This window comes from Equus przewalskii, chromosome 3, assembly GCF_037783145.1.
Source record: "Equus przewalskii isolate Varuska chromosome 3, EquPr2, whole genome shotgun sequence".
NCBI lineage: Eukaryota > Metazoa > Chordata > Mammalia > Perissodactyla > Equidae > Equus > Equus przewalskii.
In genome coordinates, this window is record NC_091833.1 from 94154444 (window position 1) to 94298622 (window position 144179).

Genomic DNA, 144179 nt, shown 5'->3' on the forward strand with positions numbered 1-144179 from the left:
TTAAGCTCACAGACATGGTCAGCTCTATCCTAGGCTTCAGGACGTGCGTCTATGTATGATTTTGAAATTAAGAAAAAGAAATCACAGGGAAAGATGGACTGCTGATGGCAGTCATTTTCCAGTGGATATGATTATGTGAACTTTGATGATCCCAGAAAGTTCCATGCCACGACCCAAGCCAGAACGAAATGTTTTCATTTCCTTTTCACAGAATCTTATAAAAATCTTCCATTTTATTTGATTGGCAGAATAAAACAAAAGAACTGTTCTGAATGAAGTAGAATTTCCTGAAAATTCAAACATCCTCAATTACTATAATTTGTACCTTATATTTTTTCTATAATATATAGTACCACGTTAATTGACTTGCAGTCAGATAGAACTGTATGTTTGGATTTTTTCAACATTTTATTACAGGACAGTTCAGTTTTTGTCAACACAGTCCTAGATAGTAGGTAGAGAAATAACCTGCTGAGCTAGCAAAACCCGGATATCTAATTCAGTATGAATGCAATGGGACCTGAGTATTTGCATTAAAAAAATTAATAAACACCTTTGGTTTTTTTTATTTTAATAAAAACCAAAGGTGTTTATTACCTAGGTAAAAATTATAGGTGTTTATTTCCACAGGTGGTCTTGGGACAATATTTTGAGAAATAGAGGCAAGAATCCCTGTGCCTGTAGGGATCCTCTTGATTATAATATAAACCACATAGATGGCCAATGCTTTCTTTAGTCATAACTCTATGGTGAAACCATCAGCATTGAAAATATAATCTATGCAATATTATAGACTACTTTAACAGAATTCAATGATAGGTTCACATTGATTATGTTGAAAACTTTATTTAACAGTTCCACAATAAACAAACAAACAAAAATATTTTAGTGTTTCGCCAATGGGTTAGAATAATGCAGAGTATAGTTTATCTATTTTTGTGTCAGTATTGCTTCTCTTCAATTTAATAGTGTGCAGTTAGGTCACATTTATTAACACATCTCCAAAGGTAAGCATAACCTGTATAAAAACCACAGGACTAAAGAGTCTGGCATGGATGAAAGATGAAAGAGAATCATCTATTGGAACAGGGCAAGGTGTTTGCTAAAATAGATTAGAGAAGTCTAATCTGGACTTGAGAAACCAGCACCCTGAAAACTAAGAAGTGACTGAAGATGGAAAGAAGGCCCCCTAACAGGGAAACAGGGTTTAGCAAATGGAGATGCAAAAGTAGTCATTATTTATTCATGTTTTTATTACTAACTCTATAGATGCTGGGAATCAACATCAAGGTTAACTATCAACAGGTAACAACTTCCAAGCTCCTAAGGCAATTGACCAGCTAATCAAGTCAGCACTTTTCTACTCTAACCGAGAGAGTAGAGCTCGTACGTGGAACTTGAACACAGCCGCAGTCAAACCCACAGGGTTTCTGAGTGCAAATCTCATGCTCTTTAAACTCCGTCAGGTTGTAACCATGGTAGGGGACATGAGTCACAGAGAACAAAGCAAAGCTTTAGTAGAGAGGGAAGATTGTTTTCCTTGAAGATAGCTGATATCCAGATACCAAAATAGTGTACCTGTTCGACCAGACCAGCAGCCAGTTTTATAAAGTTGGCAAGAGGTGATTCTGAAAGGAATGGAGGAACGATGGCTAGCAACTACAGTAGATGATGTTATGGAAATGCATTTTTTTAATATGGTCAAAATGACAAGGCTGTTGAATTCTTTAATTTTGGCTTCCACAGTTGGATTAATTTGAATTTATAAGTGGAGGTACATCTTATTCAGGAGTGATTATATAAATTCAAAGCTTACTGTTACCATTAAAAATACTCTTTTTTCTAAATCTTTGGAGACGGATGTACCATTTGTCAATAAGTCCAATAGCCAGTGTTCCAACCACTGCCACAAAAGAGCATTCCTTCTCCATACATGAAACAATGGTAGATGAACAATGGTAGATGAAATGGTTGACTTGGTGTTGTTTAGGTACTAAATTGTACCAAAAATGCATATCTTTAATTCTAGGATTTTAGGGCTACAACGTACTGCTATCATGGAAGAGTAGGGTCATGGGGACTAAAATACATGGAGAGAAGAACAAACACATTTACCTCATCTCACGCTTATTTAAAAGTACAGGCTCATTCTGAAACATTTCTTCACACCACCCTTTCTCCAGCCTGACTAGATATTCTTGTAAATCAACAAAAAAAGCTAAAGTGTATTGAGGAGTTAATATAGTAATAACTCCTCACAACAGTATTTTACCAATTTTACAAATAATGAGACCAAAGAAAAAATAAATCAAGTAACCTTCTCCATATCATATGACTAGAAATAAGCAGAGTCAAGATGTAAAGATCAGTCCTCAGTCTCCAAAGTCCTGTGCTTACCCCTGTCAGAGGCAGAATTCTAAAATGGCTGTCTGCACAATTCCAGGGACATGAATTTGACGGATTTTACTCCCATAAGTAGGTTATATTATATTGCACAGTTGACTTTCAAATAGGAAGATTATCTGGATGGGTCTGAACTATTCACATGAACCCTTAAAAGCTGAGTTTTCTTCAGCTGATCACAGAGAGGAAGTGAGAAAGATGCACTTTGCCTAATCTGGAAGAAAGTAGACATCCTGTTTCTGAGATGCTGATGGAGACAGGCAGTTTCTAGCAGCTAAAAGCAGTCCTCATCCAACAGCCATCAGGGAAATGGGGACCTCAGTCCTACAACTACAAGGAATTGATTTCTGTTAACCTCAAGAATGAACTTGGAAGTGGATTTTTCCCAGAGCTGCCAGACAAGAACTCAGCTTGGCCAACATCTTGAGTTCAGGCTTGTGATAGCCCGAGCAGAAAATTAAGCTGTGTTCTGCCAGACTTCTGACCTGCAGAACTGTGAGCTTATGAATGGCTGTTGTTAAGTTCATGGTCATTTGTTATGCAGCAACAGAAAACTAACACACCCCTTATTTGTTGCCTCTATGTGAAGGAACTCTATCTACTTTCCACATGCTGGCTCTGATGCTAGGCTCTAAAGATATAAAAATCAGTTTGAGTTGTTTAATTGTCAGTGTGAATCAATTCACAGTTGGTGTCAAAGAGAGTCAAGAGTAGTATAACACGATTATTTTAGTGAATATGTTCTTTGAAAAAAATGTTAATCCAAATATCAAATGATTTTCAGCATTTCCTGACTCTGCCTTTATCTATACAGTATTCCCCCTTATCTGTGGTTTCACTTTCTGAGGTTCCAGTTGCCCACGGTAAATCATGGTCTGAAAATTTTAAATAAAAAATTCCAGAAATAAACTATTCATAAGTTTTAAATTGCACACCCTTTCTGAGTAGCATGATTAAATCTCAAGCCCGTCCCACTCCATCCTGCCCAGGCCTGAATCATTCCTTTGTCCAGTGGATCCCTGCTGTATACCCTACTCGCCTGTCAGTCACTTAGTGGCCCTCTCGGTTGTCAGATTGACTGTCATGCTGTCACAGTTCTTGTGTTCAAGTAATCCTTATTTTATTTAATAAAGACCTCAAAGAATAAGAGTAGCAATGCTGGAAATTCATATCTAGCAAAAAGAATCCATGAAGTACTTCCTCTAACTGAAAAGGTGAAAGTTCTAGACTTAATAAAGAAAGAAAAAAATCACATGTTGACGTTGCTAAGATCTACAGTAACTTTTGTCACAGCATATTGTTATAATTGTTCTACTTTATTATTAGTTATTGTTGTTAATTTCTTGCTGTGCCTAATTCATAAATCAAACTTTATCATAGGTATGTTTGTATAGGAAAACACACAGTATACATAGGGTTCAGTACTATCTGTGGTTTCAGGCATCCACTGGAAGTCTTGAAATGTATCCCCCATCGATAAGGGGGAACTACAGTATCTGTATAATCCTACAGCAAATAAGTAAACTATCTCAGTTTTGGCACCAATACTTTAGAAAAATCTCATTTTTTCTGCCAGTTATCTCAGAAAGCTGTGTTATCCTTAACGAATGATCTAAATTTACCTTTGTCTACAAATTGTCTACAGTCTTCTTTTCATATCATCTGCTTATATTTGTTCTTTATTAAATGATAAGAAAATTATGAAATATATCTAATTCTTTATCATCAGTTAATGGGACAACATTTTGGCACAGTCTGGTCAAATTTTATTTTCAAGTAAATAGGTAGGAATGGCTTTTTCTAATTAATAGTTTTGTTATGACACATGCTAATCTTGTTCTTTATTATTTTCCTTTTTATTTTTACTTGGCATGTAGATTATGTCTAATCAACTAATATCTGCTGAAGTACAAGAAATTAACCAATCTTTAAGAACTAAGAAATAAAGTTTAAATGTCTTGTACTCACCATAAGAATTAGATGAAAATTATTATCAATAATATGAAAGCATAGATTTGTATGAAAATAATATTATATTGAAGTTCCCTATGAAAAATTGTGAAGTTGATCATGAGATTATTAGCAAATTTGTTTTTGAACAGGAAAACAGCAGTATCATGTTATAATTATGGCAAAAATTTGAAGCATCTCATTTAGGCAGATGCCCTGGAGCAAGTTTACTTATAGGCAACATAAATGAAGAAAACAGAATAAACCAAACTGGCCAAAATTCTTCTTAAGGGACTTGAAATCTTCATGAAGCGCATATAAATTCCAAAAGGGAAAATAAATATTAATTAAATATTCTCTTATAGTTTATTGTGGAAGAAATATAAGCTCAATTATGACATTTTATGTGACATATGGCCACATTTAAATTGAACTAAGTCTTATGAATAAATAAATAATTTTATAGCTGAAAAGAACCTGAAGGTCTTCTAATTTACCTCTCTCAAATCTCAAGACAGAGAACTAAGTCCAAGTCAAACAACTAGTTAAAAATAAATATATGTTGGGTAAAATCAGAATAAATATGAGGGCATCCTATTGTTTGCTGTCTATGCAGTGGTCTTTCACCCACTCCCACCTCAGCGAAATCAAAGCCCTCTCTCTCTATGCTCTTCCTCAGAGTCTGTCCACTCCGATGACTTCAGAAGAGATCTCTTTGTCCATGACAACCAACTCAGTATTTTTCACCCTGACCTCACATACAGCTTCCAGATCAATATTCTCTACTATTCCTACAATATCTTCAGTTATTTGCTTTTCCCTCATCTCAATCTCATGATGTTATAGGATCGAAGGTTTTGAAACTATATGTTCACGTTTTATGGAACTTGGTGCACCGTTGTGAATGAATAAGCATTTTGCATACAAACATGCTACACATCTTTGATTTCTTGAAAGTAGACATTTTGGTCACAAATTCAACTCTAGAATCAGTTTCTGAGGAAGTACAATCTTCTCTATTGCATATTACCAGCAATATTTGGGGGAAACGCAAGGATTTCTTCCATTTTTACAATTGTACCTATGCTTCTTTTTTTAAATGAATTTAGAAAATGAAGTCAAAAGTAGCAATTATTTCCATATTCTTTTTTTAAAGAGACAAACTTTCTATAATCCCAAAGCCTAGATGTTCTGATCTTCAGGAAAGTTCTCATTCTTTAGATCTGAAGTGCACGTGTTTGGAATTCAGGAGAAGTACGCCATCCATTGCTGTGTCACAATAGAGCTGTGCTCACCACTTAATTAGTGTACTTAGGATATTGTCTTTCTACCCAGCTCTGTTGTGTGCTCCTCATGGCAAAGGACTCTGAATTCTCACTAACACAGTGAATTACACTATAAATTATTATTAAACTGAATTTTTGGTTATGATATAATTTCTGAACAGAAAAAATATTTTAAAATGGCAATATTGGTGATTTTTTCCCCACTTCTGACTTCTTTTCCCTGCATCGATTTCCTCCCTTTCACTTTCTCTACTCCCCACGATGTATACAACTGATCATCACAACTCTACACTGTAGTCACGGGGCTGTTGTTTCATTAATTCAGTAATGAATTTTCAAAGCCCTAAAATGTGTGAGTTACTGGGACAGACACGGAGTGGTAAAGAAGACGAATAAGACATGTTCTCTTGCCTCAGGGAGCTTACAGTCTAAACTGGAGGTCAATCAACTATACCTTTCGGCCAAATACAGTCCAACACTTATTTTTGTAAATTAATTTTTTATTGAAAGACAGCCATAGTCCTTAAGTTACATCTTATCTGTGGCTACTGATGGACACCACGATGATGGAGTTGAATAGTTGAACAAAGATTGTATGACCTGCAATGCCTAATATGTTTACTATTTGGTCCTTTACAGAAAAAGTTTTCCAATCACTGGTTTAGTAGATATAACAGACACTGAAACATAAGAACAAGAAAAATATTAAAACTTGGCTTTGAAAATTTTATGAAAGGTAAAGTTTAATTAAAACTACGGGAATGGAGGAAGATTATATGAGCATAATTTTTGTGGACTCTGAAAAACTAGCAGGCTTTCAACTGAAAGAAATGAGATGAAGAGAGAGCACTAGTTGCTGACAGTTTTGAAGTGCTATCAAAGATAATGCATATATGTCTATCAAATGCATGCCTAATTATGGCACAGCAGTGGGGGACAATTTTCCTAGGCAATAATAAAAGGAGTTTAGTGACATCTTTTAAGATATATTACAAGTGCCAGTTACTTCTAGATGTTAACATGTGATTACACAAATCTCTTCTTAGAGCCACATCAATATATACTAGATCTTATTTATTATTAGAAATCAGATTAACCATTAAAATCAGCATTCACATTTTTATTTACAAAAATAAGAGTTTTCATTAACAATTAAAACTCTTTATAAGGTATATGCCTTTGGACTTTCTAAATATGAATTTAACAAATCTGAATGAAGTGTTTATTTTAATAAATTTGCAGGAAACATCAAAGCACAATTATTGGGGAGAAAAGAAAAAACACATGATTAGTGAGATGTTTTTGGTGCATAGACATTATAAGGGTGATAGGTAAATATTCTTATTAATTCAAGGGTCCAAACATATTTGCTGGAATCGTATGCTGGAATGAGTATTCTGAGTTTTGCTTAATTATCTACTGTCATTATTATTATTATTTTTTTGGTGAGGGAGATTGGCCCTGAGCTACCCAATCTTGCTCTATTTTGTATGTGGGTTGCCACCACAGCACAGCTTGATGAATGGTGTGTAGGTCTGTGCCTAGGATGCAAACCCACAAACCCCAGGGCTGCCGAAGTGGAGCATGAGAACTTAGCCACTATGCCACTGGGCTGGCCCCTTGTCATTATTCTTTTACTTAGCGTAGCTCCTCCATTTTATAATCTCACATGATATCCTTCAGATTAAAATTAAATATTTTGATTCAGCATGTCTCCTAACTTGTCTCCTGATTATCACTGTACTTTTGATTTTGTGTTCGTTTCCCAGTAATTAAGGCAGAAATTCCATAGATTATGATTTATTTATGGATTGCACACCAATTAACAATTTACATAACATATATTTTAATCAGTAGTTTAAGAGCAAGAATAGCATTCAGTAATAGGCTACTTGTAGTACTGAGAACATACTGTCTCAATAATATAATTGAAAACTATAATAGAGAATGTAAAATCCTTGCCATAAAAGTGTTATAATACATTTTGAAAATAAAAGATATATGATATTAGAGACAATATAATTTCCAAGTAGAAGTGCCCTAAAATGTTCAAATATTTATATGATCTTGAGAGAAGGTTAAACATGTAGGTTTCACATATAAATCGTAGTTCTCATGCAGTTAGGGTAATCTTGGAATATTTAAATTTTTTGCTCCAATCCAAGAGAACAACATGAAAACAAACCTTTCATAAGAACGAAGCTATTATCCTGGCATTGAGCTCATTTAGGTTCACTGGGGACAACAAATAATGGTATCTAATTAATTAGAATGACAGGAAACTGCATGACACATTTCTTATGGCTGGCTGGTTTAACATTCTAAAACCCTCCTGTTGATTAGAACTTGCATGTTTTAAATAGAATAGGATGTTAGACATCCCATCTGTTGTGTAGCAGAGCTTCAGGAAAAAAATTAAAAAGGTACACTCAAGTCTTGATAAGTTCGAGTCAGTAGAACAGGACAAATGTAACATGTTATCTGACACACAATATAACAGGCTAGCAAATTGTTTCCAAAATTCTTTTGTGTTCCATCAAGCTATAATTAAGGAAAATGACTACTTGAAGTCTTGGCAGTTTGACTCTGTTTATCATATTGCAGGACACCTAGCTCAATTCAAAATGTTTTTTCCTGTGTGTATGTGTGCGCAACAGACACAGCTGAAGAAGGATAAGTTGTTTTAAACTCAGCACATTATGTTACAATGCAGGCTATTACTCAGAGCTTCATTCTCAATTATGCATGTATTCGTTTTAAAATTTTTTATTGAAGTAACGTTGGTTTCTAACATTATATAAATGTCAGGTCTCATTATATTTTGATTTCTGTGTAGACTACATCATGTTCACCACCCAAAGACTAATCACCATCTGTCACTGTACACATGTGTCCTGTTACTCCTTTCGTCCTCTTCACTCCCTCACTTCCCTCTGATGACCACCAATCTTATCTCCGTATCTATACCTTTGGTTGTTGTTGTTGCTATTCTTTTCTTCCACTTATGAGTGAGATGATATGGTATTCGACATTCTCTGTCTGACTACTTTGCTTAGCATAATACACTCAAAGAAGATGTGGTATATATATGCAATGGAATAGTACTCAGCCATAAAAAAGATAAAATCCTGTCATTTGTGACAACATGAATGGATCTTGAGGGTATGCACATATTCTGAAAGAAATTTGTTAGAAAGCATGCACCCAAAAAATGCAACTATTTCAAAGCTGAAAATAGTAATGGAAAAATCACATACTTTTTGCCTATTTTACTTATATTTGACAGGTATATGGATAGAAAATGAGTGGACATTTATACGTCCATCTGAATTAGGCTAAAATCAGATTTACTGTACATTTGTATAACATCATTTGCAGTCTTCTATAAAAGACATGTGTAATTATGTTATTTGCTACCTTGTTGGCCAAAAACATAACTGAACCAAAATCCACAATTATTTACCAAAACAAGATTAGCTGGTGCTCAGGGAGGACCATCTATAATGTCTATAAAACTCTCATACTCAGAGACCTACTCATGAAAAATTGCTATCAGCAAACTCTAAAAGTGAAATAAAAAAGCACCTTTACACTTTTTCAGTTTAATTCTTTTGGAAATTTAGTTTGAAAATAGCACCAGCTATTCAATATTAGATTTTTCAATCCTTGGCTAATTTCTAACACATATGCAAAGCAGGAACTTGGACCGCTAGATAGATCAAGGACAGAAGCTGAAAAGGAATTTATCTTGATATATAATGAAAGAGAAATAATGGCAAGTAATTGCCACTAGCAAAATTTCAGCTCAACAAGGCAAATCTGCCAAATGCTATACTTATCTAGATATCAGATGAAAATGAGATATCATCAGCCAGGAGATGGAACTAGATTAGAAGGCCAAGATGTAAGTCATAGGAGTTCAAAAAAAGGAGATCTTATTGAAAGGATAAACATTAGAGGCAGCAAAAATCCCCAACAAGGGTGACCTAGAAAATAAATTGAGGTGCTAATGGGGAAAACAAGGATATATATACATATATAGTTATAAACACAAGATAGTTACTTCATGCATATTACACTAGCAATGGATGGATTCTTTATAAGAGGGAACCAGAAGGAAACTGACACTTTGGTGAGGTTCATTGTCTCTGACTTGAATCTCTATTTTCCTGGCTCTATTCTCTCTTTCCATTATTTCTTCTATCTGGTAATTTTTTCCTGCTAAATATTTCTCACATTTGTCTTTGTTTTCCCTTGCATTTCTACTGAGGCAACATCACTTACTCCCACTATACCTATTTCTTCAGATATATTCATACATCCCCATAATCTGTTCCTTATTCTACACATAGAATAAGATCTTTTAAACAGAATTGAACTTAATCATATCAGATCAATTAGTCCTCTGTTTCAAATCTTATCAATGGCTTCTTTGCTTTCTTAGGGTAAAGACCAAAATCATTAATATAATCTACATGGCCTTGCCAGCATTTGTCTGATGTTATACAAATATATTGGAGAATAAAGCTGTAAGAAAGATGGTTCAAGTTCCAGTTCTGTCACTTTGTGCCTACATAATACTGAGTAAGTTTCTCAACTCTCTGAGCCTTAGTTTAATTATCTCTAAAATGGGAAATTATAATTACTTGGTTTGAAGGATAACTGTGAGGATTAGAGATTATAAGTGAAAATGCTGAGTTTATAATAAAAATAGCCAATCTCTATTTAGCCCTTCCAAAAGAAGCTAAGATTTGGCATTTTTAACAACTTGATCAGTCACATAACTGATAGAGGATAGAAATGAGAATAACTCACACATGCTCTTTTTTTCCCTAGCATGCACTGAGCCCACCAACAATGCATCTTTCTGGAGATGTGGAAAGGTAGCAATTTAGTAATTGATAGCTACTGGTATTGGATTCATCTTCCTTTTTTCCCCTTCTTTGCATATCCTTCCTCTTTCTACACTCACAGTCTAACTCTGCAGAACAAGTTTTCATCATGAGCCTTCTCATTAGGAAGGTACCTTAACTGACTCTTAGAATGGAAAGTGAGATGGCTGCTGCAACCTTACAACGGAGAGAGGGAAAGATGTGTCTGCCTAGAATTCAGTACCCTAGTGACTTTCGATCACAGAGAGCTCAGTAAACTGTGTCTTGTTGCCCGTATTAGAAATGTATGAGATTTGAGAGAGGATTTGCTTGGGTGAAAATATAGATTAACCAAACCAATCCCCACTAACTGTTTATATAACCAATCTCTAATACACACACTCAAACCACACCTCATCCATAAATCTTTGTTTATGGAGTGCAAGCTAGAGATAACTAAATCAAATATTAACTTCTATGACTTTGGCATTACAGAAGGAGGTGTGTGTGTGTGCATGCACTCTGGTCTGGTAGTTGCAAGCCCAGTGGGGTTTCTCTTTTTGTAATCCAAGTGCCTGACTTAAGAGTTGATTACTCAGGCATCCACTTCAAAGAGACATCCACTTTAAAGAGGGCTATCTTGAATAAACACATTGCCAGCCACACACTAGACAAAGAGCCAGCCTCGGCCTCTCCCCCAAATGAGGCTCCTTTGCTTTAGAGATCTTGGTTGATTTCAATAACCGGCCATTTGAGCTAATTGTTTTTGTTCCTCTTCCAGAGCTTTAAATTTCCATTTTTATGTTTTAAATTCATCAATAAAGAGTGAGCGCATGAACCCTTAGGACCTCACCCTTGACCCCAATAAAAGCAGAACTCCAAGCCCAAATTCTCTCTCTCTCTCACTCTCTCTCTCTCTCTCTCTCTCTCTCTCACACACACACACACACACACTCTGTTCTCTCTCTCTCTCTGTCTACCTGCAATCTCACTGTGTGGCCCCAGATGTGCTGTGTAATTTCCAGGTCTTGTAAGTAATAAACCTTTATCTTTTCAGAGTTTCCTGATGTTTTCTGCTGAAGGGCATCTTGCAATCATAATAAGAACAACAAGGCCCGTTTGACCACACATTGGTTATTGATAGGCTGAGACTGGCACAAAACAGTGTGTATATGTGTTTATTTTCAAGTAATCTACAGATAAAACCTGAAAGGGGACCTTAAATTAATAAGAAAATGATGGATATGTCACACCCACTAAAGCTATTTCCGAGTGTTTTAGTTTTGAGAAGTTGTAGGAATTCTATTTTGGTTTTCTGGGTTTCACATAGATTCTATTTTGGATCCAAATGTTTCACAGGATGCTATTTTTGTTTAAATTTTTTAAAAAAGAGCTTAACTTAGCTATTTAAAAAGACACTAATGAGCTAAGTAGGTGGATGCAAATTCAACCATGGTATCATACACAGCACACATAAAGACACTGCATATGCAAAATACAGTGTCTACACTTAGAATATGAACATAAATGTATTTATAATACACCTGGGATGAAAGGGCATTGTAAAACACTTGCCTAAAACAATATTTTCTTTCTTTTATTCTTCCTGCTACTTACATTACATTATACTAAATTCTTAAATGATATTCTTACATAAAAACCTTTTCATTGATCAACTCCACCAAGAAAATACAATGTGCACTCAAGTTAACTCTCCTCTATTTTAAAGAGCTAAATCTTAAATTCTATTGAATTGCATGGGAAAGGCATAATTAGAATGTATCTAACTTGGCTGCATTAAAATTCTACTCTTGCTATATTTTCTGCAAAAAGAATAGCCTGGAAATTACCCAGCAATCAGAACAAAACATTTAAACCATCCTGTCTACACTACTACTACCTCACTCTGAGTCATTCTTAATCTCCACCCCCAGAATCTACTCTCAGTCGTCTGCCCTTCTCTTTCCTGGTCTGTGCTTGAGGCAGGAATTGAGTGTGGCTGATCCCTGTAGACTACATCATGCAGGTTCTCTAGCCGGCTGGCTTGTGGTTGGTTCAGGCAAAAGCATCAGACCATTTAACAGAAGAGGGAGGTTTCTCACCCCATCCTATCAGCATTGACTCCATACTTTTGCCAATAGTTGGATTCCTTTAGAGTACCACTAGGTGCCTCTCCTTTGTGACTCCCCAATATTACTAATCTCTGGTAACACTATTTCCTTCCCCTGGTACTTCAATCCCAGTGGTGGCAATGCTCCCCTAATCTTGATAGTCTCAGGGATTCTCACCATTCCTTGTTGGTTCTTTTAACTTTGCCCATGCCTCTGTTTGTAGTTCCTGACATTTGAAACATCTGGGGTGAATTCTGTTTCCTTCTGGGATGCTGACTGATAAACTCAGATGAGATTCATTTCTGATCTGCTCTTTGCTACAATTATGCCATAAACGGATAGAAACTTAATCATACAAGAGCAAATGGTCCACACTGGATTTCACACCGTTTTCCTAGATAATACGTTGTTTAACAGGACAGACACTATCCTTGAAGACAATCACTCTTTGCAAATATAAACTCAGGTCTTAAGAATATGGATCACCATTTTATTCTAAGGTGAGAACTTTGTCTTCAAAATGCCATGTGTGACTCATGCTTTCTTTAGTTACCGTTTCCCCAAATAGTAGCGTGACGTTGTGATTACTCAGACATATCTTGTTCTGTAATTTCTGGAAGTTGTTAGGAAGTGTTATATATGTGCTCATGAACAGCTTCTCTCCATGTCCAATGGTATTCTCTCATTTACTCTAGTCACCTTCAGTGCTGAAGTCGTGAAGAGCTACATAGCGTAATGTGCAGGGTAGATCAGTTCTGCCTGCCTTTTTATGGCATTCTGTGCACTAGTACCAATGTGCTAAAACTCTCAGCAGGAGGAATATATGCACAGGAATCTTCTATCAACCAAAAACATGCTTCACTCAAGAGACTGACTCTCCCCCTCTCTTTGCATCCACTTTCTAACCTAACCATAAGAACAATAGTCCTCAGACCCCAACTTCTCACTAGAGTCTTAGTAAATATAATTCTTTCAGGTTGCTCAACTCATTTGCCTGGAGTTTCATTAAGAATCAAGGAACTCAAGCCAAGGGCCAAATATACCAGACTTATACCACTGGTTGTAAAAAAACTTTTTTTTTGGTTCTTTATGTGTGAGCACCTCACTATACCCTTTCTGACAAACCCTCATGCAAATTTTGAGTCTGCTACCACAGATAGGTCTATGCACTGAGACCTATCTGAACCCAAGGGATCCAGCTGAAATCACTTGACCTATACAAATTGATGGGCAGTCATGTGTCATTTAATGATGGGGATACATTCTGAGAAATGTGTCATTAGGCCATTTCGTCAATGTGTGAACATCATAGATGTACTTTCACAAACCTAGTTGGCATGGCCTACTACACACCTAGGTTATATGGTACTAATTTTATGGGCCCACTATTGTATATGTGGTGCCTCAGTGACTGAAACATCATTATGCAGCACAGGAATGTATAGGGTGTCAGATTCATGAAACTGTCTGTGTAGGTATTCCTTCCCGTTGGAAACATAAAAATCCTATTGTGGAACAGTCCTAGAATTACTAATATCTTAAATACACTAACTCTGACAACAGGTGGGCAAAGTCTAAATTAACAGAGAATAGTTATTTCTTCTACCCTTGTCACACACAGGAACAGAATTTATTCAGTTGCTCTTCATAATTGGTTCTGACGTCTGGTTATCTCTATAGCTAAAAATCCTTCTTTTAAGTTTCACCTAACCCAAACTCTCCTTTCTAAAACTATTTTTTGCAATCCTATTATTTCAGGGTATAGCTTCCAGAAAATATTGTTGCATATGATTGTAGTGATTCAAGTTTATCTCCATTTTTCAGGCTAACAAAAAATTATCTCCTTAAGTATTTTTCAAACAATGTATAACCGTTGATACTCAGGGTCTTGAACAATGCAATGGAAGACAAGAAGGTAAATAAAAGAAATTTAGATCTATTAATTTAACTTTTTGATTCAAAAATCTGCAAAGAAACCTTAAGATTAAATCAGAACCTATTTTATATTTAAAGCTCCTTTTACAGCTATGCTTCTTGAAGTGAATTATATGCGTAATCACTAGCATCGTCTTATTTCAAAGAGTGGTCCACCAATCTCTTGCTCATAATCATGTAGATTGCTGGTTTAAAAAATTATTTTCTGGACGAAAACTCGTACTACCTAACTCTAAAACTATGTGGGATGGGAGGTGTAATATTTTCAGAAGCAGCCTAGGCAAATTTAATTTCTTCCAAAGTTCAAGTAGTTTCTTTAAGGTAGGAACTACTTCGCATTCGTCTTTGTCTTGCAGATACCTACTGCAGTGACTAGAACAGAAAAGTAAATCAATAAATATTTATTAAATAAATAATGCAATTGATTGACTTCTTTGGCTGCCAATTTCTCCTCAAGGCAGCTTTTATCGTACTTGACATACTTATTCTATTCTCTAACAATTGAGATGTAACATCAATTCTCTTCTCCCTTTGCTCCCATAACCCAGGACACTGGTTCTTATCCTACCTCTTAGGCCACTTCTTTTTATTTTTATTTGCTTGTTTTTCTTCTTAAAAGTTAGTATTATTATTCTCACTTTCAGAGGACATACATAAATCAAAAAGATTAAGTAAATTGTTCAAATATTAAATATGTTGCACAGTGAGGATAGTGACTCATTTTTTCCACCTTTTTTTTTCATTTTTGAACTCATCTTTAGTACCTACCTAGCACCACTTTAGTCACTTAGAAAAACTTTAAAATATTTATTGAACGAATGAATGAATTCCTGAATGAGTGTATAATAGAGCTCTGTGTTGAGATAACATTAGAGATTGTCTTATCTAATCTCTAAATAGTTAAATTCGTAAGGTTAGCATGTATATGTGGGGGCTTTTAGAGTGAACATTAAAGATGTCTATGACTGTCATTGTCCAAGTGCAGAGAATTTAAGATGTGTGTCCATTAGCAGTCCAACTGTATGAGGTTTAATGACCTCCCAAGATGTTTCCAACTCAATTCCTCAAAAGAGGAGGTCTGTTCCCCTGACTTGACCTAAGGAAATTCTTAGTCCATCAATGTGTTTTTTCTAGGATATGTCTTCCTGGCTAGCCTTCCATGGATTCAGTTGTGGGCATAGATATCAATACGGCACCTTCACCCAGCTTTGCAGACATCAGAGATCCCAGCAGCACATTTAACCAAAGAGGGACATGACTGTTGATGAAGAAGAGTAAGACAGTCACATGGTAGCTGAAACATTTGCTCATAAGACAAAGTGAATCCTCTGAAGCCTTCTAGAATAATTGAGAGAAAATAATTTTTGAAACAAAGATTTGGAGGTCTCCTAATAGTTAGTGAAGATAATATTCAGGAAAACATGGGCAATTATTTTAGTAATGATTTCATTTTTCAGTATCAAAAGAAAATGTGTATAAACAATTACACATTTTCAAGCCACAAATTTAAACACCACCGCAATATTCCTAGATTTCCTTTGAGAGATGCAAGCCTCTCAAATTTCAGATTTGAGTCTTTTGTTTACACATTAATTCCTTCATCATTTAATAAGCATTTTCTGAACACAAACAATGGGTCAAGCACTGTGTAAGATTTTTCAATACAGAATTGAATAAAACATAATACTTATTGCTATATAACTCATAGTCTAGTAGATGATACAGATATATAAACACATAATTATACTGAGAGAAGTTTTAAAAGAATATTATAAAATTTAATTATGGCAACACAGAAGAGAGAACAATAAATTTGCTATTTCATGAGAAAATTACAATTATCTTCACTACTATTTCTCAGAGCCCACTTTTCGTCTCAATGTTCAGGTCACAAATCCTTTTTCAAGATTATGTATCTCAGCAAAAGAACATTCATTTCAACATCTGAAACTGCATCAATTAAAATTTAACTTAACAAACAAACTGAATGACTATTATGAGGAATTACTAGTCATTATTTCTACAACAATCTGCCTAGAGAGGTCACGAGGAGTTTAAACTGGTCTGGAGAGATAGATTGCTGTCAATCAACTTAAATATGAGAATTAAAGAAAACAGGAGTGGACAGTTTTAACTCAAACAAGGGAACCTAGAAAAGAAAGTCATGTAATAGTAAAAACTGAAGATAACTTGTAAATACAGATTAAACTTTGACAAATACCTTAGGAGAGTGCTTTCTGGGTGAAGGAATTTGTGCACCAAAGATAGAAGAAAGAAGTGCAGGGCATGTTGAATTGATCAGTTCTGAATAACTAAAGAAAAGATTGCACAAGTGCAAGAGAGTTTAGCACAACCTAAGTGTCATTCAACAGACAAATGGATAAAGAAGAAGTGATTATATACATGTGCGTATGTGTATGTATATAGACAATGGAATATTATTCAGCCATGAGAAATAAGGAAATTCTGCCATTTGCAACAACATGGATGGACCTCAAGGGCATTGTGGTAAGTGAGATAAGTCAGACAGAGAAAGACAAATACTGTATGATATCACTTATATGTGGAATCTTAAAAAGCCAAACTCGTTGAAATATAGTCCATTGGTGGTTCCCAGGGGCTGAGGAGTGGGGGAATAGGGAGATATTGTTTGAAGGGTACAAACTTGCAGTTAGAAAATGAATACATTCTGGAGACCTAGTGCACAGCATTGTGATTATAGTCAACAATACTGTATTATATACTTCAAAGTTGCTGAGAGACTAGATCTTAAATGCCCTCACAGGAAAACGAAATGATAATTATATGACATGATGGAGATGTTTACTAACGCCATGGTGGTAATCATGTTGCAATATATAAATGTATCAAATCAACACATTGTACCCCTTAAACTTACACAATGTTATATGTGAGTTATATTTCAATTAAAAAAAGAAAAGTCTGGAAAATTTGGTTGGACTTGGAATATGGAACACTCCGGAAGAATTTACATTTTATTCAGTGTGTAAATGGAAGTCATTACAGTTTATAATAAAATAAGTGAAATACTTTTTCTGCTTTAAAATGCCTTGAGAGGCAATGTATAGAATAGCCTAGAGGGGAAGAGAGAGAGCATATGGTTTAAAAGTGTAAAGGGTCCAAAAAACAAAAACAAGAACAACAGCAAAAAAAAACCTTGGGAAACATCTAATTGAAGGCACTAGAGCAGGGAAATAACCCACAAATGAAAGAGAGCACCCCAAGAGAAAATAAACAGAACCAACGAGTTTATAGCAATGTCCACATACCCAAGATTATGCCTAAACTCATCTATTGCAGTTATCATCACTGGCAATGCCAAGTAACATTCTTAGACCAATTAAACAGCTTGTGATCTGCATTATGTTTAAATTCTTGGACAAAATCAAATTAATCCTATTGAGATCAAATGTTCCAAACTGTCAGGCAACAAAATGGATGGCATGTGTCATTCCATTTGCACTTTGTTTTATTAAAAAACAGATGACATTAAAACATTTTAATGCATTCACATAAAAAGAAATCTGGAGGTCTGTCGTCTCCAAAAATATGAAAATAATACAGAATGATCTGAAAGCATTTGGCTTATGTTTTCCTGCATGTCAACAACTGGCTGCTGCCATTAAACAATACAGTGTGCTAAAATCTTTACCACTCTCTATGGAATTCCTAACACCAATACAGGATCAATTATCATTTATCATCGGGTTTGCAACAGTTATATTCATAGGAAGAAAATGTTTCTCTGTAATCGTGGCTGTCTCCAATGAGTAAACACTAAATATAGACCAAGGAGGAGATGGGTCTCAAGAAAATTGGCACAAAATCAATTTCACTACCTAGAACAGTTCTTGGCATGAAGTAGGTTTTTAATAAATATGGATTCAATGAATGAATAAATTTTTACTATCTACTTCTAATTATCTGCCTAGACCACAGTGGGCATTTGAACGTTTTAATCATTGTCAAGAATATACTGTATAGATTCTTTGTAACTCGGTTTATTTATCACCAGTAAGAAGGAAACAGCTGATGACCTCAGGAGTCATTGCGAGAAAAATATAATTCAAGAACAGGTAAATATAATAACTGTTTTCTGCCTTTCACATTCAATAATGCTAATGATTTCTTCTTTTTGCACTAGCCCAAAACAATTTACAACCATAGAGTGATTATTGACCCGATGTTGCGAGTAACAACAGTAAACATTTACTTTAAAATAATTACAATGTGAAAAAGAAAAAAGCTGCGTTGAAAATATATATGATCATTTATACACTTGTAAGAAAGATACTGGCAGAAATAGCTTTAAAAACTACATCTGAAACAATTTAACGGAAGCAAGAAAAATGTGCCAATGGTGTCTCATCCATCAGTTTGATCAATTTCTCTTTCCCTTTCCCTCCCTGTTCCTAATGAAAATGTGTTAACTTTTAAACTATGTTTTGGTTTATTGTTTCATTTTCTTTTTCTCTTCTGTTGGAGCAGAGAGAAACTTTCTGCCAAGATATAGTCCTCTCCATTATTTTATTATTCATCTGCAGAAACTTGATTTTAGTCCTTCATGAAACTAGAGAATGTTTATGGAAATGATATCAACACTTTGATATGGAAATGGGATAGAACAGTGCTAGAAACTGGGAACAAGGAAGAGGGAATTAAAACCAGTGTACCAGGGTAATAAACAGTGTATTGTTGATGAAAGATTGAATATACAAATGGACCATGGCCAGAGCATATATAAAAATAGAACTTGGATCCACAACCTGCAGCAATCTGCCCAGGAAACCAACACTTTATCTATAATAAAGAACCCAGGAGGCCAGCCTGCTGTAAATCAGGTTTGCAGGAAGCCAGATTGCTATCTCTAGTGATAATCCAGGAAGTTCAACAATAACTCTGTAACAATTGACTCCAAACGGCCAGGACTTGGTTAATAATTGACAGCTTCCCTAATTTTTGTCCCCACTTCCAACTCAGGACCAACTAGAGAAAGCAAAATATGTTTCCCTAACTAACCACATCAGATGTCCCACTTTAGTTAGCCTATCTACAGCTTCTTCATACACCAAATCTCCAACCAGGGCTCTCCTGAAGGCTTTCCTTCTTTCCATGGTAAAGCTTCCCCATTTCTCTGCTTGCCTTTGAGTCTTTGCCAAAATTCAAGTGATAGTGGCTGACCCCCTTGCTATAATAAACTCAGAATAAATAGGCTTTGCTTTTCTTATTTGGTTGGTCTTCATTTTTTTCCACATTGAAGATATTAAGGAAGGTGCCTAATTCAATGGGCAGTAGACACAGAGAGCAAGAAGTACATTATAACTGATGTAATGTACAGGAGAATACACCCTTACTTCTTTATTTTTGATCTCTCGCAACCAATTTTAGACATATTATTTATGAAGCTGATGTCAGCAGGTTTATTTTTTTGGTTTATTGAGTTAGTTTTCCATCTGCAGATGAAAAACACAGTAAACCGCTCATCTCTTTTCCTTTCTTTTCCACTAACTATCAAAATTCCTTTTCTCCCAGATCCCTCACTTTGCCTCTCTTCCTCACTTCTCACCTTGTATTTTCGCCTATCCATGATAATTTTCAGCTTTTCTCTAAGAAAATATTATTCGAAAGACCATAATACTAACAACATATCATTGAAGCTCCTACTATATCAGGATTTAACAACAACAACAATGCTTCAAAAGAGATCACAGATGTCTCTTCTGTGCTAGAATATTTTCAACGAAAATAGTAGGAAATTTCTAGTGGTTCATTATCCTGTTCACAAACTCTGAACCAATGACCTATAATAATAATGTAGCTAACAACTGCACTCACAATAAGGCAGGTCCTGCTTAAAGTGTGCTTCAATTATCTCTTGCTGAGTAACATATCATCTCCAAAATTTAGTGGCTTAAAATAATCAACTTTCATTCACTCAAAATTTTCCTGGGTCAGGAATATGGGAGAGGCTTACTGTCAGGTTCTGACTTAGAGTCTGTCGTGAGGTGACAGACAAAATAAAGACCAGGGTTGTAGTCATGCGGAGACTTGACTGGAGCTGGCGAGCTGCTTCCAATGGGGCTCCCTCATTTGGCTGTTGTTGGGAGTCCTTAGTTTTTCACTGGTTGTTGGCAAAATGCTCAGTTCTTCATCATGTAGGCCTTTCTAGAGGGCTACTTGAATCTTCTCCACAAGATAGATAACTTCCTTCACAATGGTTGATCCGAGAGGAAAAACCAACTGGAAGCCACAATGCCTTTGGTGATCTTATCTCTGAAGCCACATTGTCATTTCTGCCTTATACTATTTCTTAGAAGTGAGTCACTAAGTGTAGCCCACACTGAAGAAAAGGAGACTTATGCTCCACTTTTTGCAGGCCATGGCAAAGATTACATGGATATATTGTAAACCACAACAGAGTCACTTTATGTGATTATTAACTCAAACTTTCCTAAAACTCCTTGAAACAGGTATTACTATTCCCATTTCACAGACGAAGAGGTGAAGCTCAAAGAGACTAAATAATCTGTCCTCACAGCTAGTACATTGCAGAGCTAGGGTATGGATTTAGACAATCTGGCTTGCCAGTCTGTAACTTTAACTTCTATGCTAAACTGTCTTTCCATCTACAATCTGCCTACCTCACTTGACAACCGATTTTTTTTTTTTTTAGTTCTGAAAATATCTTCTGATAGATCCATATCATCTGTCATTCTTGATTCCCACACATCCTCTCTTCTGGTTCTTTCTCTCATCTGCTGGAGCAGCACTCTTCTTTTGAACATTAGTGGGGAGGATTTCCCACTTGCCTTTCAAAGTTCCTGTCTCCTTGCTTACAGGGGAAACTACCTTACCCCCAAACAGAAGCTTCTTTTGAGCTCACTCCTCTGACAGTTATGGCTGTATTATTCTATTTAGAGGTCTAAGACATCAAAGAGATTATTGGCTAAAGAACATGATGGGAGAAGCAGGAGTGCTGGTAATTTAAAACAAAAACAATATTCAATTGTAAGATGTGGTAATGCAAGGAGATGCTTAGTGCTTTTCTTTTTCCATTTTGACTTCGTCAATGCTTTTTGAAATATCCAATAACAAATACTTTCATTTTGTTTTCATGGCTCTGTTTCGTTCAAGCATCCATTTGATGTGACTCTTAAATAAGCAATCCTAGCACTGAAAAAATGCTTATGCCTCAAAGGAACATAGGCCCAGAACTCTGCCATCCTGATTTTTAGGACCCACACCAGCAACGTGTACTGTATCAGTGGTATTGTGTGTTCATCAAGCAATTACTGACAATAGTCCCTAAATGGGGGAATTGTATCTTATAATCTAAAGAGCTGACATAAAACGAGTAAGAACAAAATGGATGTTAATAGTACTCCAATATAGAAACTCTCCTATTATAATTAGGGAAAGTACTTCAATCTGTGCAGAGATCCATATTTTAACATTGTTAGATTCAGCAAACATAATTCTTTTCTTTCTAAAATATTTCTGAAATAATTTGATATAACTTGTTTAAGAATTTCAAGAAAACTATTAAAGAAGCTGATCTAGAATACTAACAAATCAATGTTGAGACTTAACCCTGTAGGTTTACGTAAGTTTTAAGATTAAACAAAAACTACTGGAGAAAAATTTTAAATGGTACTCATTTTAACACATTTTCTATCCCCAGGAATTAAAACATGCACACATCTTTCAAAAATAATTACACGAAGGCAAATCCATAACTTAAATGTTTACTTTGTTAATTGCTGGTCATTTTGAACAGTTTGCCAGTGTCTACACAGTGTTCATTTGGTAACAAGACTTCTCTTCCATTTGATTTAATGAAACCTTCATATAGGCTTCATCTTTAAGAACCTCAGACAAACTGATGGATCGCACTCTCACAATTTTGCCAGTTTGCCCTCTTTTAGTTGCATTTGTTCCTCTTTTTCTAGAGCATGGAATAATTTCAACAGTATGGATGATCTCTTAGGAAAAGTTAAGCCCTGAAGCAGCTCATGTTAATATAAATGACACACATGGCCCTTTATGGACTGCATGAGCAAAAATCATCCATACAGGGTGCTAGGTGAAACTAGATGGGATTCTCATTTTTCTTCAAATATACATTCACGTGTAATACAGGAAGAAAAAAATTTTAACCTAACATTAAACCAGGTATTTATAGTCTCTGTCTTCTAGAAACCCTAAGAATAACAAAGCTCACCTATTTAAATTTGTACCTTCCATCCCAGTAGAGAAGGCACAGCCTGGGGTTAAATGAGGTGGGATTATTTATATGAATATCTGAACTCCATAACCTTCCTCTGTCCTGGGAGTTTATTACTAAAGACCAGACTTTGATTGAATTAAAGAAAGACCATGGGAGATTGGACCAAGAGTGCAGGCCAAGCATGTATATCGTTTTTCTTCCTATCTTAACTCCTTCGAAATGGCAGAGAATACTTTTCTTTGAAAAAATATATCAAGAACAGTGCCAGAAAATAAGAACTATAACCATCAGTGGGCCAACGTCTTTTGACAAATTCCTAGAGGATAGAAAGCAGATGGAATCAGATAAATGGAGTAGAAAATCCATGAAGTATTTGCAGGAAAGAAGCAGAGTAGGCCTGTTGGGAAGAAGGGAGTGGTCACAGGAAGGCCTGGGGCAATTGACAAAGTGATGAATAGGCTCTGCCGGTTTCCCGTCACAGGCTCTCCACTCTCTCCTGAATCCATTGATTAACTGACTGCATCACTTCTGCCTCCCTGACAATCAAGTGAGTGTGGGTACTGAGGTTAAGGGGCACAAGGAGGTCACAGATGGCCAGCATTCCCAGGGAAGATAGAAGCATCACAGAGGAAAATAAACTATAGCGACCCTCAGTGTAGAACATTTCATTCTTGTTCCATAACACTGGAGGCAGTCCTTGTAATCAGGCTTTATTTGGGTATACATTTTTGATGTTTGGATAGTAACTTATAATGAGACTATGTTCCTTTGTAACTTGTGAAATTAAAAATATCCCAATTCTTAGAGCCCAGGCTGGCGTATTCTAATCCCAGCTCCCTTTCTTTCCCCTTCCAGGCCCCAGTCTTATTCACCAGTCAGAGTCCTGCCCCTTCCCATAAATGTGTACCTTCCTGAACTGGACCTGGCTAGCCCAGTGAGAGTTGACAATACTGCAGGAGCCCAGGCTGTGCAAAGATGGATCCCTAACTTTTCTGCTCAAATATTTTAAATTACTTTCTACTGCAAGAAGGTAGACCTGTGGAGGGAGATTAAAAACATCAGACCAGGCCATGTAAATGTGAGCGAGAGCACAAGGTCAGAGGTGATTAAAGCTATGGCTTGCAAATAATTTGGACCTGAGTCTAGGTCTCTAAGTCCCGGACTTTCGGTTTCTTTTCCGTATTCCTAGGCAGCACCTCGTACATTCTATGTTTATAACTTGGATCTCACAAGGTTCATCTCAGACTCTTTATCTTCATAGCAGAAGCTCTGCCTAATCTGGTAACTGATTGCATTGCTTATGTGTCATGAAGGCCTGAATCGAAACAGAGTAACAAGTGGCATAAATGCAACCATTTCCAGACCTTTCAGTGTAGTGGGGCACTGCATCATCAGACACCACCGCTAACTGACAGTGCACAGATGCACCCCTTTGTTCATATGAATGCCCTTATTGTTGCGTTGTACGCTCCGCACTTGCAGCTCTGTTTTCCTTTTGAACTCACACTTTATCTTCCATTCTTTTGTCTCATTTTGACAGATTCCAGAATCAGTGTATTTAGCATATCAATGATGTCTAAAAACAATATGAGCAGCAAAAAAGCTTCTTTAAACGAAATTGTATGTGAATATCAACTATAGGAAATACTTAGAAGCCCACTGCACAGTCTCTCCACTTCCTCTTGCCACCGAGCCGTTCTGGGTGACTTCATGGAGCCCTCACACTCAGGTTGACATCCTCTGATCTCCCCCATCCCCAGTGCAGGCAACCCAATGAAGTTCGCTGAGGGAACACTAGTTCTTTTTTTGAGGTGGTAAGGTTAAAGTTTGTCATTGTGAATGTCATCAATTTAAGTAAATATTTTACATTTAAAACACTTCAGGTATATGCTACCACTTAAAAAGAATTAATGAAAGTAAGGTCATAACTGCATTTCTTTATTCCTTTAATATTTCATTAATCCATTAAACAAATATTTTCACGTGCCTACATTTGTCAGGCTCTGCTCTAAGCACTGAGCAAAGAAGAAAAGCTAGAGTTTTCTGCCTTTAAAGCACTGTAGGGGCAGCCCGGTGGAGCAGTGGTTAAGTTCTCACATTCTGCTTCTTGGCCCCCAGGGTTCGCCAGTTGGGATCCCGGGTGCAGACATGGCACTGCTTGGCACGCCATGCTGTGGTAGGCATCCAACGTATAAAATAGAGGAAGGTGGGCACAGATCTTAGCTCAGGGCCAGGCTTCCTCGGCAAAAAAGAGGAGGACTGGCAGTAGTTAGCTCAAGGCTAATCTTCCTCAAAAAAAACCCCACTGTAATCTACTATAGTTTGTCTACAATAGAGTGACATTGAGCAGAAAATGTACACGTGAACCCTGCTTTGATCACATGCTACATAAATAGAGCTTCTCCTACCTCCATACACACAAACTGTTTACCTAAGAGTTAATGTTTTATCCTCAAAAACCATGACAGTGAGTTATTTTTCCATCCACTTACATGGTAGGATGCTATACACACTCATAACTGAGGGTGTTCCTGTCTGGAGCAGAGAGTAGAAGTTATTAGCACGAAGATATACTCTGTTCAGCAAAGGCAGTCTCAACCCAAGAAGGTTGAAAGCCAAGTAGCAAACTGTAATCCAACTCGGAAACAACAGACCATGCTCTTAATTCTTTATCATAGCCCAATGAAAGGAGATAGGACTTCAGCCCATTTTGCTTTCCTGTCAGATGCAACTTGAATGGGTAGAGTTTGGATTGTTCATACAACACTTTAGTCAGCCTAGGAAACATTTTTGGTGTAAATTAAGTACTTTTTGTTTTGCTTTAAGCTCAGATATAACATATACCTTGAATTATGAACGCATGTGGATTTACAATTTTTCTTTTCTTTTCTTTTCTTTTGTGAGGAAGATTGGCCTTGAACTAACATCTGTTGCCAATCTTCCTCTTTTTGTCTGAGGAAGATTGTCACTGAACTGACATCTGTGCCACTCATCCTCTATTTTTATGTGGGACATCACCACAGGGTGGCTTGATGAGTAGTGCTAGGTCTGTGCCTGGGATCCAAACCGGTGAACCCTGGGCAGCAGAAGCAGAGCACGCGAACTTAGCCACTACACCATCGGGCCGTCCCCTGGATTTACAATTTTATTTCCTTTATTTTCTTGAATGTTAAGATAGAATTGAAATGATTCTTTACATTATTTACTTTAAAGTATTGAAAACACATCTTTGGTATTTCAATAAAGTCTTTGAATTTTTTTTGCGGACTGAGAATAGGAAACATAAAGTCAAATGAAATTTCCTGCTAATGTTAGGTCTCGAAATTTTTTCATCTTACAGTAGAAATATATGGGATCAAAGGAACTAGGCAAAGGCATGGTTAGATTTTTTCTATTTCTGAATGTGTGCATGTGTTTCTTCCATCTGACTCTGTCTTATGCTCGACTCTGCGCTGACGTTGTTTCAGTATCATTCTGTTCCTCGCTAACTAGTAAAATGCAGAATCATGGATTTGTCTTCGATGATATGCACAGCATCATGCTATTGTTAGGTCAAGCTTCACCTAACGCAGATAAAATCCCAAGTATGTGAGAGGCTCCAGGGGTGTTCCTCCAGGCTTAATGGAGTACATGTGGAGTGAAATGGGAGAGGGGCTCTGGGAATTCAGATGGGAACTATGAATTTGAAGTGCTTTCTTCTAGCTGCTTTTTGAAAACTAATGAGTGCTCTTCCAACTGAAAAGATTTTATATAATAAGCCTTAAATTCACAAGGAAAAAAGAGCCAGTGCTAAGGTAGACAAAACAGCAGCAAAACATGATTAATAAGGAATTCTGAGTGTACAGTGTTACATTTCCTTCGTGAGATAAAAGCACATACTGTGAATTTATATTAAAGACCGTTGAAAATATTTCAGTCGGAATGCTTTAACCCGGGGATCAGGTTTGAAGGAGTATCAGATGTAAGGTGACATAAGCAACAATAACTAACTCCACACAGGCCCAGTTTGAAAGCTCAATAGAACCATAAACAAAAGCACAGCTGGTGTGGTGGTATTATAAAATCACAAAGAAAAATATCTGTGTTCCTGACTCCTTGCTCCACTCACTCTCCAGCTTTCCTCCTCTCCTGTTATAAAGATTAAGCTCATACCTCCCACCTCCTCATTTTTCCCTTCTTGTTGTTTTCTGACCATTTGAAGAACCCTGCCATCAGTCTGGCCTATTTCAAAATACCTCCACTACAAAATTAAATCCATTCCATTTCCATACCTTCATTATCTCCTATTTCTTCAGCGCAGCTGGATCTCATGCAGTCCTTTGAGAAAAGAAATATTAACAAACAAACTGTCTTTAAAATTTTTATACAGGAAAACCAGCTTTCACGATTTCAGTCCTTACAGAGGACCATTTTTAGTTCTCTGTGTCTCAAGACCTGTGGAACAAGGATCCTGTCCTTGAGGTATTAGTATTGTCATTTCACGTATGCTGTCTGTTTGCATTTTATAAGAGGACACAGGCACCTATAAGTGGTGGAATTGATGCCAATATTAGCAGACTAAAGAAGCTGATTGAGTTTCAGAGAAGGATATCTTTCAAACGTTAGTAAAATTACAGCTCAGATCAAGTAGTAGCAACTCTGATGGGTGAGGTGGAAGGACATAACCCATCTTCTCCTGGAGGGAGAGAAAATCACTTCCATTTATTTATTCATATCCAGAAATATGTTTTCTTGCAAGGAGTTTTGAGACTTTTGGTATATTTTTATTTTGACATATTTATAGAGCACTTTATATGAAAAATCTCAATACTAGTCGCTATGAGGGAAACACAGATAACTATGACCAATATAAAAGAACAAACTGAGTAGAAAGAGTAGACAGTTCTAGAAACAATCTCTTCCGGCTTCGCAACACCATCTGATGGGGCATCTGACCGCTAGAAGCAGTGGATTAAAAAAACCTAGTCCCCTCTGTCCCCCTGGCTAGTGGGGCTGGCAGACTTAGGTAGACCTCACTACCCAGTGCAATCTTTGTCTTGCGCCCTGAGGACTCCTGGGCAGCTCTCAGTGACAGAGCTGGCATTCTTCATTCTAGCACAGACCCAGTGCTCTCTGTTTCAAGGGCTCCCCGACTCACTGACACATTATGGCTCCAAGTTGCTCTAGAACTCTCATCAAACATTTTTGGATATAAAATTAACAACAGTAGTTTGGAGAGGATGAGTTAGGAAAAAAGCATTAGGTGTTGGCCTCTGGGTCCTAAAGTATGAACTACATTGAATTCTGCTCTTCAACAAACTATGCTCAGGCTCTCTAGCTTGTAGTGTAACATTTCACAGAACAATGCCAACTGCTCAAAGCTTGACAGGAGAAAGGAAATGAGAGACAGAGAGAATTATTGGCAGTCATAAAAATATACTTTTTGCCCACATTTTTAATAACACCACAGAATTTAAACTTCTTCTAGAAGAAATGTTAATTTTTTCATTAATGAAATGACCTATTTGAATAGACTTACTTGATACTCACTCAGGTCTTCTGGGGTAACTAATTGAAGGAAGTTGCATGCATTCTGTCAGCCTAGTTATGTAGAAGGAAGGCAGGAGATGGCAAATTAAGGGAGGCTACTGCATAGTGAATGTTGGTACAAGTTCATACAAACTGTTTTGGGAAATAATTTGCAAGACTCAAATTGCAAACGCTCAAATATATGTGGTCAGAATTATGTAAAAGCCATCTGTACTTTCGCTACTCTATCTAATTAAATTTTGTTAGACTTACTGGTGACCTAGATGCTGATATACTGTCATGTGTAACTTACAAGTTTTTATAAATATATTCGTGCATCCAAAAAAATTGCTACCTTTACCAGAACTTGTGAAAGACATATAAGGACAGAGAGAAAAACTATCTTCCTTACCTTTAGTTTTGTAGAAGTAGACATGGGCTTGTGTGAATCATCATGATTCCAGGAAATTGCCTGCAGTCTCCTGATATTTCTTCTGCCTAATTTTAATACCATGGCTTACCTATTTCAAAAATGAAACAAAAAGTAGGAATGCTAATCCTGAACTCTCTCTGTTTTCCTCCCTAATAGGTTCAGCATTTTTGAGAAAATCATGCCTTTATTTCAGTGAAAAGGCGTTTACAGACATTTCGTTAAATCACAAAACAACCTATGACAAAACTACAGGTACGATTATTATCTCCAATTTCCAGATGGAAAAATGAGGGATAGAAAGAATTTAGTTACTTTCTTGGGAGTACCTAGCTGCTGACTGCCAAGCTGGCCTTGCAGGCTCGATCCTCTACGCTTTGTCCGTCCTCCAGGCCTGCTTGAGTCTGCCTTTCTAACATGCTACACGCTTTCATGTTGGAAACATCCATATTGGTCATATATTGCTGGTCAAGTATTTATTCATCAAATAAATTACAATTTGAAATGACTGCTTAGCTTATAATGGTTCCTCCAGTGACTACTTCTTATCCAGATTCCTGGAGATGAGTAACTGACTAAAAACTCCTAGACTGAACTAAACTGATTAGATGCTCATATCCCTTAGTAATTTAAAACATGAACACAAAGACATTTGCATTAAAATTATGTTGATACTGACTCATGAAATGAGAGGGCCCTAGAGCAAAAGAAGGCAGAGTTGCCTAAGCAGTGGAGTACCGGGGGCCTGCCTGGTCTGTAGCCTCCGTGCAGTTTTATTGTTCAACTCTTCTGTTGATCTGTGATCTATCATAATTTCCACTCATCATTTTTCCTTCAGGGGCATAGAGCCAAAAGAAAGTTATAATTTAATATAGTTTGTGCCTCTCCTTTCATAAAAGCCATTCTATTTACTGACATCTTAAATAAAAGTTTTAAAAATCTTTTGATCAAATAGTCACTAATACTGCCAAATGATGTTTCCTCTATTATCGCCGAACTTTGTTGATCGCTTACTTCTTAGTGTTCTCACATAGTTTAATCTTCCTCTACTGTCATAAATAGGCACTCAACAGAACCTGTTTTACAATGTCTGTTGTATCTTGAACGCATTTTTCTATTTATTGATTCGTCAGCAAAATTAAATTAAAGATAGTTAGATAAACATCTTATGCCTATAAAATTTAAGCACAATACAATTTTGATGAAAAAATTCTGACACGAGAAATGTAGAACTGTTAACAATTAATACATTCACTTCCAAAATGTAAAAAAGAAGTAGGATAAAATAAACATTTTTCTCAAAATGCTTAGAAACAACATAGAGTAATAAAAAAAGGACAGTGAATTAAGTAGTCTTGACTCAGTATCTGAGTCTGTCACTATGTCCCTTTACTGTCACTTTTTTAGAGCACAAGATCCTGTCAAACAATGGGGATGAGAGATTAAGAACACTGGGGTGGCTGGGGCTGGCCCCGTGGCCAAGTGGTTAAGTTCGCGCGCTCTGCCGCAGGCGGCCCAGTGTTTCGTTAGTTCGAATCCTGGGCGCGGACATGGCACTGCTCATCAGACCACGCTGAGGCAGCGTTCCGCATGCCACAACTAGAAGAACCCACAACGAAGAATACACAACTATGTACCGGGGGGCTTTGGGGAGAAAAAGGAAAAAATAAAATCTTTTAGATTAAATCCTCTGGCTACAGCATCCTTAGGAATGTTTTGAGAGACTACAAGGATGTATCTGAACCTAACCTCTGTATTTAACACAGTGACAGAACACATGCTGATAAATATTTTTGTATGTAGATATTATAATCCTTATGTAATATTGCTACTATTTTCAAAGGCAATTATGAAGAAGTTCTGAGGAAAAGAATATATGTTATTACCAATCATTAAAAGTGATTAATCAGAAAAGATGTAATTGATATGATATAGATGTTTAAAAAAGCCCATACAGATATACATATACATACGTAAATAACGCATAGATGAATATGCATGAGACATTACTATTATGAATAATTTTTAAAGATGTTTTCACAATGTTGTTATTTGTCTATTCTGTTTGGATTGAAGGGAGTGAAATTAGTGGATATGTTGAAATTAATTTTGTTGTAATGCAGAGATACAGAGAGTTTTGATAGAGGCTGTGAAATCAGTCAGATTAAGCTCAAATGCAGGCTCTGCTGCTTACTAATGTCCTCATTCTCAATTTCCTTATTTGTAAAAGGGAGATAATAGCCATGTCAACGGGTTGTCGCCAGGAGGAAATAAAATAAGTACATAATGGGCACAGCACAGTTTAAGCCTTATTTATTATCATTACCGATCACATGGAAAATTGCCCTACAACAACCAGTTAGGCGGGTGAGAGGGTTAGAGCTTTAGCATACTAGAGGAGGGCCGAGTATTCCAGGCAGGGCCAACTATACATAATGTCCTATATGCCCCTGTGTTTGACATATGGTTTTAAGGAGACGAATTCAAAATCATGCACAATGTGTTGATCTAAGAGTCAGTGAGAAGAATCTCTCCAGAAACTTTGGCTAAAATGTAATGAAGTTTAATATATTTAAAAAGCTCCTACATGGAAGTATGAACTGTCACAATGACTTAAGTTACCTAAGAATATCTGTGATTATCTTATTTATTAAGCAGCAACTTTATTGCTTTTCGCAATAAAATATTCATGTGACAAAGAATTCATTGTCATAATTAGTGGAAAAATATAAAATATTCATTTTCTTTTCATTGCCTTTTTGCAAGGAAAAAGAAACATTATAAGGGAAAGAATACTTGATTAATATTTAAATGACAAAATATATTCTTATTGTTGAAATCAGTTTACATTGAAGAACTGTGATAAATACAATTTTTTGCTTTTAGTAATTTTTAAAATAGTTCAATAAAATATTCTAGCTGTTTTTGGTTACTTTGTGTTTTGCATCTCCTTCCTCGAGTGCACATTTGTCATGAAGGGTGTTACCAGCTGCTGCAAGCAAAAAAAAAAAAAAAAGAGAGAGAGAGAAAGAGAAGATTCCTACTTCCCAATGCTTGTGAATATGAGATTGACCTGCTATAACTTCTAGATTCCAATATCCAGTTACATGGGTCAGGTTATGGACCGACATGTGAACTCACTGTTCCCATAGAGAGGGAATTTATTATTGTAGAAATTATTATTTATTGTAAGATTAATAAATTATTATTAATAATAATATAATTATAAATAATAATAATAAATTATTATTTATTTAAGATCCATAAAAAGAGACGAAATGACAAAATGGCAATTTATTGGGGCAGATATTGACCAATATTTCTCTTAAATACTATTGCCAGCGTACCATTCCAGTAACAACAAAAAGCAAGTTTGGGTTTTTTTCTGAAAATAATAAACTACATTTCAAAACTTTCCTCCTAGTGCAACAAAGAGAAAAGTCCACAAATACTAATAAACTGGCTGGCACAGATTCAAAATTAAAATTATGAATTTCTAACAGTTAATTAGTAGGCCATTTTTGAATGCACATTGTGTACAGGTAGTAGGATACCATGAATGATATGAAGTATTATGAGGGGAACAAACAAATAGATAACTACGTCACAATTTTAAGAGTTTCACTTTAAAGTTCAAATTTTAAAGTGTTAATATTTGGTAATACCACTGGTTTTTAAATTATGTACATATATTTTTATCCTAATATGCTCCATTTATTTGTTGTGTGACCTTGAACAAATTAATTTTTCTAAATATAAGATTCTTCACCTATAAAATGGCGATGAGGATGATAATGATGATAGAGATACATATCTTGTGGTGTTGTGATGACAGGTTAGTGAAATAATTTATGTATAGAGTTTAGAAGACTTCCTCATGCATAGTAAGTATTAAATCAAAAGTGAGGCGTTTCTTGTTGTGCAATCTTAGCAGTTACTTTGTGGCATATATTTTAATAAACAGACACTATTTAAATGACTATTTTTTCCTAATATGCCGAACTTGGAGCATGCACAATAAAATATGAAGAAAGTAGAAAGGTGTCATTGCATATTTAATCCCATATTATTCTTTGTTCTAAGAGAGATTTTCTTTCTTTAATTTTATGAAAAGTGTTATGAATATTCTATAAAGACTCAAAACTTTCAAAGTATCTTTATTTTCTTTTGCCTTACTGTCAATTAAATTCCTTACATGGGCTTAACTGACATAGTTTTAAAGTTTGTACTTCTAGGGAAAATTTGCATGGAAAACACACCCTAGATCCCATCAACAAAATAGTAGCAAATCAAATCCAACAAAGTGTTAAAACAATTACATACAATGACCAGTTTATCCCAGTTATGCAAAGATGGTTCAACATTCAAAAATTAATTAATTTAATCCCTCATATCAAGAGGTTAATTAAGGATTGTCACATGATCATATCAATGTAGAAAAAGCATTTGACAAAATCCAGTGCTTGTTCATGATAAAAACTCTCAGAAAACCAGCATAGAGTGTAACTTCCTCAACTTGATAAAGAATATCTATAGCTAACATTCTACTTAATAATGAGAAATTTGAAGCTTTCTCACTAAGATCAGGTACAGGGCAAAGATGTTCCATCTTACCACTCCTTTTCAACATCTGTTGGAATTTCTAAATAAAGCAATAAGGCAAGAAAAGGAAATAAAAGGAATAAGGATTAGGAAGGAGGAAATAAAACGATCTGCTCTCAGATGACATGATCATCCATGTAGAAAATACAAAAGAATTAACAATAAAAAACCCTTCTGGGACTAATAAGTGATTACAACAAGGTTGCAGGATACAAAGTTAAAATACAAAAGTCAACTACCTTTCTATATACCAGCAATGAACAAATGGAATTTGATTAAAAACACAAATTACATTAGCACCCACCAAAAACATAATACTTAAGTATAAACCTAGCAAAACGTGTACAGTATACACACATACAAAATGTTTCCTTTATGAGGAAAACTACAAAACTCTGATGAATGAAATCAAAGAACTAAATAAATGGAGAGATATTCCATGTTCACGGATAGGAAGACTCAATATTCTCAAGATATTACTTCTTACCAACTTGATCTATAGATTCAATGCAATCCCAATCAAATCCCAGAAAGCCATTTTATGAATAACAGCAAACTTATTCTAAAGTAGTTACAGTGAGACAAAAGGCTCCGAATAGACAATATAATATTTAAGGAGAACAAATTTGGAGGACTGACACTACTCAATTTCAAGACTTACTATAAAGCTGCGGTAATCAAGACAATATGGTACTGGTAAAAGAATAGACAAATAGAACAATGGTACAGAATAGAAAGCACAGAAATAGAACATAATAAATATAGTCAACTGATCTTTGACAAAGGAGTCAAAGCAATACAATGGAGCAAAGATAGTTTTTTCAACAAATATGGTTGGAACAATTGGACAGCTACATGCAAAAAAAGGAATCCAGACACAGACCTTACACTCTTCAGAAAAATTAATTCAAAATGGATCACAGATCTAAATGAAAAATGGAAAACTATGCAACTCCTGAAAGATAGCATAGGAGAAACCCTACATGACCTTTGACAATGACTTTTCAATATATCACCAAAGGCATAATCCATGAAAGAAATAATTGATAAGCTGCATCTCATTACTATTAAAAACTTATGCTTTGTGATTGACAATGTCAAGAGAGTGAGAAGAAAAGCGACATACTGGGAAAAAATATTTGCAAAAGACATATTTGTAAAGGACTGTTATCCACACATTACAAAGAACTTTTAAAATTCAACATTAAGAAAACTATTAGGGGTCGGCCCCATAGCTGAGTGGTTAAGTTCATCTACTCTGCTTTGGTATCCTGGGGTTTCTCTGGTTTGGATCCTGGGCACGGACCTAGCACCACTTGTCAGGCCATGCTGAGGTGGCATCCCACATAGCACAACCGGAAGGACTTGCAGCTAGAATATACAATTGTGTACTAGGGGGATTTGGGGAGAAGAAGAAGAAAAAAGTAAGATTGGCAAAAGATGTTAGCTCAGGTGCCAATCTTTAAAAAAGTAAAGAAAGAAAACAATTAACCTAATTTCAAAAGGGGGCACATACTTTAATAGATATTTTAAATACTTTAACCTCTGCTGAGAAGAGGTACAGACATAAAATAAGCATATGAATAGATGCTCCACATCATATGTCAGTAGGGAAATACAATTTAAAACAAGATACCACTACATACCTATTAGAATGGCCAAAATCTGGAACACTGACAACAACAAATGCTGACAAGGATGTGGAGAAACAGGAACTGTCAATAATTGCTAGTTGGAATACAAAATGGTACAGCCACTTTGGAAGATAGTTTGGTAGTTTCTTTCAAAACTAAACATACTTTTACCGTATGATCCAGTCATCATGCTCCTTGGTATTTGCCCAAAGGAGTTGAAGATTTACACCTACACAAAAACCTGCACATGACTGTTTAGAACAGCTTTATTCGTAATTGTCAAAATATGGAAGCAACCAAGATGCCCTTCAATAGATAAATGTATAAACTGTGGTACATCTAGACAATGAAATATTATTCTGTGCTAAAATGAGCTAAGCCATGAAAAAAACATGGAAAAACCTTAAATGCATGCTAGTAAGTGAAAGAAGCGAATCTGAAAAGGTTAAATACTGCATGATTCCAACTAAATAACATTCTGGAAAAGGCAAAACGGTGGAGCCAGTAAAAAGATCAGTAGCTGGCAGGGATTGGGGATGGGGAGGGATGAATAAGTGGAGCACATATATGGGAAATACCTTACCTTCCTCTCAATTTTTCTCTGAACCTAAAACTGCTTTAAAAATATAAAGTTTTTATTTTTTTATATATATAACTCATGATTTAAATGCATTTCAGAAAATTTTGAACATTCCTCAATAGCAGTCCAAACATGTAGCATAGAAAGCTACCTACTCTGGGTTTTTTTAAGACTTGCTAGGATTGGGGCAGAAACCTATAGTTATTTTGCCATCATCCCTTCCACAAACCTGACGGAAATGAAGCGATCATGTTCACTCATGCCAGTGACCACAGAAGTAACCATGGAGTGATACTGTCTTGGTCAGAGGTAAATTCCATAAATCTTGCGTCTCCTCGATGTCAAGGTTTTGGCATTAAAGTTGACAAAATTCTGGCTCAAGGAAAATGTACTTACAGCTTTTAGAATAAAGCTATGGCTTTTTTCCTTACTTTGGAAGAACTCTGAGGTTTAAGAGAAAAAAAAATCACCTTGACTTACTTCGTAATTCCAAGAATGTAAACTCAACTCGAAATCAAGCACATAGACACTCTCTCCCCTGCCCCCAGATATATACATATATACACACCATATTTATTGTAGTGGTTACAATTTAATTATTTTTGCCCCTTGTGTAATGCCACAAGAATTTCTCTGTTTTGCTAAATTGTCTACTTTGTTAATTTGTGATTAAGGCGTTCCAAGGTATGCCAACTGAAAAAGATCAATCTAGGTTTTGAGAATATTTTAATATAATTCCTCATTTAATAATTCCTATAAGAACATTGAATTGACACCCATTTCAAAAGTACCATAATCACCATATTTAAATAACTCTATGATGAAGTATGAATATTCACCAATTATTCTTCTAAATGTTTCCAATCAATTAGCTTTGCAGCAGTTGAAAAGAAAGGAACTACATAGACAGCACGTTCTCCATTTGATGTGTGTGTGTTTTATCCATGTTCTGTGAGAATAAATTACCGTGTATCGAAATATTTATCCCTTTTGTCCATAAGTTTTTCAGTGTAGTCATATTCTTTTCGTTAGAGATTAGAAAGTTAAAACTTGGTATATTGTCATGTGAGAAAGGCTTGGTGTTTCATGTTTTTCAATTTTGAGTAGTACATAGACATGATTTTTGTTCAAAATCTTCAAAAGGCACAACATAAAAAATATATAATCAGTCAATTTTAGTACATATCTTTTTCCATTAACTTCTTTTATATTTGAAATTTATATCAGAACACGTCACTATTTGCTGAAAAGCGTAGATATGCTATTCCCATTATATGTAGTTATTAAAAAAAACTGTTAATAACATTAAATGCTTTAATGCATTTCTTTGTGGAGAAATTAATCTCATTTTCAGTTAAAAAGAGTAGTTTTTGCTTTGCTGTATCTTTTATGTGTAGCACATTTCATAGGGTTTCTTGGTCACAATTAGGTACTTACTTCTGATTTAAAAGAAGTTTAATTTAGAGCTAAAAATAATAGTACAGCCCATGACAAACATTAAAAAGAATGCAATAGCAAAATATAAGGATCAATAAGCATAAAAAGAAAATGAACTCAAAGTACGATGACTTATTTACAAGGATTTCTTCTCACTAACTAGTTGCATCGTTATGATATGAGTTGCCACTTTATGGTGTGGTTTGGTTTTGTTTAACGCCAACCACTTTCTTTCTGGGAATCATGCTTCCAATTAAGATAAATTTCCACTGAGTACACAGAGACCATAACAACGTAAATGACAACAACAATGATAATACATTTATTTAGGGCTTATTCACTCTCAAGTGTTCACACCTCGTATAAAACTAATTACAAACCAATGAGCTGGGTCTTATTGTTAAATTCACTTTACACATGAAGAAACTGAGGCATAGAGGATTCCTAAAGTCATCCACATCACAGGATTTTAGGTTAGAGGTATCTGATTCCAGAGTCCATGCACTTGACCACTCACTATATTGCTTGTGCTACTGTCTACAGTCCAGTTTTTCTAAGTGATAATTAACTATGAAGAGATTGGGGCATTATTCCTTCCATTATGCTTTTTGATATCAACATTGAATATCTTTATTTAGCTTATATACCTAAAGAAAATTAAACATTAAACTATTAAAGAAACTAGCAATATTTTATTATAACATTCATCATAATTTGGAGCAAAATTTAAGGAAATATAATACTAGTCATGCAATCCCTCATTAGTAAATATTCTAGTGTTTCTATGACAGTGTTTTGATGTTGATTACATCTAACTTTTCCCAACACGGTGGTTTTAAGATCTCACAGGGAACGTGTGAAGTTTTTAAACAACTACCACGTTCACTAGAAATCTTGAAGCCAGCAGTTTATGTTCACTATAGCTATGCCTAACTCACTAAGAATAGCTGTGTTAAAAAAGAGAAAAAGTTTTTTGCCTTTTTTGCCAAATCAATTAATTCTTTGTAGGTTTATTTTCTTTCCTTAAGGGAAAATCAAGTAGATATGGTGGCATGTTGACTACATAGAATTTTGCCTTTGAAATTAGAACAATTTTTAAAAATTTCAATACAGTTTTTGAACAAACATCAGTTGTTCTAGCATTTAACAATTTGGCCATCCTAATCTCTTCCAATTAGATATCTAAATTCTAAATATATATTGATTATTTTTATTAAATAATTATTGAGTCTATAGTTTCTTAGGCTTCCTTTTGACAGTAATGACCAAAAATGTTGTGAATTGAAAAGACTTATTCAAAGCAATTTGCAATATGTCACATACTCTTTGTTTCAAAAGCTATAAAATGGAAATATCTTCAACATAGGATTGTTGGTTATAAGAATAAAAATATATGTGAAAATACTTATTGAAAGTATTGATCACATTTATAAATGCATTATATTACAAGTTGGTGAACTTTTTTCTTTTATGAGCCAAATTATAAATATTTTACGATTTGCAGGCCAGATGGTCTGTTACAACTACTTGACTCTGTCATTGTATTATGAAAGCAATCATAGACAGTACATAAATAAATATGACTGTGTTCTAATAAAATTTTATTAAAAGAAGTGGGCAGTGGACCCTGAATTATATTTTATACAGTAATTTTAACTTATTTTTATGATTAGTTAATACTATGCTGCATAACATAAGCATATAAGAAAATCTATAGAGAGTTCCAGACATCAGAAGGGCAAAAAATTAAATAGTCATATACCTATGTACAAACCAACACTGCTCATAATTGTAATTAGGTGATGAAGACACTTTGGTGGTCAAGAGGGGAGAGTGATCAGTGAGGATTTAAGTCTTGGAGGTAGTTAGCCAGGACAGAAAATTTATTCAGATATTGAACAAAGAGAAAGACTGGCCTCTACATAATTTTATGCTTCTTTTCTGCTCCCAGTGCTTCCTTATTTTTGCTGCTGGTTACCACCCAGCTAACCTACTTACTATTCCCCCAACTTCTGGAATGATTATTTGGCCCTTCAACTTTAGTTCTCTTCCCCATATTTAGGTTCATCTTTATACATTGACTTCATATCTATTTCTAAATTTCAGTATCAAAATATTCATCCTGCAGAAAGCGTTTTCTTATTTTTTCAAAGTATTCTTCTATGCTGAATACCCAGGCCATTTTGCACCATTCGCATTCTATATATTAACATCACTTTGTTTGTATTTCACTCCCATTCTCACACTAGTCTTTGAATTACTTGAGGGTCTAATTTGTTTGTATAGTTTGATGTCATCTGGCCACCAGACGGAAAACTTTGAGACACAGAATAGTATATCTATTGCATTGAATTAAATGTCTTCAGTATAAATTGAAACAAAGGAGTACACTCTTACGCCCAGAGAACCAATAAGTGTTTGAAAGATAGTTCTACCAGGAGCTGAATAACCACTCGCTTACAGCTGTATCCAGTCTTTCAAATTAACCATTTTAACTGGTATTTACATCAGCCTGGACCAACGTCATGATGGTAGTATCTATCTTGATCAAGAACTTAAACATATTTGCCTTTTCATTTTAACAGAGATGTCAAAGTGTTGATTCTGTGGAAAAGATCGCTATTCAGTTACTAGAAGTTTTCTGAGCTATCTAAACATGAAAATACCTTAACCTATTGGAGCAGACTTTTTTCTCCACAGGAAATTTCTACTTGTTCTCTAACTGTAAATCTTTTACAAATTTGGTAACTGTGTTATTCTCTACTTTGGCAGTTGATGCTTTCTGGGTTGGAGAACTTTCAGCTTCAAACACGTGTTTGCATATGGTATCTATGCTGACCATAATTCACTGATATTTTTTAAATTCTATATGTTATCTTTGCATCATGACCATCACAGAATACATATATAGTTGACATTAGTTGCTGCTCATTAAATGTTTTCAGTTCTCTGGCTTTCTTGAAAATAAGAATTCACTTCCTGCCACATTGAGGGTGAGTGGGGCCTTGTGAGGAGTTCCAGCCAAAGATTTGTGAGCATAAGTGAAACATGTCACTTCTGGGAAAAACATTTAATTTTCAGCGTGAGACTCTCCAGAGATCTATTTACACCCTGGCACGGTCGCTAGCAATAGTCAGTGTTTGCTCTTCTGTTAGTCTTGGTCTCTGAGTGACACCATTAGCGGAATTGGTGACCTATGATGGACATGTAGAATGAGCAAAGTATAAATTTTGTTGCTTGAGCCACCAAGATTTGGGGATCGATTGTTACAGCATAGCCTAGTCTATCCTGAATGAAACAGAAATAAGGACCAGAACAGGCATGTTGCAAACCTAAACATATGGAAGTGTCTTCAGGATGGGTCATTTGAAGGTCAGCAAACTGAAAAATGGAAATCCATGTTACGTAGTGGCAAAACATTTTGTTAAACCATCACCTGAGATAGAAAATCCGCTTATACAGTTAATGATGTTGTAGTATTCAGAAAAGAAACTGGATATCAGAATGAGAGTAGCCAATGGTGGCTGTGTTATGTACATTCTACAAGATATTACAATTAAGAGTTTATTTCAGTAAATAATTAGGCTGTTTGAAAGCAGGTATAAAGGAGGATACAAAGACAGTTCAGAAATAGGGAAAATTTGAAGTTGGAAGCAGCTACTGCTTCTTAACCCTAAGAAGATAAAGATCAAAATGAGGAATATTGTAAGCAAAAATACCAACTAAAGTCTACCTTGCAGGAAGATCAAATCAAATGGACAACCATTACACTGATTATTAAAACCTCTGAAAGAGTTAATGCTGTTTTCAGAAAGTCTCCTTTGTTGACAAGATTGTTCAGGAAGAGGCCTAATGTTATAACAGCCTCACTAAAGCTGACAAGCTCAAGTTACTCATGATTAAGTCAAGATAAAGAGGGATGTCCCCCAAAGAACTGTGATTGTAGTTATTGGCCAATGGGGAACTGACTGGACTCCAACTGTTTAGAAATTAAGTTACTGGGAGAGTCGTACACCCAAAAGAACCATAACCTAGACTAAAAGAGATTGTGACTGTCCAAAGCTTAAAATGGCATTTCATTGGAGAGGAATCAGGCTGGGAATGCTACTCAGCCCTTACTCAGGAGAATGTATTTTTTTAATTTGAACTTTAGATGTGGCAAAAAATAACAAAGGGTAAATCTTTGAGAGAGATTCAAACAGCCACAACGAGTACTAGACTATGAATGCATCCCGCAGAACAGAATCAGGACATATTCAAAGAACATTCCTCACCATCAGGGTGAGGATATCTCAAAAAGTTTGCCCACTGATGATTTCAGAATTGCCAGATTACTACATGCTGCCCCTCACATCTTCTGCTTTCTAAATGTGAGTATTGATTTCAGTTTTCCAGTATTTCTTTTAGCATTATATATTGGGTTATGGGGGCAGATAAAATATATTTATCTGGATGGAGAAGAGCCACTTCTGATCCTGATGTAGAGAATTTCACACATCCTCTCCATTCAGAGACCAACGTGCATCACTCAAAGATCCTCAGTTTTTAGATTCATATCATAATTAGTTAGTGCTTATGAGTTTTTTACTTTGAGAAGCGAGTAAGTGTATGTTATACGCAGAAAGGAGAGTGAATCAGATATTTGGTAATAAAAAGGTAAGTTGTTGTTATCATAAGTGCTGTTTAGCCAACGTCCCTGATTCTTCTTTTAGGCACTTTGTAAGATGCACTTTTTGGCCCACTTCTAGGTGAATATAGCCAAGTGGTTGGATATGGCTTTTGAGTCATGAGTGGAAGGGCTGAAGTGCAGCCTCCTTTGACCCTGGAATAGTGACGAACACAGTTTGAGACGGTGACCATAAGTCAGAGTCGACTGTGAGGAGCAGAATACCTGGCCAAACCTCAATGGGGATGAATCACAGCAAGAAATACAGTTTTGTGGTTTTCAAGTCAGAGATTTCTGGAGGCTGTTATGACAGAGTAATTTGACTTATGCTAACCAATACAGTATACCTTTTCCAAATCAACATTATAAGCTCTTTCTTTTATAAATAAGTATATTTTTCTAGAAAGAACTAAAAGTGGTTTCTACACTTAACAACAAACTATTTTAAGGACCTGACATTAAGAAAGAGAAAGCATGTTTTTATCAAGCTGATATAAAACTCCCTGTAACATGAACCGTCAATACCACATATAAATTTAGTTTAAATATGAGTATATCTATTATTAATATCTTATTTTTCAGTAGCACATCAGTATAGGCTATAAATAATGGCACACAAAGAACAAAGTTGTCACATTTCACTTAGAAAGGAAGTCAGAGCACTGCAAGAATGAGGCTAATGATTGTTTCTACTCTGTTTGAATTTTTGGAACTAACCTAAGTTAGTCTGAAAATTGAACCAGTGTATTTTTAAAAATACATATCTGAAGCATCATTGCTGTTTTTCCCAGTGCCAGGCTTGCAGAGAATATTATCTCTGGAAGACTGTTATTTAACTACGTTTTCTTTGAAAGGGAAGAATATATAAGCTGCCCAATATTTCCTCAGTGTCTCAATAGAGCCAAAAGCTTTACCATAATAGTGCTGATTGTCAAGCAAATATCTTCATATCAAGATAAATTCTTTAGCATTGAAACTTCCCCCAAGATAATTGAATTCAAGGCCTTCAAACTCACAACAGCAATTTTTGTTCCCAGTTTTTGCTTTTGTTTTTTCCACTGTTTTCCTATAGCCAAAAGAAGATAATGAAGGTAGAGTTTTCAAAAATTTTCACATCTATTTAACTAGATATGTGGCACCAATATCAGTCTAGCAAGCATCTTGAAGAGAACTGGTGGAAAAGAGATACTCTGCAAAATCCAAAAACACGATTGAAGAAGACATAACGAAATGGAAGGATATTCCATGCTCATGGATTGGAAGAATAAACATAATTAAAATGTCTATATGACCTAAAGCAATCTACAGATTCGATGCAATCCCTATCAGAATCCCAATGACATTATTCACAGAAATAGAACAAAGAATCCTAAAATTTATATGGAACAGCAAAATATTCTGAGTAGTCAAAGCAATCCTGAGAAAAAAGAGCAAAGCTGGAAGCATCACACTCCCTGACTTCAAAATATACTACAAAGCCATAATAATCAAAACAGCATGGTACTGGTACAAAACAGACACACAGATGAATGGAACAGAATCAAAAGCCCAGAAATAAAACCACACATCTATGGAAAGTTAATCTTTGACAAAGGAGCCAACAACATACAATGGAGAAAGGAAATTCTCTTCAATAAATGATGCTGGGAAAACTGGACAGCCACATGTGGAAGAATGAAAGTTGACCATTATCTTGTACCATACACAAAAATAAACTCAAAATCAATTAAAGACTTGAGGTAAATACCTGAAACCATAAAACTCCTAGAAGTGTACATAGGCAGTACAATCTTTGACATCAGTCTTAGCAGCATCTTTTCAAATACTGTATCTACTCAGGCAAGGGAAACAAACTAAAAAGTTAACAAATGGGACTACACCAGACGAAAAGCTTCTGCAAAGCAAAGGAAACAAGAACAAAATAAAAAAAAAAAACAGTCCACAAACTGGGAGAAAATATTTGCAAATCACTTACCTGACAAGGGGTTGATCTCTAAAATATATAGAGAACTAATACAACTCAACAATAAAAAAAAAACAACCAATCAAAAAATAGGCAGAGGATCTGAACAGGCATTTTTCCAAAGAAGATATGCAGATGGGCAAAAGACATATGAAACAATGTTCAACATCACTAATTATTAGGGAAATTCAAATCAAAATTACAATGAGATATCAACTTACACCAATCAGAATGGCTGTGATCACCAAGACAAAAAACAACAAATGTTGGAGAGGTTGTGGAGAAAAGGGAACCCTCATACACTGCTAGTCGGAATGCAAACTGGTGCAGCCACTATGGAAAACAGTATGGAGATTTCTCAAAAAAATAAAAATAGAAATGTTATATGATCCAGCTATACCACAACTGAGTATTTATCCAAAGAACTTGAAATCAATGACCCAAAGAGATTTATGCATCCCTAAGTTCATCACAGCATTATTCACAACAGCTAAGATGTGGAAGTAACCCAAGTGCCCTCCAATAGATGAAAGGATAAGGAAGATGTGGTATATATATACTATGGAATACTATTCAGCCATAAAAAAGACAAAATCATCCCATTTGCAACAACATGGATGGAACTTGAGGGTCTCATGTCAAGCAAAATAAGCCCGACAGAGAAAGACAAATACTGCATGATTTCACTCACATGTGGAAGATAACAAATACATGGATAAAAAGAACAGATTAGTGGTAATCAGGGGAAGTGGGTTCGGGGATGGGCAAAGAAGAGATAGAAGGGCGCATATGTATGGTGATGGAGCAAAATTAGACTACTGCCTGTGAACATGATGAAGTGTACTCAGAAACTGATAAATAATAATGTACACCCAAATTACAAAATGTTATAAACCATTATGATTTCAATTAAAAAAAAATTCGTTATGCATATATGTGGAGCTGTGAGGACAATGGGTCATTGACTGGATGCATTTTCTGTGCAGTGCCATTTTGCTGTGTCTTTCTCTTTCTTCTTGTCTTTCTCTTTCATTCCAATTAAGGATACAAAAATGAGGTTTCAGTCTCTTAATATGAAAATAAAATACCTATCTGTCTCAGAAATGCCTTGTTACCTCTTCTGGGATGGTATTCCACTGTACCTACAAAATTTAGATAAAGTTCGAGAATGCTAATAATTTACTTAACTAAAGTGTGAGTCCTAGTTATGGTAGAAAAAAATCAGTACATCAGTGGCTCCTTTCCCTGCTGATCTACTACTTTCCTTGCCACAATAACCAGTGTCAGCAACACAGTAATAAAGAAAAATAAAGGAAAAGAAGCTTGAGGGTCCTTCTGGCCCCGGCCTACATCCACAGTTCTCCACCACATGTGCAGCACCATCCTTGACCTCTCCCGATTTTCTCCAGATACGTCTTTATTTTTCTCAGTAGTTCCTTCACTTTTCATTCCAAATTCCAGTCTACATAGGCCCCTTTATTTTCAAAAGCTGACTTGTTGATATGATGTAAGTACCTCTGGGTTGGGGAGATTTTCTATGATATTGCTCTATACTATTCTTCCTTTTTCCCACTTCCATACTGGAAAAACTATGTATATTAAGAATCATATATATCAGGCTCTTAAATGCACTTCTTGGCCTTTCCTCACCTACATCTCACTCTTCTTAACATAAGAAAGAAACATGAGCCCAACAAGTTCACATTTTTATAAAGATTTTCTTCCAATCCTCTCTACTTCCTTACCACTCAGTTTTGGAAAACAAAAATTCCTATTGAAGCATATAAATTTATGGAAATATCTTTATTTCCAGAGTCATGGCTCACTATAACCAATGAATGGTTGGTTAACTCTTCTGAAACAGCTAAAAATGCTGTATTATCATACATTTTAAAAGTCTTTTAATTTTGGGTTCAGTCCCATGGCATAGTGGTTAAATTTGGCCCATTCTGATCCAGCAGCCTGGGTTCACAGGTTTGGATCCCAGGTGCAGACCTATTCTACTTCTCAGCCACGTTGTTGTGGCAACCCACATATAAAGTAGAGCAGATTGGCACAGATGTTAACTCAGGGCTAATCTTCCTCAGCAAAAAAATAAGTAAACTTTAAATTTTATCAATGGTCAGGAAATTGAAATCTTAAGGCCCAAATCTGAGTGAATTCACAGAGGTAGGTAACCATAAAGTGAGCTTTCACCTTGAAGCTTTGCCCAGTTGTGTTCTTTAGCTTTAGTTTCCACATCCTTTTGGGAAAAAAGATATAAGTGATAAAACTTAGGTTTCTCCTAAGCTAGAACCCCCTAAGGTACAATATCATTGGCCTAAGAGTGAAATAGAAAGAAACCCATCACTCACCAACTCCCTCATCACTAGCCCTGTGGGTAAGAGGAAGGAAATTTGTCTCAGGCACTTGTGCTAGTGATAGAGGAGAAAAAAGAAGTAAATGGAAAAAAATCTCCCCATGAGATATCATAACCACAAGCCAAGTTTGAAATCAAATTCACCCTGGGGGGATGATGTAGAAGGAAAAAGAAATCAAGGCAGAATTCCATTTAAAATTATCCTGAGTTGTCAGTGTCCCCAACCCTGGAAGTAGGAAATACAAATCATCTTGAGAAGCGGAGGAAACTATTTCACATCAGGTCTGAAATAATTTTCACTGGTAAACTTCCAATGAATATGAGCTCATAGTATGTGCAAGGACCATCAACCCAGAACTTTAGAACTAGCCAAAAAAAACCAGACACAACACTTTCAATAGGAGGAAGATACGAGACTAATGTAGGATGTTTTCACACGTGCAAACCCAGGAGTTGTCCAGAACGGATTTTATCCATAGGAAATTCTATAGTGTATAATTTGGGCAAAATGACGTTAATTTCAACAAAAGGTCTAAAAATTAAAATGATGAATAAGGATAATTGTAAGCATGTGGATAATCCAATTAATTGTATAAAATGATAATGTTTTGAGGGTTTATAAAACATAATAGAAATAATACATGTCAATAAAATTTTATAAATTAGAGGGAGGGTGATTAAATGGTTCTAATATCTCTGAAATACCTGGAAGGAGGATAATTTTTATAAACTTTAGGGTTTGATAAATTAAATTGTCAGTTTAAAATTTCTAGAGTAACCACTGAAAGAAAAGGAGTAAAGGGAGAATATGGAATGAGAGAAAAGAAATCAAAAAACCCCTAATCAATCAAAACCAAAAAAAAAGGCAAGGAAGGGAAAAAGAAAAAAGAAGAGGTGAGTCAAATGATTAATGATGATGTTAACTAATAATTCCAATGGGCACCATTTCACAAACACCATATTGACAAAAATTAAAAACTACAATAAGGGGGCCAGCCCATGGCATAGTGGTTAAATTCTGCATGCTCTGCTTCAGCAGCCCAGGGTTTGCAGGTTTGGATCCTGGGAGCGGACCTACACCACTCATCAGCCATGCTGAGGGAGCATCCCACATGAAATAGAGGAGGTTTGGCACAGATGGCAGCTCAGGGCGAATCTTCCTCACCAAAAAACAAAACAAAATAAAACCCTAAAACTACAATAATAATGTGGAGAATATGAAGCAATGAGACCACTTACTAATTACATACAGGTGTGAGTATCAATTAGCGTAACTCCTTTGGGAAACAATGCAGCATTAACTTATAAAATTGAAATATGTAAATACCTTTTAAATTAATGAGTCACACCTAGGTTTATACCTAGAGTAGCTCTTACATATATAGTACCCCAAAACATGTACAGGAACACCCAATCCCAATGTTTGGATGGAAGCAACCTAGAAACAACCATCAAGAGTATAATGGATAAATAGTGATATAGTTAATCAAAAGAATTCTATATATCTATAAAAATGAATTAATGAATGCTGCATTCAACTTGATGGATGAACATCAGAAATGGCATTGAGAGAATAAAGCAAAGGATTCCATTTATGAAGGTCCTAAAACTTCCCAAGTTAGATATACTTTCTGACGATGCAAACCTAAGTAGTAAACTCTAAAAAATAAATAAAAAATGATAATCTAAAATTCAGTTGATGTTTAATGCTGAAGTGGAAAGAGATTGGGTTTGTATACAAGGTGGTTTTAATGGTTCTGTTCTCTCCTTTTTAAAAGAGATTCTTATACATTCTCTTTAAGGTTTACTCCTACTTTATTATTTTTATATCGAATATTAAAGAAAATGAAAAGTAAAAATTAATGTATAAAACAGAAGTTAGAGGTGCAGTTGATGATTTTAGGGAAAAATTGTCTTTCCTAGTAGAATCTGGGCCCCTGTTTATCTAACTTCCCCCAAAAATGCTGTAAAGATTTTTATATTAATCCTGTCCTTCAGACTGTGGCTCGTCAAACTTCTTTTCTTTCTCTTTTTTTGTCATTGTGACTTTTACCCATTTAACTACTTGAGTGTTTATTGATAGTGACAAATATTCTAAGAACTCTAAGGATTATGGTGAAATGCATTTTGATTTTAAAAAATATATTAACAAAAGAATGACGACTTTTTCCCATGTAATGCCAAAAGAGTAGTCACGTAACAATTTTTGTGCAGTTTTATTTTCACATTGATTGCTTACATTATGTGCCTTGATTTCCTCTACAAAGTTTTGATTCAGTGCTGGGTACAGAATTAAAACCCAAGAATGGTCTGTTGGCTCTCAGTTTTTTTGCAGAAGTATATTTCTCCTCACACTATAAATTTTGAGAGTTGAAGGATCAGGACTCCACATGCACTAAAATGTGCTGTAAACTTTAAAATGTCTGTTTAGAGATTTCTTTTTTTAAATGTATGCTGTGGCTGTTCAATACAACCCACATCTTTCAACTTTTGTCTTTGTCTTGAAAAATGAAAGTTTAGCATTTATACTGTATCATCCAGTATGTAGCTGTTTTCATTTATCTTTATTCTTTTCTGACAGTCAAGAAACTGTGTCAGCATTTCACAAGAGACCTTTAGGTTTTATTCTATCTTTTTTGGCATGTAAAGAAGTTGAAAGGAAACCACAGCACATCCAAAACTGTACTCTTAGGTCAGTGTGGGGCAAGTATAAAAAGATTAATGTCTGAATGTAGATGATTCTAAAGCCAGACACTCTTTTGTTTTGTTGGTCTTTAGTCTAAGCAAAAGCAAAACATTCAAACAGAATAAATCTATACACTCTGATGTCAATGTTTTGTTGGTAGAGTTGGCCCTCTTCACATCCTGGCTATTTTATAAAATCTCCAAGTGAGTGTTAAATCTTGGATTTATATCTCACAAAGGCCTTCTGTACCTCATAAGCAGGCTTAAAATCCATTTGGTGAAGGTACTGTGGAAGATATTCAAGAATTATGATGCTGTGGTCAAGTAGGCTCCATGAGAACATTAAGGGAGACGCTTCTGCTTACAATAAAACAGGAGAAACTGAAGCTCAATACTGAGCTGGATTTATCCCAATTTTAGAACACTGAGGCTATCCACATGACAGGAAGCTACCGAAGTCTCAAATGCATATGTAAGAATTATGTTCCAGAAGGGAAGAGCACAGTCCAACATGACAAACACTTGAGGAAGATCAACAATGAAAGAGAGGAGAAAATGCATCAACAAATGGAAAAACTTAAACTCAAAAACACCCTAAAACTTAATATAACAATCTGAACAGGTTTTCAAACAGACTCAGAAAGACTTTGTTTGAGGAAGGAGTTATCTCCCTGAAACAATAAATGCAGATTATGCCACAAGAACAGGAAAGCATGACAAAAGAAAAAGAAACGATAAGATAAATTATAAAGAGATCTTAAAAACAAGGCAGCCTTTTTGAAATAATTTAAAAATATGATGTGAACCAGGTCAATGCACAGTGTTAATAAAGAATTGGTGACTATAGGATTGGGCTGAGGAATCCTCCCTGAATGCAGTGCAAATGTATCTACAGATAAAATCAAGAATCGAGAAAACATCCAACAAGCCAGAGTTGCAATATTTATCTAATAAGATTTTAAGAAGAAGAGTAAAACATATGGGAGGACAGATTGGTAATTAAGAATTTAAGTCAACATTTCTCATACAAGAAAACTCCAAATTCTAATAGCTACAAGAGTTAAAGACAGATTACCAACAATGGAAGGAAAATGAGACTACTCTATTATATTTTTTATCAGCAATGTTTGATACAGGGAGAAATGAGAAAATATTGTCAAAGTGCCAGAAGAAATTCTTTACACATAAAATTCCATATCTAGATAAATTATCACTCAAGAACAAAGATGTAATACAGAAATTTTTAGACTAATAAAAATAGGAACATGTAGGAGTAAATCATCCTTAAAAAAATCTATTTGAGAAAAGCTATTATGGAAAAAGAAAAATGAAACACAATATAGTAAAGGTGGAAATACATAATTAAAATGCATTTTACGTCTAAATGTTAATAATAAATACTATGTGTGAATTATATATGTATGAGCTTATAACTGATATCAATATGCATTAATGGATGATGCAGAGATATAAAATTATTAAAAGTCTGTTGACTTCCTAAGAGAAAAGAAACCAAATCTGATTATTTCTAGAATAGTTTTAAGAAATAAACCTGTGTGTATTAAAAATATTAGCAAATTCCTCGAAGAATAGAGGTGGAATCTATAACTTTCAAATCAAACAAAAAAAATATGTAAAAGGGAAAAAAAAGAAAACATGGTAAGTATACATTTCATCGAAAGCTATGAAAGAATGATTCATTCAAGAAGTGATGAGGACTGGCGTTCTTTGGCATCTTAGAACAATCTAATCACAAAGAGAGAACAATTCTAGTTTTTGAAAAAATCAGAGACTGTTTGTCTTGAATCACTGTTAGCGACTCAAGGTTGTGAACTACATGGTTCACTGTATTATTTTACCGATTCACAATTGAAGGGAAATTCTACACTCTATTAAATGCTTAATAAGAACCTCATTTTTTTTTCACTTGACAAACTAAAAGCAAAAACAACCTGGAAAATGGTCATTACTCTCCACAGTAGAAGCACTATAGTTTTTCAAAATATGTACCTAGAAACAAATAGCTGGAAACTAGAAATTTAAATAAACTAGAATTAATATGGTTAAAAAACAACACGCATACCACCAGTTGACTTTCTTACAAGAATGTTGTCCATGATTTGTGTTTACCTAAAATCTCAAGGTACGGATTTTCAGTATGAAAAATTGGAATCACCTCAATCTGGGCAAATACAACCCATTGAACTACAATTTCTCAGGACCTGGAGAACTTCACAAGAATCAGACGATCAGTTTTCAAATCTGCTCTACTTCAATCAGTCTTTAATACAACTTTGAACTTGGCATTGCTCATTCTGCTTCTGATTAAACTAACTGGGCTATTGCGGAGCCATTTTAATCTTATTGTTCCTATTTAGAGTGGCACAGTCATTGGTTATTGAGTAATTACCATTTTTTGCCATGCTATGTGAAAAGTGTGTTCTAAATTGGAAAGCTTCATATATCAAATCTGATGGGAAACAATTATTTTTGGATGTAATTTCTTTCATTCATGCAAACACAATTTTAACTTTAGTAAGAGGTAATTCACGTATCATATAACTTACCCACTTAAAGTGCACCATTCAATGGTTTTAGTACAATTCATAGAATTGTGCATGCATTAGCACAATCCATTTAGAAAATTTTCTTTACTCCCTCCAAAAAACCCAGCTCTGCTCTGCTCTGCTATCACTCCCCAACTTCCCCTCTCCCCCAGCTCTGGGCAACCACTAAACCCACTTTCTGTCTCTTTAGATTTTCCTATTGTGGACATTTAATATAAATGGCATTACACAATATTGGTTCTTTGTGACTGGCTTTTTTCACTAAGAATAATATTTTCAAGCTTCATCTATGTTGTAGCACATATCAGTACTTCATTTCTTTTTATTGCAAAATAATATTCCATTGTATGAATATATCGTATTTTATTTATCCTTTCATTGGTTGATAGAACTTGGCTTGTTTTCACTTCCTGCCTTATGAATAACACTGCTATGAATATCTATGTACAAGTAGTGTATAAAGGATCCGATTTCTCTGCATCCTTGTCAACACAAGTAATTAGGTGTCTTTTTGATTATAGCCATGATTTTACCTGTGAAGTACTGTCTCTGTGTTTTTGATTTGCACTTCCTTAATGGCTAATGATACTGAGCACCTTTTCATTCGCTTCTTAGTCATTTGTATATCTTCTTTAGAAGAATATCTATTCACTTATTTTGTTCACTTTTAGTTGAGATATTTCATTTTTCAATTATTGTTTTAATATGTCTCTGCATATTCTAGATATAGGCACACACATTTTAATGCTATCCCCAAATTCTTAAATCTTAAGAATTTATTTAAAATTGAATCTTAGACAGGTGAAACCTTTACTTTTTGACAGTGTGGCACAGACTTTTCCTATCATCTGCATTCTGACACACATACGTTTCAATCAATACATGTTGACTGATTAATCTTTCCCACAATATGTAGTGAAATTGTTTGGGTTGCTTTTATCATTTGTTTCACTATCAACAACTGTTTCCATTATTCATACATGTCTCAGAGTTAGTCAGGAATGCTGTTTTAGTTAGAGGTTCCAATAGAGTCAATATTTCATAGTTAATTTATAAAATGTGGTCACTTCAAGAGTTAAACACCAGTAATTTTTAATAATCTACCCTATAGTTTTACATCACTTAAATTAATCAAAGCTATGTCTTAATAGAGTTCACTGTATTATGTAAGGTATTATAAATTTAGAAACATCTCTATGTCCTTTTATGATAATTCAGAGTAGTATTCTCTAATCCTTTTGGTTATCTCTTCACTTTGTTGGTATTTTCACTCCTTGGGACTCTACAGTCCTTACCTGCTCATCCAATTCCATTGCTCATCTCTCACTCATCTCCTTCTGTTAATTTTTTAATTTCAAACTTGGTTGCTTCCAACTAAGAGAGATACTCTTTTTCCAACTTGTTAAGCATTCTGGCCACCAGCTCAGGCCTCTGTCTTCACAAATATAATGTTTATCATTCTCTGAGTATCTTAATTGATCCAAATTAAACTGAGTTGCACACTCTGCATTTCCAATGACTGCACCCATGTCCTAAATCAGAGACTCAGGCCATACCTTCCCGTTTAAGTTGAAATTCTTCCTTTGCCCAATGGACTCCTCTGGGAACCAGCATTTTAATTATGGAGGTTTCACAAATTTAACACCACAGAAGCTAATCTTTCTGGAAGTGTCAATACGACTATGACCTGAAATGTTGTAGTTCTAAAAGTCTTTTCAGGTTCTCAGTAAATTAAAACAAAAACATAGGTATTTTTCTTTTCATAATATAAAAAAACCATAGGTGAGTATTTATTAAGGCCTTATCATGTGCTCTGAACTATGCCTGGATGCCACAGAGACACAAAAGGTTTTATAGACCTCAGCTCTAAAAACAGTGCTGGGGGTGGGGAGGGAGTCAGAGCCTTAAGAAAGGTTTATCTGGTTCCTAAAATTAGTTTAGTTGTTCATGTTCCAAGCCATCATATTACTCTGTCCTTTTAATTTATGTTTCTAAATATGGCTTATAATGTTTTTATTATATCTTGAATTTATATATATATATATACTACTATGTATATGTATATATATATCTACATTTTATATATTGAGTAGAATATATAATCTGCAGAAGCCATGTTATGTTTGCTGTTATTATATGCTGAAGACTTAGAGTCTTCAAAATCCTCAAAAACACGTGACAAATCAATGAATAGGAGAAAAAAATTAATGGGGGCTTGAATAGAACACTTTTTACAGAGATGATGAGTCTTTGGAAGAACCTAGAAGGATGTTGAAATTTAAAGAGTTGGCTTTAAAAATTGGAGATGAAAGGAATTCCAGAGCGAGTGACAAATTAATAAAAGAAAGTGTGAAATTCTTGGGAAATCTCATGAGATAATGGGAAAACTGGCAAGACTAAAGTAATGGTTATTGGGTGGGAAATTAAGTTAGATATATTGTATGAGATAGAATTATTTAAAAAAGGGGCTTAAAATCAGGTAATTTTGACTCCTGTGGTAGGATAAGAGAGTCACTGAAAATTTTTACCCTGGGGAGTAGCCCTGTGAAAGCCCTAGTTTAAAGAAATATTACTTACAATATTTCTGGTAGTTTTCTGTCCTGACGCTGTGTGCAGAGTGAATTGGAAGGTTGTTGAGTCTGAGAGATAACTCAAAGCTAAATGTTGTTCTCAGATCTAAAAGTTTCACTTAGCCTAGATTTTCTGAAGTACATATTTATATATAAATATAACACCTCAAACTATTCATTATTTCACACTTGTCCTTACTTATATCTTGCAGTTTTATTTTATCTGAATGATAAACTAATGTCCTTTTTAAAAGATTAGCAATGTATGAATAAATGGAAGTCATAAATAAACGAAAATAGAATGAATGATAGCTGCTCGCTAGAAAGTGCTGCCTCATGTTAACATGAATCCATGAAACCCTGGCCAACACTAGGGACAAAGAGACTCTGCAAGAACATATGCAAGACATTTCAAAATGTAAATCAGAAATATTTAGTGAGTAAAGAATATGTATTAGGTATAATCAGACAATGAGTTAAAGATGGCTTTATGATCTGCATTACCTACTGGAAATTTAACTGTTACTTGCAAAGAGAAAACAAAGCTGGGATGAAGAACTTACGAAGTGCTTGGGTTTTAGGGTTTCATGTGACGTAAAACATACAAGAGAAGATATTCAGGAAGTAGTTGTTATCAGAGAAGAATTCCAGTGAGAGACTTGGGTGTCATCAGCAAAGTGAAAAGGGTGATGTGTGAAGCCATTAAAATAGATCAGATCTTCAAAGCGAAGAGGAAAGGGCAGAGGATTACGATCTATTACTATATTACTTCATATAATGCTCATAATGACGGTGTGGAAGTGGTACATATTTCATTCTACAAACAAGAAAAATTTCAGAGAGTGTTTATGGTATGTCTGACGTAACACAGTTAATAATAGTGGTACAATAAGGGTGCATCGAAAGAGACCCCCCCCCCCGACACTGCTGGTGGGAAGGTAAAGTCTAATAAACTTTCTGTTGGAAATTTGAGAATATATATCGCGAGTCTTACAAATGTTCATATCTTTTGATACAGTGATAACATTCCTGTCAATTTTCCCAAGAATTGAACACACACACACACAAATTTATGGGTACCAATATTCACTGTAGCATTATTTATGAGTAAAAATCAAAAGCAGTATAAAAGTCCAACAGTATAAGACAATCTTTATGCATGTTTTCTCATATCTATGTAATAGAGTAATATGCAGCCTTTATCATCATGTTTTAAATGAATATGAGAACATAGAAATGCTTGAAATATATAAAGCAAGAAAGGTAATATAAAGAGAAAATAAATTGTTTAGCCAAAGTGCCATTTCAGGAAAAATAAAAAGGTTTCCAGACTACCTGTTTTTAATTTAAAAAGAAAATTACTTTGTTACATCCTACGCAAAACAATTTTATTAATACAGCTTAGATTACTTTACTCAATACATAAATGTCAATAAGAAAACGACACTATTTCCCAGCTACATCATAACATTAAAAACTGGAAACATTTATTAAGTAGCACTGAGAGCCTCTTTCAACTGTATTCTGTGTTCATTGCTTTAAAGTTCCCTAATTTCATTCATCTATTTGAAACAAGCCATTTAGAAAGGTATGGAGGAGGAAACAAAGGGTCAGAGAGATGAAATCCCTCGCCCCAAGGCACACAGGGATTTAGCGGTAGATCTAACCAGCTCCTGAATTAGCGTTCTTCTTTGAATCCTAGGGATGGTAGGACACATTACTTTTTTAAACAATATTTTTATTTAATGTAAATAGTTGTTATTCAATTTCAGTGGAAACATTACATGTAACATACCTAACTTTATCAAAAATTTCCCAAATAGCAATACAATATTTTCATCTACTCTTACATAAGACACCTCTTTTCAGTATCAGAATAAAATAAAGTCTAAGTTTACTCAAACTCTTAAGTTTAAAGAGTCTTCTGAATTGCTTTAGGCTTCACAGCGACAGGGTTTATTTCCTTCACCATGAGCAGCCCTAAGATTTTTGTCTGCATGTCCTCTTTGGTGAAACACAGTGTTACCCTTTATTCTGTTAATTGAACTGCATACTGTTAAAAGTTAAACAACTGTGTTGAGAGTCACCCGGAAAGTTTTTTTTTTGAAACATAAGCTTTTATTACTCCAGGAAAACGTGAACTTCACTAAAGCCTAGCTTCGTGGGGTAGGTAGTGTGACTCATGCTTGCGGACACAAAATCATCATAAGCCTGTGCTGCATCCTGGGCTACTCTCAAAAACACTCAGTTACAGGAAACCAGACTTGCTTCTAAGAATGTGAATCCCATTTTCTCATTCCTGAAAATGATAAAAAGAAAGGAAGGAAGCAGGAGGGGAAAAAGGAAGGGAGGGAGGGAGGGAGGAAGACAGGTTGGGCAGAAAAATCTCAGTGGCAGTGAAGTTCTAAGGAACATTCCACAAGGCCACTGGGGAGTCCTCAAGCCAAAGTTGCCCATCACAGGGGTCGTGAACCCCAGGAACTGGCCTGTCCTAGTACCTCTCCCATGGGTAATCATCAGCTGAGAGCAGTCAGAGGGAAGTGCAGCCTCAGTTGCAATCAGTTGATGAACTTAAGCGCAGAGATGCTGGGCTGCTTGGTGAGTTTGCTCCCTGCAGTTGGAAATCAAAATCCGAAAGTGCATTCTCATGGCCACTACAGAAGGTAAAAGGGCTGACAGTCTTTCTTCTCTCTCAAATAGATGGCTCCAGATAATATGTGGGTGTGTAGGGGGGTGTTTGAAGGGGAAGCATACGCACCTCTGCAACACAACACACACACACACACATCTTAATACAAATAAAACTTTTACACAAAACATTCACCAAATACAATGAAATGAAGAGTAGAAAATGACCAAACAAATGTTAAAATGGTTATCTTGCGGTGGTGCAATTGATAGTAATTTTCATTTTGTAGTTTCTTCTCCTCTATTTTTCAAGTTTTCTTCAAAAAATATAGTCTCCTGTTACAAACTGGAAGAGTGATTTTAAAAGAATAAGAAACAATGTGATAAATAAGGCAATATATGAATATAGTGAGTGTTTTTTTCCTTCAAGTCCATATCACAAAATCACAGCATTTTGAGGTTAGAAAGGTCCTAAAAGATTATATTTTATATCCAGAGAGTATGGAGCTATATAAATTTAAAAACTGAACATGAAAAGTTTATTTGAATTTTGTTCATGCAATTAAAAAAAAATTAATTGTAGTAAATATAGAACACTGAGTACTCCCCTTCATGAAAGGGTTGTTAGAATCTGAGAAAGGACTACAAACATTAACATTAGTGAAAATAAATTAAAAATTAATATGGTTACCTGGTCCTTTGTGAGTATTGCCTTTGCTATATTCAATTATGATTTTTCATATTTAGGCTTTCCAAATTTAGCTAATAAAATTTACTAACACATACTGTATTAGTTTGTTAGGGCTGCCAAAACAAACTATCACAGACTAAGTGGCTTAAGAGAAATTTATTTTCTCGCAGTCCGAGAGCTACATGTCTGAGACAAGGTGTCAGCAGGGTTGGTTTCTTCTGACGCCTTTTCTCCTTGGCTTGTAGATGGTCATTTTCTCCCCGTTTTCACATGGTCTTCCTTCTCTACATGTCTATGTCTAAACTTTTTCTTCTAAACACCAGGCATCTTGGCATATCATTTTAACTTAATAAACACCTAACATTTTAACTTCTAAACACCAGACATATTGGCATATCATTTTAACTTAATTACAGTTTTAAACGCCTTATCTCCAAATAAAGTCATATGAGGTACTAGGTGTTAGGACTTCAGGGTATGAATTTTGGGGGGACACAATTCATCCTATAACATATACTAAGCAATTATCCATTGTTTATCTGAAATTCAAATTTAACTGAGTGTCTTGTATTTTATCTGGCCACCCTATTGGAATCCTGAAATTGTTCATCTAATTCACGGTTTCATATATTTTCATTTATTCTTTTATATTTTTAGGATCTTGTGGGTTTTTTTTCTGAGGAGGATTAGCCCTGAGCTAACATCTGCTCCCAAGGCTCCTCTTTTTGCTGAGGAAGATTGGCCCTGAGCTAACATCCATGCCCTTCTTCCTCTATTTTATGTGCGTGATGTCTGCCTCAGCATGGCTCCATGAGTGGTGTGTAGATCTGTGCCTGGGATCTGAACCGGTGACCCTGGGGCCCCCAAAGCAGAGTGTGAAAACTTAACTGCTGTGCCACCGGCCAGCCCCAGAATCTATATTTTTTAGTAGGTGGTTTTGAAAGCCACAGAAGAAATCATTTTATTTAAAATACATATTCCATTCATATTGCTAACAAAGCAATTCCTTTGATTTAAAATGAATTCCCACTAATTTGAAAGGAAATACTTGAGCCAGTATCTTCTTCACCTCTAAAGGTTAATCATATGTAAACTAGGTAAGATAATACCAGACTTAATTCACCTTTTGCATGCTAGTCCATGATTAAAACAAGAGAATCTCTTGGAATGCTTTAATATATAATCACCAAAGAACCCAGTCTAATGGTGTTCACATCGCCTATTTTAATTATGTGAGTTTGTAAAATTTGGAATCTTTGACATTTTGTTTAAATAATCATCTGAACAGAAGAAAATTTCTAATAAAAACGCGTTTTCTCTCTTTAGTAAATTAACAGCTCTGAGTTTTCTTTATAATTCTGATTTGCCCCCATAATCTCAGTTAAGCTTCACTTATACTGGGGCGTAACATGCAATTCCAGATGCTAGAAATATTAGCTTTATCTGAGAGGTAGACACTAATGCCTCTATATTACCCAGATCTATTTTCTTAAAAATAAGATTTCTCAGTAATAATTTATTTTGTATTTTAAATACTCATGTATTACAAATGATGTTGGTATTAATACACTAGAATTTTGCAGTCACTATCCTAAGAGCTAACATTACTATATTTTGCTTCCATTCCAGACATATTATTAATTGAAAGTCTTTATAGGTAATCCAATGTCAGTTAATAAATGGAATCAAAATAACAAAAAAAGCACATATTAAAAAAAGAATTATGTGTGAAAAACAATTCATGGAATCTAAATTTTTAGCAGCAGTAAAAAGAACATAGGCATTGGAATGGGATAGTCTGGAGGTGTCCTCTCAACCTTGACACTTAGTGTTAGAAATAAGACATCAGGGGCGCCTGCCCCTTAGCTGAGTGGTTAAGTTCACACGCTCCGCTTCAGCGGCCCAAGGTCTGGCCGGTTTTGCTGGTTTGTGATGTGGATTAAGGCTGCCCCAGCTAGAGAAGCCCAAGGTGACCTGGCCTACATGCCAAACTATACGACCCAGTGGACTTTTTTATGGTATGAATTAGGACCACCCCAGGGAGAGAAGCCCAGGGCATCCTCACCTACATGCCGATCTATATGGCCAGATTCGTATCTAAAGTTATATGACCACACAATAACCAGACCCCATCTGCACTGAAATCATTTAATGACTTTTTACATCATCTTTTCTTTTCTCCAGTAAAAATAAGTCACGTACCCATGCCTTATAAAATTAGCCCTAACCCTCAACTCAGGGCAGCAGCAGAAGCTCTGACTGCCCATGGGTCCTGTCCCCATGCAGCAGCAGCAGAAGCTCTGACTGCCCATGGGTCCTGTCCCCATGCAGCAGCAGCAGAAGCTCTGACTGCCCATGGGTCCTGTCCCCATGCAGCAGCAGCAGGAGCTCTGACTGCCTGTGGGTCCTGTCCCCACGCACCAGCTCTGCCTGCCCATGGGGCCTGTCCCCATGCCAGCGAGGGCAGCAGCAGCTGCTCTGCCTGCCCATGGGCCCTGTCCCCATGCCAGCGGGGGCAGCAGAAGCGGCAGCAGCAGGAGCTCTGCCTGCCCATGGGTCCTGTCCCCATGCTATTCCACACTATTCTCTAAGTAAAAGAGCACTACTGCCAGATCTTGAGAGTCTAAGAAATCTTTCTTTCGACTCCTCGGCTCACCGACCCCGCATCATTTCAGATCCTGGGCACGGACATGGCACTGTTCATCAAGCCATGCTGAGGCGGCATCACACATGCCACAACTAGAAGCACCCATAACTAAAAATACACAACTATGTACCGGGGGGCCTTGGGGAGAAAAAGGAAAAATAAAATCTTTAAAAATAAATAAATAAATAAGACGACAGGCCCAAAATGAAACCACTTAGGCTAAGCTTCACCTCACCAAACCGAGACTTAACTTTATCACAGTTTCAGTTCTCCCAGAAATTGAATCTTAAACCAGTCAATCAGGAATCACCTGGTCAACACCAGTTAGGTAATCTGCCTGATAAACCCCTGTCATCCCCTAAAGGAAAGTCACTTTGCAATAACCAACTGGCTTTTTCACGTAGTGTAACTTCCTTGTTCCTGTTCCCTTCTGCTTGTCAAGTCTCGTACAGCTCCTCAGAGCTCCTTTCTTTCTGCTCGATTGGATGCTGCTCAATTGGAACTGATTTTTGCTCAAATAAACTCTTAATGTTTTTAATATGCCTCAGTTTATCTTTCAATGATAGCAACCTTGGGCAAAGACTTAATCTCTCTTAGATTTGGGTCCCTCACTTTTTAAATGGAGGTAATACTTCCCATTACAAATTTGATCTAAAAACATAATGAGAGAAAGTATTAAATATTTTAAGGCTCTCATGATTGTAGTTATTAACACTATCTGTGGGGAGAAACATTCATCAATGCCATACTGCTAGAATTATTTGCTTATAATTTTGATTGTCTAAAATCTTCAATTGTCTAAGATTTTAATATATTATGATGACAATTATATTTCATAATATTATCTCAAGAACTGGTAATTATTGGTTGCAGGGTTTGGCAAGGTAAGATTCAGTGTTGTGGTTTTTTTGAGTAGTACATTTAAAACATGCAAATGCTCCTTGGGATTTCAATGTTTTTATTTTTTTCTAAATCTACCAGTCATTTATTTTCCAAAGGAGTGCTTTACTTGATGTCATATTAGAAAATCTGAATGAAGTAAAATTCTTCTTATAAAAGACTAACATAGAATGAGAGGAAGTATAATCATAATGGAGGAAAACATAATAATATATCCCTACATACCTCAAAATGTATATTGCTGTACATTTCTCTTAATGATTCACATCTATCATTGATGGAGCTCTTATTATAAGTCAGATACTATACTAGGTACTTTATGTAGATTTCTTATTTAATCACCACAAAATCCAGGTAGTAATTATTTTCCTTAATTTGTTGATAAATAACAAGCTTTAAGCAAATCACTTTCTCAAAGACAAAAGCTGAAAGTGGGGGGTCAAAGATTGACTATGTGTTTCCAAATCAATTACACTAAACAATCTGTCAAGCTAATAAGTGTAGATATTTATTTGATGCCTTATCTATGACAGGATAAAAATAAATCAGTATAGTTTTCCAAATCTTTGGCAACATGAATAGGAGAACAGCTGTATAAGTTGAACCTCAGACTTATTTGCTGGTGATTCATTGGCGAGAGGCTAACGTAAGGCAGGTTCAGAGCGTAAACACCAGTGGTCTGTCCGGAGTAGCACAACTCAAGATTTTGTTGCAGCCCCACAAAGACCAGTTCTGTAGAGTTAAACTCACTTTACAGATTCCATGTGTTACAAACCTATCTGCAAAGGGCTGCCAGAGATATTGCCATTGAAGCTCTTCAAGTGTGTAGGGTAAGTTTTTATCATTCCTATATCCTAGAAAATGCCTAGTTACCATTTGTATTACTCTCCTAGGGCTGCCATAACAGAATACCACAGACTGGGTGGCTTAAAGAACAGAAATTTTTTTTCTCACAGTTCTGGAGGCTGGAAGTCCAAGATCAAGGTACCAACAGGATTGGTTTCCGGTGAGGACTCTCTTCCTGGCTTGCAGATGGCTACCTTGGCACATGGTCTTCCCTCTGCGCACAGGGACAATGATAGAAATCTCTCCTGTCTCTTTTTCTTAAAAGGACAGTGATCCTATCACATTGGGGGCCCACCCTTATGACCTCGTTTAACGTTAATTACATCCTAAAAGTTTCTATCTCCAAATACAGTCACAGAGGGAATTAGAGCTTCAACGTATGAATTTGGGTGGTGGGGAACACATTTCAGTCCATAATAGCATTGACTTGTAACCTCCCATTTTCCGTGTAGCATTTCTTCATTCCTGTTGTTTCAGTCTTTAGAAAGAGGAGAGTAACAATCCCACTGGAAAGAACTGACTTATTAACAAAGGTTGATGGCTTAAGTATGGATGAGAGCACAGGGAGGAGTGAATGATCATTGCAATTGCTCAAATGGGTTTTTGGTATACATGAAAATGTTCTTGAATAGAAATACATGCCAAACGAGAAAGATGAACAGTAATCTTGGCTTTTGATATGGCATTTAGAGGTTATCCATTGAAAAAGAAAAACAGTTATTACAATGTCAAAATATGCAGAGAACATCTAAGTTGATGTGTTCTGCTGACAATAAAATAAACTTACATTCCCTTTAACTATTCAGCGACAGAGGTAACTAATCCTTCATTCAGTAGCTCATTATGCTTTGTCATGAAATAGATAATACAATTTCCACAAATCTCTTTTGATTTCATGTCAAACAAATTCTCTCAAAGTCATTTAATAAACAAATAGAGAAAGCAAAGCTGAAACCTCAAACAATTTGTGTAATCGATTACTTTGAGCCATCAATTACTCTAGTCTCAAAACAGATGTAAATTCTGCCCTAATTGAGGAAATTTTCCAAATTGATGTCGAGATAAATGGCATATTAAGAAATAAATTAAGACAGCTGGCTTCTTTAATATTTAAAATAAAAATTAAGAGTATGTTAGATTATTCCTCATATTGAGAATCAACAAGCAATTAAATTAATTAAAACTGCCATTGCTTGCAAAGATGGTGGCTCTCTAGCTCCCTATATATTTTTGTTTTCAGAAAAAAGTTCTAATAATACAGTCGATAATGCAAGTATATAAGCCCCCTTCTGAATCCTCAATTTTACTTTATGATATTTGTTACTTCTCCTGCCTTCTATGTCCTTTCACGCGCAGCTAATTTCTAGAGGGTAAAATCGCATATTTCTCCCAGATCGATCTTAAGGGTGCCTCTTCTGTGAAGACTGTCTGAAGCCTCCAATGCTCAGTGATTTGGCAGCCCTGCTTTTCCTCTGTTTTAGGAAATTATTGCACTCTTTTACTTCTGTGTCTATCTACCATAGCACCCTGTAGTCAAAACAATTCATATCAAATTTGTCTTATTTGTCTCTTGCCTAAAATAACCTCTGGTCTGAGGTAAGCATTTAATAAATGTTTGTCAAAGCACAACCCACCAAGTATAGGCTTTTTATGAGAGAGAACTGCATTTGAATTCCAGCCTATGCCACTTACTGAATTTGTTATCCTGAGCAAATTACTTAGTCTCAAAGTTTTAGATTACCTGTTTGAATAGGAGAAGTCATGTTCCTTACATATTGTGCTATTGTTTGATTTAAATCAGATTATGGAAAGATAATGAGATAGTAGGAGAAAGAAAGAGGGAGGGAAGGAGAGAGAGAGAAAGAATGATGAGAATGAGGACAAGCTTAACATAATAATGACACATAGGCTCTTTCTATTACCATTATTATTTCTGTGAAAAGACAAGTTACATGACTTACTATCCAATTGCTATTCTCTATTGCTCCAATGAGAAACAGAAACATTAATAGATATGTTAGTTGTGACTACCTAGCTAAGTCTATCTCTCACCATGTTTGCTTATATTTATGTTATTATAGACCTTATGTCTCAGAAGCAAAAGATAAAAATCAAATAAAACTACGCTTTTCATTAACTTCATTTGACACAATTGAATATAAAAATTCCTTTCTATGAAGACTTTTGCAAATAAACTAATTCATAAGATTGTGAAGCTTTCCAAATATTTTATAAACATGTATGTGACTGATGTTACCATGTGTGACCCCTTGGATTAGAATAGAGCTCCCTCTACTATGCCTGTCTCATTAGTTATCACAATTGTAATTAATACATGGTGTGTTTGTCTGTTCAATGTCTACTTTCCCAACAAACTGTAAGTTCTGTAATGTCAGAAATATCTATCTTCTTCATTAAAGTTCCCTTGATACCTCTCAGAGTTCCAGAGACACAGTTGTTCAAAAAATGTTTTAAGAATGAGTAAAGAGGAGAGAATAAAACTTGAAGTATTTATAAACAACGTTTAGAATATTATAAAGTCTTTTCAGAAATATTATTTCATTTGCCATAGCACTTCTCAGCATAAAATGAAAAATTCTGCCCAATCTTATATTCAGACCAAAGGATTTACTATAGCAAGGAAAAAAATCAAAATCTCTATAGTAGTAAGAAGGAAGAAAATATATATATATATATATAGTGGAAGGAAATGATTTTTAAATTTTGATAAAGGATGAGGTAAAGACAAGAAAAATAAGGAACCAACTGATCAGCCAAAAAGTCATTCTTACATAATGTAAGGGTAGAGTTAGAAATGGTAGAAGCAGATGGATGATGAGCTAATTGTGAGAAGAGTCAACGATGTAAGTGGCATCTGAACCCAACCACCATAATAGTTAGACAATTGGCAAGAGCTAGAATGATGAGCAGCAGCTGTGGTAACAAAAAAAAATTGATTTCAGTTCATTGTAACAATCAGAGTTATTCAAAGATGAAATGAGCTTTCTCATGAGGAAATGAGCTTTCCTTCACTAAAGGTGTCACATAGGTTGAGCGTCTATTGACAAGAGCTTTTTTGAGAGAACTCAAGCATTAGGTTCCTTTTAGTCAGGAACTTCTTTCTAAAGTCTTCTTTTCATTCTTGAGAGAGCAGAAGTGTTCTTTCTCAGGAAACTTCTAAATATACAGTTGAGTAATGAAAAAATATTGATGGTTTGTCTGACTATTCATTCGTGTTAATTAAAGACAATAGAAGTAGCAGCAGATTCTAGAGATGGAAAGAGTAAAGTGATTTTAATGCCTATCCTAATGGTGTGCCACTCAGTGAAAAGAAACCAGAATAATGTAAACACATCATTAATTTATTAGTGACGTATTATAGGTAATTATCTAGAAAGAACTGCATTTTGCTGTTTTTTATTACGTTGTTTATTTTAGGAATTTTCATTTCATAAATATTAAAAATCAGTTCTGATTATTGTTTTTAAGAAGTCTTATCATTACATTTATGATTTAACATACAAAGTTCAATTACTGAGCTGTTAGCTCAAGCTTTATCAAAAATGGAGCAACTAAAAAAATTTTAGTCACAAGGAAGTTAGAAAAAAATAAATGTCTGCTAAAATTTTAAACTGTGGTAGATTTATTTTATCATGAAAACTTTCCAGACAACTGTAAGTAATATGTAAGATAATGGGATCTAACAAGATAAAATTTTATTAGTATGCTACCCAAAATTCAGCATACCCATTAATCTGTAGCTAGATGGAGTTGAGTATCACTGGAATATAAATAGACATTTTGGAAGATTTGGTTTTTCTGTTTTTCATTTAGTCAAGCTTTAAATATCCTTTTAATTGAGCGTGTGTGTGTGTTTTACTGGTACTTCATCAATTACAGAGATTTAGTTCTCTTACTTTCCTCAGAAGAGCGCTGAAGTTTGTTTCAGGAGGCTGCTCAGCTACTGGCTAGTCATCTGGAACTTGTGTAGGCTTGCTTTTATTTTTTGTTAAAGCAGATTTGTGGGAAGCCCAATGTATTTATCAGTCCTCTAATTTGGCAGGACTCAGAGTGCAAACTCTATTTTCCCGGTGATCAGGTTTGCTTTTAGATTCTTCTCGGAGAGGTCTAGAGTAGGCCTTATTTTAGAGCATGGACATTCCTCCTAAAGTTTGGTGTATCCGGTGTGCCAACTGGATTTGTTGGTACCAATGAGCTCCCTCCATCCTGATGGGGCCAGAATTCTAATAGCTTTAGGAACTGCTTAATCTTCAATACATGTGTTCTATTCTTACCTCTATAAGAACTGCTTTCTGGTAAATCTCATATTGTCTTGCCTTGATTCTATGCAGCTCAGTCCTTATCCAAGTTCTTGCAGAAGACCCCCAACCAGAGTTCAGTATTGACCTGCTTCCTCCTCTCCATGCTACGCTCCAGAGATTGTATCAGCAGCCCCAATCTCTAAGCTCTCTTTCTTCTTAGCAAGACCTCTGTGGGATACCTCCCCTGTCACAGCCCAGAGATTATCCACAGATAGCGATCTGGGGCTAATACAGAGCCCATAATACCAATTGCCCTTACCACTAATGCCTGAAAACATGCGCCTCATACATTCTGTTCAACAGTTTTTAATGGCAGGGGGACTAGTAGAGAACCAGTTATACTTCACTACTAGTAATTTTTAACACCATATTTTAGGACCATTTTCTAGACTCAAAGAACTGATGAAACCAAAGTGCATTCAACACAGCTTCATTTGAACTTATGTAGATACATTTAACGTACCTCACAATTTAAGTCAGTCCCTTTCTTCAAGGTCGATTTACAAGATTCATTTAAATTTTTGAAATCCAAATATACCAAACAGGAGCCCTCATAAGGCTGAACCGTACTGTATTCCTGATATCTTTTTGTCACATTCGATTTCTGAAAAGTAACACCTAATCTATTTTCTTCAAAATAATCACATATTTACATTTCAACTGGTATTTGTTGTTAGTGAAATAATTAAATGATAATTATATTTGAGCATTAAATTTAATTGAACTGTAATTAGTTCTGTTTAATACAGCCATGCAATTCAACATAATTACTTTGCCCCAAGAGTTTTCTGTCTCCACTCAAACTACTTACAAATAGACAAAAGAAGGATATGACTCATATCTGTCATCATGGGGAAGGGTTAGCCCAAGTGGCAAGTTCCAAAAAGGGGGTTACGTGGGGTAGTGATAGTTACTTTCTAATTACACATGGGGGCAGCAGAGTCCTGGTGGGTAATTTTCCAAGAAGTATACCAGGTAACCACTTCAATGTCTCTGAGTATTTGAATACACGCAGAAGTCATATTTGGTCAGGACAGTAAACTCCAAAAGAGCAGCTGATTCCAAAGGGTTGAAACGATGAAGGATATACCAGATGATTATAGTCATCATATTCTCAAATAAAAATGATATATTGTGCAAAATCTTGCTCATCCCGTCTGTGCCTTTCTGGTCACCCAGGGGAGCATCCCCTTAATGTGGAAGGGATGGTGTTTGAGCCACAACATGGACCAGTCCATATCGTTTATTCATGTACTTGTTTAGAAAATATTTTTGATGACCCACTCTGTTCTAGACAGAGCAATTCCTGGGGAAGTGGTTCAATGAGGCATATCTATGCTGGAAGGTAGCATAGCTCACACAAGGGCATAGACTGAAGGCAAGATCCTGTGGAGCTGGGAAAGTCAGAGTAGATCTCAGATAAAATGGTACTAGAACCCTAGACAAAATATTTCCGAAACACATTGGGAAACCACAATTCCTTAAACTGTTCATATGTTAAGATTGTGGGGATCAGAAGTAAATTGATTGTTCTTTTCCCTACAGACAGTTTATAAAAGGAGAGAGAGTTTTGTCAAAATATCATAATTTTTTGCTAGAGTTTTGTTTATTTGGAATTATAAAACATATTACAACAAAAGAGAGTTCAACTTTCAGAACAACTGGGTCCTTGGCGTCAAAGGGTGAATGCATGATGGGAAAAAGAGCAAGACAGTGACAGAGCAAGAAAGAGAACAATATATATACTTTTAACTTTTAACTTTGTAGAGTAAATCATGTCCAATTGACTTGTGGCACTCTCTGAAATTCAAAATAATCAATCATTGAAAAAGATATATGTTATACCCACTCAATTTAGATGAACTACATACATTCTCATACTGCCATTTCTGAAAATAATGGTAATATAATTAACTAATTGATAAACTAATTAATTTAGTAAATAAATAGATAGTAAGTTTTCCATAAAAGAAGTTTTAGGCATAATATGAGACTTACATGATATTTCTAAAATTTATCAGATTAGATGCACAAGAAGTGAACGTCTTGGGCAACCAAGTTTAGTCCTCTGAAGTCAGCATCTTGATGGGATATTCAGCAAACTGTCAAGAAAAACTTATAGACAACTTTTGAACACTAAAGGATGTTTTACTTGCAATAGTAAAACCTAGTGCAAAGAAATTCTTCTTTAAATAACTGTAAACTCCCAAAGTAGAGAGAGAATGTATGTATATCTATGAATTATTATATAACAGTCAAAATTCTGATCCAATAAATTTGGGGTCACTTTTACAAAAAATATTAAAAAAAGTTCACAGTCTGATAACTTGAAAGATAGAAGGAAAGAGAAAGGAAGGAAGAAAAGAAGGAAAGAAGGAAGGAAACAGGGAGGTGAGAAAAAAATAAATGAAAATAAAACAAATAAATAAGCAAAAAATAAATAGGAGCATAGCTTATCTCAGGATTTAAAGCTTTCAGAAAAGCCCTTTTATTATTTGAAATGCAAGGCCTTTAGAAATGCAGATGGTCTGGGATCAAGGATACTTGACATGTTCCAGGTCCTATGAGGCTAAGACAAATTCAGCGACCAAATAAAACACCAATTTCACTTTTTCAGTTTTAATTTGAGAATTTGTTTTTCCATCAAAAGAAAGAGAGATGTGTGTAAGCTCGACATGAAATACCAGTGTCAGCAATCAAGTCTGTTTCCTTCTTTAAAATTAGGATGACAGTGTTAGAAATAATATTTATACCAGTTGAACAGAATAAAACCTTTATGTTTATATTTACTAAATTTTGCGGGGAATTATATATCATCATTTGTTAATCAGTATAAAGTAATATTGTTAAAAATTAAGCCTACTTGTTGTATGGGTAAGTCCAAGCTCATTAAATTGCATATATTAAATATGTGCAGTTTTTAATATCTCAATTATACCTCAATAAAGTCGTTAAAAAAAAAAGCTTAGTTGTTTCAGTAAAAACATTATACTTTTGTTTGAAAGAAATCACTGAGCAGGAAAGCATACAAATTTTCCTTGTCAGTTTAACCTGGCTCAAAGGAAAAACAAAGTCATTTGGAGCGCAAGGCCATAACCAAAGCTTGCAACAGGTTACTACTGAGGCAGGCAAAAATCTTCAGAAGAAATAAATGCCTCCCTCAGTGTTGATGCTATAAATTCTGAAAAAGTAGGTGATGTGTCATCAAACAGGGCAATGAAAGTCAAATCTGGTTTGTGAGTTTGCCCACTTCATGCTCTTGGGAAGTTACAGGATTTACATCTCATATGAAATCCAATAACATTTCAGAAGCATTTTTGTACCTTTCTAGGTGAGAAAAATTATTTTAAATACTCAAGGACAAACAGCTGTGATCATTTTGTAGGATCATTAACTTTGTCTTCCTATAGTATTAAATGTACTTTAGTTTTTCTTTAATGCATCCTTAATGCTACTACCAAGGAAAGAAATTTGATGATAAATAAGCTCTAGGCTAAGAATTTGACAGTATCATTTAATGTTTTGCTTGAATTGAAGCACTCCTAACTATTCACATAGTAAATCTTTATCCTCTACGAAACAGCTCAAGTTTAATCCTTATTCCATTTTCTCTGGATTTTAAAGCATTCCATGAATGCCTGGCTAGATTTTGCATATTTGTTTTGGGGTTATAATAATTTGAAACAAACCATTTATTTTCTATTTTATTTCCTATATTTGTATATTTGTCAGTATTAATAATCGCACACAAATACACACAAGCAGAAAAAGATGCATTGAAAAGAGAGTTGAATGTAATATATATGTTACAATTATGCACGATATATGGTCAAACTTACAGATATTACACATACATAAGCGGAAACAGATAAATTGGAAACAGTAAAATATGTAATATTATATACATGTGGTTCATATATATATATGAACACACCGATACATGTATTACCACATATATAATTATATTATACACCTAGTATTTATTTATATGTATTATATTACAATTGTATATTATATGTATTTTATGTTCAGCTCTGTTACCAATTGTTTGTTAATTTTACATCAAATTAGAAATGAAATAAATCATAGATTTTATATTTTCTTATTAACGGTACCCTATATATATACACTTAATCTGAAAGTTAACATGTTCCATTCGGAAAACAATATATGCTAGATTGTATATTTGCCACCTATCTACAGTAGAGATAGAAGTAATAAAAGTAAGAATTAATGTCCTGAATGATTACAATACATGTGCGGGGATCATATTTTTTGTTTCTTTTAAAATTTGAACTTGTCCTCAGTTTTATTTTTGTTTTAAGATTGGCTTTCTTTCAAGTCCCTCCTCCAGCGTCTTGCAATATACTGTATCAGAAATAGAACATGGCAAATATCGCATCATTAGTTGTACACCTGAAACTAATATAATATTATGTCAATTATATATCAATAAGAAAAGAAATGGAACATCAAATTATTTTTTACAAATGACCTTCGCTATTATCACAGTTATGTCTGAATTTAGGCAACATTGGCATATACCATTTTTGTGTACTTCCCCAGTATTAACATGTGCACCTAACAACAGATAAAGCATCACTAAGTGAATTGTATTCCCAGGTGTGATAGGTAGACTCTTGGTTCCTCTACAATGCCTGCAGCCTAATCTCTGAAACCTGTGAGTACATTTTATTAACCAGCAAAGAATTGAGGTAGCAGATGGAATATAGGTGGCTCATCAGCTATCTTGAGATAGGGAGAGCTTCCTGGTTATCCAGGCGGGCCCCATGCAATCATAAGCGTCCTTATAAGTAAACGAGCGAGCAAGTAGTCACTGAGGCCGCCTCCAGAAGCTAAGAAAGGCAAGAAGATGGAGTCTCCCCTAGGGCCTCCAGAAAGGAGCGTGGCTCTGCTAGTCATGCTCTTTTTGGATTTCTGACCTCCACAACTGTAAGATAATATATTTATATTTTTTTAATTCACTAAAATTGTGGTAATTTGATACAGCCGGAATAGGTAACTAATACAGCAGGCATTACTCTATCGTGCTGCCTCAAAATTTTCTCCTGCTCGGGAGAAAAAGAACTGGGAAATCATAAACCTCATGGAAGAGTGGGAGTTTTCAACTTATGTTTATGTGAAAAATGTGTAGCAAGACATTAAATGATAAGTGGTGACACTATTAAAATTTTACTGGATCAGAAGTTTGCTTCAGACTTCTGTTGGAAAAATGACTTAATTTCTTTCACAATATATAACAGTAAAGTGAATGATGAATTAATCTGTTTTATTTAAAATATATCACAAAGGGAACCATGTGTCATGTTCACATTTTTTATTTTAGCTCTTTAGGTTAACAGACCATCTTTACCAATTTATATTTCTTGCGTGGGGGTGTTCTCAAGTTGTAGGAATTATTTCTATGGATTTCGTTTCTTGGCTTCCAGGTGTGATTTCCTTGCCCGTCTTCTAATGATGGGAAAGACTGGAATGGAGTGGGGCTAGGATATGTCAAATACAGAGGTTCTATTTAGCGTTTGCCATCACAGTACATAGTAGTGCAAATAAATAATAATAAACACTTGATTGTAGGATTGAAATTTGTTTAATTTTCTTGGAGTTATGTAAATATGATAGTTTTTTTAATATTTCATGTTTTTAATATCATTTAATGTTTGGTGTGTCTCACTGGTAACCTGGTGATCCAGTAAATTTGGCAGGTGTTGGGTGGGGGAGCTTTTTTCAATAGGAAGCTGTTTACTGAAGTACAGTATGAATACAGGTAAGTGTACACCTCTTAAGAGTACATCCTGATGAACTGTCAAACTGAAAACACCTGTGTGACCAGCACCGCTCAAGATACAGAACCTTACTAGCATCCCAGGAGCCCTCGCCTTCTCCCTTCTGGTCTTTATCCCAATGAGATGTAATCACTTTCCTGACTTCTAAAACCATAGACTGATGTTGCCTGTTTCTGAGCTTATAGTAATGAAAACATACTTTGTCTGGCTTCTTTTGCTTAATCTTGTTTTTATGAGATTTATCCAAGAAGTTGCTTGTAGTTGTGATTCACTCATTTGCATTGCTCTGTAGAATTTGTACCGTATGCCAACAGGAAACTTCATTCCCTTTTTCCATTGTTGACGAACATTGTGTAGTCCTCAGTTTTCAGCTCTTACAAATTGTGTTATAAATACTCTAATACAGAACCTTTAGTGAATATCTGTACTCATATTTCATAAGTACGCTCCTAGGATGGAATTGCTAATTTATAGGGTAAGCGTTTATTTAGCTTCAGGATTTTCATAGTTTTCCATAGTGGTTATACAAATTTACATGCCTCTAGGAATGAGATCAGAGTTCCAATTGCTCCCTTTGCTGGCTCAAACCTTTTGGTGTCTGTTTTTTCTCATTTCATCGTTCTAACGTCCAGGGATATTGCACCGTTTTTAGCATTTATTTGAGTAATGAAGCGCACAGAACTCTTCATATGTTCATGAATGTGTAGTAGTTGAACAGCAGATTGCCCATTTATAAATTCTTCCTTTTGCGTCCTCATTTTTAGGGCTCTCTTAAATATTATATGTATTATGCTCTATCCCAAAAAATGGCTATCCTTTGCACTCTATTAATAGTGTTTTTTTGATAAATGTAGATTCTTTTAGTGTAGCCCAGTTTACCTTTTTTTTCTTCAGGCTGTGGGATTTTTTTTTAAAATATTAAAGTTTAGGAAAGTTTTCCTATATAAGTGTTATAACCATATTCTTCTTTCCTTCTAAACATGATTATTTCATAGTCTCAGGATAATCTTCCTATATCAGTATCCTTGTCCTTAATCACCTTTGCAATGTACTTTGTGGCAAGTATGTAAACGTATTAGGACATAGACCTATTTGGAGGGGGACCATTATGCCTACCACAGTGCATAATTATGCATAAGTGTAAGCATAACTTGTAAAGTCAAAAATAATTTATATAATGTGAGATATATGTAAGAATATAAATATCAAGAAGAACTAAATGAGTTAAAAGAGGCTCTCTTGGGGAACAGGACAGGAGAAAGAGCTATGATTCTGAGCTTTTATAGTGAAAGCCCTTTGGAACTATTTTCCTTTTATGCACAATAAAAATTTTAAGCATTAAATGGGTCCCAGGAACCAATTTTTATTGTCGAAGTGCAATCCAGTTAAAAATGTCACGAATTTTTATTCACTAAATTGTATACCATTGAGACATATAAAACGAAACCTGGAAAAATATTAAGCAAATGTAACATAGCCTTCTCATGCTTTAACAACTTAAGCACACACACTCTCTCACTTACCCACTCATCCACATACTCACGATGCTTATATGTCAAAGGCCAAATCTTTTAAAAAACAAAACACTAGAATCTCAGAGAAAGTTGCTTAAATTTACCGTTAATGAGACTACACATAAAAACTCAATTATGTCTTAAACATAGAGAAGTAAAAATAGTATTGGTGACTTCAAATTAAACATTATGGGTTCAACATAATTTTTATCTCTATTCCCCCTAGAAAACAAAGAATTTTACAAGAATTTAAATTTGTAGGGATAACAAAAAGTAGAAAAGATTAAGCAACCAGAGATGTTTATACATTCTTGAGATATCAAGAGTAAACAGAAGGACTGTGTCTTATAAGATGATACTAAAGTGCCTTAAAAGAGCAATGGCATAGAAAAGTAAGAGTCTTTGTGCTACGTTATCCTGGAAAGATGTGGGGAAGGATGAATCAGTTACCTGAGAGGACAAAGTTGAGGGGAGAGGCAGAAAAGGGAAGGTTAGCTGAGGAGGTAAACTCACAAATCCTTTCTCGTCTAGCATGCACAGGATCCACCTCCCACATGCCCAGCAGGAGAATGTGTATTCCCTCTGAAATTAAACCAGGGTTTACTGCACACCAAAGCACAAAGCAACAGGCATAATGGCTGAGAGGAACCCTATCAGAAATGAGGATTAAGGATCGGCAAATATTTTCTGTAAAGGGCCAGATAGTTAAAACTTAAAGCTTTGCAGCTCACGTGGTTTATGTTGCAATGAGTTAACTGTGCAGTTGTAGTGCGAAGGAAATCATAGACAATATGTAAATGAATGGGTGTAGCTGTGTTTTATTAAATTCTATTTATAATAACAGGCTGGATTTGGCCTCCAGGCAGTAGTTTGGTGACCTCTGGATTAAAATAAAGCCTATATATTTAGGAGTAAGGTCACTAGCAATCTTTCCCAACTTAATAACTGAATGTATATTAACGAGGCATAGAGACATTGGCTATCCAAGAGAGAAGAACTACTTATAACTGCTACTTGGGAGACCCCAGACTAACCAGTCCATGTCCACCTGCTCAAGCTAAAGTGAAGTCCTACCATGAAAACATGCACATAGCCTCTACTCGAGCTTTTTAATACCATGCTATTAAGTATCAATAGAGAAAGCTCATTAAATATTTGAGAAATCTCTAATATGAAAGACAAAAAAAGAATAAGGTATTTAGGGTTAAAGGCAAAATTTTAAAATATATTATCATATATTAATGTCTGCTGAAATAGAAATGAAATTGCACTCATGAAACAAGAAGATATACAGTTTGAATCGTTCACCCTTTTATTCAACAAATGTTTATCTACTGCGTGCAAGACTCAGTTTAGGTTTTGGAGATATAGCAATAAAACAAAATCCTCGCTTTCATAAAGCTGCCATTTTAATGAGGGGAGAGAGAAAAAAATAAATATTATAATAAATATGACAATATAATGCAGTAACTACTATGAAGAAAATATGGAACAGGATAAGGTAAATCAGGTTCTTAGAGTTGCAGTCTTAAATAGCGTGGTAAGGGAAGACCTCATTGGTAAGGAAACGTTTGAGCAATGGTTAAGTTAGCAGTTAGCCATTGGGAAGGTAGCATTTTGGATATCTTGAAAGACTGATCTAGACACAGGGAGCAGCTAGTGCAACTTCTAAAGACAAGGTTATGCCTAGAGTATTGGAAGTATAGAAATCAGGTCAATGTGGCTGAAGGTGGAGTGAGATGAGAATAAGAGATGACGACAGAGGAAACAGAAGACCAAATAGGATTTTGTAGACCAGCTATTCTCACAGTGTAACCCACAGACTCTTGGTGGGGGGGGCCCAAGACCCTTTTTGGGGGTCTGTGAAATCAAAAAATATTCTCATAAAAAGATATTTTTGCCATGTTTAGTTTTTACATTTACACCGATGGTGAGAAGTGATGGTGGGTAATACTGCTACGTCTTAGTACAAATTGAGGCAGTGTACCAAACTGTATTAGTGGTTATTGTACTCTTTCTCATCATGTACTGACAGTGGAGGGGTGGGAAGCCAGTTTTAATTAAGGCTGTGCTTGATGAAGCAGTAAAAATTATTAATTTAATTAAAGCTCAGCCCTTTGCATATAACCTTTTTCAAACATTATTTTCATATTGTGTGTGACAAAATGGAAAGTATACATAAAGCAATTCTGTTGTATATAGAAGTTCAAGAGGAAATGCACTTGCAAGATTTGAGTTTTGAGCTGAACTCAAAATATTATGAAACATCGTTTTATGTAAAAGAACAACTAACAAACTGTATTTGGTCTATGTTTAGACTTTGGGGAAGATAAGTTCTCAAACAAGCCTGTAATGTCAGTGACAACAACTAACAGTATTTGTTATTAATGGTAAAATTTGGGTTTTCCAGAAAAAATTTGCGTTTTGGGGAACTCGTATCAATCACCATGACCATGAGTCCTTCCTAATACTTAGACTTTTTTGGTGATATCAGTGGTGATATTAATGAATTTGATATTTTGATAACACAATGTGTCAACATTTTGAAAGATATGCATAAATAAGTGAACCAATATTGAACATTGCATGGTGTTAAAAAATCCTGCATTCAAAATGAAAGATGAATTAATTTTAATGTAACAGCACGCATTTACATTGACATGGTTCCAGATCCCACACTGTAACTCACCTTTAAATAACTACAACTTGACAGGTTTTGGAGTAGTATTAAAGAAGGATCTTTACAAATATCAAATATTAAAAGATACCTCCCTTTTCCATGGAGGGATGTCGGTATGAGGCAAGGTTTTCTTCACATGTGAACTCACCCAAACAAAATGGAACAACAAAGTGGGTACAGAAGCAGATAGGAAAATCTTGCTGTCATTTATTAAGCGATATATTGAAGAGATTGGCAAAACTTAGAAAGCAATGCCACTCTTCTCAGTATTTCAACATTTGTTTGGCAAAACAATTATTTTATCATAATATGGTATTTGTTACATTTAACAGGTTTGCTATTGCTATTTTAAATAACTGTCGTAAAACTTTATCAGTTTTTATCTAATATAGTGATACTGAGAGAGATGATTCAAATGCACAAAAGCTCATTAGGGTTGTCCAGAGTTACTAATAAATGTGTCCTGAGACTAACATTTCCTTTTATAACTGGTGAAATATCTCTTATTCTTTATTTCTCTATTGACCAACAGTTGAGAGTAATCCCTGTTCACCCAGCGCTAACCAATAATTGGTTTATATGAAGCAATTTCTTTCTCATTGGCCAGCTCATGAATTGGCAGTATCTACTCAATGGTTAATGTAACATTTTACCAGATGCCAAAAGACAACATTTATGGAGGAAATGCCTTTAACTATCTCAAGGGTATGTTTGAAAACCTGAAGCCAATTATTAATAAAATTAAAACTAGTATCTACTGTTAACACATTAATTTTGACCATCGCTAGCAAGGTAGATATAAGAATTTCATCTTGCCAAGGAAATCATTACTTTAGTTTCAGACAGGGTTTAGAAGACATCTGAGAAGAGAACAATATTCTAGATTTTATACTTTCAATGTGTTGGCAATAGTTATAGCTCTTGTTTTATTGCAAAACAAATGGGGCTCCTGGGTTATTTTTTTTTCCTATTTATTTATCTTTCAATTTTTCACAATAGTCAAGACCTATCCTTACCATGGAGAACTCAATTGTTCCTTCATTTTGGCCAATGTAACCGTGTGTAGTACCTATGTCAGACATTTGGACAGCTGATGTGCTGTCGAACCAAGATGTCAGACATCTGATGTCACTAACCTCTACACTAACCTGAGCCAGTTGATTAGTCGAAGTCCTCCACTAGTTTTCAATAGTGTTTTTTGCTGACTAGGTGAGGTTAGAGGTTCTTCCTATGAGCTCACACAGCACCCAGCACTACTCTCATCTTAGCACTTATAGCATACTTTCTTTTTTTTTTTTTTTTCCAAGAAACTGGTTTGTATCCCAGTTTGACTGCAACTTCTATAAAGGCAAGGGGTATGTCTGTCTTGTTCATCATTGTATCCTCAGTACTTAACTAGCATGGTATACGGGATCTTAACCTGTGCGTGTTTTTAAAGCCGTACATTTCAATGATATAGTGGTATTCATTGCCTCAGGAAGAAAGAAGGTAAACAATGAAAAAAATGTATTATTCAGCTCTGATTTACAAATGTATATATTTTAGATTATTGTAAAACAGTAATGTGAAATCCAGTGTGCTTTTGATTCTCAAGAGCTGGCGATTTAGAGAGAAAAACATTTTGTTTGTTTTTAAAATAGAATGCTAAATATCAGGATTTTCCTATCATGAGCTGGACTGGCGAAACTGAAGTACTAGAGTTTATATCCGTGAGCTACTAGATCAGGAACGATGCAACAATTAAATTAGAGCTGTTTTCCTGCAAGCAGGGAAGAGAGAATTCACTGAGATTGGAAGCTAGGAGAGGATCAGAAAAACAGCATAGAGATAAAATGCTAGTGCAGGCTCTGATCTTATATCCCACAACCACCATTAGGATGGAAACCCAGGCACGCTAGAGGAGATGGCATCTCTTCAAGTCAACTGTTGGGTTTGGAATCTGAAAGACTAAAGGACTTTTGAGCTACTGATCATCTGGAATTCTCGAAATGGATGCACAAATGCAGAATGCCCCTAGGCCAACATAGCTGCAGTATAGAAGAAGTGGCAAGTGGTCTGTTTAGTCAATGAGAGTCTGCTAGAGACTCCCTACATTCCCAATCTACCTCAGCTTGCATGGGACATGGATAATATCCAAAAATTTCCAGGATCCAAGTCTATGAGAGAAATAAACACTAACCCAGCTGCCATGAAATTGTTGTGGGGATTATGGATTCCATGGCAGGAGCTACAAAGCCATCAGGAGCCAAATTTGTGGCAGAGTCATCCAGAGAGATAATTGTGTTATTTCCAGAAGAGTCACCATGCTTTGCCTGTTCCATAAGATTGGATAAAACGCTAGCCAGTGATGTTTATGAATGAAGACAGAAGCCTATTCTCAATATCAAGTAGAAAAATTAGACCTTAGTAGAGGCCAGTGAGGACAGAAGAAAGTACTCAAACCACAAAAGCATTCCTTACTTCCAGGACTATAAAGAGTAGTCTATTGGCAGCTGGATCACACTTGCTCATTACAGCTGAGTGTGGATATCTCTAACCAACTCCTCATTCAGTGATGTCGGGTTGGAAGTTCAAAATTGGCCACTATGAGAGCATTTACACTATGAACTTGAAAACCCTACAACTGAGGGCCTTTCCCCTACCCTCTCCCCAGAGACCTGGTTGTTAAACATTTACCAGCGCACCACAGATGATATGTAAGCCTACTGCATATTTAGATTACTCTGGGAAGAAAGAAAACAGAAGGAGTAGAAATCATCAGAATGGGTTTTTAACTCTGCAAAAATGATTCCTAAGAGCTAAATAAACTTCAGTTATAAAGAAAAATAAGAACTTTGCTTTAATTTTTAAGTTAACTTAGACTGTAAAATTAGAAATAACATGTCTGCTAGTTGAATGAATGAATAACATGGTATCCAAAATATTAACTTATCAGAATTCCAGGCAAATATGATGCCCTACTGCTATTCAACTTATCCTTAGTTACCCATGTCTGTTTTCCCTGCTGAGAACGCTTTCTGCAGGAGAGGTGCTTTTATTTTAAACATGCAGAGTTAGCCATCCAGATGGTGAAATGCAGCCTTCCTGATGGTTAATGCATGGCTTGTTGCCCATTGTACTGAAGCACTGTGCTTCCAAAGATATCAATGCTGTCAATGCCATCAGCGAGATTTTTAAAGAATCTATTAGATTGGTTCCAAAGCGGCTTACATATTGGCATCAATTACTAGCTCGTCACAGTGGTTTCTAGGGAAAGCAACACCAAAGCCTTTGGTAAAGTCTGGAGCTACCTAGATGGTAATTTTGCCTCGGTATCTGCTATGTTTATCTGTTTTCCTTGGACTGTCGGAGAGAAACTTGAGTGAGTCCTTCAAACCTGTAGGGAGGGAACTACCCTAGTTTGGGGTTGATCAGTCCGTTGGAACTGCTCTCTATTTACCAATCCACCTGTTGGCGCATCCTAAGCAGCATTTCTCTGACAGGCCTTGTCTAGTTTACCCAGTCTATGTATTCTATTTTCAAAGGACTGCAATATTTTCCATCAAAACACATATCTTATAACTTTGCATTCATTTTCTGTGATTATTTGATAAATAACCACCCCCAGACTGTAGGATAAATCAGAGTGGGACCTTGGTAGCTTTTCCTACCTATTGTTTTGTGTCACTAGAACACCGTGTAGCTTATAGTGAATGCTAAGATGTGTTTGTGGAATAAATAAATGAACGATGATTAGAAAAGAGTAGTTGCCAAAAAATTAATATTTTATGTTTCCAAAGAAATCTTACAAATAACATTCAAACAACTAGTAAGAAAATAAAATTCAGCAAACTGCTAATCAAGAAAGAAATAGAAATGAGAAGCCGAAGATACAGAAAAGTTTAGCATCACTATTACTTAACAAATCTAAAATTAAACCAGCCTTTGACTAATAAGCCAAAAAAACAAATGATGCCATCAAGTGGTAGTGAGGTTTTGATAAATAGATACTCAAATTCCCAAATGGAAGGAATAGAACTTTGTGTAAATTTACTCATGGGTGGGTAGTCAATATCAATAAAAATGTATACTTTCACCCAACAATTTCATGTTGTTGAGAATTCTCTTCAGGAAACATTTGCAAAGATGTATAAAACAAGGTGTTCATTAAAACATTATTTGTAATTAAAATTAAACACTCAAAATACAGGATTAGTACAATAATTTAGTTATGAAAAGTACTAGGAACCAGTAAAATGAGGTAGCACATATCAATTGGTTGACTTAGATATTCATTGATAATATACTTAAGTGAGATTCAATGATGTGGAAATTTGCCTTTTTTTGTTTGTTTGATGAAGAACTTGGCCCTGAGTTAACATCTGTTGCCAATCTTCCTCTTTTTGCTTGAGGAAGATTGTCCCTGAGCTAACATGTGTGCCAATCCTCCTCTACTTTTGTATGTGGGACGCTGCTACAGCATGGCTTGATGAGCACTGTGCAGGTCTGTGCCCAGGATCAACATCAGCAAACCCTGGGCTGCCGAAGCTGGGCTCATGAACCTAACCATTACGCCACCAGGCCAGCCCCAGGAAATTTAAATTTTTGCGTGTCACATTCCAGACGATATGTACAAAAGTGTTTGTAGTGCTTATCCTTGATGTTATGAAACTTCAGATATTTTTCTTTTTTGGGGTTTCTGCGTTTTAGATCATTTCCTACCTTGATAATGCATTCCTGGAATAAATTATTAAGAGGAGAGGATTAAGAAAAGTAGTGGTAAAGAATGAAATAGTTTCTGTAGCCCACTGAAATTAGCTTAAAGATAAATTTTCAAAAGAGAAAATTTGGGTTTGAATATCGAAGCAGGGATTTGAAACTGAAAATTTTATGAATAGGAGCTTAATACTTGCTTCTGCAGCAAAGCTGTTATTTTCAACTTTCACCTTCTGATGTCTCAGAAATATTACTGTAGTGTATTCTTAAGAAAGAGACTTGGTTAGGTGGTCAAATGTTAAGGTCTAAGTTTAAAGTAACTTACTTCTGTTATTTTTTGCTTTAGATAATATAAAGAACAAGCTGTTTTTTCCCCTCAAGTGGTAAGCAGCAGCAAATGATTTTTGCTTTTTACAGGTCTGTCTGTTCTCTTTTTCTGACTGTCAGGGCAGAAACATGTTAAGTTCACATAAATGGAATGCACCCGCTGTGAAAAACATCTCTTTTGACTTAAAAAGGAGCATTAAAGCCTCTGTCACTTCACAGTGAAGTGACGATTAAAAGAGCAAATGTGAAGTACTTAGATATCCAGGTTCTAAAAGTTACAAGTAAGATAAGTTTTGCTGTTGTGTTTGGTGGGGGGACAGTGGTTGTGACCAGTCACATTTGTTCATTGTTGTTTTAACAAAATGAGACAGAATAAGATAGTGGTAATAAGCAGCCTTGGGTAGGAAGAATTGTGTCTAGTCCCAACGCCACTCTTTCCAACTCTGTAACTTTGAACCAGGTGATAAACTCATTGATAAAACAGAGATAATACCACCCACGATGCTTATTCACAGTGTCATTGTGGAAATTAAATGAGGTAATACGTGTAATATTAAATGTTCAATCAGTGTTAATTATTAACATATCCCATTTTAGTAGCTCAGAGCCTTAGTAATTCCCATTTCTAGTTTCCATCTTAAAAGGCACTGATATTTCTGAATATTCTTGTCAGGATGAAGTTAGTTTCTGGGCTTTGACTTCTGCTAACTAGCCATCAAACAAAATATGCACATCAAACTTCCTCCTTCATCATGTCAGCTTCCAGGAAACTTTCATGGGAGAATGATAAAGCCCATCCTTTAGGCTTTCTTTTCTTTACAGCAAAGTTCTAGGACTCACCATTAGCACACTGGCAGATAGAATTTCACTACTTCTTCTTAATGCATAGTTCTGATTTTGACATTTCAAGAAAATGCTTTTCTAAGTTCTATCTGTCTTGAATATTTTAAGTCATGGCTGTCTGTCATTGATTGTTAAGTTTCAAAAAGTTAGTCCTTCTCTTTAACTCACATACGGCAACTAAAAGAAGATAGCAGTAAATTTGGGATATAATCTTCGTTTTGATGATACAAATACATCTAGAGCAAGGTTTCTCAACTTAGAACCATTGGCATTTTGAGTCATCAATTTTTTTATTATAGGAGGTTGTTCTGTGCATTACAGGGTGGTTTGTACCACTCCTGGTTACTGTAATCTACCCACCTGAGTGGGTTTGGTTTTGTTTTGTTTTGTTTTGTTTTTTGAGGAAGATTAGCCCTGAGCCAGCTACTGCCAATCCTCCTCTTTTTGCTGAGGAAGATGGGTGCTGAGCTAACATCCATACCCATCTTCCTCTACTTTACACATGGGACACCTACCACATCATGGCTTTTGCCAAGCGGTGCCATGTCTGCACCTGGGATCCAAACCAGCGAACCCTGGGCCGTTGAAAAGTAGAAAGTGCGAACTTAACCACTGTGCCACTAGGCTGGCCCCAATGCACCTGAGTTTTTTTTGTTTGTTTGCCAGATTACAGTAGGCCCCCTTTTGAGCTGCGACAACCAAAAATATCTCTAAACATTGCCCAGTTTCCTCTGAAGGGCACAGTATCTCCTGGTTGCAAACCATTGATCTAGAAAAATTAAACAACGAGAATTATGTCCACAATAGTTAGTATACTGTGCATTTTAAAAGATATTTTATCGTGTCACTCACAAGCAGTTCTGTGTCATAATTAAAGCAAATATTTTTGTTTGAAGATGTAAGTTCAAAATCAGGAATCAAGCCATTAAGTCTTCATGTGGATATCGATTATCAAAGTTTGATTTTATAACTAAATATAGGGTAAAGATGGACAGAAAGAAATCTTGTAATTGTCAGTTTTAAGCAAGTCACTCCATCACAAATCTTATTCTTTGTCCTTACATGTAATATATTGCTGTGACGCGACACCAGCCATAGGCATATGCGCCGGGAGACGGGCTCCTCAGGGCGGGGCTGAGCCCAATCGGAGGCCTCTTATGTGCACTGTGTTCTCCAAAGTGTGGTTTAGTTTGCTTTCAACACAAATGAAAAGTCCAAATTTCACTTAACATATGAAAGACACTGGCAGAATTAAAAACTAAGAATGAAAAGACAACGTTTAACAAACATTAGAGGCATGCTGAGGATTACATTTGTGGTGATATAGAAAGAACATGGATTTCAGGGTAAGAAATATTTGGGTTAAATTCTTTTGAACACTTACTAGTTGTATAACAAGAGGCAATTTTTTTGTTTAGTTTTCATGCTTCCAGCTATTATTTTTTCATTAGAACAAGAGGCATAATAATAGTTTATAGGATTGTGGTGAGAATTAAATTTAAAAAGTCAAAATATCTAGCATAATGCCATGAACATAATATGTTTAAAACAGTCATGTGTTGCTTAACAACGGGGATACATTCTGAGAAATGCATCATTAGGTGATTTCATTATTGTGTGAACATCATAGAGCGTTCAGAAACCTAGATGGTATAGCATACTACACTCCCAGGCCATATGTTTCTGACCTTATGGGAATACTGTTGTATATACCGTCTGTTGTTGAGCAAAATGTCACTATGCAACACGTGACTACAGATGTTTGTCGAGTGAGTAAATATGTGATTGAAGTGACTCCCAATAACCTAGGAATTTATAAATACTCAGTATATATTAGTTCTTCCCTAACCTATCCTTAAAAAATTTGTTTCAGAAAGAAAAACAAGGAGATGAAGTAAAGGAGGAAAAGAAAAGAAGAGTATTTTAGTGCAGCCAGTATTTTATGTACCATGGAATTTTAAACACCATTCGGAAGATAGCCACCTATATTCATGTCATGTTCAAAATATTAAACCAATTCCAATGTGGCAAGGATAAAAATAAAACATTCAGTATACTTTAGTCAATTGCCTCCTAAACACTTGACTGATTTTTTAAATTTCGTGCTTATAACACCCTCTAACTACCAATAGTGTACACATAAGAACTTTAATTTTCCCACTCACTATTTTGTATTACGGTATGCATTTTAAGGTCTTCAAAATATGATTGGGAACAGTTTGAATTATCTTGAATAAAAAGTTTTCTAGTCAGGGGAGGAAAAAAGAATTTGTCTTCCTCTACCGTAATCCTGTAGATGTAACAATTTATTATTTGATATACCCTCAACTACAGGAATATAAAACTCAGCTGGTCTTAACAATCAGTGGACCAATTATTCGTAAAGTACCTTCTGAATAAATACTGTAGTAGATACTAGAGTTAGTTACAAACAGAGCACAACTTCCAGGTGCTACTATTTAGTGTAAAGGAGAGAGAAACAAATAACTAATTAGAATATGGTATGACAAAGGCTACAAGACAGGTAAGCAAAGGATTCTGTGGAAAGACAGAAAAATGACTTCATCCCCGTGTATTGGTATCCTAATCAACTAAGAGAAGCTGTTTTCTGGGGTATGAAATATGTCAACATTTATTAGTTCATTAAAACATTTGAAAGGATTTGAGGTGAAAACTGCAGAGAATATCAACCGAAGTTCTCAAATTTGTTTGTACTTTAAGAATCACCTGGAGATTTTAAACTCCTGACATCCTAGCCAAAACTTCAGATCCATTAAATCAGAATCTCAGAGCCTGAAAGCTGGGAAGCAGGAGTTTAGAGCTCCTAAATGATTTTCAGGGCAGCCAAGTTTGAGAACCACTGATCTAAAAAGAACAGAGGCATCCATGTTACTTAGTGTCTGAAATGAGCTCTATTTCAACTGGCCACAGAATTTGGCTGTTAATTTTGTAATGGACAAAACTAGGCGAAATGTAGACTTTTGTTGTTGTTTTACAAAAGCAAGCAGATACAGTTGCCAGGAAAAGAAAACTGCAAGATTTCTTCCTTCACATTAAATCAAATAATAGTACAATATTTCATTTGTATTTATGGTTAAATGAAATTGACTGTATTGCACCCCTGTTGTTTTTGTTATCAGATGACCAGTGTGATTTTCAGTGGTAGACCTGTTATCCAATCCAGGTTAATGAGAACCTTCTCCAAGAATTTGGCTGAGATTATTGGATATTTCTCTTTAGTAGGGTTCCAAGAGTCTTGACCAGCTGATAAATTGTAAGTTTGAATCTTCTGGTGACCATGTCTGTTTCCATATGAGAAGAGCCTCTCTGGCAGTAAGGAAAGCTGAGGGGAAATCTGGAGGAGGGAGATTCTGGCTTAGAGCATTTGGATCCAGCTGTATAGTATTTGTCCTAAGGAACTCTCCACTAATATACAAAAAGAAAGTCCCTTTTTGGCCTAGGTCCTAGTTGAGACGAATTTCTGACTCGTGTAATTAAAAGCATCCCAATAATACAGACACGGATATCTTATAATGTTTAAAAGCATGATAACTGTATTGTTTGTTTCTGTAATTGATTAGGTTACAAAGTTAAATAAATTCGATGAAGCTAATCTGAGTGAAGGGAGAGTATGGTGAGGGAAGAAACTGAGATAATTATAATCCATGTATTTTACTTTTTTATGCCACTAATGTATGCTGTGCAAAATGAATAGAGAAAAGGAAGTATTAGTTATTGATGTCATTTTTTGTTGACAGAGCAGTATTTGTGTTTGGAAGGGGTATGGAAATGAGGGTAAAAACAGTGGTACTGACAGTTTGTTGTTCCATATGGAATACTAAGGTATGACAAAGAAGATAAGCACACTACAGGACTAAGACTGATACAAGAGCAAAAATTATTATGAAATTCAATTAATATCTAAGGAAAAGAGAAACTCTAGAGCTATGGGCTATTATTTTTATCTCCTTTTGACCAGTAAGAAAATACTTTCACATAATACTGTTAGATCTACCTCAGGAAACGCTTTTATCATACCAAAAATAAAATGAGGCTTGATGCACATAGTTGGCAAAAATGTCCTATAAAATAAATGAGATTATGTCCAAAATCATGGGTAGAGGTATGACAATCTATACCGCTGATGAAAATGTGATGGTGGTTTTTAATATTTTTCTGATTTTACTAAGATTCAATTACAAAAGGCATTGGCCCTTACTAAATTAATGTAACCTGGAGAGCTGAAAATTTAGAAAAGAGTGAGAAATTTGGTTATAAACCAAATAAGTGACTCTAATGCAAGTGCAGTCACTCTCTATGATCTCTCAAATCCTTGAGCAATGAATTAGCTTAAATTTATTCCTAAATTTGTGTATTGTTTTGGGGTCAAATATGAAAAACATTTCATAGTATGAGAAAGTTATCTATTGTGATGACTTGCTCACAGAAAGTATAGCTACGAGATGAATTTAGTTGAGTTAGTAGCTACAGTAAAAGAAGAAACATATTTTTCATTTACACCTATGATAGAACTTTGTTTTTTCTAATTTCATTCCCCTTGCCACAGAGAAGCAGTCTCAGAATTTCAACTTTTTTCTCTTCATGTTATGTCCTATTTTTTTGTTTGTTTTTCAGCCAGTGGAAGGGCTTCAATTTAGCTTTATCGTTGATAGGACTTTTGGCCTGGGGAGATTATATAGAGTTGGAACCTCAATTTCCTCATTGGTAAAATAGGGATAATAACAGTAGGTCTTCAATAAATGGCAAATATTTTTATTTGCTTAGGTTGAAACATATGTTAAGTAAGTTGTCTCATAATAAATTAGGCAATAAAATTACCAGGCTATCATAGAGTGTGATTCTATTCTAGAATAGTTATATATAATAAAACTCTTTCTACTTTAACCAGTAAGTTTATCCTCAGAACTTAACTCTCTTTCTAGCCACTGGTAGAGAAGTCACCTTCAGATTGACATGTGTTTTTCTTACTCTCAAAATTAGCATGTCCATAATTAGCTCATCAAATGGTCTTTCCATTTTTCTCCCCCTTTCTCATTTCTTTCTGTGGCAGTGCCTTTTTTTAAACTTTCTCGGATAAGATCATCAGCCATTTTTATTCTTGCTTCTCCACATTATATCTCATCTGTCACAGTGTTGCCACTTTTTTCGTCTCAAAACATGCCTATAATTTTGTCTTCATGTCACTTCCACTGTCATTTCAGTCCAGGTCCTCATCAGCTAGTTTCCCTTCTCTTTATATCCATGATGAGGCTTAATTAATGAAACAACGATACACATGTATAAATAAATATTGAGACTATATATAACATGTTCTGAGAGTTGAAAGGCTAATTAAAAGCAATAGTTTAAAATAGCAAGAGTTTCAAATCTGACTAATTTTCTTTCGTATTAATTTAAATCATCTTACATTGATCTGGTTTGATCAGATGAAAGAATCATTTTTTTTTAACCCTTTACTTGCTTTTTTATAAACTTGTTTTGCTTTTGCTTTTTTACCAGTCAATGCACTCGGTTATAACAGAACCATTATCCCTGAAGCTTTGGTTTACCTTGTCTCATGGCACAATCTTCATATTTTCCTAGGATAGCAACTTTCACCACTTGTTTTGTGTTTTCCATGCTCTTCAGATATAGACAGGTTACAAGCTTCTATCCTAGACTTTCTAATCTCTCTCTCTTAGTCTAGACTCTGTTCCAGGAACTCTCTACCGCCCCCATTACATCAACTACTGTCTCTACGGTTATGAGTCTTTGTTTCATCAGTTCTAATCTCATTATCCTCCTGCACAGCACTGTTGAGCACAGTATTCACAGAATTTCCCTTCAACTTTTCTTTTGACAGATATTCAGAAATTCTAGACTCAGATGTAAAAAGTTTAAGGTGCTTTATAATGGTTTCAGTAAGAATTAATTGAGCATATCCTCACCATTTAGGCTCTTTAATATTTAACTTTACATTTGTATAGACAGGGAGATTTTTTAAAAAAATTTCCACTTGAAGCATTTTTGTTTGTCACAACACTTGGTAGGAAGAGCAAATATTTTAATTCCCATTTTATAAGTGAAGAGCCTATGAAAATCTTTAGGAAATTTGCCCAGTCGTTTTGAATTACATGATAATGGGTTTTCCATTATTTTATTCTGCCTTTCTCATCCTGAAATAAACTATTCACATTAGCCAATAATTATTCTATAGTTTTTGTTTTTTTATCATTGTTCACAACGCTGTTTTTAAATTACCAAAATGAAGAAAGTATAGACATAATCATGACCTGTATAAGGGTCATATTTTGTTTGAATTAAACAGTTTATGGTTTTTAATTTTTGATTTCTCATAACACAATGAAATCGGTTTAATCATCTGTAATCATTTTCATTTCCCCTATCTCTTCCCCCAATAATTTATATATTCCTTGGGGACAGGGACAAGACTTTTGAAAATATTGTTCTTATTCCTCACTTGGTCTATACATTGCTACTAACTTAACTCAATGTCACGGACTGAATGTGTCCCCCAAATTCCTATGTTGAGGCCCTAATCCCAATGTGACTATGTTTGGAAATAGGCACTGTGAGGAGGTGATAAAATGAAATCATAGGGTGGGGCCCTTATCTGATAGGGCTAGTACCCTTAGAAGAAGAACAAACACCAGGGCTCTGTGGGGACACAATGAGAAGGCCGACTACCCTCTGCAAACAAGGAAGAGAGCTCTCACCAGGAACCCAGTCCCCTAGTACCTTCATCTTGCACTTCCCAGCCTCCAGAACTGTAGGAAAACAAATTTCTGGGTTTTTTTATGGCATGGCATTTTCTATGGTATTTTGTTGTGGCAGCAGAAAAGACAAAGATATTTAACAAATTGATTTCTTTTTCTAATAAAAGAATTAATTACTATCAATGTGAGGCAGGGAAGGGAAAGATTGTAGAGTCTGCAAAATATTCTCATCGTATGTTGTTGAAGTGTATACCCGAGTTGAACTGACAGTTTAAGCTAAATGCTATTCTGTAGTCACATTTGCAAAAATATTATTTTTGCCTGCCGGATCAATGGAATTTATCATAAATGTGAAGATTCTATAGATAAGCATATATTTTAAATATGGCATATTTGAAAAATCTAATAAAAATGTGAGTTATAAAATTTGCACTTATAAAAGTGATGAAATAGAAAAAAGCTATTTGTTATTGTTGCATTTCTTTGAAATATGTTTAAGAACTAATGGATTCCAAGAAGGATAAAACCATAGATAACATATCATTAGCTATATACCTTGAAAAACTAGAGTTAATAAGAAAATGGATCACAGAGAATTAAACTGTATGTAGTAGCATTCCAAGATGCACAAAATGGACAACAAAAATGGGTGTTAGGCACAAAAAAATGCCTTTTTTCCCCATCTAATGCTGTTTAGACCAGAATGCAAAACAATTACCTTAATCATTACCTAAATCAGAGAATCTGCATTATCTGTTTCCTAACTTCAAAGATGTTCATTCCCATATCATCTTTCCCAAATGGTCCTTAAAAATATGTTTATAAGGATTAATTAAATATTTAAGAGAATTAATCAATTTTTCAAGTGAAAGAAACAATAAAATAAATATTTGTATACACAATAAGGAAACTGGATTTTGATAAGGAACATTTTGCTTCGTCCCAGTTTTTTTGTGTGTGTATACATCAATCTGCCCCCAAACAAATGTTGCATAATGAACATCTTAATCTAGCTAGTTAATGAGCCCCTCTGATCTTATTTGGGGAAACTGCAAATTCTCTGTCTTGCACCATTTAGGACTTAAGCAAAAATTAAATTTCAAAACTGCCAATGCAAGAAGATGTATATTTGTAGCCTCAAATGTTTTATATGCAAATTATGAAAAGAGACCAAAACTTTCAGACTAGAACAAAAATGTCAAAATAGTCTGACTTTTAGAGACTTCAATTGCCTTTAATATCGCAAGCATCCTTTTAAATTTTTAGAAAGCCCCTCTTTCTGGAAATTCATTTACCTAAAACTCACTTTTTAAATTTGCTTTGATCGTTTTGGAAAATGTTTACCACGTTACTAGCTAGTAATAAATTTAAATAAAATCGAATATGGCTTAAAATGTTGCCATAGAGAATCAAAATTTATTTTTAAATCTGATTTTTTTATATGAGGAAGATTTTTTCCTAACAATTTTTCCTTTGGTATAGTGGATTGCCCCCAAAAAGATACGTCCATGACCCAGAATTTGTGAATGTGACCTTAACTGGAAAAAGGGCCTTTGCAGATATAATTAAGTCAAGAATCTCTAGGTGATATCATCCTCTATTATCAGGGTGGATCCTAAATCCAATGACAGATATCCTTATAAAAGACACACACAATAGAGACACATATAGAAGAGAAAACCATGTGAAGGTGGAGGCAGAGATTGGGGTGATACAGCCATAAGCCAAGGAATGCCTAAAACCACCAGAATTTGGAAGAGGCAAAGAAGGATTCTCCCTTAGATCCTACAGAGCGAGCATGGTTGTGCCAAAACCTTGATTTTGGACTTCTGACCTCCAAACCGTGTGAGAATACATTGCTGTTGTTTTAAACCCCGACCTTTGTGGTAACTTTTATAGTGGCCCTAAGGCACAAATACACTTGGTGCGTTCTCAAATTTGATGGTTTGCTTTTTTATATGAATAGTCTAAAACAAAGCTAGAAAATAATGTTACAATGAGACTTGCAAATTCAAGTGACTTCCCATTTCAAGTCTATTCTTTTGGTCAAAATCCTGCTTAAAGGGCAGAAAAAATAAGTTAAAATAAGAGTTTGATCATAGATCCCTAGACTTTTGCAAGTAAGAAGGACTTACAAATCATAGAACACAATCGCTTTATATTATTGAGGAAATCAAGTCCAGAAAAGTCCAATGACTTGCTCATAAAACCTACACTGAGTGCTAGTCTCGTCTAAACCTATTTCCAGCATGAGTGAATGCCCCTATTAGTCACAGTTGATGCTACAGATTAACGCTTTTCCCTTTGTATTAGTGTCTTAGGGCTGCTGTAACAAAATATCACAGACTGAGTGGCTTAAACCACAGACATTTATTTTCTCACAGTTTTGGAGGCTGAAAGTCCATAATCGTGCTGAGAGCTCTCTTCCTAGCTTATAGATAGCCAGCTTCTCACTATGTCCTCACATGACCTTTCCTCTGTGTGTGAGTGGAGAGAGTACTCTGGTCTCTCTTCTTCTTACAAGGACACCAATTCTACCGGATTAGGGCCCTACCCTTATGATCTCATTTAACCTTGAAAACAACTTATAGGCCCTGTCTTCAAATATAGGGCCTATAGGGTCACATTAGGTGTTATGGTTTCAAAATATGAATTTGGGAGGAACATAATTCAGTCCAGAATACCCCTTATCACTGTGCTTAGAGTAAGAAAGAACTTGTCACAGTGCTTCTTTAATTTTGAAAGTGGGAGAAATGAAATTGATGGCACATCAATTTTGTCTCCTTTATCAAATCTTTTTAGATGAACCTGACTTGAAATCTATGTCATGCCCAAAGAAGAATCAATTCTCTAGTTTTTTTCTTTTAATGGGAATGAACTTTGAGATAGCTATCAAAAACAAAGGCAATCGCCTAAAATCTGTGGTTGCGATGGTAATTTTCAATCAAAATAATTTTTGTTCTATCTAAATGCATTTATAAGACATGCATAAAGGAATTCCATGGTAGATATGAAAGGAAAATAACTAAAGGGGACTTAGAAAATAATTTTAACCTTTTAATTAATTTGAGGTAATTCTTGTTGATGTTTTACTGCCGTTCTAACCCTAATTCATTCTTTTGTCACCAAGAATAGTGCTCAGTCTTCTGAAAACTCTGCCTGATTGAGGATTTCTATACAGGCAGGGAAGGTCAGTAATGGATATTTTCACACTTTAGCCGGAAACAACAGAAAAGAATCTTCAAAGTTTGTAATAAATAGAGCAATCTTCAGGGATCAAAACAGTCCCGTAGATTCGATGCCAGGTGTCTTTTCCAATCTTAGCTTCACAACTTCCCCAGTCACATCAGCTACTTCCTCTGAGCAGGGAGTCACTGTTCCTGCTGTCAGAGAGTGTCTAGGAAAAAAAGGCAGAGCTGCTGCAGGCATATATTGTACCTGCCAATTCCACAAAATGAAAATGAGGGTGATATATAGTGTCCACAGGGTATTAAGTTATTTTTTTCCTTTCTCTACTCTTTCCTCCATTTTTCTGTCTGAATACCTTGCATTCTATTCTCCCTCAATATATTTTCTCTGAGCCCTTGTCCTCTCTTGTCACTCAGCTAGGTGGATCAGAATCAGAATTGAAGGGTCCCAAATCAACATCTTCGATATTTCAGCAGACAAGGAAGCGCTGATGATAACTTCAGTAAAGTGTCCTGTTCCCTATTGCATGAAATGAGAACAATCGTCAGTCCATGGGATGAGTTGTTTCAATTTGTTGCAATGTGAAGTAGAAAATGGTGAGGCCATCTTAAGTAGAATGGAAGCAAGAGGCACTGTATTTCTTCTGAGCTCATTTACTGAAATTAGTTATTGAATCACATTACACAACACAGGTTAGACATGCTTTACTTTCAGTTTCCTTTGGAGGCAAGCCTCACTGAACTGAAACTTGAAAATTCAGACTTGATTTGAGTCCCCATGAGCTCAATTCAAGATCTAAACCTGTCTTATAAAGATGTAATTACTTGTGCGTATTAGATAGTATCTTAAATACACATATCTAAAATAAGCTATTTAGTATAAAGTATAGGAGTTACACAATTCTGATTGATGGGATATTAAAAAGCATTTGCATTCAGACTGACAACAGAAATTAACAAATCAATGTTTTTTTTTTTTTTTAAAGATTTTATTTTTTTCCTTTTTCTCCCCAAAGCCCCCCGGTACATAGTTGTATATTCTTTGTTGTGAGTCCTTCTAGTTGTGGCATGTGGGACGCTGCCTCAGCGTGGTTTGATGAGCAGTGCCATGTCCGCGCCCAGGATTCGAACCAACGAAACACTGGGCCGCCTGCAGCGGAGCACGCGAACTTAACCACTCAGCCATGGGGCCAGCCCTAACAAATCAATGTTTTTAAAAATAACGTTTTGTTGGATTTTCTTTCAAATACAAATATTCATTCTGAAAAGCAAAATAAAACATCTCTAGAAAAGAATAACTAAGTCTTATCTTTCTAAAGCACACCCAATGAAGTCACTTTAAATATATATGTAAGGATATAAACTTGAAGTCCATCTACAGAATGGTGGAATGAATTATGGTGCACTCATACTATAAAATATCTCACAGATCTTCAAAAATAATGGATTAGGTTTTAGATTTTGAAAAGAAAATCTCGAATGCAGTATTCTTTTACAAGAAGAAGGTAATGAAAAATTGACATAGGATACATTTTGAAGGAAATCATACTTTTTTGTCAAGGTAATATGGTCTCTGGTAGATAATTTAGTAAATTTCAGGTTGTCAATGAGAATAATGAAACATTAGCATAAAATGTGCTCTTGAGTTCCATACTATAAATTCATTACTAACAATAGAATACATTGGTTATTACATATGTTGCAACACTATGGGAAAAAAAAGAAAATCTCCATTTGTAGACAGCTCATTCCATCTTCAAATATCAAGATAGACCTTCCTGAAAAACAGAAAATCATCTAGAATCACTCAAAAAGTCTATTCATTTTATAAATTATCATAGTAAATAAGGCTTCAAGTAAAGAAGGCTAGTAGATTGGATCTTTTCCTTTATTCTTCAGTCAATACACAAGTTTCCCAAAGGAGTGTATGTGTGTGTGCGGGTGTGTGACAGATTGAGTCAATGATTTGTTTCCTTCCATAAGCTCACTAACTTATAAAACTTAATATTTGCATTATGCTTAATCCTTATTGAGAGGTAGTTAACATATATGTTACTTTGAAAGGATCCCACCTGTTTATCCAAACATGTTTATCCTAACATAAGACACATTTCGTCCTTTTTAATGTATTAGACCAATGTTTACTTACATCATTTAACATGTAAGTTGTTATGCCAGGCTCTACAGTGATATATGCAGTAGAGCTTCTGCTGACCCCCCCTTTACAGGAAGTAAATTAATAGAGGAAAATATGATACTGGGATAATTACAAATTATGGTTGTATGTGCTGTGAACTGTACAAGTGATAAAGAGAAAGCAGAAGCATGTTTAGTTAATGAATATTATTAGTCAATGTGTTGAATGGAAAAATATGGGCCAAATCTTCTCTCCTGTATGCATATATTTAACATACTTACAAGTATATTAGGTATTAGTGTATAATATATTTATACCATACATATTTTTCTCCGAGATATCTGCTTACTATCACAATTTTTATAATTTATGAACAAAATCATGTTCTCCTTATGAACATATTCACTCCAACACTTACTTCGTGGTATCTTATAATAGTGTTTTTCCTTATATTTTTGCTCAAAGGGTGAATGACTTTCGCTATGGCATCATACTAGCTTGATCAGTCATATACCGTGGATTCCCAGTGTCCATAGCTCTTCTAATTCCCTGGATATTGCACTTCCATATATCACAGCTTTTTCCTTCCCTTGCCCCATTCCAGTTTACCATGTAACAGCTGTCAGCATATCCCATTGTGATCCATGTTCCTCTTAGAGCTCTAAATACTGATTCCGAGATGATATTCTGGCTAAATTCCGGGATCTCATTACAGGTAACCTGTCTGGCCACTTAAAGCTAATTTTTACTTTATGTGATGCTGATAAAAACTGCTCGAGAGTTTGCAACATTATGACTCTAGTCTAAACTGTCTTTGATTCAAATGAACCAGAAAAGAAATCAATGGTACAGCCAAGCAAGGGAGTAAATGTATCTTATCATTAAACAACTGGTGTCAGGTTTATTTATTAGCTGCGTGACCCTGGATTAGTTATTTAACACTTTTGTGTCTTGGTACCTTTTATTTATGTCAATGGTCTCAACCAGGGACAACTTTGCCCCCCACCAGGGTACATTTAGCAATATCTGGAGTCATTTTATTTGTGGGGGCTGTTGTGATTTAACAGTACAGGTCAGATATGATGCTTGACTATCTTACAATGAGCAAGACAGCCATACACAACAGAGAATTACGCTGCCCTAAATGTCAACAGGGCCAAGCTTCAGAAAACCTAATTTATATGATGGCCACTAGATGCCTTCTCTATATAGGTCTCTATAAGATCAAAGCCTTTATATCTGTCTGCACAGTCCCCTCCCCCTTCCCTCTGCCCCACATCCTCTCTTGCCTCTTTCCTCCTCACTCATTCTGGTCCATTCACAGTAGTCTTGGGATGCCAGGCCTGCTCCTGCCTTAGGATGCCTATGCCAGATGTTCACTCTTCTAGAAACAATATTCTCCCCAGGTATCTGAATAACTAACCTCTTCTCTCCCTTTAAATCAGTGTTCAGATGTGATCTTCTCCGTGAGGCCTACCTTGACTATCTAAAATTGCACCCACCCATCCCCATAGACATACATACACGTATACTCCTGATATCCTCTGTGTTGTTTCTTTTATTCTCCATGGCACTTAACCCCTCAGAGCATACTGTATATTTACATATTATTTTCATTGATTATTGATTGTTCCTTTGTTAGAATGTAAGCTTCAAGGAGGCAGGGATTTATGTCTCCCCCCCGCATTGATTTATCCCAAGAGCAAGGTATGCTCATGGTAGATTTTTTTGAGGGGAGGAAGAGCAGCCCTGATTTAACAGCTGTTTCCAATCATCCTCCTTTATTTCCCTCCAGAAAGCCCTGGTACATAGTTATATACGCTAGTTGTACGTCATTCTAGTTCTTCTACATGGAATGCTGCCACAGCATGGCCTGATAAGCAGTGCATATGTCCATGCCCAGGATCAGAATCAGCGAACCCCAGGCCCCCGAAGCAGAGGAGGCAGACTTAACCACTCAGCCACAGGGCGGCCCCTGCATGGTGGAGTAATATGTATTTGTTGAATGTGACTGACTCACTTCATTAAACACGAAAATGTTTAATAAATATTTGTTGAAAGATTTTAATTTTGAGTGCTTTGCATATCACAGTCATCTAGTAAGCAAGAAAAATGATGTATACTATGATTACTTATTATTATGCAAAATAGCAATGTTCAACTGCCTACATTAGAATAGTTACAAGACAAAAGAAATCTTCAGACACCACTGAAATGGAGAAAGATTTAGAGATTCTATCTCTTTTCCGTTAAGGCTAAATATGAAAAATCCCTCAGGGTATTCTTGTGTTTCTCAGACCAAACAGAACATCTCCAGGGCCAGCCTGATGGTGGAGTGGTTAAGTTTCTGCACTCCGCTTCGGTGGCCGGCCCGAGGTTCATAGGTTCTGATCCTGGCATATCCAGCACTGCTCATCATGCCATGCTGTGGCAGCATCCCGCATAAAATAGAGGAAGATTAGCACGGATGGTAGCTCAGCAACAATCTTCCTCAAGCAAAAAGAGGAAGATTGGCAACAGATGTTAGCTCAGGGCCAATCTTCCTCACAAAAAGAAAAAAAAAAACAGAGCATTTCCATCTCTAGTTCAGAAATGGCTTCAGGATCGGCACCTGGCTTTCTCCTTCTCCTTAACTTCCTCTCAGTATGGCATGCTGTGCTCTGATTGTATCTTACCTAGAGTCTTGTTTTTGCAAACCAGAATTCTGTGATTTACTAATTTTTATGCTATTGTACCTGACTTCCAGTAACCATTCATTCCTCTGGCTTAGAGCTGTAATGATAGGGAAAATTTCTTTATCTTGCTATGAAAACTCCCTAATTGCACATGTCAATAACTGGGAATCAGCATAGAATATTATACATTTTCCATCTTCTACATCTAAACTTTGCACAAGAGTTTGAACAATTGACCTCTCCTGCATTATTGTGAGAAATGTTTACCAACCTTTCCAAACAAGTAAGTTTCCTTCTCTGACTCTCAATAATTAGCCTCTGGAAATTGTAGATTTCTTATAAATTTTAACACCACCAACTCACTAATTATTTTAACGTAACCTTGTTCACTTCTAAGTTGTAAAACATTGCCAGAGAAAGCCATGTAAATGAAGTACTTTGCTTTTGTTAACATTTATTCTCCTAACAAGTATTTTTAATTCAGGTTTACCATTGAGTGCTGGCATGAACAAATTTCATCTCATCATATATTAGAAAGTAAATTTTCTAATGATTCTCTAAAGGGCAAATGAATCACAAAATAAAATAACTTCCTTATGAACATTTCATTTCACAGTAAACCCTGTAATAGAATAAAAATGATCTCAGGTTGTTTGCCTAATCCTTTAGTCTAATTCTATTCCCTTGGTATCCAAACAAAATGAATAATTTTACTTGTGACTTTCTCTGTACTAATTGGTTGCTTGCCCCTTGCCCTTTTCAGTGCTTGAAAATGTAGTCATTGGGGAAAAAAGAAGCAAATCTTATTTGTACACATATAAAATGAATATTTTTTATTACAGATGCTTGTGGTTTGCAAACTAACATTCCACCAACTTAAAACTCTGGCTTTGAAATGTCAGAGAATCAAGAAATGCCTGCCATGCCTACTTAATGTGCTGAAACCATGGAGCCTTCCAAATTTATACTTGTCTAAATTAGCAGTCCCTTCCACGATTCAAATCTAATTTGAACTGTTATGAGCAGCCCTATTTGCACTACCTTCTATACCCAACTAGTGAGTGACTCTCGCTTTCATTACCCACCTCTTGCTGCTGAGAGTAAATTAAGTACTCAACCAGGGTGATTTTCTCTATTAAGACAAAATGGTGACATACTGATTAAATTTAAACTGTCAGATTATATTTTATTTATTACCATTACCATTTTCTGGGGAGTACAAGCAGTCATTTTTTTTTCTGACACTCCCATTGAAACTTTTGTCTTTAGAAACTAGAGACCACTATGCTAAATATGGATTTCTTAGTTATTAAAACAGGATTTTTTAAATAGGGAATGTAATTTTTGTAAAAACTTGCCATCCTATAAGCCCAGTGGTTAGTTAAAAATTCAGAGCGCTACAGGAATAGGCTGTAGGCCCTCATGTTTGTGAAGGTTGGTAGATACTTAAATTCAACATTTATTTTGTTCAGTGGCTCTCAAACTTTTTAATCTTCTTTGAGATTCTTCGATCACCTTACCCTTTGCTGCCTGAATAGCAAGGGTAAGAGTTGTTTTAATTTGTTACTTTTTTTGTAGAACACCCATCTTTAGAAGTTAAAAGGATAAATGTGGAAGGCAAAAACCCCGAGACGTGAAGAAGGCAAGGCTTGTATATTCCAGGATATAGATTTATCAACACTTTTTTAATCACTTAAGTAAATCTCAGTTCCATTCTTCATAGTTAACATTATGACCTTTTATGATGAGCCAATCATATTGTGAAAAGAAAAATAATCTAGTAAACTCAAAGAATTAAAACTATTTAAAAGTTATTAGAAATCTATTATGGTACCTCTAAGCGGCTTATACAGGAAAAAAATGTTTCTATTTAGGCTGCTTTAAATGTAAGTAATTCATTATTTGGAGAACCAGTCTTCTTTACCTACGAAGATGAAATATTGAACCAAGTGATTTTCTCCAAAAGATTTCTTCCGTATTAAAAGCAAATTGTGAAGGGTGATAGTATCCTGTGTGCCTTAGAAAGGAGGTGACAAACCTAGATGTTTTGGCAAAGGGCAGTGATTGTTTCAGAGATTGTCAATGAGAGTTAGGAATCATAAAATATGTCTCCTAATGAAATATAGACACAAGAAATGCAAGATTTTGTCTGTTGAGGCTTTCAGTAACAAGTTAAACTAAGCTGTAGTTTTTGACAATGTATTTCCCATTAGTTTGAAAAGGCTTAGAGCCTGTTTTAAGAGAATTATTTCCTCCACACAATGTATCTAAAACATTTTAATCCCTTGCTTCATCTTCCCATTTACATATCACTTCAAGCACAAAGTATTGAAGATATTCCTTTTATGATACATCTAAGCCTATAATTCATGTCTGAAGTAATATTAGTTAACTACAATGTGGATTTCTGGAAGTCTAGTACCCTAGCCCTGAATTTGGGAGATTTTAGCAAAGACATATGGCATTAACACTCTAAAATTATTAATGCTGAATTTAACACTAAATATAGTAAATTTTATTTTTTCTTATTTTATTCTAATTTGGATTTTTTCCTTGACGCTTTTCCTTCTCACATTCGCATTGTTTAGATTTCACAGCAACATAACCTCTGTGCTCTTAGCATTTCTTCTTCTTAAGTCATAATAGTAAGGATGAGAGCAAAGAAATGAACACTATAAAACAAAGTGATGTGGAAAAAAATACGGTGTATTGCTAGAAGTGGATCTGTGACTGCAGTTTTCATTGCAATCACATGGCCCTGTTAACACTGGCAAATTACACTAATATCAATTTTTTTTAAAAACCAGACTTCTGAAGGCCCACATGGAAAATTTCATTATTTTGTTTTATTTTTTCAAAGTTTTCTCTTGATCCTTATATCACAGGACGTTTCTCATTGATATCACTGTAGCACTCTATTTTTTCACATGTATCTCAAGTTATCGTGAAATAAAATGAAAGACTTCAGTTCATGCGATCGCATTATTTCAGTGGTGCTTTATCTGTTACATGGGATTCTATTCCAAAAGCAACAGATTTATTCTAAGGTTTTTTTCTGATATTTAACCTTGATATGTGACTTATAAGATTACTACGTGACATTCATGCTTTGTGAAGAAATTTGAGTGTTTAATAATGAAAATCAGAGTCGGGATTGTAGAAATAACAAGTTTTAAAACAGCAGGCAGACAAAAATCTTTGGGCTCCAAAGGGCAGTGTGCAGCTCATCACGGAGTAGAAAAGAGAGGCTTAAAGTGGGTAGAATTGTGGTTTCCCAGATTGCCTCCATTCTACCCTTTAAACAGGCGAGTAACTCTCAGGTGTAATAAGTTGTTTACCAGGATGAAGTTTGTAGGCAGTTAGTCCTGTGTTTAAATTCCTTTTCCACAATGTATTAAGGTGGCATTGGAGAAGTTATTTACTATCTCTGGGGCAGTATCCTCTTTTGTAAAATAAAGATATTAATACCAATTTCATAAGACTATTGAGAGGATCAAAATGAGCAGAATTTACTGTGTAAACTGTTAAGGACATGGGTAATGCTGGAGTTAGAGGGTCTAACTTTGAACTCAGTTTCTGGATCCCTTAGTAATAAGCTAAATTCTTAGGACAAGTTACTTAACATCCTTGAGTTCCATATATATCATGTAGACACTAAAATTTCCTCTACATTTCACGTTTAAAACCCTTCTGCTATAGATTGAATATGTGTCCTTCAAAATGTATATGTTATGACCTATTCCTTCAAGGTGATGGTATTTGAGGGTGGGACCTTTGGGAGGTGATTAGCACTCTTATAACAGAGACCGCAGAGAGCTCTCTTGCCTCTCCTACCATGGAAGGACACAGAGAGAAGACAGCCCTATGTAAACCAGAAAGCAAGTTTTTACCAGGCATCGAATCTTCCAGTGCCTTGATCTTGAACTTCCCAGCCTCGTGAACTGTAGAAATAAATTTCTGTTGTTGATAAACCACCGACTCCATGGTGTCCTGTTGTAGCAGGCTGAACAATCTAAGACACCTTCATAAGATTTAAACAAGATGATTATCAAAGTCTCTGCTATTCCTTAATACATCAACAAGCTTTGTGGCTTAAAACAACACCCATTCATTTTCTCATAGAGTCAGTGGGTCAGGAGTTTGGGCATGGCTAATTGGGTGTGCTGCTAAGGGTCTCATAAAGCCACAGCATAGGTGTTGGCTGGGCTATCTCTCTTTCTGGAGCTTATGGTCCTCTTCCAAGCTCATGTAGTTGTTGGCAGAATTCATTTCCTTGTGGTTGTAGAACTGTCATCCTTGTTTTCTTTCTGATCTCAGCTGGGCATACTGTCATAGAACTCTTCACAATATAGCAGCTTACTTCTTCAAGACGAACAGGATAATTTCTCTCTTCAGAAATGGTCCAGCCCTTCTTTTAAGAATTTTTACCTGATTAAGTAGACTTACTCAAACTAAATCTTCCTTTTAACTCCAAAACAAAAGATTTTGATCCTCAGTTATATCTACAAAATTTCTTCACCTTTGCCTTATAACTTAATCATGGTAAGGATATCCCATCATATTCATACATCCCATCCAAATATCAGTGAAGTGATTTATGTAGAGCAAGATAGAGAATCTTGAGGACCATCTTAGAATTTTGCCAACTGCTTTTGTGAAGGAAAGAATCTGACAAGTACTAAATATTCAATATATGTTAGCCATTATCATGTAAAGTACTTAGCACAGTGTCTAACCCATGATAAGAACTCTCCAAAGAGTAACTATTATGATCATGATTATTTCAACTTTCAGTGCTTTGATGTAATGTATTTTTCTTGTCAACACATTCAATCCCAGTAACATTTGCGTTGTTATCCATCAATCATCAAGTTTCAACATATCTCTTGACCAACTGGGAATTCTGTACTTTTTCTTTAGTAAGGCTCACTGTAGTGTGATACCCCTATGGACACAAACCAAACAATTTTAGCTTCAAAGGAAAAAAATCATATATTGGCTCCTTGTACTATATCTTCTGGAGAAAAATCGTCTTTTTGGTTTTACCTGGCCAACAGAGTAAGTTACCTTATAGAGAGATATTCATGAACATCAGGACAATGAAATATTATCTTTATTTGATATTTGTAATGTTGTGCGCCAGTTTAGTTGACTATTCAACTGTGTATTCAATGGTATATTCAGTGTCTCTTTTCCTTTGGTATTTGGCTAAACTAAAAAAGTCAATATAAAATTTGATTTTCAAAATTTCTACTATGTGCTTAAAAGATTACTTATAAAGACTACCCAGGTTTACTTGTGTTCAAATCATTCAAAAGCCCACTCCATACAGTGATATATTAGGTGGGGATCAATTGTTCCAGAAATGGTCTTTAATTCTCCTTAGCCAAATACCATCTCTTCTCAATTTCTTACAAACTGTGGCATATTTTTTTTCAAACATTCTGTAAGCATAGTGATATCTAGTTACGTATAAAAAGGGTAAATATTTTGTGCTTATTAGCACTATGTCGAGATTATTTTTCTGGTTATAATTTTCTCTATTGATTATATTAGAGAACATCTTTCGATTCCCAGAGAAATTTACAACTGCATTGAGTCTAAATAGCTGCCCCACTTAAAGCTATTTTCCAAACATATGGTTACAATATGAGCTAGAGTTCATTAATAACTAGATCTGTTAAAATTAAAAGCAGAGCTAGGGTCCTACACTTGGTAGAATTGCGCCAGCTGAATGGTCTTTTTTAATAAAAACATAAGGCTGTAATGGAAAATTATTCTCACTTAAAAGTGTACACTAGATATTATGCCATGTAAATCATTTTATTTCCCCTAGAAAGCATTTCCATTCATTCTCAAGTGATACTTAGAGGTGACTTTTCCACCTTTTGTTGAAATAGTGAATACAGCAATTATTTATTAAACGTTGACAAATGGAGTCAAAAGCAGATGGTAGAGGATCTTAAGGTAGTAATGTCTTTAACGTATACTTTTACATATGACAGTAGCTTAATCAATCTTTGTAGTAGAAGCCATCAACCATTGATCTGTAAATCAGAGTACTGAGCACCTTTAGGTCTTTTAAATATTCATTTATGCACAGTTCAATGCCAAAATCAGAACCACTACAATGTACAGCTTCATTCTGACCCTTTTAATTTCTATTTTGGTATATTTAAAGCAATAATTTTAATAAGATTTTACATTTCTGCTCATTTAATAATAACAACAGGTTTTCATTGAAAACAGATATTTTCACATGAGAGAATTCTGTGAATGGGTGCTGTTGGTTCTTACTCACATACGTAGGTGTATAGAATTAGTGGCAAAGAGTGACCAAAGTATTAAAAAGTCACAATCATGTTGAATTCTTAGGCAATTTGCATTGCATATTGAGAATGCACTCTCTCTTATGTGACAGTGATTTTAGCCCTAGCTTAAAGTGTTTGGAGGAATTAACCTTCACTTTACTTTACTGGTGTAGAGGTAAGTTGGATAATCAGAATTTTATATCTTTTGAAATGAATTTGTACATATATTGACTGTAAACTAATACATGTTGGCATTTGGTCATTCAATACTTATTCCGAGATACTTCAGTGAATTAGCATGTCAAGTTTACTGGTGTGTGTCAGATTAACTTCTGCTTTACTGAGAAAGTAATCTTTCCCTTAACCTTTAAGAATATAACATCAGACAAGGTACATAATTTTTGTCTATCCAAGATGTTTTGTCTCAGATCAACAGTCAATACATCTTTTAAAACATCTATCACTAGACGTATTTATCTTTTTTTGTGTTTGAGAATATTTAAGTCCTACTTTCTTAGCAAATTTCCATTATACAATACAGTGTTGTTAACTATGGTCACCATGTTATATGTTGGATCCTCACACTTGATTCACTTTATAGCTGAAAGTTTGTACCCTTTTACCAACCTCTTCCTATTTTCCCCCAACCCCTAACCCTGGACAATCACTTTTTTACTCTGTTTCTAGGAGTTTGACTTTTTAATTTGGGTTCCACATATGAGAGATACCACGCAATATTTGTCTTTGTCTGGGTCATTTCACTTAGTATAATGCCCTCAATGTCCATGCATGTTGTTGCAATGGGCAGAATTTCCTTCTTTCTCATGGCTGAATAATATTCCATTCTATGTATACCACAACTTCTTTATCCATTCATCAGTTGACAGGCACTTAGGTTGTTTCCATACCTTAGCTATTGTGAATAATGCTGAAATGAACATGGGAATGCAGATACACCTTCAATATCCTGTTTTCATTTCCTCTGGATACATACTCAGAAGTGGGATTCCTGAATCATATGGGTGTTCTAATTTTTAATTTTCTGAGGAACAGCCATTCTGTTTTCCACAGTGGCTGCACCAATTTACATTCCCCTTAACAGTGCACAAGTGTTCTCTTTTCTCCACATCCTTGCCAATACTTGTTATCTTTTGTCTTTTTGAGGACAGCCATTTTAAAAGGTGTGAGATGATATCTTATTGTTTCATTTTCTTGATAATTAGTGATATTGAGAAGCTTTCATGTACCTGTTGGCCACTTGAACATCTTCTTTGGAAAAACGTCTGTTCAGACCCTTTGCCCATTTAATTGAATGGTTTTTTCCTATTGAGTTGTGTGAGTTATTTATGTATTTTGATTATTAACTCCTTATCAGATATAGGGCTTGCAAATATTCTCTTCCATTCAGTAAGTTGCCTTTTCATTTTGTTGATGATTTTCTTTGCTAAGTAGAGCTTTTTAATTTGATGTGATCCCGCTTGTTTATTTTGCTTTTGTTGTCAAGTTAAAAAAAAAATCATTGCCAAGAACACTGTCAAGGAGCTTACCACTTTTGTTTGCTAGGAGTTTTATGATTTCAGGTCTTAAATTTAAGTCTTTAATCCATTTCAAGTTGATCTTTGTGTACAGTGTAAGATAGCGGTCCAGTTTTATTCTTTTGCATGTGGCTGTCCAGTTTTCCCAGCACCATTTACTGAAGAGACTGTCCTTTCCCCACTGTATGTTCGTGGCTCCTTTATTCTCAATTAATTAACCATATATGAATAGGTTTGTTTCTGGACTCTCTATTCTGTTCTGTTGATCTATACATCAGTTTTTATCCTAATGTGATACTGTTTTGATTACTATGGCTTTGTAATATATTTTAAAATCAGGGAGTGTGGAATGCCTTCAGGTTTGTTTTTCTTTATCAAGATTTCTTTTAGTACTTGGAGTCTTTGGGGGCTTCATACAAATTTTAAGGTTTTTCTTTATTTCTGTAAAAAACAATGCCATTGAAATTTTGATAGGGATTGCATTGAACCTGTAGACTGCTTTGGCTAATATGAACATTTTAACAATATTACTTCTTGTAATCCATGAGCATGAAATACTTTCCATTTATTTGCATCTTCTTCAATTTCTTTCATCAATATCTTACAGTTTTCAGTGTGCAGATCTTTTACCTCCTTGATTAAATTTATTCCTAAGTATTTTATTCCTTTTGGTGCTATTGTGAATGTGATAGTTTTCTTAATTTCTCTTTCTGATAGCTTGTTGTTAGTGTATAGAAATGCAACTGATTTTTGTATCCTGCAACTTTACGGAATTTCTTTATTCTAAAAGTTTTTGATGGAATCTGTAGGGTTTTCTATATATAATATCATGTCATCTACAAATAGAGACAATTTACTTTTTCCTTTCTGATTTGGATGCCTTTTATTTCTCTTTCATGCCCAATTGCTCTGGCTAGGACCTCCAATACTTTGTTGAATAAAAGTGATGAGATTGGGCAGTCTTGTCTTGTGGCTGATCTTTTAGCTTTCTACTGCTGAGTATGATGTTAGCTGTGAACTTGTCATGTAAGAACTTTATTATCTTGGGATATGTTCATTCTACACCCAGATTGTTGAGAGTTTTTATATGAATGGATGTATAATTTTGTCAAATGCTTCTGCTTCTATTCAAAATTTTATCTTTCATTTTGTTAATGTGGTATTTCACATTATTTTGCTTATATTGAACCATCCTTGCATCCCTGAAATAAATCTTGCTAAGTCATGATGTAGGATCCTTTTGATGTATTGTTGAATTTGGTTTGCTAATATTTTATTGATAATTGTTGCAGCTAGGTTCATCAGGAATATTGACCTGTGATTTCCTTTTCTTGTAATGTGCCTGTTCGATTTTGGTATCAGGGTAATGCTGGTTTTATAAAATGAGTTTGGATGTGTTCTATCTTCTTCTATTTTTTGGAAGAGTTTGAGATGGATTGGTACTAATTCTTTTTAAATGTTTGGTAGAATTCACAAAAGTGAAGCCACCTGTTCCTAGACTTTTGTTTGAGAGGTTTATGATTACTGATTCAATCTCCTTTTTGGTAACTGATCTGTTCAGATTTTTTATTTCTCTGTGATTCAGTCTAGGTAGGTTGCATGTTACCAGGAATGTTTATCCATTTCTTCTAGGTTGTGAATTTGTTGACATGTAATTATTCATAGTAGTCTCTCATAGTCCTTTGTATTTCTGTGATACCAGTTGTAATGTCTACTGTTTCATTTCTGATTTTGAGTCCTCTTTTTTCTTTTTTAGTCTAGCTAAAGTTTGTCTACTTTATCTTTTCAAAAATCAGTTCTTAGTTTCACTGATCTTTTTCTGTTGTCTCTTTGGTCTCTATTTCCTTTATTTCTGCTCTGATCTTTGTTATTTCCTTTCTTCTACTAATTTTGGGCTTAGTTTTTCCTTTTATAGTTCCTTGGGGTATATAGTTACATTGTTTTTTGAGATCTTTCATGTTTCTTAATGTAGACATTTATGAAATTCTTAGAACTGCTTTTGCTGGACATGATAAGATGTGATATGTTGTGTTTCCAAAATTATTTGTCTCAGGATGTTTTTTGATTTCTCCTTTGATTTCTTTTTGACCAGTTGGTTGTTCAACAGCATATTGTTTAATCTCCAAGTATTTGTGGATTTTTCCAGTTTTCTTCTTCCAACAGATTCCTAGTGTTATACCACTGTGGTCAGAAGAGATACTTGATACGATTTGAATCTTTTTAAATTTATTAAGACTCATTTTGTGGCTTAACATCTGATTTACCCAGGAGAATGTTCCATGTGTTCTTGAGAAAAATGCTTATTCTGCTGCTGTTGGATGGAAGGTTCTATAAATATCTGCTAAGTCCATCTGGTCTAATATGTAGTTTAGGTTCAATATTTCCTTATTGACTTTTATATCTGCATGATCTATCCATTGTTAAAGTGAGGTATTGGAGTCCCCTACTATTATTGTATTACTGTCTATTTCTCCCTTCAGGTCTGTTAATATTTGCTTTATATATTTAGGTGCTTCTAACATTACTGCATTTTTGATTTTATACTTGGATATTTCATAGTGCTCTACATTGCAAGAAACTACCCAGAAAGTGCAGATTAGGGATTCTTTTTTCCATTCATAAGTTAGAAACTTTTGAAGAAATAGTTCTGACATATATTTAGAATAGAAGCATGGAGCAGGTGTCAGCAAACTCCTGTCGTCAAATCCAGCCTGCTGCCTGCTTTGAAAATAAAGTTTTATTGGAGCACATCTATTACCACTTGTTTAGGTACTGTCTATGGTTGCTTTTGTGCTACAATGAAAGAGTTGAATATTTGTGACAGAGACCATATGGTCTGCAAAGTCTAAAATATTTACTCTTTATTTGGTCCTTTATAGAAAAAGTTGACTGTTGCCTGGCATAGAGAAAAATGAAACAATGCTTAACTTAAGTGTTGAAGTGATATTAATATTTCAATAAAATTATTTTAGTTCTTGAAAAGGAGTTTAATATACTATGGCTATTACCTGTATTAAACATCATTTTAAATTTTTTACTTTATAGCACTTGTTCAAAGATATATTGTCATTAGGAGGTAGGAAGGGGAATGAAAATACATATGAAAAAGTAAAAGATAGCATAAGGAGTTTGATAGCTTCACCCTTTACACTTGCTTTTGGTCAAGTTTTGGTTGTTGTAGATAATTATGTGACACTTCCTTGTCATGTTTTCCATTTATCTATAACCAAAGATGAATAATGAATCTCAACCTTTATCCAATGTTAATCCCTCTGTTCATTTGAGATGTTATAACTCGAGCTTAATTGGCTTTCCTCTCTTTTTGAAACCTGCAAGGCAATTATCATGGGTACTTCTAAGCCTAAGGAGAGAAAGCAACACAAGTGAATAACCATTTTGACTTTTATAGTATCACATTTTCCTGTACATAAGGACCAAGTAAGGCCCAGCTTTGTAATTGTTATGCTCAGTATGGAAAGGACTTCGTGAGACTAAATTAGGCACTGTGTAAAGTAGGGCTAAGTAATCCTTCAGGACTGAAAAAAAGTTAGTTTTCTTTACTTAACTGCAAGGGCAGTTTGTATTGTGAATACAAAGAGAAAGGGAAAAAATGTATATACATATGTGTAATATTTAAGCATAGAGGATTCTAACGAAAAGAGAGGAAAAACAAACACACATACATGTGGACTAATAAAATTCTACTCAGCCTATTCACTTACAAAACAAGAGGATAGCAGTTGATTTTCACAACCATCCACTTACAGATGTAGCACTGAATTCTAACTTTTCCCTTAGCTATAGTTTTAACCGAAACTGGAATATACGGAAAGAAATATGGGAGGGCCTGGCACAGGTCTTATTCTAGGAGTGAGTAATCTTAGAAAACATCTGACTTTTTTTCTGTTGATTCTAGCAAGGAATAACTATGTGACTTTGCCTAGGTAACTCATCTTTTGTGAATCTTTCCAGCCCTGACAGAATGCACTTAATAATAGCCACTCTTCAAAACCTAATAACCTCTTTTAAAATAGCATGAATGTATGAAGTTGTCCATGAGATGTCTTCATTCTCAGCAACAACCACTGTTCAAATTTATATGTTCTCTTCCTGACAAGTAATTTTAGGAACTCCACATTTATTAGCCAAGGCTAAATGATATTCTTCTTTACATACCTAAACATAAATTAACATATTCTGACAAGTTTATGTATCAAGATGCTGTCAGTTTCATACATTCGAACATCCAGGATAGTATTTAAAAAATTGTCTTGCCTTCACTCTTTCAAAAGTATTTATTGAACACCTACTATATGGCAGGCATTGTTATAAGTACTGGGCATCCGTCAATAAGCAAAACCTAAATAAGTCCTTGTCCTCAGGAGCTTTATAATTCACTGAATTTTAGCAAAATTTTCCACTACAAAAAGAAGGGCATCAACTTCAAAAATAAATCAATGTTTATTGTGTATAATATTGCCAATTATATGAATTGAAAAACACTGTCAGAGTTTCAGTGGAGTTACAAGGTGATTAGATATAAGAGGCAAAAAAGATGTCCTAGAAGAATATGAATGGGGATTAAAACTAGGAGTGAAGCTGAAATAAAGAATGGAGATCAGATTTAGAATGCTAAAGAAACTGAAGACTTAATTTCTATGTCAATGTGTAATGAAATGTAAATTATAATAGTAATGATCAGATGCCCCCAAAATAATCCACTTAAGGCACACACTCTCTGCGGATGGTTCTGTCAGTGCAGACCTCTGATCTATAATAAAATATTAATAGGTAACGTACTAAAGTTGTGTTCTAAGCATTTTACCTTAATTCACTCAGTAAGCTGTGAAGAAAATTTTATAAAGGTTTGTAAACCTATTCTTTAGATACTATCACTAGTCTTGTTTTACAAAAGGGGGAATCGAGCACCCAGAATTTGCACAATTTATCCAAGGTCATGTAGCCAGTAAGTAACAGGTAAAATTCGCAACTAGAGAGATTGTACACTGCATTCTCTTGCATTAATGATAAGGAGCTGGACTGAATGACTTTTGTTAAAAAGTATTTGTTAAAAAAGACTTCCATAAAAAATAATTTTAAAAAGCAAATTTTGTTTTTGTTAAAAACTAATTATTTTTAGAGCCAGCCCCAGTGGTTAAGTTCAGTGCACTCCGCTTCAGCAGCCTGGGTTCACAGGTTTGGATACCAGGTAGGAACCTACACCACTCATCAGTCATGTTGTGGCAGCAACCCACATGTAAAATAGAGGAGGACTGGCACAGATGGTAGCTCAGAACTAATATTCCTCAGCAAAAACACCCCCAAAAAACAAAAAACCACTACTACAGATAATAATAATTTTTAAAAGACTAAGGTAGTGAATTCACACATCATGACTAATTTTGCAGTTTTATCTTTAAAGCCTGATTTATATTGTTGAATGGAAAAGGTCTTTATAAATTTTCCTTCACTGTGATACAGAAGTTTATCCTTAAGTTTTTGTTTTTTTTTTATGTCTTGTATTTAGAATGTGTTGATAATGTAAACCATCTGGAAATATAATGCTATTCACAGAATATCAAACACCTGCTAGGGAATCAAACTCCCACTTCTTGAACAAATATTTGCTGTTCTTCTTTAAAACACACAGACATGTTCTATATTGCAGATATTCCAGGAACTTAGGCACTTCTTTAAAAAAATTAATAAACTTTATCTTTTTAGAGGAGTTTTAGGTTCAAAGCAAAAGAGTGGAAAGAATAGAGTTCCACTATACTCCCTGCCCCCACACGTGTAGAACCTCCCCCACTAGCAACATCCGTCACCAAAATGGTACATTTGTTACAATGGGTAAACCTACATTGACATATCATCCTCACCCAAAGTCTATAGTTAACATTATGGTTCACTTTTGGTGTTGTACATTCTATGGGTTATGACACATGTATAGTGACTGAGTATGGTACAAAATAGTCTTGGAGCCCTAAAAGTCTGTGAGTTCTGCCTATTCATCAATCTCCCTATCTCATCCGTGGAACCCAGAAAATTTTTTAGTGTCTTCATATCTTGGCCTTCTCCAGAATGTCAAAGAGTTAGAATCAAATAGCATCTAGCCTTTTCAGATTGGCTACCTTCTTTCACTTCATCATATGCCTTTAATGTTCCTCTAAATCTTTCATGACTTGACAGCTCATTTCATTTTAGCACTGAATACTTTTTGTGTGAATAAAAGTTTCAGTTCATTTAGATGAATACGAAAGAACATGATTCCTGAATTATATAGTAAGAGTATGTTTAATTTGGTAAGAAACTGAGGAGCTGTCCTCTAAAGTACCTGTGCAATTTTGAATTCCCACAAGCAATGAATGAGAGTTCCTGTTGCTCCACAACCTTCTAAGCATTTGGTATTGCCAGTGTTTAGGATTTTGGCCATTCTAAGAAGTGTACATTGATAGTTTAATTTGCAATTCCCAAATGACATATGATGTTGAACATCTTTTCATATGCTCATTTAGCATCTGAATATCTTCTTTGATGAGGTGTCTCCTAAGGTCATTGGCCCATTTTTTTAACCAAGTTTTTATCTTATTGTTGATTTTTAAGAGTTCTTAGTATATTTTGGATGAGTCCTGTATCACATGTGTCCTTCACAAATATTTTCTCCCAGTACCTGGCTTGTTTTCTCATTTTCTTGACATTACCTTTTGCAGAACAGAGTTTTTAATTTTAAGAAAATCCAGCATATCAAAGATTTCGTTCATAGACTATGCCTATAGTTTGTAATCAAAAAAGCCATTGCCATACCCGAAGTCAGCTAGGTTTTCTCCTATGTAATCTAGAAATTTTATAGTTTGCATTTTACGTTTAGGTCTATGATCTACTTTGAGTTAATATTTGTGAAGGATATAATGTCTATGTCTTCAATTTTTTGTCTGTAGATGTGCAGCTGTTCCAGGACCATTTATTGAAGGGACTATCTTTACTCCATTGTATTGCCTTTGCTCCTTTGGCAAAGATTAGTTGGTTATATTTATGGGAATTTACTTCTGGGCTTTCTATTTTGTTACATTGATCTGTTTGTCTATTCTTTGGCCAATACCACACTGTTTGATTACTGTAGCTTTATACTAAATCTTCAAGTCAGATACATCAGTTCTCCAGCTTTGTTTTCTTTCAATATTGTGTTAGCTTTTCTGGCTCTTTCACCTCTCCGTGTATATTTTAGAATCAGTTTCAACAGCCACAAAACAACTTGCTGGATTTTGATTGGGACATTGAATCTATAGATGAAGACGGGAGGAACTGATATCCTGACAATATTGAGTCTTCCTATTCTTGAACATGGAGTATCTCTCCATTTTGGTCCTTTGATTTCATTTATCAGAGTTCTGTAGTTTCCCCTATATAGATCTTGTACATATTATGTTAGATTTACACCTAAGTATTTTATTTTCTTGGTGCCAATGTAAATGGTATTGTTTTTAATTTCAAATTCTACTTGTTCTTGTTGGTATACAGTAGTTCCTCTTTATCTGTGGTTTCACTTTCCATGATTTCAATAACACAGTCAACCATGTTCCAAAAATATTAAATGGAAAATTCCAGAAATAAGCATTTTATAAGTTTTAAATTGCAAGCCATTCAGAGTAACATAATGAAATCTCATGTTGTCCTGCTCTGTCCCTCCCCAGGATGTGAATCGTCTTTTTGTCCAGCATATCCCTGCTGTATACATTACCTACCCATTAGTCACTTAGTAGCTATCTCATTTATCATAATATTGCAGTACTTGTGTTCAAGTAAGCTTTACTTAATGGCTCTGAAGTGCAAGAGTGGAGATACTGGCAATTCAGATATGCCAAAGAGAAACTTTGAAGTGCTTCCTTTAAGTGAAAAGGTGAAAGTTCTCGACTTAATAGGGAAAGAACACCATATATGGGTTACGTACCACCTTGGTTTCAGGCATCCACTGCATCTTGGAATGTACTTCCCTCATATAAAGGGGGTCTACTATATAGGAAAGCAATTTCTTTTATCGTATTATCTTTTATCGTATTTGTATCCTGCAACCTTGTTATAATTGCTTATTAGTTGCAGGAGTTATTTTGTCAGATTTTCTACATAGGCAATCATGTCATTTGCAAACAAAGACAGTTTTTTTTCTTCCATCTCAATTTGAATACTTTAGTTTCTTACTTTATTGTAGTAGCTAGAATTTCCAGTATGTGTGTTGGAAACAAGTGGTGAGAGGGACCACTTTGCTTTGTGCCTGATCTTAGTTGGAAAGCTTCAAGTTTCTCATCATTAAGTACAACATTAGCTTTAGTTGGTTTGTAGATATTCTTTATTAGGTTGAGGAAGTTCCCCTCTATTCCTAGTTTACTGACAGTTTTTATCACAAATGGGTGTTGGATTATGTCAAATGCTTTGTCTGCATCTATTGATAATATCATGTGATTTTTTTTTTTTTTTACTTAGCCTATTGATATGACGAATTATATTAATTTTTGAATGTTGAACTAGTTGCATACCTGGGACAAATCACACTTGGTCATGATGTATAATTCTTTCTATACAATGTTGGATTCTATTTGCTACTATTTTGTTGAAGATTTTTGCATTTATGTTTGTGAAATATATTTCTCTGTAGTTTTCTTGTGCTGTCTTTGTGTGGTTTTGGCATTAGGGTAATGCTGGCTTTATAAACTTTATAAAATGAATTAGAAAGTATTCCTCTGCTTCTATTGTTTGGAAGTTTGTAAAGAGTTGGTATAATTTCTTCCTTAAATGTTTGGTAGAATTCACCAGAACCAGTCTGGGCCTGGTGCTTTCTGTTTTGGAAAGTTATTATTGATTCTGTTTCTTTAATAGATATAGGTCTATTCAGATGTTGTATTTTTGTGTAAATTTTGGCAGATTGTGTCTTTCAAGGGATTAGTCCGTTTCACCTAGATTATCAAAATTGTGATCATAGTTTTTCATAATATTTTTTTTAATGTCCATAGAATATGTAGTGATGTCCCCATCTTTCATTTCTGATATTAGTATGATATTAGTAATTTGCGTCCTCTCTTTTTTCCTTAGCTTGGATTGAGGCTTATCAGTTTTATTGATCTTTTCAAGGAAACTGTTTTCGTATTTGTTGATTTTTCTCTACTGATTTTCTTTTTTGAATTTTATTGATTTCTGCTCTAATTTTTGTTATTTTCTTCTCCTTACTGTAGTTTTAATTTGTAGTTTTAATTTGCTATTTTCTAGTTTCCTTTAGTGGTAGCTTAGACTATTGATTTTAGATCTTTTTTTTCTAATATATGCATTCAGTGCTATAGATTTCCTTCTAAGCACTACTTTTGCTGCTTCCTACAAATTTTGCTAAGTTGTATTCTGAAATTTCTTCTTTGACCCATGTGTTATTTAGAGGTAAGTTGTTTAATCTCCAAGTATTTTGGAATTTTTCAACTATCTTTGTTATTCATTTATAGTTTCATTCCATAGTATTCTGAGAGCAGATATTGTATGATTTTTATTCTTATAAAATTTGTTAAGATGTGTTTTATGGCCCAGAATGTGGTCTACCTTGGTGAATGTTCCATATGAGCTTGTGAAAAATGTGTAATCCGCTGTTGTGGATTAAGTAGTCTATCTTTGTTGATGTTGCTATTGAGTTCAACTGTGTCCTTCCTGATGTCCTGGCTGCTGGAGCTATCCATATCTGATGAAGGTATGTTAAGTCTCTAACAGTAAGAGTGGATTCCTCTATTTCTCCTTTCACTTCTATCAGTTTTAACTCATATGTTTTGATGCTCTGTTGTTAGGCTCATACAAGTTAAACATTGCATGTGGGTCTTGGATAATTGACCCCTTTATCACTATGTAATGCCCCTCTTAATGCCTGATAACTTTCCTTGCTCTGAAGTCAGCTTTCTCTGAAATTAATAAAGCAATTCCTTTTTGATTAGAGTTAGCATGATATATATTTTTGCCTCTATTTACTTTTTATTGATATGTGTCTTTATATTCAAAGTGGGTTTCCTGTAGACAATGTATAGCTGGGTCTTGTTTTTTGATCTATGCTGACAGCCTCTATCTTTTAAATGGTATATTTTGACCATTCATTTTCAAGGTAATTGTTGATATGTTTGGATTATTTATTATCTACTATATTTGCTTTTTCTTTTTTGTTGCCCTTCTTTGTTCCGATTTTTGTCTTCCACTGTTTTTCTGCCTTTTGTGGCTTTCACTCAGAATTTTGTGAGATTCAATTTTTTCCCTTTATTTGTACACCAATTATATTTTTGGTTTTTTTTTTAACTTTTTTAGTGGTTGCCCTAGAGTTTACAATATGCATTTACAACAAATCGAAGTTCACTTTCAAATAACACCATACCAATCCATGTGTAGTGTGAGTACCTTATAATAATGAAAGAATCCTAATTTTTTCCTCATATCCCTTGTATCATGGCTGTCATTAATTTTATTTATGTATAAACATCCACAAGAAATATATTTGATACATAAGTATACATAATCAAATATATTAGTATTATTTTGAATAAACATTTATTAAAACAAGAAAAAATATATATTTTTTATTTTACCTTCACATATTCTTCTCGACGTTCTTCTTTTCTTTATGTAACTCTAAGTTTCTGACTTACAACATTTTTCTTCTCTCTGAGAAACTTTTTCTGACGTTTCTTACAAGGCAAGTCTACTGGTAAAAAATTTCCTCAATTTTCATTTGTCTGAGAAAGTCTTTCTTTCTCCTTCACTTTGAAGAATAATTTTACAGGGTACAGATTTCTAGGTTGGTGGCTTTTTTTCTCTCTCTCAACACTTTAAATATTTCACTCCACTCTCTTCTTGCTGGCATAGTTTTTAAGGAGACGCTAGCTGTAATTTTTGTCTTTGTTCCTTTATATAGGTTAGGTATTTTTTTCTTTCTGGCTTCTTTAAAGAGTTTTTCTTTATCTTTGATTTTCTGTAGTTTGAATATAATATGCCTACATGTAGTTTATCAGCTTATCCTCCTTTTTGTTCTTTGAGCTTCCTGGATTTGTGATTTGGTGTCTGATGTTAATTCAAGGAAAACTCTCAGTTACTGTTTCAAATATTGCCTCTTTCTTTCTCCCCCTCTTCTCCTTCTGATATGCCCATTAACTATATGCTACATCTTTTGTAGTTGTCCCACAGTCTTTGGATACCTGTGTTCTATTTTTTTTTCAGTCTTTATTCTCTTCGTGTTTCGGTTTTTGAAGATTCTACTAATATCTTCTGCTCAGAGGTTCTTTCCTTGGCTGTGTCCGGTCCACTAACAAGGCTGTCAAAGACATTCATCATTTCTGTTATAGTACTTCTTATCTCTTGCATTTATTTTTGATTCATTCTTAAAATTCTTATCTTTCTACTTACATTATCCATCTGTTTTTGCATAGCATTTGACATACTTTTCCCATTAAAGTCTGTCCTTAGTGGATAAATTATAGTTTTTTAAAATTCCTGATCTGATCATTCCAACATTTCAGCCATGTATGACTGGTTCTCATGCTTGTTCAGACTTTTCAAACTTTGTTTTTTGTCTTTCAGTTGGCCTTTGTAATCTTTGTTTAAAGGTAGTCATGATGCCCTGGGTAAAAGAAATTGCAGTAAATAGGACATTAGTGATGTAGTGGGAGGTGTAGGTGAAAAGAAGCATTCTATAACTCCATGATTAGATCTTTGTTTTTTGGTGAGCCTATGCCCTTGGGTTGTGAACTTTCTTGGTACTTCTCAGTCCCCTCAACAAGGGACAGGATGGCTAGAAGGAGCTGGAGTTGGTTATTTCCCTCCCCTAGGTAGACTAGGATCTGATAAAGCTCCAGCAGGTTAGGCTCTGGTAAAATAGTTTCTCCTAAAGGCAGGCCTTTCTGAAAAGAACAGAACATTCTAGCATGTTTCAGATTGGTTTCTTTTCTCTTCCTCCTGCCAGAAGCACAATGGAAGTTTTCTCTGATATTCACGGTGTGGACATTGTAGAGATCCTGGAGGTAAAACTCATACAAGTGCATGGTGGGGTCCCCCTGTGACTGAGTGCCTTTGGGGTTTTAAACTCTTAGACTTGCCCACACTGAGCCTCCAGCAATTAATCAGTTACAATTTACCCCCTTTCCTACCACAACACTGATTCCTCAGCAAGTTGTCTCTTCAATTTGGGGGCAGCAGTTTACCCTGTGACCTCACTTCTCTGAAGGATCTAAGTAAAGTTGTTGTTGTTGTTGTTGTTGTTTTCCTGTAGAAGTAGAGCATTAAGACAATTAAATAAAGGAATCATGGGAGATGGAATAAGTCTTGTGAAGGAGTACTGCTAATAATGTTCTTGTACAAGCTTTTTGATGATCTAAATAATTATAAAGGAGAGGACCATATGGAATAGATAAATATCACCTTGGTTATCCTTTTGTTAGTTATCAGTCATCCTAATTGAGCTTTGTATAGGAATTAGACAGCCAAATTTAACAGTGATGTCTATATGCCATATTCAGTGTTTTCAATGAAAGGGAGATCCATGTTATATATGCAAGAATATAATAAGGTTATGTAATGTAATGTAACTTGACTTTTATTCTTGCCCAGAGTGGACATCCTCTAGTATCTTAATAGATAAATTATTAGAAAAATTTTCCTGAAGATGTGATTTTGGAAAGGAAAGTTGCCTGAACAAGTATTCTGTTGAACCCCAATTTCTGCACCCTGAGGCCCTCAAGTGATAACAGATGCTTCGTGTTAGAAAACTTGTTTTTTCAGTTTATTACTATGAATTGGATTAGCTAAATAGAGAAGTTGCACATTTTAGGTATGCCACAGTGTAAAGTTGCTAATGCAAAATCCTACTTTACTAGACATATAATTGAAAAGTGAGACTGTATTTCTTGTGATAGAATTAACTATGCATTTTTATTAAGTAAGTTGAAAGATAAGTAAACTATAATTGTTAGGAAAATGATTTTTTAAGCCAGACATTGTAATTGCTGACTACTTATGTTCCTATACTTAAATGACAAGCAACTATGTATTAGATGCTGATATCTTATTTAGCAGATGAGCGAACAGGCAAAGAGAATTTGAGCAGCTGGCCCCAAACCACCCAGATAATAAAATACAATGGATGTATTGCAAAATCGGCTTATCTGACTCTAAAACTCATCTTCCTTTCTGCTATTTTTATATCTTCAAAATTATCAATTTGTACATAAAATATTTCTTATAGTGTGAGCTTCTAATAGTTTTAGAGACAAGCAAAACATGGTCTATTGGCAAACATTTCCTTATCAGTTACTATTTATTCTAAAATGTTATTTGGAGGAATATTTCAGAATATTCTTGATTTGTTTTCAATTGTTCTGTGTTAATACTATCATTCTCTCCTTCAAACTGAAGTCTAATTGCTACCTCTTAATTTTGGCGACAACTTTTTAGCTGCTTTGCTACTTTCCACAGCAACTAGAATTACTTCTAATCATGTGAGTGTCCTCTCTGTTAACTATGAGTAAGCTATCTATTGCTGCATGACAAACCGTCTCAAAACATATTGGTTTAAAATGATTTATTATTTCTTAAGATTCTGTGCTTATACCAGGCAGTTTTTTGATATCTGTTAGATCACTCACATGGTTGCTATCTCCTGACTACTTGTCTGGAAATGAATGGTTTATAATGGTCTTGCTCACATATATCTAGAACGATGTGCTGGCTATTGGCTGATCTTCCCTCTTTCAAGTTGGTGTCTTATCATTCAGTAGTGCAAGTAGGTTCCTCACAAGAAAGTAAAAACAAAAACAACCAGGAGTCTTAGGGCTGTGCTCTGGAACTCACATAACAGGGAATTTGACCAATCTTATTGGCCAATCAAATTACAGGATCAGCCTGAAATCATGATTTGGGGAAATAGTCTCCAATTTTAGATGGAAGGACTGCAAAGTATTGTAACCATGTTTTTCAATCTACCACAATCATGTATTTTTGCCTTTATAATATTACTAGAAATACTACTAGCACTGATAGTATTGAGATACAGAATAATGTAGAGCTAAATATCACTAGCTCCAGAGCAAGATGTCCTTGACTTCAAACCCCAGCTGTACTACTCACTAGCTGTACAAACCTGGGCAAATTACTTAATCTTTCTGTGCCTCAATTTTCTTATCTGTAAAATACGGATGATCATAATAGTATTTACTAATAAGGCTATTAAGAAGAGTAAACTAATATTATAAAATGCTTTCAATAGTACCTGACTCATAGTAAGCACTGTATGTTAAATACGTTTTCTGTACTCTGTAATCGTGGAATTAGTTAAGAAACTATTAAAGTACTCTGAAATAATTAAGTACTTCCTGCATATTTCATGATTAAATCTAGTAATGCTAAGGTGTGTCATTGTTTCAGATTCGTTCAATGTCTGTATTAAGAATGGATTTGACACTGTCTCACTTCCTTTCTCCTTCCTTCCCTTCTAAACTCTAAGTTTGACCTCAGCACACTCAATCTCCTAAAGGTGTCCGTGTGTTAATCTCTGGGAACCTATAAATGTGTGATGTTACATATCAAAAAGGATGCTGCTTGCTGTAACTAAGGCTAAGGACTTGAAAAGAGGGAGATCATCCTGGCTTGTCTGAGTGGGCTCAAGGTAATCAGATGGGTCCTTAAAAAGAGAAAACCAGACTTCTGGTTTTTGGTTTCTCATGTAAAGAGCTTGGATATGCCACTCTGACCTCATAACAAGTAAGAAGCTGAACAGACTGAAAAATCAACAACTCTTCTTGAACCCATGAGAGAGGAGAAGACAAAACAACCTGCTGTCCCCAAGATTAGAAAGGCAGACAGGTGGGGGCTGGCCCTGTCGCATAGTGGTTAAGCTCGGCATGCTCCACTTCGGTGGCCCAGTTCAAGGGTTCAGATCCCAGGCATGGACCTACACTACTCATCAGACATGCTGTGGCAACAACTCACATACAAAATAGAGGAAGATTCGCAATGAATATTAGCTCAGGGCGAATCTTACTCAGCAAAATAAAAAGAGAGCGAGAGAGAGAGAGACAGGAGAATATAGGGAGTCTCTGCTTACTGAAAAAGGCTCATGAGCAGGTGGGGCCAGCCTGGTTGCCTAGCAGTTAAGTTTGCATTCTCTGCTTTGGTGGCCTGGGTTTCACTGGTTTGTATCCCGGCTATGGACCTAGTACTGCCTATCAAGCCATGCTGTGGCAGGAGTCCCACATATAAAATAGAGGAAAATTGGCACAGATGTTAGCTCAGGGGTAATCTTCAAAACAACAACAACAAAAGAAACTTTGGAGGACCCAGTCAGAGGGAGACACCCTCAATATTGTGAGATTTACCTCCTGGAGCTGGACCAGATTTCTACCGTAAGTATTGGAGAAAAATCCCCTTGGACTTCCAGTAGGGGGTGGGGGTGGGGGGACATTTTGGAATATTTCAGTGCACTCTGTTCTTCTTAGGGAAGGCCTTGCCTGAGAAGCTAGTTAACCAGAGATCAACCTGCAGGAGTATTATCAGTGCCTAACTGATCTGGGGAAAGGAAATACCCAACGCTAGCCCCTTCTAGCTATTCTGTCCCACCTAAGGATGGAGGGAAAAAAACTGAGAAACACTTATAAAGTTAATAGTACAGAGGCAAAGACTTGGTAAAAGACTGACATTGTATCATAGGATTATAGAATGCTCCCCCTTCCCCCACACCTTGCCACCACATTACTAACGTTTGTTTTCAGCCGTTCATTTTACCTGGTCCATCATGTCCAGCCATCAAGAAAAACTTACAGAGCATACTAAAAGGCAAAGCCAATCTTAAATTTGAAGAGACAGAGTAAGCATCAGAACCAGACATGGCAGGGAGGTTGGAATTATCAGGCCAGCAATTTAAAACAACTGGTTAACATGCTTCAGTCTCTAATCGGTAAAGTAGATGGAATATAAGGACAAATAGGCAATGTAAGCAGAGAGATGCAAATCCTAAGAAAGAACCAAAGAGAAATGCTAGAGATAAAAAAAAAAACAAAAAACACTCTAATAGAAATGAATGCCTTTGAGAAGCTTATTAGTAGACTGGACACAGCCGAGGAAAGAATCTCTGAGCTAGAGGATATATCTATAGAATCGTTGAAAACCAAAAAGCAAAGATATAAGACTGAAAACAAAAAAACCAGAAGAGAATATCCAAGGACTGTGGGACAACTATGAAAGGTGTAACGTACACATAATGGCCCTGTGAAAGACCGTGGTGAGATATGGAAGACTAGCCACAGACTGAGAGAATATGTTTGCAAAAGATACGTGTGATAGAGGACTATTGTTCAAAAAATACAAAGAACTCTTAAAACTCAACAATAAGGAAAACCACCTGATTTAAAAATGGGCCAAAGACCTTAACAGACACGTCACTGAAGAAGCCATACAGATGGCAAATAGGCATATGAAAAGATGCTTTACATCATATATGATCAGGGAAATTAAAACAATGCTGAGATATCACTACCCATTTATTAGAATGGCCAAAATCCAGAACACTGACGACAACAACAAATGCTGGTGAGAATGTGGATCAACAGGTACTCTCATTCAATGCTGGTGGAGATGCAAAATGGTACAGCTATTTTGGAAGACAGTTTAGAAGTTTCTTACAAATTTAAACATGCTGTTACCATACACTCCAGCTATTATACTCCTTGGTATTTATTCAAAGGGGTTGAAAACTTATGTTACGTAAAAACCCACACATGTATGTTCATAGCAGCTTTATTCATAACTGCCAAAAGTTGGAAGAAACTGAGATGCCCTTCAGTAGGTGAATGGATAAACTGTTGGGCTTACAGACAATGGAATGCTATTCAGTGCTAAAAAACAATGAGCTATCAAGCCATGAAAAGACATGGAGGAAACTTAAATGCATGTTGCTAAGTGAAAGAAGCCATTCTGAAAGGGCAACAGACTGTATGATTCTAACTATGTGACATCTAGAAAAGGCAAAATTATGGAGGCAAAAAGATCAGTAGTTTCCAGCGGTGTGGGAATCAGGGGAGAATAGACAGAGCAGAGAGGTGCTTTAGGGCAGTGAAAATACTCTGAATGATATTATAATGACAGATACACATCCTTATACATTTTTCCAAACTTGTAGAATGTACAACACCAAGAGTGATCTCTAAACTATGGACTTTGGGTGATTATGATACGTCAGTGTAATTTTATCCTTGGTAAAGAAAAAAAGTACCCTTCTGGTAAGTGATGTTGATAATGAGGGAGGCTATGCATGTGGTGGGGCAAGGAGTATATGAGAAATCTCTGTACCTTCTTTTCATTTTGTTCTAAACCTAAAACTGCTCTAAAAAAATAAGGTTTAAAAAAAAACAGAAAACATTCTCTAGCTGCAAACAGAGATCTGGCAGAAAGATGTAGCGGAAAGTGAAGTCAGATTACAAGTGTGAGAGGGTTTGATATGCTATTGCTGGTCCTAGGATGAAGAGAGCCACATACGAGAACTGGAGCGAGGTCTTCAGGAGTTATAGTTGGCCTCCAGCTACCAGTTAGCAAGGAAGAGTTACGTCAATTGTACAGCTGTGAAGAACTGGATTCTTCCAACATCCTGAATGAACTTAGATGCAGATGCAACCCAGAATCTCTTGATAAGAGCCCAGACAGTCAACACTTTCATGTTGGACTTGTAAAGCCTGGGTCAGATAAACCAGTCGAGACAATTGGGAGTTTTGACATAGAAAGCTGTGAGATACGGTAGTCTCCCCTTATCTGTGGAGGAAATGTTCTGAGAACCCCAGTGGATGCCTGAAACCACAGAGAGTACCAAACCCTATATATACTGTTTTTTCCCATACATACCTATGACAAAGTTTAATTTATAAATTAGACACAGATTAAGAACAACTAATAATAGAACAATTGTAACGATATACTCTAAAAGAGTTAATGTAGATTTTAGCTACCTCAGCATACAATTCTTTTTCTTATTGAGAACGTTCACCTTTTCACTTACAGGAAGCACTTTAGAGCTTCTCTTTGGCATATCTGAATTGCCAGCATCACTAGTCTTGTGCTTTGGGGCCGTTACCAAGTAAGACAAGGGTTACTTGACCACAAGCACTGTGATATGTGACACGCAGACAGCTTATCTGATAACCAAGCTGGTTACTAATTGACTAATAGGGTGGTAGCATTTACAGAGTTGTATACACTGGGCAAATGGATGATTCATGTCCTGGGTGGGTTGGAGTGGGATGGTGGGAGATTTTATCATGCTACTGAGAGCACACAATTTAAAACTCATAAATTGTTTATTTCTAGGATTGTTCATTTAATATTTTTCGACTGCGGTTGAGTGTGCGTAACTGAAACCATGGAAAGCAAAACCATAGGTAAGCAGGACTATTGTGATAAATTTGTGTTGTTTTATACCACCAAACTTGTGGTATTTTCTTATGGCAGAAATACACAGGTAATACAATGTATATAACTTTCCAACCAGTTCCCATCACTTTCACTGGATAATGACCGAATTCTTGAGCAGAACATTTGGTCTCCACACAACCTAGACCTCCAGTGGCTGCTCCTGCCATTCTCCCGGAGGCATTTAGGTCAAACAGCATCAAGATTACTTTCAGGATGCCCACTCATCTATCCACACCATCTCATCACACTTTTTGTTTTATAAACAGCATCTCAGCTTTTTAAACATTCTGTTCCCTTTACGCTAAACTACTATGTCTCCTCTGCCTGATATTCTCCAATTCAACTCAGAAAGAAATCTCACCTAAACGAGAAAACGAAGGAAGGATTTTTAGGCACAGGAAACAACCAAGAAATTAAAGCAAGAGAAAGTAGAGCTGCAACAACAAAATATGTGCAGATTGAAATGCAATTAGAAAATGCTGAAACATAAAGAGATAAGGCAGGCAAAGGAGGGAGAGAACTGATCTTAAATGCTCAGGGATGCAGTGGGACAGGGTTAATATTTTAATCTATCATTTGAGAGGATGTACTGAAGGATATTTGGCAGAGGAGTTGCATAGTTAGATTTGAGACTTCTTTTGTTGTTCTTTAGTTGGGTCTGAAGCAGTAGAAACAAGGTGTTTGAAAAGCCATAATGAAAGCAATCCACAAAGTCAATTGAAACAATATAGATGTGAAGGAGGTTTGTGACGTAAGTCCTGGTGGAGACAATAATACCTAAGAAACGTTTGATTTAGTATGTTCAGCAATAAAAATTAATGTTACACAAACAATTTGAACGAATCTCAAAAGACGTTATGTCAAACAAAAGTCAAACACAAAAGTCTACACACCATATGGTTCTATTTATATTAAGTTCAAGAATAGGTAAGACTAAATTGTGGTGACAGCTCTCAGATGAATAGTTGCCTTGGGAAGGTGAGTCTGACTACAAAGTCATGAGGGAATGTTTTAGGAGGTTGGAAATATTCCACACCTTAATTATGGAGGTATTTTTACCAGTGTATACATTTGTCACAATGAAACAAACTGCACATTAAAATTTGTGCATTTTATTGCATGAAAATTATACTTCAATAGAGTTGATTAAATAATTTGGAGGCAAAATTAGCGAAAATACAGATTTCAGGGGTGAGGTGAGAAGATATTCAAATAGTGAAACCAAGAACTTCAGGCTTCTGACTTGGGTGTAGGAACCTGACGATGTCACGAATTCAGAGGGGGCATCCATAAGGTGCAGTAAGAAAGAAATGAGCACGATGAGTTCATTTTGCAATATTCAGTCTGAGGAATGTATGAAATAACCAAGCAAAGCTGGTTGTATTTGTAAGATCGAAGTCCAGAATAAAACATAGGAGTTTGTTTCTGTCATTTGTGTATTGTGAATGAGCTTTAAGTTACTTATGTTTTAACTGGTTATTGCTGATATCCAGGAAAGCCATTCATGTTTATATATTAATCTGTAACTTGCCACATTACTAAACTCTCTAAATTCTAGTAGTTTATAGATCATTCCATGGACTTTTTACATAGACACGCAAAGTGTCTTCGAATAATGAAATTAGTTCCTTGTTCTCAGGATTTAATTTCTTGTTTGGTGTCTTCCTTCTTTCTGAAGGCACTTCCAGCACAATGATAGTGGATGGGGGTGAGAGAGGAAGGCCCTGATCTGGCTCGGACTTGAGATTTTCTTTGCAATTCATTGGTTCTTTCCCTGTTTTGGTCTTCAATCAGTGTGGTGTAACCTTCATTAGCGTTAGATACACACAAAAGTAAATTTAAGTCTTGATGCCATTCAGTAGTGATGTGATCTTGGACAAGTTATTTAACCTCTGTAAGACTGTTTCCATAATTGTCAATCAAAAAAATAAAAATACTTTGCAAGTATATTGTTGCTAAAAGAAAGTAATAAACAATGCAATACCACCTGTGGTAAGTTGTTTGAAATAATATCCATAAATATTCCTTCTTTGTATTCACACTTCTTTACAATATGACTTTACAGAAAATCCTATGAAGGATTAAAGATTGTTTTATCTTTCTTTGAATTTGAATGGTCTTGTGCCTTGATGTGACCATTAGAATGCAGTGCAAGTGATGATATGATCCTACGCCTCGAAAGGTTGAAGAAACCAAGGAACTTTCGTTTTACATGTTATGAATCACTTTGATATACGTCTCTAGTATACAGCATATAGTTCAGTATTTATTTGTGAGTCAAAATGGAAATCTTTCATCTAATAATTGTCTCACCATGCTTATTTATGACTTATATTTGTTAGATTTTATGTGATGAATACTTCTTTAAAAATTTATTTGGTATTTAGAAATATTGGTACTTCTGATCTAACAGTAATCTTCATAATTATACTTTTTTAAGTCTTTAATCTCCGTCTTTTTTTCTGTAAGATTTTACTCTCTGCCACTTTTTATGGTCTCCTTTGATTCCTGCCTATTTTTTTTTTATCATTCATTGAATATTTATTTATTATTCCTTGCTCCCTTTTCCCTCCCATTTTATATCTGTATTATTTCTACTCTCTCATAAAACATAACACATACTATATGTAATACATAAATAATACATAAAAATATACTATATGTAATACATAAATCATATATACAAATTTTACTTATGTATATAAAATTCTTTGGCCCTTGCTTTCATAATTAAATACTCACCACTAATCCTTTTGCCATCGTTTACTCAGTCATTTCCTGGTTAGACAAAGCACATTGTCTAGCCCAGGAGTTGATACACTCTCACAGGTCAAATCTAACATACACCCTGTTTAAGTATAGCCCATGAGCAAAAAATGTTTTTTAGAATTGTAAACAGTAGTTTAAAGGAAAAGAAGAAGAAAATGTGACAGAAGAACATATGACCAACAAAGTCTAAAGTACTTATCATCTGTCTCTTTTTACTAACAAGTTTTCTGACCCCTGCTCTAGTCAATTGCAAAAGAAGAGTTAATGAGTACACTATTCCCTGGGTTTTTGAATTCTTAAAATAGTATTTAAATGGTCTTGCCAATTATAATATATTATAAAATAATACACACACATATATCTTGTCAGTTCTGTTTCTCTGGAGTATCCTATTACCTTAATTTTTCTTTATTTTTAAAGTCTAATAGAGTTACCAGAATCTGTGTTACAGTAGATAATTATACGTCATTTCTTGAGATATCCAGATTTAGGTCTTTCCTCGATTATAGTTTCAAACATGATTTGTAATCCATTGTTTTGATTTTCTTCTTCAGGAATTTCAATTTTACATAATTTAGATCTTCTTTGCCTATCTTCTAGTTAAACAAGTTTGGCTATGACCATACTTATACTTTCTATTTCCTCCTCTATCTCATTTTTATTCTCTTGATGTTTTCCTGCACTTTTTCAATGCCCATTATTAAATTTTCATTTGAATTAATTTTTTTTGAACACATGGTTATTTTCATTTCTGATATGAATTTACCTTTCATTTTTCTTTCTTTACTGAGGTCAATCAACTTTTGTTTCATATCTTCCTCTTGTTTTTTTTTTCTTTTTCTCTCCATTTAGTTTTTGAATTTCTGATTCAAGTTATTTACTCATATCTCTAAATGCCTATTTATAGATATTCAATTTGGAGTGTTGTATTACAGTTACCATGTACCTTATGATATTTTTGTTTAGATAATTATCTTTAAAATTTTGGTCCTCATTTTCTATTTTTTAACAGTTTTTTATGGAAAAAGCTTCTTGCAGCTCTACATTTTGTAGACATTTCTGATGGTTTTGCTGTCTGCCACTTACATTGAAAGCTTAAGCTACGTGGTTTTTTTTCTTGTAGATCACAATCTTTGAATATTTATTAGGAAATTTAGTTTTATACAACTGCCATTACCTTGACTAACTCAGAAGAATATAGAATATGGAATTCTATGTTGACAGTTTTTTTTTTGCTGTTTCATTTTCGTTTGTTTGTTTCACTTTAGAGAGATTGTTCCTCTATCTTCTGGTTTCCATTGTGTCTGAGAATTCACTGATCATTTATATCATTGTTCTCCTAAATTTAATTTGTACTTTTGCCTGTCTGCTTTTGATATTTCCCCTTAATCTCTGCGTCTTAAAAATTTGATTACAATGTGACTAGGTGTTGTTTTCTTTTTAATTAACATACTTGATGTTTGCTTCACTTTTATGATGAATAAATGAATGTATTTTCTGTATCCAATACCAGCGAGTAGTACCTATTCAAGAATTTCTTTAGGTAGATGTATTTTTCCCACACATTTAGTTATATTAGGTTGATTATTGCCATGAGTTTCTTCCATCCTTATAGAAAGAATGTGTCTAATGTTGTCTTTTCTAAAGAATATCCCAGGCATTCATTGTAGCCATCAGGGAAAGTTCCAAATTTTATCTGCATAAAGTCTAATATGATAGTTTACATTCATTATTTAGGAACACGTTTTGGGGATTTAGTAAGTAGCTTACTGAATTATATAATCTTTCATGAAATTCATAAATTCATGAACAGCAACCTAAAACTTGTTCAACAGATACAAATTTGTTGATAAATTTATTACAGTGTAGTAAGAGGAAAAAATGGTCGACATTACCTAGCAGTTCCTTTAATCAATGATGGAGTTTATTTCTATTTCTCTTGAATTTGGACTTCCTTGGTGACTTCCTTTAAACAGTAGAATTCAGGAGAACTGATATAAGAAGTGTAAGCCTAGACCTCAAGAGGTCTGGTAGTTTCCATTCTTGCTGTCATTGTGGACCTCACTACCATTTGCGTAAATCTGGGCTAACCTGTAGGAGCTTGAGAGATCACATGGAGCAAAAACAAAACACCCAAGGAGAGACTCCTCTGGATCAACTGGCTGCCAACCACCCGGGCAACTGACCACAAACTTTTGTGTGAATCTTGCCAAAACCAGTGGAAAACTTAGACAAACCCAGCCCAGACTGCAGATTCACACAATATTTATTTAAATAAATGTCTATGCGGTGGTTTTTTTGACCCATTGAATCATGGCTTCATGGGTTTTTTTCTTTCTTTTTGCTGGGAAGAGTCACCCCGCACTAACATCTATGCCAATCTTCCTCCTTTTTTCTCCCCCTTACAAAGCCCCAGTAGATAGCTGCGTATAGCTGTAAGTTCTTCTAGTTCTTCTATGTAGCCACTGCCACAACATGGCTACTGACATATGAGTAGTGTGGTTCTGTACCTGGAAACCAAACCTAGGCCACCAAAGTGGAATGTACTAAACCTTAACCACAGGGCCATCAGGACGGGTTCTAGATGATTGTGGTTTTAAGCCACCAAGTTCAGTGTTGAGTTATAATACAAAGTTAGCAATACTATTAATATAGTGGTCAAGAAAATCACATATATAAAATCATATAGTTAAAATGACAATTTCAAAAGTCCTGAAAAGAATAAAGGAATATATCCGAGAAATTCTGAATTTTAGATACACTAGCTCTACTTGTTGAATACAGTGCTTGTCATCTCTTCCACTATGTTTTCATCACGGATTGTTTTATACAAACTTATGCACAAAAAGGCGTCTATCAGCTAGTCCCTTTTTCCATTATTTCAGCTTCTTCTGGCCTTTTCATGATCATCTGTGAAATCAATTGTGTCTTCAAGAACATTGTTGTTGGTTGCAAACTTATTTATTGAAAAGCAGAAGCAGGAAAGATGAAAATGTGAAATGCATCAATTCAATAAAGAAAAAGTGTTAGGTTAAAGTGTTAGGAAAAAGTGTTAGGTTAAAGAATTCTCCTCAGTATAAATAATCCTGATTTTTTTTTTCAGACGTGTGAAATTGGAAAAATAAGACCTACTGGCATTCACATTGTTAATAATGAGAGTTTGATATCCAGAAGTAATTGTGGGGAGCATTCTCTCTCTTTCTTATACAAATGCAAGAAATATATAGTGAATGGAAATAAAATTGAAGATTTACTATCTTAAGTATTCAAGTGTTGGTGAAACCAGGTGTACAATTGTAGAATTGAAAGGGGCTTAAGTCATACAATTTACTTAACCCTCTTTAATTTATGAAGAAGAAATAGAGATTCATAGTGGGTAAGTTCTTTCCCCAATGGCAAAAACATCTAGTATCACACATTTGTTCAGGATCTAAGTTTTCAGTTTTTCAGTTTGGTAATTATTCTTATAAATTTTTTTATTATTTTTTCCCATAAAATTGAGATCTGAATTCAATTAGTGGTAAAGATACAAATATTTAGAAATTTTAAAACTTCAAAGGTATTTGGTGTGAGTTCACTTAAGAAAAAGCTTTATGTTCTTTAATATTCCTTGCAGGACATTGTATTTTTTTTCTTTTTTCCTGCACTTTTGCATATACAGGTTTTTTCCAATTATTTTATTCAAGTCATACTGGTTTACAACATTGTCTAATTTCAGGTGTACATCATTATTTATCAGTTTCTGTATAGACTGCATTGCGCTCACCACCAGTAGTCTAATTTTTATCCATCACCATAGATACATGCTCCTTTACTCCTTTCACCCACCTCCCAGGCTCCTTCCCCTCTGGTAACCACTAATCTGTTCTCTTTATCCATGTGTTTGTTTTTCTTCCACATGTGAGTGTAATCATTGCTTATACAGTTTTGAATACACTGCTTTAAGAGACCAACTGTTTTACATATTAGGAATTTTTTCCATTTTACTTATTTTTTATTCAAATGTTACTTTTCTTATTTAAAAAAAAACAAATAATTTCTTCCAAAAAGTAATTGTAGACATGAAGACAGTAGTTAGCATCACTAATGTAATCAGATAGTTTTGGTTTGAGTTTTAGCTCCATTTTTTACTGACTGTATTTTTAGGGCAGTTACTTTTCATCTATATCTGTTACTTTACTTCCATGAGATTTGATTACATCATCATTGAAAAGGCTTGAAAAGATTGTTTTGATAAATGAATACGATCATGCACATAAATAGGTGGGACACAAGAATCACTCAAACGTTGGCTATCATTATACTAGTAGTAAGAAGAGGAGATGAGCAGCAGCAGCAGCAGCTATAGTAGGTAAAATGCAAAGATGAGAATCACAGGACTCATTTTCCTGAGATTTGTAGCTTTTGCACAGTCAGTCAGCTGGTACAGTTGATTTTAGTCTGGCCCTCAGAGGCAGAGCTCCTGTTTCTGGTAATGAGAAACCCCTTGGAGTCCGTACCCAGGGAAGGATTTTTTGAAACAAGGGCATTGAAGGAGACTAGTACCCAAAGCAGGACAGATGCTTAGTGCTGGAGGACTCAAGATAGGGTGATTGATGCTGAGCGATGATCAGCACGACGTCTTCCAATCCAGTTCCTCACGTGTTTAAATCAGACACATTTTAGAATGACACATTAGTTTTTTAAACAGAAAAGTTAAGTTTCAAGCATGTGGAAAATGAACTAGTGTGAATAAACTATTGTTCCCCAGTGAGAAAAGAATAACGGAATAATAGAAAACTAATTTGAGAAGTCAGAGAACATCAGTATAAGTACAGGTACTGGGATTTTGCCTACAGTGCTATTTCTTTAACTTGTCCCATTTTTTTTCTCCATTCTTTTAAATTAATTTTTTTTTAGTGGTCAACATTGTCAAAAGTGAGTGAATCTCTACACAGGAGACTTTCTCTAGAGAGAGGTGCAAAATTCTGGTTCTCAGAAAAAGTTGTTGCGTTATAATCAGTACACTGGGATTATATGAAACCAAAATGTATTTTATCTTATGTTTTATACTAATCTGATTGAAACAATGGATGCATCAAGCATATGAATGTCCATTGTGGCAGAAAAACAAAACTAAACCAGTGCCCAAGATAAATATTTTCCAGTTTTTTGAAAGTTTGATCGATTTTTTTTTTATTTTGACCCACTACATGTAATTGAAGTATTTCTTACTTTTACTAAATATAATCTACTGTATTTTAATCTGTTCTTTTTCATTTAAAAATATTCTTTTTGTAGCTTTAGTTCCCAGAGATAAAGAGCATGGAAGTTGTCATTCCAATTCTTATAAGTGCAACAGTCTTAAAAAACTGAGACTCCATAAACTTTCTTGGGCTCCTCAGAGAACTAAGGTCACAGAGCAAACTGATGCCCTGAGATGAGGAGAGACAGTTGAATCTAAGAGTCACAGCCAAGATCTACTTACGTGGAGGAGAAGGTGCTGGAGCCATAAACAGAAGGAAGAGGTAATTTTGATAAGTTCCGGGCACTGACTGTGAGCTGGAGCTAGAAAGAGAGTGAGAAAGTCCTGGAGACGGTAGTGTAGGTGGGCGCCTCCTACTTCTCTGGGTTTTACATCCAGGAGCCCCACCAGTCTCTCACCGTGAGGAACCAAGAAAGATACCCATAACAGAGGTCTAATCTGCAGGAGGAAAGCACAAATAGTGTTATGCCATCTAAAAGGAGATGTTTGCTCAGCTCCATCCCTCTAGCCTTCCTGTCTCACCTAATTGGGGATAAAAAGTTAAGAAATCCGTGTGATTATCACAGCTCAGGCACAGCAGCCCACTAATGGGCTGAGACTTAATCATAGCATTGTAAGACACTTCCTCTACAATCTACCACCACATCAATAGGATTCCAGTGTGACAGCGATGGATTATAGCTGAAAAAGCTGCTGAATGCAGACTTACCCTAAGAAGGAATCATTAGAGAAGTCCAAAGACAATGGTGGAGACAAAAACAAGAATAGGAGAGGAATTTTTTTTTTTTTTTTACACATTTTATTTTTCTCCTTTTTCTCCTTTTTCTCCCCAAAGCCCCCCGGTTCATAGTTGTATATTTCCTTGTGGGTCCTTCTAGTTGTGGCATGTGGGACGCTGCCTCAGCGTGGTCTGATGAGCAGTGCCATGTCCGCGCCCAGGATTCGAACCAACGAAACACTGGGCCGCCTGCAGCGGAGCGCGCAAACTTAACCACTCAGCCACGGGGCCAGCCCCTAGGAGAGGAATTTTTATCCTCTGGCATATACAACTATAGCAAATATTAAACACAGCCCTTCCTCAAGCCAGAGTAACATAAATCCTCACACTAAAGGCATATATTATTCAGTTCCTATTACCCTATACTTCACATTTGGTTTCAACAAAAAGTTACAAAGTGTGCCAAAAGGCAAGAAAAAAATGACATTCTCAAGAGACAAAGCATTTATCATAACAAGATCCAAATATGACATAGATGTTTGAATCGTCAAACAGAGAATTTTAAATCACTATGATTAATATGTTAAGGGATCTAATGGAAAATTATATGGGCCAGAAACTCAGATCTACATAAAGAAAGGAAGAGCTTCAAAGAAGAAATACATGAAGTTAATATTCTTGAAATTTTCTTATTCTTAATTGATCTAAGAGGTAATTGTTTAAATTAGTAATATAACAAGGTATTGGGTGATTGTAGCATAGAGATAAATTAAATGAGTGACAGCAACTTCAAAATGGATAGAAGGAACAAATTGGGGAAACGGTTATAACATATATACACTATACATGAATTGGCATAATCTACTTTCAAGTAAGTAGATTTAAATTAGTTAAAAACTTATATTGCCAATTCTAGGACAGCTACTAATTTTTTAATAACTATTATTAATATTCTAAGAGAGGAGACAAAATACAATAATTTTGAATGCTCAATTAAAACTAGAGAAGGCAAATGAAAAGGAAAAAAATGAACATATAAAATGAATAGAAAATAGTTATAAATGTAGGTATTAATCCAACTTTATTGGTACCTATTCTTTTGTGTCCTTTTTTATTGAGGTATAGTTGATATATAACATTATATTAGTTTCAAGTATACAGTATAACGATTCAATATTTGTATATATTGTAAAATAATCACCACAATATATCTAGTTAACATCTGTCATCATACAGTTACACATTTTTTTCTTGTGATAAGAGGTTTTTTTTTCTGATTTTTTTTTTTTTTATTTTCCCTTTTTCTCCCCAAAGCCCCCCGGTACATAGTTGTGTATTTTTAGTTGTGGGTCCTTCTAGTTGTGGCATGTGGAATGCCTCCTCAGCATGGCCTGACGAGCGGTGCCACGTCCGCGCCCAGGATTCGAACTGGTGAAACCCTGGGCCACCGAAGCAGAGCGCTCTAACTTAACCACTCAGGCAAAGGGCCAGCCCCCTTGTGATAAGAACTTTTAAGATTTACTCTCTTAGAAACTTTCAAATATGCAATACAATATTTTAACTATAGTCACTGCACTGTATATTATATCCCCATGACTTATTTACTGTATAACTGGAACCACCCCCCACCTCTGGCATCTCCCAATCTGCTCTCTGTATCTGTGAGCTTGCTTTTTTTTTTTTTCTAGATTCTCACATAAATCAGATCATACATTATGTATCTTTCTCTGTCTGACTTAATTCACTTAGTATAATGCCCTCAAGGTCCATCCGTGTTGTCTCCAATGGCAAGATTTCATTCTTTTTTTATGGTTGAATAATTTCCCCTTGTGTGTGTATATGTATGCCTGTGTGTGGTATGTATACATATACCACATTTTCTTTATCAACTCATCCATTGATGGACACTTAGGTTATTTCCATACCTTGGCTCTTGTGAATAATGCTGCAATGAAGATGGGAGTCCAGATATCTCTTCAAGATAGTGATTTTATTTTCTTTGGATATAGGCCCAGAAGTGCTAGATCATATGGTAGTTCTATTTTTAATTTTTTGAGGAACCTCCATACTTTTTTCCACAGTGGTTATACCAATTTATATTCTCACCAACAGTGTACAAGAGTTCCTTTCTCTCTACATCCTCACCAACACTTGTTATTTCTTGTCTTTTCCATAATAGACATTCTAACAGGTACAAGGTGATATCTCATTGAGGTTTTAATTTGCATTTCTCTAAAGATGAATGATGTTGAGCATCTTTTCATGTACCTGTTGGCCCTCTATATGTCTTTGGAAAAAGTCTATTCAGACCCTCTGCCCATTTTTTAATCAAATTACTTTTTCTATTGAGTTATGAGTTTTTAAAATATATTTTGGATGTTAATTGCTTACCAGATGTATGATTTGCAAATATTTTCTCTCATTCGATAGGGTGCCTTTTCGTTTTGTTGATGGTCTCCTTTGCTATGCAGAAGCTTTTTTAGTTTGATGCAGTCCCACTTGTTTATTTTTGGTTTTGTTGCCTTTGCTTTTAGAGTCAGATCCAAAAAGTCATCTCCAAGACCAATGTCAAGAAGCTTATCATCTGTGTTTTCTTTTAGGAGTTTTATGGTTTCAGGTTTTACATTCAAGTCTTTAATCCACTTTGAGTTAATTTTGTGTATGGTGTAAGATTGTTCTCCAGCTTCACCCTTTAGCATATAGCTGTTCAGTTTTCCCAACACCGTATATTGGAGAGTCTGTCCTTTCCCCATTGTACATATATTGCTCCTTTGTCATAAGCTAATTGACCATATATGTGTGGGTTTGTTTCTGGACTCTCTATTCTGTTCCACTGAACTATGTGTCTGTTTCTATGCTGATACCATATTGTTTTCATTACTATAGCTTTGTAATATAGTTAGAAATCAGAGACCGTGATGTTTCCAGCTTTTTCTTTCTTGAGATTGCTTTTGCTATTTGTGATCTGTTGTAGTTCCAAACAAATTTTTGGATTGTTTATTCTATTTCTGTGAAAAAAAAAAATGCCATTGAAATTTTGATAGGAATTGCATTGAATCTGTAGACTGCTCTGGGTAGTATGAAAATTTTAATAATATTAATTCATCCAGTGCATAAGCACAGAATATCTTTCACTTATTTGTGTCTTCAACTTTTTCATTAATGTCTTATAGTTATCAATGTACAGGTCTTTCACTTCCTTGGTTTAATTTATTCCTAGATAGTTTATTCTTTTTCATACAACTTAAATAGTATTGCTTTCTTAATTTCTTTCTGATTGTCTGTTATTAGTGTTTAGAAATGCAACTTATTTGGGTATATTAATTTTGCATCCTCCAAACTTTCTGAACTTGCTTATTAGTGCTAACAGTTTTTGGGGAGTCTTCAGGGTTTTCTATATATAATATCAAGCCATCTGCAAATACTGACAGTTTTACTTCTTCCTTCCTGATTTAGATGCCTTTTATTTCTTTTTCTTGCCTAATTGCCTGGCTAAGTCTTCCAATACTATGTGGAATAAAAGTGACAAGAATGGGCATCCTTGTCGTCTTCCTGACTTTAGAAGAACAGCTTTTGGATTTTCACTATTGAGTGTGAAACAATGAACATATTGAGTAGAAAATAGTTATAAAATAGTGTATATAAATCCAAGTAGATCAATAATCACTTTAAATGTGAATATTCTAAATATACCAATTAAAAGACAGATTGGCAAAGTGAATAAAAAAATAATATCCAACTATATGGTGTCTAAAAGAAACCCTCTTCAATATAAAGACTCAGACAGGTTAACAGCAAATGGATGGAGTTAGTTATGCCATACTAATGCAAATTAAAAAAAGAAAAAAAGCCAGAGTAGTTATTTAATTTTAGGCAACGAAAACTTCATTGCAAGGAAATTATAAAGGATAGAGTGGCATTACATAACAATAAAGAGGCCAGTTCTCCAAGAAGACATAACAATCCTAAATGTGTGTGAATCTAACAATAGATTGTCAAAATATGTGAGGCAAAACTGATAGAAGTGCAGTGAGAAATAGTCAAATCCACTGTTAAAGTTGATGACTTAAATATACCTCTTTTATTAATTGATAGATCAAGCCGGCAGAAAATCAGTAAGAATATATTTGACCTCAAGGGTGATATCAATCAACTTGACCAACTAATTGACACTTATTGAGTATTCCATTTGAAACAGCAGACTAAACATTCTTCTCAAGCTTCCATGGAACATTTGCAAAGATAGGTGACATGTGGTCAATAAAACACACCTTCACAATTTGGTAGTTTAGGAATCATACAATGTATGTTCTCAGACCACAGTGGAATTAAACTACAAATCAATAACTGAAAGATAGCTGGAAAATCCTCAAATATTTGGAGATTGAACACCACATTTGCAAATAACGTCTGGAACAAAGAACTCTCAAGATAAATTTTAAAAGTATTTTGAACTAAATAAAAATGAAATTTAAACATTTGAGATTTGTAGGAAGCACCAAGCTTGTAGGAAGCAACAAACACAATACTCAGAGGGAAATAGACTTTATAGCATTGAAGGCATTTATTAGGGAAGAAGAAAGATCTAAAATCAATAGCCTAGGCTTCTACTTTAGGAAACTAAAGAAATAAGAGTAATTTAATCCTAACATAAAAACATACACATTTGTAGCAGCTTATATATAATCATCCAAAACAAAGTAACCAAGATGTCCTTCAATAGGCGAATGGATAAACAAATTATGGTACATCCTTACAATGGAATGTTATTTAATGATTAGAAGAAATTAGCTATCAAGCTATGAAACACTAGATGAATCTTAAATGTGAACGAAGTGTGCAAAGAAATTGTGTGAAAGAAATCAGTCTGAAGAAGCTACAGAAATTTACCAGAAACTCAGGTGGAAGATAAAGAATTGAATCAAAGGGGAATTTTTGGGTGGTGAGCTTATTCTCTGTGTTACTGTAATTGTGGACACATGACACATGTATTTGATAAAATCCATAGAACTACAGAACAAGCATTGAAACTTAGTGTATGCAAATTTTAAAAAGTTACACACTTACAATGCTGAAGAATTCTTGCTGGAATAAAGAATATGACAAAATTATCTAATTGTATTTAAAGTGCATGAAATAAACTAAGCTAAGTGGGGAGGAGGGTTGCTGACCTAATTATCTTGGGGAATGAGTGGAGTCTGTAAGATTTAGAAATAAATTGTACATAAATTCTGTATTCTAGTTGATAAAATTGTTTCCCAAGGTAATATGTATTAATAGTTCTAATGCTGCTGTACATGTATATTGGAATTGAATAATTAAACAGATGTGGGTGGTAGGAGCCAGATTTCTCACTTTTGGAGTGAGAGGTTACAAACAAGCAAGGAGAGGAAGGTGGAATGATCCTTGTGGTAATGGATTAAAGTTGAAGGCATCAGTATAAACTGATGTATACTGATGATGTGTAGCTTTATATAGAGACAGATAGTAACATTTAGAAAAAAATGTTACTTTTACATACAGGGGTTAGTATACACTTATTTTTTCTGCTCTTGATCTGAAAAAGCCTAGAAGGACATCCAGTAGCACTAAGTGCATGTGGCACTCAGATCTCGGTTCTTAATACCATTCTCTAATAAAATGAACCAGGGCTCTTTAGAGAAATGGCTGATTCTATGACTGGAGTAAGACATGTATAAGATGAGCTTGGAACACCTTGTTTCACAAAGTAAGAATGTACTAAACACACGCACACACACACACATCAAAGGGACCCTGAAGCCAACTGAAAGAATGTCTGGTTGCCAAAGCTAACACACTTTGAATGATAAATAAATGAAGTAATGGATTATACGTAAAAGTATAAAACAAATATCCATGATTCCATTTTAATATAAATAGATATTTGATTAAACAAATCAGCTGTGGTTCTATACACTAACAATGAAGTAGCAGGAAGAGAAATTAAGAATACAATCCCATTTACAATTGCAAAAAGAACAAAATACTTAGGAATAAACTTAGCCAAAGAGATGAGAGATCTGTACACTGAAAACTATAAAACATTGTTGAAACAAATTGAAGACACAAAGAAATGGAAAGATATTCTGTGCTCTTGGATTAAAAGTCCATACTTCCTAAAGCAACCTACGCAGTCAATGCAATCCCTATCAGAGTTCCAACAACATATTGCACAGAAATAGAACAAAGAATCCTAAAATGTATGTGAAGCAAGAAAAGAGCCCGAGTAGCTAAAGGAATTCTAAGAAAAAAGAACAACGCTGGAGATATCACCCTCCCTGATTTCAAAATATTCTACAAAGCTGTAGTAACCAAAACAGCATGGTACTGGCACAAAAACAGACACACAGATTAATGGAACAGAATTGAGAGCCCAGAAATAAAACCACACATCTATGGACAGGTAATTTTTGACAAGGGAGCCATGAACATACAGTGAAGAAAGGAAAGTCTCTTTAATAAATTGTGTTGGGAAAAACTGGACAGCCACATTCCAAAGAATGAAAGTAGACCATTATCTTACACCATACACAAAAGTTAACTCAAAATGTATTAAAGACTTGAATGTAAGACTGAAACCATGAAAATTCTACAAGAAAACATAGGCAGTACCCTCTTTGACCCTGGCCTTAGCAGCATATTTTCAAGTACCATGTCTGATCAGGCAAGGGAAACAATAGAAAAAAAAAAAAAATGGGACTACATCAAACTTAAAACCTTCTGCACAGCAAAAGAAACCGTCAACAAAAGGAAAAGACAACCTAACAATTGGAAGAAGATATTTGCAAACCATATATTTGACAAGGGGCTAATATCCAAAATATAGAAAGAACTCATACACCTCAACAACAAAAACAACAAACAATGCAATTAAAAAATGGGCAAAAGATCTGAACAGATATTTCTCCAAAGAAGATATACAGATGGCCAACAGGCTCATGAAGACTGGTTTAACATCATTAGCTATCTGGGAAATGCAAATCAAAACTACAATGGAATGTCACCTCACTCCTGTCAGAATGGCTATAATTAACTAGACAGGAAACAAGTGTTGGAGAGGATGTGGAGAGAAGGGAACTCTGATACACTTCTGGTGGGAGTGGAAACTTGTGAAGCCACTATGGAAAACAGTATGGCGATTCCTCAAAAATTAAGAAGACTACCATACGATCCAGTTATTCCACTACTGGGTGTTTATCCAAAGAACATGAAGACACGAATGCATAAAGATACATGCACCCTATGTTCATTGCAGCATTATTCACAATAGCCAAGACTTGGAAGCAAATTATCAAGGGACGAATGTCTAAAAAAGATGTGGCATATACACACAATGGAAAGCTACTCAGCCATAAGAAACAGTGAAATCCGGCCATTTGTGACAACATGGATGGAGCTTGAGGGTATTATGCTGAGTGAAATAAGTCATAGGGAGAAAGTCAAATACCATATGATCTCACTGATAAGTAGAAGATAAAAACAACCATCAATCACATCAGGACAGAGATTGGATTTATGGGTTACCAGAGGGAAAGGCGGGAGGGAGGAGGGCGAAAGGGGTGACTAGGCACAGTTATGGATTGTAATTAGTCTTTGGGTGGTGAACATGATGTAATATACACAGAAATCAAAATACAATGATGTACACCTGCAATTTATATAATGTTATAAACCAATGTTACTGCAATAAAAAACAAAAAATAAAACAAATACAATGGGTGAGAATAGACAAATCTCCCATGTAGAAGAATTCCAAGTAATTTATGTAAAAATACCCCCTTGAGAATGTATAATACCCTACATCTTAAGTGTGGGCTGTGCAGGGTGATATCTTTCCAAAATATACAGTATGAGCAGGGTAGGGGTTAGAGTAAGTTTGCAGTGGAGAAACCTGACAGACACTACCTCAAGCCAGGTATTCAAGTCCAAATCAACAGTGATTAGTCATGTTGATAGTGTGTACCCTTGATATGATGTGATCAGAATAGCAGCTAATCTCTGTGGTCTTCCTCTCAAAACCCATAATCCCAGTCTAATTACAAAAAAACCATCAGACAAATCCCAGTTGAAGTCTATACTACAAAATACCTTACCAGTTGTCTTCAGAACTGTGAAGGTCAGCAAAAACAAGGAAAGTCTGAGAAACTGTCTTAGCCAAGAGGACCCTCAGGAAACGAAATGTAATGTGATATCTGGGATAGGATCCTGGAACAGAGCAAAGACATTAGGTAAAAGTAAGAAAATTTGAATAAAGCATAGACTTCATTGTATAATGTATCAATATTGGTTTATTAATTGTAACAAATTTACCATGCATTTGTAAGACATTAATAGAGGAAACTGGGTGTGGAATGTACAGGAACTCTCTACACTATCTTCTTGAATTATTTGTTAATCTAAAACTGTTCAAAAATAAAATGTAAAAAAAAATCCTTCTAGTAATCACTAAGTTGGTAATAGCAAACAATAGGACTTATGTGTCTTTCACTATTCTGTATACATGGAATACCATATCACATAAAATTAAACACAACAAAGCCATAGGGAGATCTTTTTTTTTTTTTTTTAGGGAGATCTTATTAATAATTCCATTATGTAATTGAGGAAATTGAGTCACAGAAATAAGTACCTTACCCAAAGTCACGGCAATTAAATAGAAGAGCCAAAACTCAAATCCAATTGGTCTGGCTCCAGGAGCCATGCTCTTAATGACTTTACTATTCTGTCTCTTGAAGAAATTGATCACTTGTTTCAATAAATGTGTTGAGTTTGAAAACATTGATCTAGAGAAACCCAAGGAACTAGACCCTCTGAGGTATGCCTGATAGGACAATGGGTGGTATCCCAGCAACCTCTGGGTCTGGTTCTCCTTCTAACATTCCTTATATCCTTTATTTTTTTTTAAATTAACCATGTATTATCCCCGCTGTCGTTTTTTTTTTAGTATTGTCACTTGAGTGAACATCTGTTGCCAATCTTTTTTTTCTTCTTCTTCTTCCCCTTGAAGCTCCCCAGGACAGAGTTGTATATTCTAGGTGTAGGTCCTTCTGTTTGTGCCGTGTGGGATGCTGCCTTAGCATGGCTTGATGAGTGGTGCTGTGTCCACCCCCAAGATCTGAACCAGCAAAACCCTGGGAGACTGAAGCAGGCATGGGAACTTAACCACTGGGCCACTGGGCAGCCCCTCTTTTGTCCTTTATTTTTCATCTCTTTCTATGTTTCCATATTCCCAGCCCTGTATTTCTGATCGCTTCCTCCCGTTTTCATTTCACTTCCTCATTTTTGTCACCTTAAACTTTCACACAACTGCTTTTTCTTTGTTTTAAAATTTATTTTATTTTAAAATTATTCTCTTTGCCTATAAACAAAAATATTGTTGAGATCTCTCAGTGGCTTGCTGTTAATCTCACTGGTAGCACTGAAGACTAATCCTAGAATTTGGTAGAAAAATAATTACTATAGAATTTGTCCTCTTAACCCATTCTACATTTCTACATTGCAAAGCTCCTTTTTGCCTAGAGCTTCCACATGCCCTGAATATTCACACTGCTAGTAGTCTTTATTAATAAAAACATGTAGGTGTTTTATCCGATCAAAAATGAAAGTAATCTCTTTACATGCAAATGACTATATGGAAGCATGAAAAAAATCCTAACATATCCTAAGGCCAAAAGAAGTGATGACAGAATATGCATTCAAATGATTTGGCCTATATTTTTAAATACTTTCATATTTCTGCAATTTAAGAAACAGTTCCAAGTGAGGTTAACAGGACCACTAGGATTTATAGTTATGTTTGCAAAATAACCCCTTAAAGTTCTTTAGGCCCATTTGAATAAAAATTCTTCTTCCTATTATACTACTAAATTGTGTCAGAACCATGTTAAGTCACTTATCATTGGTATATAGTTCAATATAGCAAGATTTTTCCATGGTTACATGGCCGCCAAATTGGCTTCAGCACTGTCGCTTTAGTGTTTTAAGCTCTACGCTTAGCCAATTTTTATGCCATAGTTTGGATGGCCTGCTATCAGTATGGTTTATTTCTTTAAGTAACCAAATTAGATCCAGCTTATTTTTATTCTGCACATCAATATATTGTAAAATAAATAAATACATTCATGTACTGATGCCAAGTCTGGACAAGGTTACAGGTTATCAATAAACGAAGCCGAAGTGTGTTAGCAGTTCTTTTCTTCTCCTCCTCCCCTCCTTCCCCTCATCTGCACTTACAAATGCCAACAAATAACACTCAGCAGCTATTTATGAAGGTCCTGCTGCCTATAAAATCAATCCAATTAGATCTTTTCCCATGAGCAAATTCCGTCAAATAATAATATCCTGTATGAAAATCAATGCATGAATCAACAAAGAATCATTGAATACCTCATAGAGTTGGCTATAAATACACGTAGATTATTTTCCTTCTGGTGATCTGAAAGGAAAGAGTTATTACTGGGGAGGCGGTCCTACATTTATGGGCTGTAACTTCAGCCGAGTTATAGAGCTGATAGCTTCTCAGCCGGAAATATCACTAGCTATGCTTGTGTTTCTAAGATGAGTGCCTACCTCTATCACTGTTTAATAGTGTTTAAACCTGTTAATGCATGTAGTCTGGTGAAATGAAGCAGCCGAAAATATGTTGAGTAGAAAAATAGTTTTTCTGGATGGGTCTGTCCCTGAAGTACAAGCTATGGAATTCATTTGGTCCTACCTTCAGTTCGAATTTTATGTATCAAATGGACAATCCAAAGGAGGCCTGTGTAATTCCCCAAGTGGACTGCCTTCCAGGAAGCCTTCCAGGGCTTGTTTACTGTAACTCAAGCAACTTTAGTTACTCTAGTAATTGAACCTTTTTTTTTCTTTCAACTTTTGAAGTGCTTCATTCTTGCACATATATTTTTCTTTTTCCCAGTCTCTTATTTAACTGGGAAAAAAGTCCTTCTTTTGTATATATGCAGAGTGCCTGCATTTTTTGGTGTTTACATCGTGTACCTTTAACTGTTCCTCTACAGAAGCAGACATTTCAATTGGCATCCTTAGCATCCTTTCTTCCTCCATCATCAGCCCTATTTTTTATTTGGTTATCTGTTTATCCACAACTCTTTGCTCATGTGGTCCAAGTGAGAAAGTTCCACTTCTCAGTACTTTGTTCCATGCATTGAGCTCTTGACTGATAGCGAATCAAATTTCTCTATACCCAGCTATTGGTTGAAGATTGAGCATATAATGCAAACCTGTCAAATCAGAATTACTCTCAGGAACTTTGTAGACATCATTGAAAAGTTGAACTTACCTTTATGATAACTTTCACTTTGAAGAGGCAGCAGCCATCTTACTCCTACAACAAGATATAAGTTTAGAGTCGCTTGGGAAAACCACTTAGTTCCCGGGAATGAAGCAAAATATAAGAAGTAATGATATTTCTCAGAAACGATGTAAAAACAATTTTCTTGTTAGCCCTGAATTCAGTCATGCTTGAAAGCCTTCCTAATCTCAGACTCTCTTATTACATAAGCCAGTAAAAACTTTTACCTCAAGCCATTTTAGGTTGCGATTTATTTCTCTCACAAATTAAAGAACCCTAATAACTACATGTAAATTTTCATATTTTTATCCTCAACTTTAAAATGAATAATAAACCATGTCCTATTTACTGCATAAAAATTTGAAAAATGTAAATTTGTTTTGTAAACAGTGAAACACTATAGAAAAGTAAAGCTTTACTATTATACTATAAAATAAATATTTACTGTTAGTATTACTTGTCTGCTCTCATCACTAGATTTTTAGATCCTAGGTAGAACTTCCTCTTTATTCAAACATAAGGCCGTCCTTCATAAAAGATGCTTATAGGGGCTGGCCTAGTGCCGCAACGGTTAAGTGCACACGTCCACCTCAGCGGCTTGGGCTTATCAGGTTCAGATCTTGGGTGTGGACATGGCACCGCGTGGCAAGCCATGCTGTGGTAGGCGTCCCACATATAAAGTAGAAGAAGATGGGCAGGGACGTTAGCTCAGGGCTGCCTTCCTCAGCAAAAGGAGGAGGATTTGCAGCAGTTTGCTCAGGTTAATCTTCCTCAAAAAAATAAATAAAACAGTTTCTTTAAAAAAAAATTTAAAAAATAAAAGATGCTTATAAATTTGATAGCATTTTGTTTTCCCTATTGCGTAGATATGAAAACTCAAGGATCAGAGAAATTATGTTGCTTGCCCAAAGCCACACTATTATTATGTGGTAGAATTAGACATCGTATACCAGCCTTTTATACTTTGAAATTAATTACTTTAAGTGGATTCACTAATACCTGTTGGGATAGTTGGCCACCCTATTGGGACAACCGACCTAATATGGAAGTAACCTACCATGGCATACACGTTGCACACATAGTTTTAGTTATCAGCTTGGACTTCACACCAAAAGCCAAGACTGACGCTTACTAATCTAAAGTCTGAGCTTTTGACAGTTGCCCCAACTGAGGTCAGAAACCCTACCAGTCAGACCTCTCTATATGCCCAGAAATGTGTCGAAGAGCATTCTTCCACACTTAGATTACTTCAAGTGTGTGACTGGATGGCTTGTGAGATGAATCTGTTTTCACTACCTTGACCGTGAAATTGAATCCTAAAAATCCAACGTGAAGGAGTATTTAGCAATGGCTTTAAAAAGAGGAAGGGAAAGAAAA